The sequence below is a fragment of the Aythya marila genome (assembly GCF_965140915.1).
Source record: "Aythya marila genome assembly, chromosome: 4".
Classification (NCBI taxonomy): domain Eukaryota; kingdom Metazoa; phylum Chordata; class Aves; order Anseriformes; family Anatidae; genus Aythya; species Aythya marila.
Genome location: NC_139045.1, coordinates 24,147,390 through 24,291,568, shown reverse-complemented (window position 1 = coordinate 24,291,568; position 144,179 = coordinate 24,147,390). Strand labels below are relative to the sequence as shown.

Sequence of the window (144,179 nt, the reverse complement as noted above, 5' to 3'; positions counted from 1 at the left end):
CTAATATGTTTTCATGTCTAAGTGATCTACCTACCAGGCCTAGACAAAAGCAAAGGAGAAACTTGTGAGTGAAAGGTCCAACAGTAAAGGTCAAAGATATACAGTTTTGCCGTGATAAATGTACTAGCATATATCAGAATATGGTGACAGAGGTCTTTTGCAGGAGGGTGATGGGTACATCCAGAATTAGAGTTATGTAAATTGATTTGACCTTTAAGAGAAAATGAGGCTAAGATAAAACAGAAAGGAGATAAATGTTTTAAAACTAATTGTCCGTCCTTATTTAGAACCAAAACATTTTATTATTAATTTACTTCGGATGCTGAATCGTTATCATGCTGATATGGTATAGATCAATTCTTGTATAAAAATAAGGATGCTCACTTTTTGGTTTGGATTTGCTTTTGTGTGTAAAAGAAAGCTTTAAATTAATCTGACCCTGAATTCCTCCTGTATTTCTTTGAAATTACAAGACTGTTATTTTATGAAGTGAAAATGAAAGGGTTTATTAAAAAAAAAAAAAAAAAAGCAAAAAACAAAACATGTTTAACCAAAAATTACAGAAAAGCTCAGTATTTAAATGAAAAATCTGAACATATTATTTCCTTGGGTCAAAGTGTCCAGTAAACAGGACTCTTCTATGTAGGAGGCTATGTTTACAGTCACATAGTCATTCCGGGTTGAAAAATGCAGAGTAATTATCTTGCTAAGTGTTATATATCACTTAAGTGGTAGAGCCAATGTTATAAATTAAAGTCCTGTGCACAGAAGCTTCAAAAATACAGATCATATGATACCCAGTAATTTAATTTAGTCTGTGTAATGGTTAAATTCTAGCATGAGACTAAAACACCGTAATCTCTGGAAAGAGAAAGAACTGAATTAAATAAAAACTTGCATATAGGGTGAAGCCTCATCCGTGCTACTCATTCAGCACGTTCAAGAGATTTATTTATATGGGACCTGATGCAGTTGTGAGCTAGTTTGTTTGTTTTCCTACTGTTCTCTGTATGCCTTTGTTCATTTTTAATGAGAGATTTGGAGGAAAATGCTCATTTTTAATGATATTTTTGGAACTTCAGAAAGAATTCACGAGGCTTCCTTGTATGGTTTATGATTAAATACCTCAGTAACACATACATTTTTTTTCTTCGGTAAGTTTATATATTGTGTTTTATAGCCAGTATCTAAGACACCATGAAACTTCCATCACTTCTTGGAGCTGAAACAAACCCAGGGGGTGAGGGTGACGCTGAAGGTTTTTTATCTGTAAAACTTTCAAAATATGTACAAAGCTAGAATCTGCAGTGTATTTAATAAAGTCAGATCACAGTCTCACAGTGAATGGACACTTTTTGTTCAGTTATGTTAAATACTGTGTCTCAATATACAGAGATAAACCGTATATGTTTGTTTGAGAGGCTAACAGTAGATTAAGAAGCCCATCATGAAATAATGTAATGCTATGAGAAACAAGTGTGCTTCTGATGCAACATTATACTTAGATCTGCCTTACAAAATAAGAGTTGCTCTCATGTCTAGGGAATATTTAGAAATGCAAAGTTACAGAAGATATTGTGTAGTTCATTTGGAGGTGAGAAGGCATCCCCTATATGCTGTCTGTTTTAAATTGGTAAAAGGTCACACACAAAATCAAGATGTAATTTCAGCATGGGGTACTATATTGGTGGTTTTTTTTTTTTTTTTTTTTTTTTTTTTAATATATATAGTATGTCTCTAGTGCTGTGTATTGTAGATATTAGTAATAATAAGTGGTGATATGAGCTTTCTATGTGCGTGCTTAGCTTGAGTAATATAATTGAACTATATTTATGTGGGATAACTTATATTTTAATTACTAGCACCATCTGAAAAACTTTCCATATACGTTTGATGCAATTATGCCCAGGCAATCTAGCACTATTACAGGTACACAGAAAAATGTGACAATTGTGCTAAAAGTGAGATTTTATTTTAAGGCAATTTAGTACTTACAGATGTTTATGTAGTAAGTGACCTGAGATACTTAAAGAAAGGTGTTTTTTTTGTATAAATGCTGAACAATAAAATAAAATAAAATAAAATAAAACAAACATGCTTTACCATGAAAATGTTACATGTCTAAAAAAAAAATAATCCTTATATCAGTCATAACTCCCAAATTTTTCATGCAATGCATACGTAAACCACCAAGTTCCATTCTTTAGTTTCTCTACTAAATTTTCTACTAAAATTTTTGTATGTTTCAAGCGAAACTTGAACAAGTTCACAAAGTAAAAATGGAATATTTACATGCACATTGGCAAAGAGACAATACGCTTCTGTGGTATTAATTTTTCTTTTCATTAATATTGTTTACCCTTTTTGGTAGGGGAATTATGAATTACCATACCCAAATAAAAGTGCTGAATTTTTAAAAAGCAGAGTTTGAAGGGGAAAGATTTTTCATTACAATTGGTTGTAAAACCTGAAGTAATGTTGCCTTATGCAGTGCCCAAGCAAAGAAGCGTTTACTATGAAATATCTTGTATATGTCAGTCTTGTGAAACAAATTAAAATCATACTAAGCTTTCACATTCTTAAACATTTTCAACTAGACTAATTAATTTATTTATCCAGTAATATCAAATACTTACAGATAACTGTAATGATGAACTCCAAATGGCAAGAGCATAGCATAACAAATCTTGGAGCTGATGATGTGTTGTAGCAATTAGCATATCCTTTATTTGCAGAACTCAGCAGACACTTGTAGTTATACATGTTAGTAATTCATCAATTTCACGTGTGCTTTAACAAGAACTAAATGCAATTTGAAATATATAGTCACTATTATCATGTGATAATTTAGGGAAGTTTTCTCTCTCTCTTTTTTTTTTTATTTTTTAGAGGAAAAAAAATTATAAGAGAACATTTTAATATTCCTTTTTCCAAGACAATAACTTGACTTATTCCTAAGTAAACTGGAAATACTCTTGGCAAGTCTATAGAGTATAAAAGTTACATATAATGATGATCTTATGCTTCCTGTTTCCATAGCGTACATTAGAATATGAACAAAACTGAGGGCAAAGGGAATTCTAAATTTAACTAGGAGATTGCTTTAGGCTACAGATACATTTGTTTTAAGTGAGCAGGAGACTACATGAAGCAAGTCTATTTGAAAAATCTTTTGTATACCGTTTTCCTCCTCCATTACAGGAATTTTCAGAGATAGAGTTCCCCGTTCTTTTCTCATAGATAATATGAAATGAACTATTTATTACAGGTAGGAAGATTCTTTGGTGGCACCGAAGATTGCTTCTAATGTGGTTTTAAGGCTACGGGATCAAATAAGAGTCAGTCCATCTGATAAAAAGCTGACAATGATTTCAATTAAGCAGATCAAATTGGTAAGAAAATGATAAAATGGGGAAAAAAAAAAAAAGAAAAAGAAAAAGATTTCTGTGAAGTGATCTCTCTCTCTGATTTGTATATGAATTTTAAGAGTTTTTATAGATAAACAAAATATAAGATGAAGTCAAATTCTTATATATTAATGGCTAATTCAGTGTTTTCTAGAGTAAAAGTTAAAAATAAACAAACAAAGAAAAGTGAAATGGTAGGTAAGTGTACCTACCATTTCTGCCTGCTCAAGGCAAAAATCTGCATTGCCCAAAGAGAATAATTCATATCAGTTTTAAAATCCTTGAATGCTGCAGGGCATTTCAGCAGTAAACTTGGTCTCCAATTTTTCTCCCCTATCACAGCAATCCCCTTTCTGGCACTCTGTATTCTGTAGAGTAATTGCCATGAGTGTGAGGAATGAAAGGTTTAAATCACTATGCCAAATTGGAAAAATAACTTTCAACATTGCATAAGTACTCACATGCAGCCATTTTGAGAAAAATGAATTTTAAGATTTGTTGTTGTTGTTGTTGCTTTTGCTGTGAAACACTCCAAAACATCTCCTTTCATGCAAATTTGAAAACAGGAATGGCTTTGACATAACTGTATTCATGAAACAAATTCACGTTTGAGTGTTGTGGTCTGATAAGGCAACATCAGTCTCAGAACGCAGCTAAAGTTACTAGGAGAGAAAGAAGAACAAAGGTCACTGGCTCTGATTGCCCTGATAGGGAAGCTGGTATCTGTAACTCTTTTTTTTTTTTTTTTTTTTTTGTACTTTGTGTTTACTGTAGCATGATATAAAACATTTTGAAGTCACATGTAGTCAATAAGCTTACTGCTGACTATATGTGAAAGAGGAACCAAAAGAAGAATCTGTTCTGACTATAGGCGGCATAAATTTTACACAGAAATTTGCCTGATTTCTGTATGTTTTCTGTGCTTTTCTTGGGCAGTGGAGCAGTGCAGTGGTCACAGCATCAAGCCTGCTGGAGTTCAAGTAGTGTTTGGACAGCTCTGTCAGACATATGGTTTGATTTTTGGGTGGTCCTGTGTGGATCCAGGAGTTGGACTTGATGATCCTTGTGGGTCCCTTCCAACTCAGGATACTCCATGATTCTGTGATAAAAAATTCATAAATTTAAACCTTAGAGTACATCCAGTGAAGAAAGGGAAAGAAAGTATTTATCGCTTGTAATTGGATAATGGAAGAATTTCAGTCCAGATGTTATAAACTCTATAAAAACAGATGTATTCCTGGGATTTCCATTATTTTCAGCCTGCATTTCTTAAGAACAAGTCATGAGTTTTGACTCCATCCAGTCTGACTCATAACCAAGCACAACAATATTTCCTCAGCACACCTCCAGAACTTGTGCTTTTCATGTGTGCCCTTCACAATGGGAAGCCACTCCACAAAAATAACTGTGGAATTAAAAGCTACAGAGTTTAGAGGAAATGGGAATGTATGGTGCTCATAAAGATCTGATTTCAGTCTGTTTGCTGAGGCACAAAAACTTAGCGTAATCTGTAGACCCATGGGCCTGAGGATAACTATTCAGTTTAGCTTTCCAGAAAAAGACAGCATTTAATTTTTTGGCAAATACCCGTAAGTACAAGCAACATAACATTACTAAAAAGGAGAGCTAGAGCAGAAAACCAGTGAACTTGCTTTTGAATAAAGTCTTGCAGAGCTATAACATAGTCTGTTGTTCTAGGATTTGTTTTGTTGGTTAAATAGGAAAAAAATGCAAATGAATCCACATAAACATACCTTGCTGCATTTAAAAACGTTATTCAAATGCATGGTAACTGTCAATTGAGTCATTAGGAAAAGAAGGAAAGGTTAATTCGGTTTCCTACTTACTGTTTTTTTACCAAATGAGAGTGGTTGAGAGTACACTCTTGCTGATACCAGCAAGAACAGAAAAGATGGATGAAAGCGGTAAAATGAAATTGTAAATAAAATCAGAGTTTCTTGTGTTTTTATATTACTTAAGAACTTTGGGATGGAGCCAGAAACTGCCTGACTTATTGTAAGGTCCTCTGTTTGTGGAGATCCTTTAAGGATATAGAAATCCCAAACAATTAAACAAAGTAGTCTGTATGTACTCCTCCTTCCTTTCCTTATGCAGAATAGCAGTTCACCAGTGCCACAGGTATCTTTGGCTATAAGTATTGATCATGAATTTTGAAATATAAGGGTAACTCAGCTAGTCTTTATTTACAGGTAATACACTCACAAATACATGTTTTTTACCTATCTGGAAGAAATTTAGATCTAAAGAATTCTAATTTATTAGAAACATACTAAATGTAAATGAGTGCATTTTGTGGTATAATCCTAGATGCACTACCTCTCATTCATGCTCCTCAGAATCTTGTCACAGTGAATGCCCAAAAGAGGTTTGAGAAAATTATATTATTTCTTTTGAGAAACAAAATTTTCCATTTTTTTTTGAGGTTGTGAATTCAGTTTCTGACCACTGAAACATAACTTTGCCTACCACAACTGACTTTGGTCAGTTAAAACCAGGAAGGAATGATAAATTCTAAAAGGGAAATAGCTTGTTGAACTGACTTACCTTACTGAGGGGCAGCTGGTATGAGAGAGAGGGCAGGGCTGCATATCTGGGGATCAGGGAGGAGTGGAAGAAGTGAGATCACCATTTTCACAGTTGGTGGGGTTATTGGACTGACCTAATTTTTGTCACACTGTCTCAGGGTTATGCTGTTCTGTGAATCAACACTGATTTCAGTAACTCCATCAACACTATGACTGAACTAATAACAGTATAAATAGACCCCACTTGGCTTTCTTCTGACTAATTGTAAGCCCATGGCAGAGGGGAATTGAACATATTCTCCAAAGCTGGTGCCCTAATGAGTCACTCCTAAATTATACCTTTTAATTTTTTTTTTTTCCAGGTTATACTGAAGTACACTAGATCCTAACTAGTTCCTGGAAAATATTTGTTCTTGTTTTGCTTTTGTGTTAATATAAAGTAAAAATACTTTAAACAATATTTAACTTCAATAAAAATGCTTAGTGCTATACACCCAAAGTACATATTTTACATTGCTGTGACAAGGGTTTATGACACTTCATTTCTAGCCAGTGTTTAACATATCTCTATTTACTGTTCACATGCATATATTCAGATCAAATATGACATACTGTCATGAATAAGATACATTATACAGTAACAGGTAGTTTCTATATCCTGGAAATTTTATCTGCACAAACATATGTGTGTGTATGTACATGGACATGTGCATATTCACACAGTAATGGAAGCAATAGAGTGGAAGGAAATTAGTTGGTGAGTGAAATCCCATTCTGTTGCAGGCAATCACATAAAGTTCCATAATAGAAGTTCTCTTTTTGAAGGCTTTTACCCTCATTGCTCTCACCAGGAGTCTATTCCAAATCTGGAATGTTCTATAGGTTAGAACATTTTCTTCCATTTTGTAGTCTAAAATACAAATGACTGAATTTATTCTCTTTTTCTGACAGTCTTAGATTAAAGTGTCTTTTTTTTTTTTTTTTTTTTTTTTTGGTGTGTGTGTGTGTGTTTATCTCCCACCAAGGCCATAGTGCTTTGCTCAGTTTCTAGAGATCACTCATAAAACTTTGCTGCTTTCTAGATGTACGCTGTCCTAGACTTCTTATATAAAGGGCAAATTTCATATAATTTTTGTAATCCTATTCCTTTTCTGAACCTCTTTTAGCTTTTTGAATATACGTATTCAGAGCTGTTCCAGGACTGTTCCTATGGGACCTATTCCTTATAAAAGAGTACCTTCTGATGTTTCCTAGGATTCTTTTGGCCTTTTTCTCACCTGCAACATGTGGCAATTTAGAGTCTATAATCATCTTAGGTCCTTCTTTTTGTGCATTTCCAGCTGATCTGCTTCCAGTTTACAGCAAACTTGTTTTATACTACTGGATGAAAATCCATTATTCCTTTCTTCTCTGGTACAGAAGATAATTTAGTTCCTTGTTATATAGATATTGGCAACACTTACCAAGTAATTCTGATAAAGGCTAATTTTGTCAGTACATATTTTTACCGTGGTCTTTGATGAAATTGTTAAACTCCACCATTTTTTTCCTAGCCCTATGGTATTCACTGTACAGTATTCCTGCTATATCTTTTTTTGTTTCAACAAATGCTTATCTGTAGGGCAGTGCTGTATGAAGCCAAGATTGATAAGATCTACTTCACCTTTGTCTGGAAGAGTATCTCATCAAATGAATATATCAGAACTCTAGATGTGATTTATCTTTGTTTCTCTATGATTCAATGTATCCTACTCTCTATGCTTATTCTTATGCCTTTAATTTCCCTCTCTAGGGAATCTGCTTTAGATGCATGTGTGCTTTTGACAACACTGCAAACCAGCAGTTTTCTAGGCCATCCTTCCTTCCATATTTTTTAAAAATTTAACTATTGCAAATACAATTTTTTGTGGCAGCTTTTGATAACTGTTTGAAACTCTCTGACTTGGAGTAGGACTTCATGTTATTTTTCTAATTTATGCAGAAGAAACTGTCTGCATAACTTTTGAAAAAGACTTGTTCTTTTTAGCCATAGGTATAGCACTGATGAAATAGTATGTTGTCATGTAATTCAATATCTCCAGTATACCATAAATATCATGAGGCATGAACCACAGTACAAAACAAAATCCCTGTTAGAAAAATAAATTCAGGTGAAGAGAATAAAGGAGTTTTTGACACCTTTGAATTCTCAGTATATTATTCACTGCTAATTACTGTACTTCCTAGAGGGCACAACCTGGAATTCCCTCTCTCACTCAGAAATTGGAGGTGTAACTAATGTGGAAGAAGGAAGCAAAAGAACAAATTGCCTTCACCAATTAATATAGATGTCTTTTGTCTAGAAAATATTTTACAGAAGAAACCTCTCACAGAAGGGCTAGTGAACCTGAGCCAGCTAATATCAAATCAGCCTTCAACTTACACCAAAGAGCTTGCAATTGATAAATGAAATACTTCACTGCACTCTCTCAATTTTAAAATTAGCATCCTTTTGCTAATTTTACACATTTTATACATTAATTAATTTTACTAATTTTAATTTTACTAATTTTATACATTATATATACATAATATATTATATATATTATATATAATGTATTATATTATTGTATTATATAATATATAATATATATTATATAATATATATTATATATAATTATATATATTATATATTATATATATTATATATAATATAATATATATAATATATATATTGTATACTATATAATATATTATATATATTATATAATACAATAATATAATAATAATATAATAATAGTATAATATAATATATATATATTATAATGTATTATATATACATTCATTTTACTAATTTTATACATTTTACGCAGCTGATAACTATATTGAAGACAATCAGAATCAGGTCTATTATCTGTGTCTTTAATGATATAAGAGTAATCCTTAGCATTAGATCAATAATACTCAAGGATCTCTCCTTGATCTCTATTGATCAAGGAGACATTTGGATCTGCTGACATTTCAAGATTTTCGAAGACAATCTAGGTCTTCCCCACCATGTGCTCTCTGAAATAGTTCTGGTAACCTCAGATGTAATTGTTGACATGCTGAATATTTTGGCAAGTCCAGAAAAGAATGTACTTTAAGTAGTGATGCTGTCCATATTTTCCTTAGCAACAGGAATGAGGAAAAAAGGGGTGCAGGTGTGCTCTCAGAAATATTGCAAACCAAGCTGTAAGGATATAGATCTTTTTTTTTTTACTTTATTACATTTTATGCATTTGCAATTACATAAAAGCTCAAAAACCTCAACTACATCTTCTTTAAGGTCAGCTTAGTGAAAAATAACTTTAAAGGTCCCTTGCAATATTACAGATTCCTTGAATCCACCTTTCGCAAAGGCTTTTCTACTCACCAGGTCCAGCTGTCTTTCCATAAATGACACTGAGCTGTGGGAATAGCATCAGTATAACTGTAGGGACTATGGTGAAAGAATCCTAGAAAGGTATTGTATTTTCTTCCCTTACTGGCTTATGGCTGAAAGTCATTTACAGCAAATGTAAAGTATCTGCAATAGGGAAAGCAAAAATTTCTTTGTATTAAAACAGTGCTATCCAAATGAAAATATGACATTTAGAAAAAATATTCTTTGCTTAAGTATTCTCCACTCTCCCTAAGTAAAACTGCCATGGAGCTCTAGGAGGACAGGAACACTTTGATTGATGAAAGTGTGGAGAGAAAAATGCCGGGCAATGTAGGCTGCAAGACCAATTTACATACTGATTGTCAACATCTCTAAAAGAATGAAAGCTATTCCAAAAATCCATGTTACCTTTATTGCCAAGTTGCAGTAAGTCATATCACATTAATTAATTAGGTCCATTTAATGTGGATTCTCCTGAAGACTGTGTTTAGATACTCACAAGAAAGTAGGCTAAAGCATCTAAGTTTCTCATTAGGAACAGGTATTCCTGTTCTTTCCCTAATGAGATGTGAATGCCAATATTACCTTTATCTGGTGATGACAAGTTTCCTAGACTTCTGTAAGCCTAATGTATATCTTAATATATATATATATAATACGTGCATCTCTCTCATCATTGCTAGTCACAAATAATACCTTTATATTATCATTATTATAGATAGTCACTGAAGTCTTTTATTGCAACAGTAAACTCTCTGTTCTTTCTTTGGCGCTTGCAAAGTAGCTCTTAGGATGCTAAATGAATGCTGACCAGCTAGCCTCTGTAAGAAAACAAATTGCATGGAGTTCCCTAACTCTGGCCTCAGGGACGCATAAAATGTCCTTCTGAAAATGCATATTCTTAGGAGATATCCCTAATAAAATGACAGCTTAGCTTTTACCAAGAAACAGCCTTCAGCAGAATTTATCCTAAATTCTGAATAGGTGAATATATTCAGAATTGTCAGTATAAATCAACTTGATATTAAAAGGATTTTTTAAACAAATCTAATTATATGTAACTTCTATCACCTGATGTTTGGATAGCATTCTTCAGGATTTATTTATTTTTTTTTTTTCTTCCTTATTATTTATAACATTAATAACCTGGAATAAAAAGTTCTAAGTTTGGCTGTTGAGCCACAGAAAAGTCAATGGAAATATTCAGAGAAAGGTGAACATGCTTTGAGAAACACAATGCTACTCACAGTTTTTATATACCTGTAATGTCTGTTGTGATGGCATTGTTTCCACAAATCCAGAAGTTTGGTTTTACTGTGACCTCAACTGTCATTCCAGAGAAATGACATAGCTGCTTTAGCAGCAACAGAACACAAACTCCATACAATTATTCCATAGGAGACATTCTTAATAACTTTTTCAGTTATCTGCTAACTCTGTGTTTCCCATATAATTCTCTGTAACAATGAGTTTTAAAAAATAAACCAAGAGAGTACATTTGAGAGAAACCTGTAATCTCAATTTATTTGAAATTTTTGTATGGTCCAATTACTTTTAAAATAACTATTTATTTATTTTTTTTATTGGACTCTGACCCTACAGTTTGATGACCCTCTGTGACCCCTTATGTCTCACTTAAAATAAACAATTTTACATGTGTCCCTTGCTTTAAGACTTGGTTCTAAATGTGTAAGTGCTTTAAACAGTTCTTGCAGATCTTTTTTTCTCCCCTGAGTAGTGTAACAATTGTGTAGCTGAAATACTTTGGGGAATTACACCTAAACTTCAACTTTTATCACAGAAAATCTCCATTCAACAATAGAAAGTCCTCTTCTCCTTTTGAAAGTATTCAGATAGCTTTCTAGCAGTGACAGAATCCTGCCTCTTCCATGATGAATTTTGTGCCTCTGAGTGTAGTGAATAGAGAAGGAATGAAAAAACCTGTTCTTTATTTTCTGAAAGCAAAAATGGCATCAAATTAATATTTACTCAAAACTTTTGTGTTTTCTTCCTTAAAAGCACTGTTATTACAGCATATGAATAGTATGTAGCTTGGCTTTGACAAGGATACTTCATTATTATTGCGTGATAGGAACAATTCTACCAACACAGTCTTAAAACATTTTGAAAAGTCTTGTGAAGCTGGGGAAGGAATTTTAAAAGGGGCCTCTCTCTTCTTGGAGTAGACTCAAACTACATTGTTTTCATGTCACTTCACACTAGAAGTGAGCAAAACGTTTTGCTTAAATAAGCAAAACAATTGACTGACTAGTATTTATGTAGAAAAGGGAGTATGGATTAGTGTGGCACACATGCTGAACGTGAATCAACAGAGGCATGCTGCTGTGAAAAGGAAAATGTATAAACAGAACTCTCTATCCAAAACATATGAAATAATCCCTCTACTTTGCTCAGCAATAGTAGGGCTTCAGATAGAATACTTTGCTCTGTGTTTCGGTCTCTAAGACAGGCGGAGAACTGGCTGAAAAACAACTAGAGGAGAGCAGTAACAGTGATTTGAAGTTTGGAAACCTTGATGCATGAGAAAAGAATAAATAAATTCAATTTTTTTTTTTTTTTTTTTTTTGTCCTAAGAAGACTGAAAGAATATGGTGTGGAGAAGGAAGGTGGTAAATAAACTATTAGCAAAGAGAAAGAGAATAATTCATTTTCTTTGTTGTAGATGGAATGAGAAATAATGGCCTTAAGTTGCAAAAAAGAGTTCTGTTAGATATTGAGAAAAACTTGTAGGAGTAAGAATAATGAAGCCCTGGAATAAACCCTTAGGGAACTGTGGAGCTGAAATTATTCAAGTTCTTTAAAAACAGCTTTATCAAGTGTCTATCCAGACATACATTCTATCTTAAAGTTACTACCCCTATGTTTTTTTTGTTCACTTACAACAACACAAATTTTAGACAAAGCAAATGAATACATGATTTTGCTTCAGATAAATGGTATTACACCATTTTTCCTTTTAAACTTAAACTTTTAGTTAAGGAATATTTTAGATGCACAAAGATGAATTGTAATTTAGAGTTGTACTCAATTTAATTGAAAAAAATATTAGTACATTTTAACTGTTCATTTGACATGAATTTTAATGTGGTTAAAATAAACAACCATCAGGGTGATTTTTTTTCAAATTTTGTATTATGCAATGATGGGAAAGCCAATTATGCAGACATCTATTTAACACAAAATAATAACTGTTCAAATGTTTTGTACTTCAGCAGGTAACTAAAAAACAGCTAGAGCATCTGTGTGTGTGGTGGGGGGTTGTATGTTAAGTGCTGCATGAGCTTTATGCAGTTTTATTGCAAGACAGTGGTCGGAAGAATTTGGGTGGGAGAAATGGAAGGACCATATGTTTCTACTTATAAATTCATGTATGTTTTAGATCCTGGGCATAATGAATGATTATAAGCTTTTAGCAGCAGTAATTATTAATGTATTATATCATATTAGTATTCCAATTTCATATGTACAGTGGAAAAATAACAAGATTATTCACTGATAACTGTTATCATAGTATTTTTGTATGGTGCAGCAGTAGTTTTTGTGCAGACCCTCCTGGCTCATAGTAGCCCTACTAACTGGGCATCCCCCTGTATTCCTGCTTCCTCCTGCTGATTCTTTTTCCAGGATGTCAGGGAATATTTTGTGCATGAACAGTCCATTCCAGCAGTTGTGGGAAGAATCCTCAATCATCATGAAAATGTTATTTCCTCTTATTAACAAAGCACACAAAAGGGCTCTCAGAAGAAACTTTTGATAGAGAGAGCTGAGCTGCAGTAGAAAAAGCAATTACTTGTGGGATGGAAAAAAAACAAAGATCTCAGTTCTGTCTTGCACTGAAGACTATTCAAATTGTAAATGTTCTCAGAGAGACAGGTCCTACCTAGCTTGACTGAAGAGGTCAGGGCTCAATGGCTACCATGAGAAAGATTGCTACTTTCAGTCTCCCAGAATAGCTCTGTCCTTTTGTCCTTTGAAATAAGGTTTCGTCTTCAGGGGAAGTTGAGTATAATTCCATGATGCTTTGGAGAATATGAGTCTTGTGAAGATTGAGTCTGTACCTACCATCTGCTACTGTGCAGCTAATATGCAAAAATCATGAAGCCATTGAGAGAAACACAACAGGGAACAAGACTTAAAGCCACCTAATGTGCTTGTTCGGTATCCATACTAGAGATTTTGCCCTAAATCTGACAGGTACTGTTATTTTTGAGATTGGAATGGGGCCCAAGTTATCCTCTCTTACTCTTCTAAAATTCCAGTTAGTTAATGGGAGTCATCCTGGAGAAATACGAAAAATAGATAATTTGTTTCTTCATTTTTTGTGGTTATTATTATTTTTTTTTTTCTGTAAGAACACACTAAATATTCACAGAACTATTGCAGCACTGTCACAGCACTATGCGTGCAATATGAAGAGATTCATTTCATATCTTTATGATCATTCTGTAAATCACACTAATCTCTGCATCTTAGATTGTTCTTCTCCACAAGTAAGATGTGATTTTCATTATATGATCTCAGAATGGAGTTAATTACATGTTCTTGTTGAATAAACACTTCTGTTTGTTTTGATTCTGCTGCCTTCAGAACTATGTAAATGCAGCCATGAAGTCTGGCTAGCCGGATTAGAATTCAAATTAGCTGCTCAAGACTAATTAATTTCTATGGCTCTACTTCTATGGACAAAAAGACTGGAAATGCATCTACTCATTTTTCTTTTACCCATTTTCTATTTTGAATCAACTATCTCACAAGAGAAATGCATCAGGAGACTGCTTCCTTTCCAAAATCCATTTATGGAATGGTAAATCTGCCAAATTAATCTTTTTGCCAGTCTAGATAATGTTAGAGTTATTATAATAATGCCATTAAATGGCTAGAAATCTCATACATGTCAAGTAGAAGCAGACTATAGAAGAGCTAATAGAGAAGGAGGTCTCCCAGGTTTTGCCTTTTTTTCTTGGGAAAGTGCAACAACACCCAAAAGTGGTTCTTCAGCAGGGAAAATACAAGAAAAATCTGTTTAATTTCTTCTACAAGTTTTTTCCCTCTCTTCCATGAGCTCCGGTAAAATCTGATCAAAGATATGTTCCTATCAACACAGAAGCTCCAGGGATACAGTTTATGTGTTTGGACTTAGTGCAGTGATAGAGACTGCTTGGTATGCCTGTTTGGAGGAGATATCCAGATTCTGAAAGAGTCCTCTTCCTTCCACAAGGGATTTAACAAGGTCTGTTTTTAATAAAAATTACTCTCCAGGGATCTCAAAGGCATGACCTGCTGCCCTCTGATAGATTGAAAATGCTGATAGAGAAAATTTCAATCTAGACTTTCAAGCAGAAATGGAAGAAAAGTAATAAACCATTGGAAATAGTTGTAGAAGATCTCTAAAATAGGATGAACAAAAATAAATTTAGAAATCTTTTTCTATAATGCTCAGGTTGTAACATGATATCTAAGGCTAAGAGATTTAAGTGTTGCTTTCCTTGTTTCAACTCCTATGCTGTTTATTTTTTGCCTGGATATAAACAGTACAAACAAAATCACACAGAGCATTTCCATGTTTACCAAAACAAAACAAAACAGAAAAAAAAAAAACAATGGGTGATAGAAGAAGGCATGAAGAGTTGTACAATAAAAAGAGGATTATTTAATGTTTCTGGATGTTGCGTAGTTGCTATTTTACAAGTTTATTTTACTATTTAAAATGTATTATGATTGAAATTATTGAAATTGCACACATATGAGTCGAATAAGAACTTAGAATTATGAGAATAATGAGGCTTATGAAGCCTCTCCCAGCCACTGCTGAAGTCAGACATATTTCCACTTCAGACAGAGGAAGGCTGGATTGCAGCATAATTTAGAGTTACGATGGCAAGCATATTTTACAGATGTTCAAGCTGGGTTCAGATGTTCAATGTTGGTTTAAAATCTGTTGCACATTATTTTTATGAAGAGAGTATTTTAAAATATCTGACTAACTTGTGGGCACACAACAATTAAACAGTGGAAAAGACTCATAGTTTGCTTAATTCCCTTAGTTGAGAACATTTGTTTAAGGTCTGATGCAAACTGAAAATTTTCAGAATGATAATGTCAAAGGTGGTGATTCAATTTCCTTTGGAAAAGTAATAATTAACTTCCAGCTGAAATTAGATATATAACCGCTGCCTTTTATAAGCAGGTAGGTCAGCCTGATCCAATTTCCCTAGATATTTTTCCATTGACTGCAGACCCATAGAACAGGGCTATTGGGAACTACCCAAGCAGGCTTGACAGCAAATTCTTGTTCAGACCAGATTCACAGAAACTCCAGCCACTAAAATGGTATCAAGGATAATAAGTTTGGAGCATTGCAACATCAGAATGAACTCTGTCACTCACTGACCTTAAACTATTGACTAGACATTTTGGAGAACTGTTTGCATCTTTTTTTTTTTTTTTTCACAGGAGGCTTATATAGGTTACCATTGGATGCATAGTTATTAACATTCGTAAAGTTTTAATATCCTCCATGATTTTCTCACTCAGGTGGTATTAGGAAGCCAGTTCAGAGTTCTCAAATAGTCATGAAACTAGCAGGGCTCAGAAACATTACTGATACTCTTATTCTAAGAATAAGCCAAATTTAATTGCCTGTTACCTTGTTAAAAGTTTTCTTCTCAAATATTTGTGACAAACTTCACATGGTAATTACTTGTTAGCCTTTTTTCCCTCGGTTAGGTTAAATAACAGGTAAAAAATTGATCTATTTTGCTATGCTACTTTTCTGTACTTTTATATAGGGGCTAAAAGCAAGCCTATCAGCATGCTCCTCTGGTAGTGCTTGTTTTAAAAACATTTGAGATCGTCTGAGATGCTATTTGAAAAGTAAAATGGCAAAACCATGAATTTGTAACATATTTTTCATATAATTTTGTAAAAATATCCTGGTGGGTGAGCAATCCTGTGGGAATCCTGTGGAAATCTTTCTGCATCCTAGTGCACCTATTTGGGTACTTTGGTACCCAAAGTACCAAATGAATGCTCTGTTGGGAATATAAAAATTAACAGACCATTTACAACACTTCAGTAATGCCAGTGTCTTACAATACATTTCTTGAAGTTTGTCCTCATTCCTGCTACAAGCTCTGTTTGATCTGGAACATGCGGGTGGGCAAGTGCAAGGCACCAACAGAGGTAAGAAAGCTGCAAATAAAAGTTTGAAGGATCATTTTCCTTTGGCTGAGTTTTGCCACTTGCTTTCATGGTAATTAGATTGTGCTGTGGTAAGATAGTCTTGTCCTAAAATCAATGACAGAATAACATTTTACCCTCTTTTGTTCATGAAGAGTATGTAAACAGAGCTTGTGAAGTTAAACACCACTCATTTTTGTCAACACAAATAGATCTGCTCTATCTGCAGCTGCTAAACTATGATGCATATGTAACTTGTTACCAATGTATGTAGAAATCATGGGGCAAACAAACACACAGCAAGTTGGATACTATCTAGGACTTAAATTAGACCCTGAATTAGAAAACTGTTATACATGGAACAAGTAATGGAAAACGCTAACAATTTCTATCACAATGGAAAAAATATTTTTGTTTTGAATGGCTTTGAACATGCCAAAAGAAACACACAGGATATGTATGTATTGCATTGCTGCAAGTAAAATATTCTACTTTAATTTTAAAGAATCTCAGAATCACAGAATCATAGAACTGTAGGGGTTGGAAGGGACCTCGAAAGATCATCAGGTCCAACCTCCCCGCCAAAGCAGGTTCCTCAGAGGAGGTTGCCCAGGTAGGTGTCCAGACAGGCTTTGAATATGTCCAGAGAAGGAGACTCCACAACCTCCCTAGGCATCCTGTTTCAATGCTCTGTCACCCTCACCATGAAGAAGTTCTTTCGCATGTCAGTGCGGAACTTCCTGTGCTCTAACTTGCAGCCATTGCCCCTTGTCCTATCCCCACAAAGCACTGAGAAGAGGTTGGCTACATCCTTCTGTCCCCCACCCCTCAAATATTTATATACACTGAGGAGATCCCTTCTAAGTTTTCTCTTTTCTAGGCTGAACCAGGTCTCTCAGCCTTTCTTCATAGGGAAGATGCTCCAGGCCCCATATCACCTTTGAGGCCCTCCACTGGACTCTTTCCAGGAGATTCCTGTCTTTCTTGTACTGGTGAGCCCAGAACTGGACACAGTACTCTAGGTGAGGCCTGACCAGGGCAGAGTAGAGGGGGAGGATCACCTCCTTTGACCTGTTGGCCACTAGATTTTTTTTTAATTAAAAAAAAAAAAAAAAATCTGCCCTTGCAGTTCTGCACCAAAGGGTCAGTTTCCTGTAACATAATTAGTGGAAATTTTCTCTTTTGCTCTTTTCATCCTCCTTCACCCCGGGGAAAGGACAGAGCCCCCTCTGCCTTCTGCAGCAGGGAGAGGGGAACGGCTCCAACGGGAAGCATTATTACAACCCAGCCATATATAAAGATAAACCCTAATGGCAAGTAAACCCTAGTGGCAAAAGGGCATTAAAGAAGGTTAAGTAACTTTATAAAAATTCACAGATGAGAAAATACTGGCTCTGCCTTGCATTTACCCTATAGCTAGCTGTCTCTTAAGCATTAAAAAATGTGGTAGAGCTGTATGACAGCTAGTACAAGTTCAGGAGAGATTATGAAGGGGGACAGGAAAAGATAGCATATAGGATTTTCTGAGTGTTTACAAATTTTTTCCATCATTCCTTTTGGGCATCTCAAAGCAACTGTGCCTGGTTTCTCAGGAGAAACCAGGAAAGGAATAAGTAAATTTTGTAAATTCTGATAGAATTTAATTACAGGCTTGTACACATCCTGTTTTAGTATTACTCCAAAACTTTTCCCAAAATAAGTTACTTGGTTTAATATTTGAAACAACAAAATTCAAGTTCTGCTATTTAGAAGCCTTAAGTCTGAGACTACTGAAAAGGGGCTAGAACACTTTTGAAAGTGTTTTCAAAGCGATTTTGTCAAAACTATATGGTGATATAACATTTCTCTATTAGTCTGACCATGTTTGTATAAAACTGACAGGTTTTCCCATTGAACTGAGATATGCTGTTCTTGTTTCATTTTTACTGAGCTTCTTTTAATGACAATACAGTTAAATATGGAGTAGTTGGCTGTTACATCAAAATAATTCAGTTGAGTCATTTTTCAGGAGAGCCTGCAAAGCCAGGGGAAAAAAAAAGGTCTATAGTAAATTCAGTATTCATTGATTTGAAAGTTATGAATCCTTCTATGAACTTTAAATGCATCTTTCTTTTTAAATACTACTTTTGGCAGACAATTCATTAACTAGCATTAGATCCCAAGTTAATAACCTTCATCATGGTCCTAATCGTGATCTAAAACATGAAAGAAGGTACATGTTGGACTCTTTTGAGAAATTAAGGACAAACAAGAAATGGGTGTTACTGGTACACAACAGTGCCTTTTCAAGCCTACAGCTATTCTGTGGTATCTATCTAATCTAGTGTCTTAAGTATCATTTGAGATCAAAGTTCAGGGTGCTTTTGCTACTGTTCAGTAGGTATGTGAAAGGATGAAGCTAAAGTAAGATAGGTGGTGATGCACCTGAAGTAGAATATCTGATACGTTTAGCGAACAACAATATATATTTGTACCTGTAGCCGCAACTGGCCTCTGTGCACTGTAACATGGGGAATCTACTCCAAAGACTTTCTAAGTTTAATGAATTTGATAGAAGAATGTTAATTATTGATATATATATATATATATTTTTAAGACATCTTTAAAAACTGGGTAGCCATTCATTTCTCATGTAACAAAATCATTTTTAGCAATAAGTAGTTGAAAATCAACAGATCCTTTAAAAAAGTATATCTCTAGTTTCTGTTCTAAAATACCATTTCTATTTAATTAAATGTCCAGCTACACATATAATTACATATTCATATGTAAATTTAGACATAAACCCTTGGGCTCTGGCCCTAAGAAATTACCAAAACAGTTATTTTTATTTCTGAGACAGCATCACCTCAAAAAGTTTACATCGCTTTTTAAATGAAGTGTGAATAGTGCTTACCCTGTATAATTTTCCTTCTTAATAATGAATGTCATTGTTTGGAGTTTCTACAGAAGCATTCATTCTGCTAAATGTATTCTGTTGAAAAACAAAAAAAAAAAAAAAACAAAAAAAAAAAACAAAAAAAAAAACAAAACAAAACAAAAAAAAACAACAAACGCAAACACCTGTGTCATCTCTCAATTCGTATGGAAGGGAGCCATCTTGTGGTTCAATTTATAGTTTCCTAAGAAATGAAATTGAAATAAGATTTTCCAATATTCTCTTACTATAAGTAAGTTCAGGCTCATTCTAGTACTATATGGACTCACTCTGTTCTAATATAGCTCCATGACATCTTACTCTTCATGCTTTCATACTCTTTATGTGCTTTTAAAAATATATATATATTTTTGAATGTCTTCTCTGTCTACTGAACATGCCTAATGAGAACAGCTCTATAGAGGGCTAAATATACATAAAGTAACACACTTTTTCAAAATAGGTCATCTGTGCTATTTAGCTCATTAATAGAGGAATTAAAACATGAAATAAATGTGTTTCAAGCTGAGCTCATTGCTTCAGTAGAGATTTTAAATGGATATTGGTTAAATAGAGGCTAGGTTTACAGGAAAAATGTTTTTCAGTATTATAAATGGAAGTGCAAAATCCTCCACCTGGGAAGACCAACCCCATACATTAGTATCTGCTAAGAGCCACTCAGCTAGAAAGCAGCTTTGCAGAAAAGGGTCTGGGAGTGCTGTTGGGCACCAAAATGAACATGAGCAAAGACTTTGCCACTTTGTGGCAAAGACGACTAATGAAATCCTGGGCTGCATTAGGAGGAGTGATGCCAACAGGTTTTTTTTGAGCACCCCAGTGGAGACACTGGACTAAGTCTACAGGCCACTACATGGACTAAGCAACAGGCCACTACTTTGAATAAGGGACAGATGCTCCTCTCCTATGAGGAAAGGCTGGGCCAGCTCTGCCTTTTCACCCTGGAGAAGAGAAGTGGTGATCTCAACAGAGAAGTGGGGATCTGCGCTGGTGCGGCCTCACCTCGAGTACTGTGTGCAGTTCTGGGCACCACAGTATAAAAAGGACATGAAACCGTTGGAAAGTGTCCAGAGGAGGGCTACGAAGATGGTGAAAGGCCTGGAGGGGAAGACGTACGAAGAACGGCTGAGGTCACTGGGCCTGTTCAGCCTGGAGAAGAGGAGGCTGAGGGGAGACCTCATCACAGTCTACAAGTTCCTCGTAAGGGGGTGTCGAGAGGCAGGAGACCTTTTCTCCATTAACACCAGTGACAGGACCCGCGGGAACGGGGTTAAGCTGAGGCAGGGGAAATTCAGGCTTGACATCAGGAGGGGGTTCTTCACAGAGAGGGTGGTTGTACACTGGAACAGGCTCCCCAGGGAAGTGGTCACTGCACCGAGCCTGTCTGAATTTAAGAAGAGACTGGACTGTGCACTTAGTCACATGGTCTGAACTTTTGGGTAGACCTGTGCGGTGTCAAGAGTTGGACTTGATGATCCTTAAGGGTCCCTTCCAACTCAGGATATTCTATGATTCTATTCTATGATATTCTATGATTCTATTCTATCTCAATATTCTATCTCAACAAAATGTACAAATATCTGAAGCGAGGGTATAAGCTCTTTTCAGGTGGAACCCAGTGGCAGGACAAAAGGCAATGTGCACAAACGCAAACACAGAAAGTTCCCTCTGAACATCAGGAAACACTTCTTTACTGTGCAGGTCACCAAGCACTGGCACAGGTGGTCTAGAAAAGCTGTGAAGTTTCCATACTTGGAAATCTTCAAAAGCTGCCTGGACATAGTCCTGGGCAACCTGCTCTAGGTGGTCCTGCTTGAACAAGGGGTTTAGACAAGATGACCTCCAGAGGTCCTTTCCAACTTCAACCATTCTGTGATTTTCTGCTTCTGTGAGGTAAATGTTGAAACATTTATTTGCTGTCAATAAATATATACATATATATTTGTACACACAGTACGTATATACATATATGTTTATTAAAGGTTTGGAAATATGTTATTCAATTTTTGAAAAAGTTTGATTTATTTTTCAAAATTATTCTTTCCTCTAATTCTAGTTTCATGACTTCGGTGAGTTGTTTTCCAGTTTGTTAAACGCTTCACGCTTGTGTGAATTCAGAAGAAAATGGTATCTAAGCAAACATAGTTCTCAGATCCCACCTTTGTACAGAGAATACAATACTATACATAAAATTGACTACATGGACCATATGAAATTAAATTCTTGTTTTATTTCTAACATAATTAGGTAGCTATAAATATGCAGACATGAAAAAGAAGATGTTCAAGACTCATTTTTCCAGATTTCTGTGTTGAAAGGGCAGAACAGTTTACACAACACAATCACATATTGGTCTCTTTAAGATCTGTTACTTCTGTATTTGACTCTCCATTGTATTACCTGGCTGTTACTTTCTTGTTTAATTGCTTGTTGCACACCTGATATGCTGTACACCTCAGCATGAAAACAGTTACTACTGTATTAGTTTTATAATATTGTTGCTTGTGAACATATCCTAATAACAAAATGTTGAACTGATGTTGCACTTTGTCATATTGGGTGGGCAGGGCAAAACATCTGCCCTGAGGCTGCTGAAGACTTCTAGCCTATGTAGCATCACACTGATGTATGGCTGTTACTGAGACAAACATTTTTAACGTTCTTTGTAAATACTGCTATAATTAGATTAGCAGAAATGAAGATGTTCTCAAAAGACTTCTGATGCATCCTCACTTGAGTTTTCTTGAAATATTTTTCTATCAAAAAAGATCTGCTACAGATCTAACAGTGGGCCCATCAGGACCTTCAGGGTATTTTGCTACAAGCAAAATACTTAGCCTTTCTGATAATAAGGTAAGCACGGCCATTTTGGAATGGCTGTAACTATTTCAGTAGGTATTTATCAAGACAACTTTCCCTTTCATTTTTTTTTTTTTTTTTTTTTTTTAGAACAGGAACCCATTCTCTGCCTGTATTCTGGAGAGACCACTTTCTCTCCATTCACTGTAAAGGAAGACTTGAAAAATCAAACTCCTAATTCAATGCCTGCCATGCTCCCTGAAAACACCTTTTTGTGTATTTAATTAATTCAGTATTTTGGAGCTTAATCTAAATTTAAGGCATCTAACTTAATCTGTACCTTCTCTCTAAAGTTTTTAATACCAAAACATTTAAATGGTAATTCACCTTTACTACTGGTGAGAATTGCATTTTTTTCCCCAGTGGTATTGATAGTCCTTCTTGTGACTTTAAACACATTGCATGGTTTATGAAAAGAAGTTGTTTATTATTTTTGAGGAAAATATATATAATAACATGTGTGACACCATAAATTTCACGTTTTAAGATTCCCATCTGCAGAGAATATCAGTTTAAGTGCAATATGATACTGAAATACAATAAAAAGGACTTTAATCAAATCCATGCACAACACATTTACAGATTTTTACTAAAAAGGAAGTACTTTGAGATGAAATTGCCAGTGAATGTTATCTAGACAGAATTCACAGGAAAATATGTTTAAAACTCACAGACAAGTTATTAATACATTACTTTTTTTAAATTTTTTTTTTTAGCCTTTAAAAAGCTGGGATCACGAACACACAAAATACTGTATATTATGTTAAAACTTTAGGTCAAAAGCTTATGGCACAATTTCTTTTTTTATACAGCTCACAATTACACATTCATGGAACATCAGTTGCTATTAGTCCATTTCATCCATTAACATCACTTTGCCAAACACTAAAAATACAAACATAAGAAAAGTTTCTTGCATATTTCACAAAGATGAAAGTGAAGAAGTGCAGTAATATTTAAGAAAGTCAAGAATACAGGATGAGCCAACATTTTCCTGGCATTTAACCCACTGCTTCTAGCAATCTAACCTGCTTCCACAAGCCTTCCAAACTGATAACATTTCAGTAACTTCTATAGGTGACGTGTGTTGCCTGAAGGCACCTTTTCCATAACCACTGAAAAATAGAATACCTATTTTATTATTAACAAGTGGCTTAGTTTGCAATTAATAGTTTTACTTCTTAGTTGTCTCAAAAAGGACAAAAGCCATGATGGTCTGATATTGTTCTTATCTAAATAGCCATTTGATTGTACAGTGAGATGTGGATAAAGTTATTTTACTACCTTACAGGGGTACTGCAAGAATTAATAGCTCATTCAGCAATTTCACAGTATAAGGCCAAATTCGGCTCTGTTGGATTGGTTTAATTCCTATTATAGCTCAAAGGAGAGCAGAAGTTGCACATAAAATATATTTACTTTTTGCAACTAAGTATCTCAGCTTGGGCTGGGAACTGTATAAATAATTTCATTTCTAATATAAAATTATTGCTAAAAATAATACATTTATTTATTTATTTATTTAAGTTTAAGGAAGACTTTCCCTACTGTTAAAAATATAAGGTCTTATACAGTTTATCTTATTCTGTTTCTATCTACAGTATCAACCTACAATTCTCTAACAGGTTATAATACAAAGTGGAAACAATACCTCATTCCTTAAATGTAAAGTGCACATCTAAATATATGACTTTCTAGTGATTAAGGAGAATCACCTCTCACACATCACAAAGGATTCTTTATAAAATAGTTTATAAAAAAGTTGTGGAATCAACTCTAATAAAAAGAATCAAAAGAAAACCATTATGTTATTGAACTGAAGTGATAATTAAATCCCATGTTCTTCCTGAATTCCACTAACCTGCTTAAATAATAGTGCTTGCTGTCAAAACTCATCGAAAGAAAAAAATGTGCTTTATTTTGATGTTCAAATAGCTAAATTGTAATAATAAAACACTATTATCCCTTCTTTCCTTTCTCCCTCAAGCCTCCCCTACTTTATTACCGTTATAGACAAAAAAGCCAACGCTCTATGTAAATCTATTTTGCTGATATTTGGATATAGTTTTAGAAAAAAAAAATACATTTTTCTATGTGGAATTTAAGCAGGAGTTTGGTAACGTAGGTCACTAGTTGAGGCCTGTGGTAGCTGAGTATATCTATTCCACCTCTGTGGGACCTTTCTTATCCCCTCTCAAGGACATGAAGTTTCTGGCCTTACTAAGGGGAAGATGGTTTTGGCCACATTTCTTCCTGTACAGGAAGAAAAGACAGTCACGTGAAATTCCAAATACTCTGGCTTTCTCTCTGTCTGTTATGCTATGTACAGCCCAGGTTTTTCTCATGTACCTTCCTGCTCTGCTCATCTTTCCATTAAGAAAGCATATGGTGTGGAAATCACTTCTCCATCTGCACAGGTAGAAACTACTATCCCATGAGAAGAAATACATTGCATAAGTCCTTGCCCTATACAGCTACTGCTTCCGCCTGTAGTAGTATACCTATGGGTAATGGAGGCTTCATAATTCCTTCTTTCCCCTTTTTGGTGACCGGTGCCAGCTCTTTAGCTGTGGCATTCCTCCAAATCCTCATTTTTTTTTTTTTCCCTCTGATTTCATTGCATTGCATGGATATTCTAGAGCCACTATTTTATTTTTGAAAAATAGAGTTAGTCTATAGAGTCCACAGAAATATGACCTGAACAGTGCAGAGTCTGTACTTATTGTGAATAATTGCCAGGGGCAAAGCTGTGTTGGCTGTTGCCTGTAGGGGTTGTGCGTACAGGAAGCCTTCTTTTATGGCTTTGCTAAGGGCCTTTACTCTGGAGAGACTAGGTTTAGTTATAGTGAGATGAGGTAGCTATCTACTTCAGCCTGATGAATGTGGTCTATTTTAGATGTAGAAGACCTACTAGATAGATACTCCTCTACTAGATACTCCTTTAAGTATCATTTCCTTGATTCTGTTTCTGCCTCTCCACTATTTCTTTTGCAGGATTGTATTAGACTACAGCCAGATAAATACCGCTTTCCATTCTTGCCCCTTTGTAATCTAATTCCCTGCTATTTTACTGTACAGTTACAAAAGAATCAGCTCCCACACTAATTTTAACTGATGACGGTAACTGTTGGTTCCAGCTTTGTATAGAGGGCTGGCATGCCTATTGGCATTTTTAGGCTTTTCCCATAGTCAGTGGTGAATAAGTAGACATTCTCACCTTGAGTTTTCTTAGAATCTCGACTGACATTTCTCTCTTTCTTTGCCATGTGACTTTATACTAAATAATTTAGGTATAATCATAATGAAGTTTAAATTTCTTTTGATAAACACATTATTTAGTGGACTGCAGAGCCTTCTGTTACCTTGGCAAATGTTATGATTCCAGAAAAAAATAATTCAAAACCATCAGCACAGGAAAGACCTTGGTTCAATTACATCAAAGTGGAAAACATTTACTTACCTTAGAACAGCAGGATGATATGCCAAATGTTCTGTACATTTGAAAACATCATTATGGAACCATTTTTACTTTCCCCCTCTGTTTGAAATACTTTGGGTATTAACTGATTACTAAATAATAATAATAATTAAAAAAAAAAAAAAAAAAAAAAGAAGTTTCACCAATACTGTAGAGTTTAAATGGTTTAAATATTTAAATCTCTTTATTTTCAATATACCTTGTTAGAAGACTGAACATTATATGAAAATCTTCTTTACAGAGGTAGGGAATGCTCAGCTTCCCTATGTAATGGCCTATGAAAGGGCTACATAAAGGAAGGCATCTCTTTTTATTCTTTGCACTGTCCAGAATTCTTTCTTTTTAGAGGGAAGAAATAAGGCCATTTTCTTCTTTCCTCTCCTCATACTTCATGACTGAAAAGATGACACAACACTAGGCACTATCTAGTCAGCCATCTACTGTCAGCCATCTACAGGTCTCATTTCTTTAAAATAGAATATATAGGTAACAATCCATTGGGGAGGTTAGGAAATTATAATGTAGTCTTATGTTTTTTTGTTGTGTATATATATGCTCTATTTTTTTCTTAGATTAGCGTGCTCCAGTCAAAGAGAAATATGACACAAGGGTTATTCCTCCTCACTGCAAGGAAATTGTCCTTCTTGCTAAACAGTTCTACATTCCTTTTGACTCATGTTTTGTCAGTGTTGTAATCCAATCTCTCTTTTATCGCTCTCAAAATTTCCTGTATGAAAGCACAGATTTTTTCAGCCCTAAAAAGGGGAGAAAGAAATCAGGGCTAAATTTGTTAAGTTCTGCATTACTCAAATTAGTTAACATTTTCAAAATAAGGTAGTGCTACATGTGCAAGAGCAGCAGACTATGGAGTGATTGGAAAAGAGACAATGTGAACCAGGCATTAGAAACTAGAATAACTAGGAGTTATTCTGGCCAGCATTACTTATGCACTTATCTCTCCAATTAAGAATTCTTTATGGAACAGAAGTCAGCTGTTCTAGAGGGGAAAAAAAAAAAAAAAAAAAAGATAAGCCTGCTAAATAATGCTTTTTTTTTTTTTTTTTAATTGCCTTTTGATTATGAGTCCAGTACTTCAAACAGCCCTTAAAAAATACTGACTTCACTGGTAGCAGAAATAAATTAACATCCCTTTTCATATCAGATAGTTTATGACAATTTAAAAGAAAGAAATATAAGCCAACTGAAATGTCAGCCATTAGTTCATGGATCAGCACCCATATTTGTAAATGAACAGGATTTTTTTGGAACATGCACATAAAGAAATAAAAAAGAAAACAAAACACCTCACCAAATAATAATTGTTTAAAGTTAATTGAATTAATTTCAGATCATAAATGAAGCACAACTATAAAAAATAATACTCTTTTAAAAATATTGGAGGAGTATACATCTTTCTGAAACAGCTGAACAAAATCTGAGAGCTACTATTTTAGAATCTCCCTAACTAATCCTTGGAGGAAAACAATAACAAACACATCCAAACCCAAGGTTGCTATGTTATAATCCTCAGTGTGGAGTTATATTGCTTCTATTACTTCATATTCAGCGTGCCTTTGGCAGTGCACCAGATGTTTGCCTCCAGCTGTATTTTGCTTTTGTATACACATTCTAAGCAATAACAAAAGCAAAAATTTAAAACACATTCAAAACAAAAATATTTTGCAATGAGAAACAGCCTCAGCTACTGGACTTAAAGTAATGAGTAATTCTAAATATGAGATTTATATCTTAGCATGTTTTTGTTTTTCAATGGAGAAGATTGGCAAGAGTAAACACTTGCCTGCAAGCTATGTCATAAATGAGATCTATCGTGTTATAATCCAAAAAAAAAAAAAAAAAAAGTGACTTATTTAATAATAAAGAGGGAAAATGCCTCTGAGTTCTAACAGTTTTTATCCTATTTATTATATGAAGTGCAATAAATGTGAAAGACCATTCAGATCCTTTTTCATATTTCAGAAGAGTCACATTTTTCTAAGTACTTCTTAACCAATATCTAAATCATATAAATATACTTCAAAGAATGCTACAGAAAACTTGATGCACTCTTAAATTCAACCTCCTATAACATATGTAACACTATATCAATAAACAGTGGCGTACCCATTCTCCTAATATTTCAGTTGAAACAGCTTTTAGTTTTGGTTCAAGATCTCTTTGTACTGCATCAATATAAAGCATTGCAAAATTTTGATGTAGTTTGTCTATCTCTAATGCTGTACGAGTTTTATCAATTAAGAAAAAAAACAATATATAAAAAGGATTTAAAAAAGATTCAATTATTAAAGTTTAGGTAATTACAAGAAAGAAAAAGTCCTTTAGAGGAATCAACACTTTGCAAATGTTGGTATATTTTCCGTGTGATAAGCAGACTATTAAACTGTAAATACCTTGTGCTGGCTGAGATTATTTCAACACACACTTTCCAGGGGATTGATAATATGAAATTTATTGAATAAATTATACAAGTTAAATGTGCCAACTGTGCTCATTGTAATACCTCAGGTCCTGTCCTTAAGACAAGTCCTTAAAAATCTAAATTAAAATAAGTAATGTTTCATTATGTTTTAAAATTGAAATAAAGGTGGGATTTTACCTAGAGTATGCTGGATATTTTTTTCTTTTTCTTTTTTTTTTTTTTTTATGCACCAGAAATAAAAAAAAAAATAATAATAAATAAAAAAAAAAAGTAAGGAACATCAAAGAGTACAATTATACCACTATGTAACAGTAAGTATAAACACGCTTCAGTAGAGAGTGATTTACAATGAGTTGTTAATATTTAATTTGACACAGAATGTTTGCAGCAGCAGATGTATCTTCTCTGCTGTCAGTCTTCCATTCCACTCTGTCTGGGTATTGCAATCCATGCAGGATCTTTCCCCCCACCCAGTGTTTTTAGGTCTCCCAATTGCTCCTCACTTACACGTTTCTAACAGAAGGCCTCCTGTTGGTCATGGCAGGATCTGTATGGACTGCAAACCTTAATCTTGTTATTGGTGAATGTCTTCATGCCTAATGATTTTGTAAATTACCCAGTAAAAAATATTGAAAATCAGAAAGGCTAATGGGAAACAAGCTCTGGAAATTGTGTCTATCTTCTTGGCTCGGTCGATGAATACCTTTCTCATCTCATCGGGGCTCTTTGGTGCAGTTTGAGCAGGATTATTAGGCCCCTTCTGTGTCACTCCGTCTTTTGCTTGCAGACATGGCCCCACTCCATATGCTGCTGTAAAACTGAATTGGCTTTCCCGTACGTCATCATCCTGTTGTAAAAAAAAAAAAAAAAAAAAAAAAAAAAGGCAAGCTTTTTTACAGATTATTTTTTTACAGAAATTGTACCAACCATGGTATTGCAACCAACGAGGTATTGCACCTTTAGCACGGTGACTTTTTGAACCTCCTTTTTATTTTAACTGGTTGAAATGTCAGCCTTATCAAAGTGTCTGTGAAAATACATCATCAGATTTAAAAAGCCCAGAATTTTTCTACTTGTTTATAGACTCCATAATCTATTTAGAGAAAAGACAAAGCTTAGTAAACTGGTTTACTAGCTTAGGAAACTAATGGTAATCAACACCCAACTTCTGATTTATTCTGATTGGTTTTCATTTTCCCCATTTACAGTAAACATCTGCGATCTTCAGCTGGGCAAGTTTCACATCGGTCTTTCATGCAACAGCCATTAGCTCTGTATGTTGCTTGACAATATGGGATGGCCTTTAGCGATACAAGTAGTAACAATATTCAAGTTAATATTGGTGAGAATTCTGCCTGTTTGATTTTGTATGTTAGTTAATCTTACTCATATGCCTTCATTCTACTGTGCCCTGTATTTCAGATAAGCAGAATAGTATATAAAGTGTCTTACTTTAGAATAGAATAGAAATAATACTAAACTATTTAAAATAAAATTAATATATTAAAATTATTTTAAATAAGCTTTAAAATAAAATGCATGAAAGCTAAAGGCCAGATTTTCTTCTGAACCATTCTCTTGACAAGTAAAATGCAATCTGGCAAAGACATTCTGAATTCGGTGAGCTATAACAGAAAGTGATTTTAAATCACAAAAACAAAGTCTGAAGATCATAGCATGCATTTCTAGAATGTGTTTTTTGTTTGGAGACACATTTTATATTTCTCTTTACCTGGTTGCAAATATTTTTAATAAAGGAGGTACAAATGCAGGGTGATACATAGACTGTAAAGACAGAGCCAAATTTTGGATTGAAATATATTACAACATATTCTACTATGTATGCTACTCAAGAATAGTTATATGATTTTGATGACATTTACTTTTTTTTCTTTTTAATGACAAATTTTAAATTCAGGGTTTTGTGTTTTCATGTCTAATTCAACCTAGTTGCTTTAAGATTCTAGACTTTTGTAAAGAATGACAGAGATATGTTACTACTTAAATAAGTATTTTGGAAATTCATTCTCATAAACAATATAAAAGAGTCAATTTTTCTGTTGAAAGAGAATTTTTGATATTTCAAATCTCTTCCCAGCTTAAAATAAAATAAAAAAGTAGAAAATGTTTTCTGAAGCAAGTCAAATAATTAGTGTTTTGTTTTAGTAATTCTGAAATATTTTTGTTTTATTTAAACCTCTTACACCTATAAATGTAATTTCTCAGCAAACACTTTAAATCCAAACTTCCAAGCTTTTCATTTTGAAAATGCCTGTGGCATTTTGAAAATTCAAAAAATGTTTTTGAATGGAGAATTAATTATAAACATATTTAATGTTTTAATTAAGCAGAGCTTGCTAGAAGAAACATAGCTAATTTATTAGTTGTTTTTGTTTGTTTGTTTGTTTGTTTTTTGTTTTAAATCAGTGAAGTTTATTATCAATATTAGCTGAATCAATTATCTACAAGAGAATAAAGATAAATTACTGTTTGAAGTGAGCTGGTTGGCACACAGCACAAACATCCAGCATGGCTGTAGTTATCACCAAACTGCTATACTTTTTCATATATGTACATTGCATAAACTTATAGACTACTATAGTTCACTGAAACTACTGTATATTGAATCTGTATTGTAATTCTCACAATTCTCACATAAAAAATCTAACAACAAAAATAAAGAAAAATTAACATGAAAGCAAAGGACGAGGAAAAATCACTGAATTCCATATGGAGATGAATAACAGAAATACAAAATTATGGGATGATTTTTTGATGACGTAATAAAACAAATAGCTAAATACTACAGCAGACTTCCTTTCTTCTCAGAAAGGAACGGGAAATAACATTTTAATAGTATCTGTATTCCAGAAGAGTTGCAATGGTCATTCCAGTTAACAGAATTTAGTACAAATACATAGAGTGAGAATTTTTTCTAAACTGTTCATTTAAGCACCTTTAAACATAAAAAAAAAATCTGTGATAATCTGGGTTTTAATCTCTTTATGTTTCTCCAGAAAATAATGCTTATGATTGCATCAACTCAAAATAATTATAAAATAATTCTGCTGAGTATCAGCTCTCTGATGGATGAGTTTTTTTAGATGCTCTGCTTTGACTTTACCATTTCTGCTCTATGCTTATGTGAATTGAGTGATTCCCCTAGAATGGTTTTTAAAGCCAGGTCTCTTCTTATTTATTTGCTTGCAGACAACTTAAATTTAGTCTGCAAGCAGACTGCTTGGAAACACTGTCTGCTGTTGAGGAGGTGATGTGATGGTCCTTCTAGGAGTCTACTGTTTCTGCCCAGTGACTGTTGGGTGATATTTTTGATGAGGGCAGATTGGATGGTTAGAGTCTGCTAAGTCAGACCAAAGTGCAGAGCAATAATGGATATACCGCAAAGGGCACCTTCCAGGGCACTGTAACATGCCAGGTACCACCATATTTTATTTTTTTTTCTGGGGTACCAGCTGGTGTATCTAGGATGTAGTTCTGCAAGTTGTTCAGCTGGTTCATAAAGCAGAAAAAGCATTAATTTGGCCTCAGGTTCATATCTAAGGGTGCCCTTGAAAAGCAGGAAATATGATGTTACTATAAAACTTGATAACAAGTTTTGAGTGCTTTTTTGAAGGTATTTATATAAAATTACAGTGATACCCCATTTGTATTTATAAATTGACTTGACGACAATCCCACTTTTTGACTAGAAATATTTCTGATAATCCATGTGTCTGAAGCCACAACTGTTAAAATCGTATAATGGATGAACATTAAAGAACCCCATACTTCCTTGTTGAGCATCTGGATAGTGAATCTTCCTGAAAAAGTCCATTGTTTTTTGGTTGAAATTTTTATTTTAAAATGTAGTAGGAAAAAAAATAATTTTAATTTTTATTATTTTGGTCTTTTGTGTATTTGGTTAGTGCGTAATCAATAAAGATTATTCAGATTTAAATCCAGATTTAAACAGATTAAAATGTATTACAAAATTAACAAGACAGGTACCTTTCTTAACATTTCACATCATCACATACAGGTAGCAATGAAGGTGCATGGAATCCACATGGGAAGACATTATTTCAGACAAAAGAACAGGGCCTCTGTTGTGGATATGTTGATTGGATATCACATTTGGACAAATGGGACATCTTCTTCATAGTTTACCCTTAAATTTGTACTGTAGATTTGAGGCAAAGTCCCGTCTATAGGTCCTGCACATCTCAAGCCATTGCTATGCTGTAATGATTCATTGATTTCATTTCCATCAAGAATTCCCTCAAAATACTTTCATCAAAATGGATGGGTTGACCAAAAAGAAAACAAAAGAAAAGAGGTGTGATTACCATTAAAGACAATCTAGTTTGCATGCCTATTTTTTCCTCACAAAAGATACTGTGCTCTTTAGATTTTTAAAAATAGAATTAAAAGATTTGCTATTTGTGAAAACTAAATATCTTAATTAAAAGCTAATCTAAAATTTGTGTTTTTTTTCAGTATAGGTACACTTTTTTGGCGGGGTTTGTTTTTGTTTTTCCCCATACAGTGTAAATTCAACTAAGAAAAAGCACTGATTATATGTATGTTTTGTTATTCCTGTATGATACTTCTAATTCTGACTTTTTTTTTTTTTTTCTCTTGTTTCTCAAGACCTAAAGGAGAGTAAATTTAAATTAACAATTTATACTTATTCATTCAGAAAGAATATTTCCATCCCATCAGTAATGATGGGATGAAAATGTTAATGAAAATAATCTTTGTTAAACTACTGTGTTCATTGGCCAGATTTCTTTTCCTGACAGTCACAGCACTGTAGATCATATGCTTACTACTAAATGAAGACTTTAATTGTGATTGAAAATTTTCATGTTCTCAGGATGTACTTTGCTATTTCTGTAATCATAAAGAAATTAGACACTTTTGGAAAAATCTTCTATACCTATTGTTACGCCTGTTGGAAAATAGCAATGCATATAGGGTTGCGTATTATACTGTAATAGCTGTTTTTATTTATGAGTGTGTTTGTAACACAGTCCCAGACTTCCTCAAATCGGTTAAAAATGTTTATTACTTCTGTGGGAATTGCACTGAGCTTCTAAAAAGAAGTTTGCTTTGCAGTTATTTGGAATCATTGAGTGAGTTCCATAATTACAACCATAAAAGCAGTAGCCAGAGGGTGCAGTTACGCCTAAGAATCATCTTTGATGTTGCTGTTACTCTTATCTAGGAAGAGAGTCTGCAAATACTGCACTGAGGTAGTGCAAGAAAGAGGCAGTGACTTTAGGTAAAAAAAGCGTAAGGGAAATGGCAAGAAAAAATTACCTTTGGATGGCAAAATATCTTGATTTAGTACATAATTACATTATGTATAACTGTATAATTTTCCTTAAATCTCAACTGTTCTTACTTTGTTTGCCACAGTCATTTACTGTATTTTTTTTCTCCAAGTACACTTTTTAAGAGTATATGTATCTCCTATATTTTTAATCAGCATTGAGAAAGCATAACTCATTATTTTGACTAGATTTATGAAAAAATAGCAAAGTATGAAAAAAAAAAAAAAAAAAGAAGACAATCTGTTTGAGGATATGTTTATAACTAGATTTTAATCCAACAATTTGGACAAAGAGTCCAAAAAATACAGAGATACACTCGGTAGGTACAAACAAAAGGTACTGCATTTAGCACAGAGTAATCAACTTCACAAACATAAGATTGAAAGCAAATGGCTCTGCAGTAGTTCTGGAGAAAGAACTGGAAGTTATGGAAGATCACAATCTCGTTATGGATGAATGTTGTTGTTGAAAGGGCAAACAGCAAACTGGTTTGGATAAACAAGTGCATACATAACTTGCATAAGATGATCCTTTGGCTGCGCTCAGCTGCTACTGGCTACTTTTTATGTAGAAAATATGTTTTAGAGAACTATGTGGAATTCTTAGGAAAATTTCCAGGGAAGGAGAATGACAATGGATGAAAGTGTGGAAATATGCCCCAAAAGAAAATGTTGTACAAGCTGGGAATATTTAAAGAAAGGAAGATTGAATGGAAAATTATAAATGAAGGAATGAGATAGTCTGTTCTCTGTGTCCTTTCTAGATAAGCCATGAGAGGCCAAAAAAGACATGAGTAAAACAAACAAAAAAACAAACAAACAACAACAACAAAAAACTTTCTAAACCATTGGAGTAGAATGCAGGGGAGGTTGTGGGATTTTTATGACTGGGATTAATTAAGTATAACTGATACTGATTTAGGTCAGGAAAATGGATTAATTGACCTCCCAGGGGCATTCCAGCACTGACATTCAGTCATCTGGCTGTTGTTAAGGTTACCTGGTAAAAATAAATATTTCTTGCAACAAGCACATCTTTTTAATTACAAAGAGAATAGGCTTTGGAAATTCTTCAGTTGCCCTATCATAAACAGAAATTATTCATACATGTTCTATTCTGTCAACACTTATCTGAAATGAAATATATCCAAAATTTTTTAAATCATCTATATTTGGACTTCTGAAGTACAATCAAATCCCTAGGAATTTTACCATATTTTTACAGATAAAATTCCAGTGCCAGGAAAAAACCCTGTATTTATAAGTGGGAATTCATTCTAATAAGGGTTGATTTTTTTTTTTTTTAATCTGACAGAACAGTTAAAAAATAATAATAATCCTAGTAAAATGTCTCAAGATGGAAAGAGTAAAGGATGAAAAAGTCTACTAAGTTACCCTAATTGCTGTATTTCTCTAATCTATCTGTACATAAGTATGAAATAGAATGGCAGTTTTCACTTTGAAAAGAAAGAGAATTTTTAAATGCAATCGCTCAACCTAACTCCTTTTTATGCCTTTTGATTTTGTGGTCAAATAAATATATCTTTATTTGTAGTTTTAGAAATCAATGCAATCTAATTCCTGAGAACCAGTGGCTGTTTGACCTAGTCCATATGGATGACAAACACATGCAAAACTACATAATCATGAGCTATAGTAGCTGACTTTGAAAAAAAAAAAGAGAAAGGAAACACAAGTTATTTTGACTTATGATCCTAGGGCCTGCATTTCGTGTTAGAAATTGTGGTGAATAAACATCATCTGTGGTAAGAAAGACTAGTTATTAACTGCTTGCTTAATCCATAAGACATCATTTATCGTTTGTATACTGGAGGGTTTAGGATACAATCCAAATTTTTGAAGAGATAAAATCTCCATGCCTTTAATGTTTCAAGTTCTAGTATATTTGTTATTTCTTATTAAACAAATGGTTAAATAAGACTTTGAGAAATAGAGAAACAATTAGTTGAGCTGTCTCTGGAGCTTGAAAGTATGTATTGTCAAGGCATTAGCTCTGGACGGGAGCCCTAACTCTACACAGAATTTGAGTTAGCTAATACTCTATCAGTTAATCTTTTCCAAAAAAATGTGTTTTTGTTTGAAACCATAAACTTGCATGAGAACAAAACATTTTGGGGTAAACTTAAGTTGAGAAACCTGTGTTATGGTAGAATTTACAGAGATGGAGGAAGGGAAAACCGCATACCCCTAAAGTATATATAAAAGTATATATAATACTCTTACATGGGCTGTAGAAAACTCACGCTCTTTCTGTATCATGCCAGGTAATGTCGAAGCTACAGGGTTATTTGTTATTATCGGATGAATTGATCTCTCATATTTCTTCCTTTTTTTTTTTTTTTTTTGAATAAGTGTTCTCAAGACATCGATGTTATCCTGATATAGAACTGGTTGTTTAGATAGAATGGAAAAAGTAAATATAATGGAAAATCTAGTAATTTGAAAAAGTAATGTTCTATCAAATTCTTTAATGTATATTTTTTTCCTTTCTCAGTCTAGACTTCTGGAGTTAATATAGCTAACAGTAAATTGAATTTTTTGCTATCACTATATAGATGGAAATAGAAGAGCCTATTGTCCTCTCTGTATGCAAAATGCAAATATTTAAAGATTAAAAAAAAAAAGTCTCAAAAAGTAGAAAAAAGAACAAGTTATTTTGTGTTTTTATTGCTGAAAATGAACACCAATTTTATAACAAAGTAAGTATTCTTGAATGGAAAAGAGAGAAAGAAATCTGCACCAAGAAAGTCTTTCAATATTGCAATGGAAAGTAAAAATAAAAATAATAAAAAAAAGGCAAATTAGCTTTTTGTAAAAGAAGCTAACATCTTTTACTTTTTCAATATGTGCTTTAAGAACATGAAAGTAATTAAAGAAATTAATTGGTAATAAGTTTTAAATATGAAGAACAAGAAAATCTAGACACTTGTCAGAGGAAAATCTGGGATTATAATATAGAGTGTTTGCAGGCAGTAAAGAAATATTAAAATTATAAAATACTTGGCTAGCTAAAAAGAAATTATAATATTAATTTCTCTATATCTGCTATGTATCTCTTAGATACAGCTGCTCAGTGGATTTGTGTTGTGAAGAAAAACATTGAAATGCATGCCTTCAGTATCTATGGGGAGTACCTGATAATTTACTAGGTACCCTGCAGTCTCTAAGTCTGATCCCCTAATTTATGGGAACTTACTTGACAACACACCTGAAGTTGTAAGTCTGTCTAATGGAGTATAAAATTGGAATGAGGACTGTTATGTGTGATTCAAAAACACCATGATTACCATAATGCCAAACACTGCTCCAGCAAAACATTTAAGTCAATAATGCCATCCATGCGCATACATTTTTTCTGGAAATTCTGTGTATACTGTGGATTCTTCCTCAAATACCTCTAAGCTGAAATTTGATTGATTGTGATTGCTGAAGCCTTTGGTGAGCTTGAAGTCTTTCTAGGAGAAGGTTGGAAATATATTGGGTTTGTTTCTGAGGAAGGAAGGTAGTGTCACTTGCCAGTTTTTAACTCTGTGGTATTTAAGATAGTGAAAAGACATAACCTGAGTCAAATATGGTGAATGTGTCTGAGATCTAGAGGACACTATGATACAATGTGAAAAAAACAAATGGACTAAAAGTATAGTCACATAATATATCACTTAACACAGCTGTTTGTATTTGATACATGACACATTTTTTGTGTCACCTGCCCCCTGCCAAGTAATCCATATCTGCCCATCCCATTCCCCACAGTCCAAACCTTTAAGCAGCTTTCAGAGCTGCCATATTTTACAATAAACACCCTGTCACAACAATGCTGCTTTCCTACTGTGTGTATCAGAAAGTGTTTTCTGCTGCTGTCAGCAAAAACAAAAAAGCACATTTTTCATGGGGACAAATGTTGAAAGCAGATACATACTGTCTGATTCATCCTCTAAATTATGGCAAATGAGTTTCTTTATGTACCTGGACAAGACTGAACACACAGGAAGAAGCAAATGTATGAAAATGTCATTTCCATTTGTCTGTCTAGCCATCTTTTAACATGGAGTCTTGCTTGCCAAGATTGCTTAGATAGGCTTACAGTGTTACAGATTTCCAATATCTTCTAAGTAAAGGGGAAACAACCTGTAAAAAACTTCTCCTTATGATGTAAGGAGTCAATTGAGGTAAGTCTTCAGGAATGAAAGATGCCTGAAGTTGTCATATCACTGCAGTCAAACATTCATCTATAATAATATTCTAGGTAGTGACTGAAAGTCTGAAAGACACTGCATAACAGCAGTGGTGGGTACTCATTTAATGAGTAGGTTGCAGAAGTATTCTCTCTTTGAAAAATCAGTTTTATGTATTGTAAAATGTTTTGCTTATTTCAGAATTTAAATTTGTAGTCTCAGCTGCTAGACTTTACGTTATCAGTTACTTATTTTACCAGTAGTCTAGATGGCTTCAGCCATAAAATAAGTATAAATAACTGTTGCTCTGTTAAAGCTCCTTGCTAATTATGTGAGGAATTTAGACTAAATTAACATGACATAAGGAAAAAATAACATTCTTAGACCTTTAAAAATGTATATCCCACAGATAATATTAATTGAAGTAATTTTTATGTTAAAAAAAAATGCATGAAACATAGCTGTTAAGTCTTTGAACTGAATACTAGAATGAAATTAAGGAATATTGTTTGTTGAATCTCAATGCAGTACAAATTACTGCAAGTACCAGTAATATTCATCCACTGAAGTATAATCTGACTCTTCTAACGGAGTGAAATTCGTGCTTGTGCAGATGGCTCCTACATGGCCCATGCCTCATTTAAATCCCTCTTAATCCCTCTTTTGAGAATTCAAGTTGGATTTATGCATTGCATAGTCCTTGTAGTGACCCTCAGCCTAGAGATAATTTCATTCTGTGCTGCCATTTTATCTATATTGCCAATTTAGGCAGCAGTATGTTTACCAAATTAAGCTTATAACCTGACATAAATCAATCCCTTAGACTCTTTTAAAGCTGGGAATACTGTTAGCTTTACCTTGTTCTTCTTCCTCTTCCGTCGGAATCGCAGGAGTTCTTTATGTTGCCTTGACACAAAGTTTACAGCTGCATATTCTAAAAGTGCAGAAAATACAAAGAGCAGACACACAGCCATCCAGATGTCAATTGCTTTGACATATGACACCTATGGAGAAAATAGAGCAGAAAAATAAATATGTTAAAACCATAAAAAATGTGATTTAATATCAGGAGGAAGTTGATTAATATCTCCAAATCCCAACATTATTTTTGTCAAAAAAATCTTCACATGTAAGTTAGACAGTAAGAGGGACAACAATGCAATTTTCATACCTTAATTATTATTTTTTATAGTGTAGTCTTTCACAAAATATCTACTATTTACCTCACTAAATGAGGTAATATTTCTCATATACTGTATAATTTATCATATATCATACAATGTACTGTATATTTGATCATAGACCAAATAACCCACAAGGATCACATGGTTTTCCTCCATTTCTCCCAATGAGATCTGTGAAAAATACTAAGGAGAATAGCTTGTACTGGGACCAGTGAGAATTAGTCTGTTATGCTGATTTAATGCTCCTGGAGTACAAATTAGGAGAAAGAAGGGAAGTAGATGCAAAACTCTGATATTTTCATTCTCTGCTAATACAGTAATGGTAAATTAAAGATATAGGTTCAAATTAGCCCTGTAAATTTTGACTCACTGGAACTACTGGAAATGAATTACAGAATAGATGAACTCACTACAGTGCTTCTTTGCCAAGCTCAGCTGCAGTCCATAATCTTGACTGGGAATGTAGGATGAGTTTGCTCTCTGTATCCACATTTACAGGATTTTTATCATTTAAACCAGCATAGCTAGTATCAGGCCTCAAACACAATAAAAACATCTACAGCTTTCTCTAGTAACCTCTTACATTCTTGCTTTTTTTTCTGAGGTTTTATAGTGTTCCATTTTCTTATCTGTTTATGCTACATTCAGATGTATTTGGATACATATACTTGAGGTGCAAAGCACATGAACTTCTGTTTGGGTTATCTATTTTACTTAGAAAAAAAAATTAACAGACACCCTAAAAATACCATGGTAAAACTAATACAAAAGAGGACTTTATGCGTTTGTGTTGTGCACATTTTTTCCCAGTAACTGCAATGAAGACATTCAAGGAATAACAATTAAAAGGAAAAAGAAAATTTTTAAAGAAAGGACAAGTCAGAAAACTTAAGTAGCTAATCACAGAAATATACTTAAAGCTATTTACACTGTGTAGTGAACCATTCTTTATACATCTTTTTGTAAGTTATTTAGCTTTACATTTTTCTACATTTTAATGTAATAATGTTTATAAATACTGTGTGCAAATTCATAACGTAGGCAGTTTCCAGGAAAAGAATATCATTGAGAGCAGGTTGGAATCTCTGACCTTTAGAAATTCATTCATATTTGCTAAGACTTTATCAGATACTGGGATCCAGAAAAGGACAAGCTAGTCAATTGCTAACAAGCAACATTTACATAGTACAGAAAAACATTGTTTTCATTATTTGCTGAGGTTTATGGTATACAGCATTTGGTTGGCTAAACAGTTGAGTCTGAAGAGAAATAGAATATAATTGATTGGTAGCTCAAAAAACACCCTAAATATTTTAAAGTTATCTCCTTCAGAATAGTAAATGCTAATAATTAAAACACATATTATAAGTTTGATTTAAGGAGTTTATTTGCCCTGTAACATTATGATTTCATACTAATGTTGTACACACAAAGGAAATCCTACCTACCTTTGGAAGCGATGCTCGTGAACCTGAGCTTTGTGTTGTCATGGTCAGTACAGTTGTTATGCCTAAAGCCACTCTGGCTGGAGCTGCATCCATATTGATCCAAAATGACACCCAAGAGAGAATGACGATCAACAGACTTGGTATGTACATCTGGATGAGATAGTAACCCATCTGCCTCTCAAGGTGAAATCGGACTTCAATGCATGTGAACTTTCCTTTTTATAACAAAGAAGAAATGTTCAGTAGAAATAGAATGTTCTCTAAAGAATTTATACTTCATGAAATATACATGTATATGTTCTCTAATCAATTAAATGTTTTGATTTCTCTTCAGTGATTTTTAATATATAGAGCCCCCATTATGATACGAATATTTATTGGGAAAAAAAAAGTGGACTGAAAACCTGCAAATTTAAGATTGAATAAGCTCTGGAACTCCTCCTTCCTTGTAAAAACAAAGAGATGATGGAAACACAAATCATTTTGATGTAGGAAAGTTTTGCTCTGCGATCACATTTGTTATCCCACTTTCTGTTTGGAAATATTGCTGTCTGCAAAGAAAAGGCTTGCTCTCCCATTATTTTTTGTTTCAATTTTAAGCTTAAATTATTTTTTTCTTTAATCTAGTGAATTGGGGAAAACTATAGAGACATCAGTGCAGTCATTAAGTTATCAATAAGAGATTCTGCAAATTATGTCCCTTTATCCCCATTCAGACCGTTTCAACTAAAAACCATGACTGAGATTCAAGCAGAAATAGAAAACTTGCAATTAGGCTACCTTAGGAAACTGAGTGGCCTCATTTTCCCAAGTACTGAACATCAAGCAACTTCCGCTTATTTAACTGAATGAGAAGAGAAAAATCTGTTGACTGCTCATAGAAGTGCCACAACAAGCAGGACCAGTGTTTTCTCTTATCTAATTTTTTTACCCTGTAAGCTCTAGATTTTTTCACAGATCTTGACATGATTAGATTAAATCATTAGATTTTTCTAATTCTGCTCAGTGCTTATATTAATCACACATGAATGGTGCTGAAGGCCATGCTGTTACTATAAATAGTGTATATGTGAAACAGTTTCTTGTAGCAAGAAATATATATATGACATATTTCATAGTTGTTTGAAGGAAAGCATTTCCTAATTCTAAATTTAACTTGGAAAACCATCTATTTATTTGTTTCTTAATTGTTATGATTTTTGGTGGGTTATGTTTTCCAATAGTTTTTGATAGTATTTTCCTAATTCATCTTTATCTGCCAAAATGCTGCTTTATAGCAAAGGGTTCCATTAATAGTGCTTTAATATTTATCATATTAACAACATCTATATATCAGATTTATTTATAAGTTTTCATATTTATTATATTGTATGTCATGATGAGACAATAACATAAGGGATACAGAATTGAATATCAGATAAGGTCAAATGAAATGTTTTTATCCTAGACATAAGAAGTGTGTGGAATTATATTCTGAACTTTCTGCTTTCATAATGTTTCTTTTAACAGGCCACTAATTCTTGCTATGGTATCAATAGGAAATACCATTTTGTGAAATTTGTATTCTGACAAGGAACTCAAAAACCCCACCATATTAAAAAAGACAGTTATGAAATCCCATTAAATGTTCAATTTTTAAATGACATGATATACCACAGGAGTTTTATATCTGCCAGCTCAATTATTAGTTCCACTCCTAATTGCCAGCATTTTCTGAATATGTGCATGCCTGAAATCTGTGTCCCAAATCCTGGCTCAACCATCTGCTGCTCCAGCTTCAAACCTGATTTCTGCTTCAGTCAAGGAATGAAGGAATACTGGTTTAAAGAAATGAATGGTAATTTTGCTGTTTACTTCAGAAAGGGACGGGATTTTCCCCCACATTTCTCTTCCAGTCTCTTCAAAATGCTGCCTATGAGATACGTTCTTTGAGCAGTTCAGTGCACCTCAGCTAACTACCTGAAGTTCTCTACTGACTGACCATTGTCAGAATCATATTCTTACTTCAGGTTGGTCCTTACCCTGGAGATATATATTTTTGTGGTATTTTTTTCTGTTAATTCAGCACTCTTGGATAGCTGTGGTCCCTTCTTCCTGTCAGCAGTTCAATGACTGTATTCTTTAACCATCCTGAAGACTGTCTACCCCATAGGCTCAAAATCGTATACCCTAAACTCCCATTATATCTCCTCCTTCATTGCTTGGCATATAATAATGAGCTATGAAGAAAATAAGCTAACTTGGTTTTATGTCATTGTTATGTCATGTTAGCAGTCATAACTTGAAAATATCTTTCCTGTTTGTTTAATACCTTATTTAGATCATGACAGGCAATTGCTTTTGTAAAATAATTGTAATAATAGTAATAATTTTGTAAAATGCTGGCTATAAAATATTTGCTCTTTTTCTTCTTTAGAACTCTCTTTCCTTTCCCCACCTTCCCACTTTTTAGGCTTTCTTATACAACACAGAAAATAATCTTTGATTTGAAAATGTGCATTTGTAATGTTTGCAGTTGTTATAAGAGAATTTCTAAGATAGACAAACAAGGATATCTGAAAAAGTGAAGATAGGAAAGCAAATTAAGGCAGATCTCAGAAATCACAGTAAATCATGGTGTTAAGGAGTGACAGGAATGTATCAACCCACTTTAGGTCTCTTTCAAAGCATTTTATATGGCATCATGTCAGCAACATTTACACAGTTCAGCATGCAACACTGTCTTCTTCTAAGGCTTCATATTCCTTTTTCAAAACAAACTAGGAAGAAAAAACAAGGACCAACAGAATGAATAATATATGCATAACTGGAATGTCAATAATCATTGGCTATGGATTATACTTTGGTTGTACTTAGCAAAATGCTGGATAAGAGATCAAAGTCTTTTTGCTGAGTACTCAAGTGGGCTTGATCTAATCCAGAGATCTTAGCACAAAAATAACATGCTCATAAACCAGAAGCAATAAACACTATATTCATTCTGATATGGATTATTTTTATGTAGTTGCAAGCTTTTCAGATTCTTCTGAACTAAGGAGAAAGATAGGAATATCTGTGGATAACAGAATACTAGCAAAACAAAAGTGATTCTGAAATAAAGGGATATAACTAGAAAATATAATATCCACAGGAAAAGAGAAAAAAAGGAGATTATGAAAAGGCCAGAATGAAAACTGAGTGATATGTCAGAGGAGTTATGCTGAAAGAAGAAATGTTTTTTTTTTTTTTTTTTTTTTTTTTTTTTGGCTGGCTTTTGTATTTTTGTAAACAACATTGAACAACCTAAAAAAAAAAAAAAAAAAAAAAAAGCTTCCAAATTGCCAAATTGCTTAACTCCACTGAATGTGTGACTTAGATTCATGCATAGTCTTAGGCCAAGTAAGTTTATAGACATGCCAGTCCATATAGGAACCTGATGTCTCAGCACGGGGATTTCCCTCTCAAATGTAGCCACTTCTCCCCAGCTAAGATCACTGTGTTCCTCCTCCCCTCTGTTCCAACATAACACTGAAGAATTAGCTTAGTAGGTGGCAACTTCCCAGAGAGACTGGTGGCTGCCCAAGTAGACACTTTTCCTCTCCATTTTTCCACTGATAACTGTTGGCTTTCCCATCAGTGGAAGAAAAGCAGCAGCCAGAAGTCAGTCTTGGCAGCGTGGTTGCTGGTTTAAGTGTGGAAGGGGTAATGTTAGTTTTTGCCCTTCCTGTCTGACATCAGAACCACCTGCATAAACTTGGCTGATGAAGCAGTGTGGAAAAATAACATTTGCACTAGCAGATGTGGGCTTCAGTTAGAAGGCAGCCAGCAGCGGCTGTGCAGTTCTCTCCCAGCTTAAGCCATCATTCAGCTGTGGGCCTCCAGTCTCTTCCTGTAGTCCATTGCCAAGTCAAAGTCATGTTAGCTGTGGTCTGATCTATTTGATTGAGTGCTTTAATGGATCAGAAGAGACATACTGTTGCAGTCATCTCAGCTGGGGAAGGAACGAGAAGCAGCTAAGAGCATTGCTCTAATAATTCATTCTCAGTACATAAAAGGTGAATAATAGTTAATTCTGATATGCACTGTAGATGTCAAGGAGAGTTGTTATGAAACCTTTGTAATATTGTGGTTTTGCTGAGGCTGAGCACCAAATTAAGGCTCTTTTTTTTTTTTCAGTCTCATCTGCCTCAAACTGCTTCAGAGGCAGGAGCTGGTAAAACTTAAGTTTATTTGTCCTCTTTTGGCAATCCTTAAGATAACCCTTGGGGGAAGTTCTTCATACTTTACCCTTACAATGTCATGGTCATTGCTATTCCTGGAAGGGAATGGACAAATTCCTTCCTGGAACTGATAGGTTGAGTAGCAGTATCTGTAACTACATAGAAAGTCTTCACAATGGACAATCAGTTTAAGAAACAGACAAGAAAATAGCATGCCCGAGAAATAATTAATAAGGATTAATTATATCTAAATTACTATCAAATTATTAAAAATCAACAATATAACAATAAATATAAAATCAATAAGTATGAACAACAACAACAACAACACAAAAAGGTATCTAAGTGTGCAGAGATTTAAATGTTAATCTATGCAGAATGGAAAGGTATCTGTTGAAGGTGCTGGTTCTTGATATTGCTTTGTATACTAGTCAGTCATACTCTGACTTTTCTTATAAGAATTAAGAATTATAGTTAATTCTAGTATCAGATCTACCAAGAAGTATTTGATGGAAAGGGAGAGGACTGTGTCCCAAAAGACTATGTGGCCTAATGAAATTACATTAAACTATTTACTTAAGCCAAGATTTTATATTTCCTGAGTAGGTAATGTAAATAAATCTGAATAATTCTTTATGGGGTCCTGCAGAGTAACAGTCTGAGAAGTGAATATTTTATATTCTGATTCTGACACATCTCTCAGTATGGATATAGACAACACAAATCTGTTTGTACCAACAACTGAGGACCAACTGTCAGCTAGTCCAAGGGCCAGAATTTTGCTAGCTGTGACGATTTGTTAATGGAGTTCTGAGGCAATTGAACTGTTATCATAGACCTCTCTTCTAGCACTACATTTTCTCCCAGAATGCAGAAAAATGGCTAGAGGTACAGGTTTAGCATGATATTAAGTACTGATAGGAAAGAGAGAGTGGGACTTCTCTAGTGGCTAGAATACGCTCAGCCTAAATGGCCTACTTAGATTTAGGTCTCTTAATACAATACAGAGCTTCTCCCATTTGTCTGTCTTCTGAAAATCACTTTCCTAAGTGGCACTACTCACCAAAAAAGATTCTAAGCACTCAATATAAAAATTTACTTGAAAATTATGTTAGGCAGAGTATTTATAGGTGCTATTCTGAACCTCTGCAGTGTTTTCTATTTTTAGACTTGTAAAAATAACATTTTCTCATTTTATTTGGAAAAGAATACGTTACAAAATCCAAATGACACACTTTTCTCTATAGAGAGAAAAATAAAGACAGTCCTTTCTTCCAAAAGCAAAAGTTAGAAACTCTTCCAAGACAAAATAATGGGTGGACTCAAAAACCAGCAAGTTGGGGGAAAGGAACAGCAAATGCAGTACAGATGACTGTGAATGTAGTCAAAACAGTGGTCTAATTAATCTGTGGTATCTCACAAGTGTCACTGAAGAGATGCATTAAAGTGGGGAGATTAAAAAAATAGTTTTATTTAGCTATGTAGATAAAATTAGTTTTTATCTATATTAGCTAAATAAATACAGTTATCTGATGTTAAGTGTGAGATTCTGGGTCTACGGTTTTGGTACAGCAGTCTTTGCATGTGGGTTGTTATACAGAGCAGTTTTATAGACAGGAAACCTGAAAGCTCTTCATATGGATGAAGTACAGTTCATGTTCATGTAAAAAAAAAAAAAACAAACAAAAACAAACAAACAAACAAACAAACAAAAAAAAACAAGCTGGGGGTGTACGGGAATGACACCCAGACACTGCAAGATCTAGCTGTGGCTCTACTTGCATCTTTAATTGAGAAGCACTGCAAATTACATGAAATTTCTGATATACTGTGGTGGTAGTCCTAGAGCAAGGATCAGAACAAATAGTACCTGGAACAACTACAAATCTCAGGATCTGTTTGATTGAATAATCAGTTTGTATGAATGATGTAAGGCGGCTACAGCATATTACGACTTTCACTGTTTTGTAATTAGTAATACCTTGGAGTCCAGGTTCTCACTAAATAATTGCCATCACAATACTGTGAATTTTCTTATCTATTTACTGTACCTTCTTATGCAGGAAAAAGAAGACCAATATGTACTCAAAACAAATGTCTAATCATGGTACAACATGCACTTGTGTGTGATAATACTTGGTCGGGAGTCATTTGGGTTGCTGTTCATCTGTAACCTAATATGATCTGACATCTAGGCCTTTCCCTTTCCAATATTTTTCCAGCTCTTTCTTAATGCCAGTTCTTTCACTCATCACATCTTGTGATAGGACACTTCAGTGTGCTAGGTAGTAGAAAGCTCATCTATATTTATGAGCGTCTGTGAGAGAGCCCAAGACAGATGAAATTTTGATCAGTCTTGTGCTGAAAACAAATCATTAATCTTGTGACTATTCAAGACTCTTTTAAAGATGGATTACCCCAGCAAAGGCCGCTAGTAAGAGTGAGGGTATTGTCTCCGAGTGTCCTTAGACATTAATGAAAAATTAATGAAAAAAAGAAAATCCCCGATATAAATCTTTTTTTTTTTTTTTTTTTGAAAGTTATTGATTTTTTAAGAATAATTTTTCTGAGGAAAATTTTATGTCCATATTGTATTACCTGCAGTAGCTGTTTGGCTGAGAACAGACATATTCTCTGAATGAAATAAAACTGTACTGCCATAAAGGCAATGACATATAGACCACCAGCATTTTCCTTCTGCCTTTTCTTATGTGCTTTAATTCTGGTGAATGAAAGTCTGCTGAAATAACAATTAACCTCTCTTGGAGACAAAGTACAGTGTGTTGTGTATCACAGTGCCATCATAATGGCAGATGATTTTCACAGATAGCATGAAGGAGAATGAAGTACATAAACTGATCTTCCCATGGGGCAGTTCTGCTCCCTTTACTTTCTCTCCTGTTTGAGTCATTATCAGAATCACCATTAGGTGAGCAGTCTAGCTGAACTCATGTTGTTCAGTAAAAGGACTTCCTTTTTATTCTTCCCAGAATGTTGCAGTCATTTGAGAGGGATTCTGCTTTTCCTATCACTGAAATACTTTCTGCCTATTTGCCCTCCCATTGTAAAATTTCTTAAATAAAAAAGACACTCCATAAACTACATATGTGTGCAAAGCTGGTTATTGGAAGAGTCTGTATCTATAAAATTCATTACATTTAAATAAGGTAATCTAAAATAATTTTTATACCTCTCTAAGAAGAAAACAGGGTAACAGAAAAGTGGTGGGTAACTGCAGTATCCAGACACTCTGCAATTTGCAGTGAAATAGAACATGCAATTTGAAAATATTTTGCTGATAAAATCTGCTTTTAAAATCACTTGTCTTTTCCTCATCATACAACATCTATGCTGTATATTTGATCATGCACTCTTTCTGTAAATTATGATTTTTTGAGTCTGGTATGTAACATTAGACAAGTTTTGAAATATATGGCTGGTGTCTATGTATCTATGAAGCCAAGACTTACAAAAGAAAAGTAGAAATGTACTACCATTCAGTTTTTCTTTCAACTAACAGCCGGGAGATATCAGCAGGATATCAGGGGATATCACTGCTGCTGCTGTCACCTGTCATAGAAAGCCTGCATCAGTTCTTGCTCAGGAAGGAAGGGACTTCACATAGCTTGCTTAGAAACAAATCCCAGTGCAGGTGGGATTTGGCATAAGACTGATAATGAGTGCAGTAAAAGAGAGATGAAAATAAATTTGCAAAAAAAATCTTTTTTTTTTTTTTTTCTTTTTTCCCATCTTGATGAATCTACGTTTGCGATTCCCTCAAATTGGAGGGCCAAGCTGCTGTTCGGAGAGACTCCCATAGTCTGGAACCTCATGAAATTGAACAAGGACAAATGAACAGTCCTGCAACAAGGATGGAATAATCCCATGCATTGGTACAAGCTGGGCTCTGCAGGAAAGGCCTGGGAGCCTGACAGGCATCAAGTAGAACACAGGTCACTGATGCACTCATGTGATGTGGAAAACTAGTTGTGTGCTGCACTGGATTAACCACAGCAGAGAAGGGAAGTGGAAACTAAGGAGAAGCTAATAGCAACCTAAATAGCAAGGACATCTTGCTAAAATGTCACTGTTTCCAGGGCAGCTGATGAATTTTTATTCAATGAAACTTTAAGGTAGAATGTTTAAATTTTGATAAGTGAAGGGGTGAGAATCCAGGTCTCTTCTTCCCTCAAGGAAATTAAAACTAGGTGCTGCATAAAAGCCCAGGGGAGCAATGCAGGTGACACAGGAAGTGAAAGAAGACATAGTAAAGCAAGACAATCCTTGTAATGTGAAGAGTCACATGTGACTTTTCTAGTTGTTATGCTTCTACTTCATTTCCCAAGTTTGTCATTGCAGATATGCCACTGGGTGCAAAAGCAGATAAAACTCTTCACAAATGTTGTTGCGTCAACTCAAAACAGAAGATTTGATGAGCCATTATTCTGTGCTGTTGCTGAAACTGTTACATCCCTGTATTTGGAAGGACTTTGTTTTTTAAGCAATGGTTACAGTAATCCACTTTAAATTGAGCATGAAACACTGACGAGGCATGCAGTGATGAGTTTCTACATACTGTCCTGAAGCTTCATGTTAATTCATTTCACAGAGGCTTTTTTTTTAATTTCCTGTTTTACAGGATGTCTCAAAAAAGCCTTCCATCCCATGTTGTAACTAAATTTTAACTGAAAACTGATATTTTGTCACATTGCATATCAGCAGCAGTTGTTTAGCATTCTTCTAAGAGTGCTGTTTATTTAGTGTGTTGTATTTTGCTCTGCCAAAGTTATTTCAGATTCAAACCTGTAATTTTGGTGCTGCAACCTAGAGCAGGTCTGTTGGCTGCTTCCTCTGCTGAAGACAAACCCTTCTGCCTACAGTAAATTACAGCCAGCATTGCATTTCCCCCACGTGCCAGACATAGGTAGGTCCCACAGCCATACAATTGTCTTCTTTTAAAATCTGTGCCCAGAAGTCCATAGTAAATATCTGCACCAAGGCCTCCAAGCTATTGGAAGTGGACTGACTTTTTAAAGACAAATGAAATGGCCCAATTATTTTTATTATTTTTAATAGAGACATAAATATTTTTTAAATCCATGTTAATATGAGAGGGCACTTCTATACTGTGAGGGTGGCAGAGCACTGTGACAGGTTGCTCAGAGAGGTTGTGGAGTCTTCCTCTCTGGAGATATTCAAAACCGTCTTGGATGCCATCCTGTGCAACGTACTCTAGGTGATCCTGCTTAGCAGGGGGCTTGGACTAGAAGATCTTCAGAGGTCCCTTCCAACCTCAGCCATTCTGTGACTCTGTGAATTTCAGCCCTCTTTTCCGGGCTGTGGGCTGCATGTGCTTTTTAGAACACCTGTTTGGCTGCAGAAATGCAGTTTAGCCAAAGCAATACAGAAATCTAACAGACTGATGATTGGCCATGTTCTCCTCTAGAGTTATGTCGGTAAACCCTTTCTCCCACCTAAATGTGACAGCAGTTCACAGGGATAAGTACATGAACTTGCCTACAGGTACATTTTGGGAACAATGAGACCTTACGTATAGTTAATAAATTCTGTTGTTTCCACTTCTCAGTTCAGTTTAGGGCCACAGTGAAAAAAATAAATAAGTGCAAGTCTATCCCATGCAACCTAGTGTGTTGCTTGCCTAGGCCAAGCATCTTTTCTTGCTTCTGCTTGGAAGAAAATTAATCCCATTTTAAATAGACAAGCATGAAACAAAGGTTTTGAAGAAAAAGGTAGCAGCTCGCAAATATATATATAAAAGGAATTTTTGGTCAAAATTAAAGTTTTAAACTCTGATGATTTTAATGATCAACATTTTAAAACAAGTTTCTATACAATACCAGATTAAATCCCACAGAAATGTTTTAATTCCTTAGTCAGGTAGTTTTGGTGCCTCACACAAGATGTTCAAATGAACTTTGGAAAAATTAGGAGAATACTTTCTACTATAGATTCCTGTTTGAAAACATCATTATTATACAATTTATAGAAATACAGTTATAAATACATGCTAAAATAACACAAAAGCAAGAGAGACCTAAAAATGAAGCAGATTTTGCCTATGTATCTAGAAGACAGAGAAAAGTCACAAAAATAAAGTTTTCTTGTCTGTTTTATAAATTATGCTAACAAGAAGAAAGGAATAATAATAATTTGAATATTATTATGAATAAAAGGATGTTTGAGTGGAAGAATTACACTCCAATAGGATATGTTTCTCCATTTCTGAAAGCTCTTTAAGGATTAGACAGATACTAGTATTTTTATTGTAAAGCTGCACATTACATATTTCTTATTTCTTTTAGAGAACACTTCAAACATCTGTATTAATATCTCCCCATTCTAAATTGAAATCATTAGAAAACTTTTTCTTCCCTTAGGATATCATGACATCTGTGATACACTCAGTGTTGAAAAGCACTTTTCCTTTACTTAGACTGAACCAAGAATTTTTTTTATGAAGGTCATCTGTTGAATTTTCTCCCCTCTGCCATTTTAGCAGAATCCAAATAAACCATTTATTTAAAATGGTTAGATTTCACATTATGTTTAACCTATTAAGAATCATATTGGAGAGCAGAAATTGAGAGACATAAGGATGATTGAAATAATCTTAATTTTGTGGATTTCTTTTTCCTTGAGAAGATGGAAGCTATACTTTTGTAGTTTTTGCTATATGCTTTTGAAGAATTGTTATGTCTGTGGTTTTCCCATTCACGACAACTCTCCCTCTCTCTCTCTCTCTCTCTTTACAATTAGAAATAAAATGACTATGTTAGTAATGTTATTGTTTTTCCCCCAAATAATCCCAGTCCTGATGAGATAGACATCACAATACTATAAAGATTTCAAATTTTATAGGAAGATTTGGCCGCAGCAAGGATCTTTCAGGAAGATTTGTTCATTGGCTATAGGAAGGCCATGTTTAGTTTGGACACCTAGCCATTGTACACTAAGGATTTCCATTAAGAACTTGGGCATAGATAGGGCTTAGAAATACTAAGATAGAGTTTTGTTGTTGTTGTCGTTGTTGTTTCTGATGGAGCCAGGCCATACTTAGTGCACAGCGTATGGACTTTGGATCTTGGTAGTGCTTCACATAGTGTAGATTCAGTGTAGATGCTGTCATGGCACCCACTGAAAAAAAATAAACTCCTGACTGAATTACTTCTGAATTACTTCAAATATGTATTTTCTTAAGCTTACTGAAATAAAAGTTTTTTCAGCCTTCAGGTACTTCCATATCATTGTGTCAGTTATTTAAGACTGCCTTGTCCTGAAAAATGCAACTGTATGTTTCAGTCTTCCGGTGAGTTCAGTGAAAATGTTAAAAAAATAAATAACCTCTCCAAAAAAACAGTAAATGTTAAATGGCTTTCCAGCTTTAATCACTAGCATGCTTTCCTACCTGTATTATAATGCTTGGTGCAGTAACATAAATCCTTTTCTTCTTTCAAGAGAAACTGTGGCAGAGTGAGACCTTCTGCTACTTGCACTGCTCCCTTTTCTTGCCATTCAAAAATGAGATCATTCATTGTGTATCCAACTAAAAAAAAAAAGAAAAAGGAAAAAAAAAAAAAAAGAGAGAGCATAAACTCTAAGTCAGTTGCAAACTTTGAAAGGCAGGGACATACCAAATAGTGATGTCTTCAGTAAAAGCCATAAAAGGAGAAAATACAACAGATCTCCTTATACCTGTTAACCAAAAAGCATTATCTGCCATTCTAAATCATATTGAACTAGAAAAAAAGCCAGTTTTATGGATCCTTTGTGAAATCTTAATAGTTAAGTAGTCTACTAATGGAGTTAACAAAAGTATCAGAATGATCTAAACATACTTTCCCTTGCCTATGAAGGCATGCCTTGCCCCATCACTCTTAGATCACGTTCTCCTCTAATATAGGGCAAAATGGTGGTTTGTCAGTTTTATGCATGGATTGATGTCAATCTGACTTAAAGTAGATACATATTCTTGAAAGTGAACGAGAATTTCTCCAGGAGTGAGATATTAATTGAATTGAAAAAAAAAAAAAAAAGTCTAAAACTGGTACAAAACAGGGAAAAGCTTGCAAGGAAGATTGTATCTTTTCTCTGACTGTGTAGAAGTATGTTGTTAAGTAGTATTCATTTTAATATTCAGATTCCTGCACTTATCCTTGTGTGGTTAAATAAAACATCAAAATCTATAGTTGAAGTATTAATCAATGGGCAGACTTTTTGAAGGGCTAGTAGTTTTTCCTTTTATTTCCATCTCTCAGCTAACATGTGCTTTGGATATCACTGGGGAAAACTGCTCTACTTCTTGTGAATATGTCATATATTATTTTTCCAGCATATCCCTAGCATTTTATTTCAAACTTTTTCTGGATAAATTGTCTAGTTGTGACAGCTGGAAAAAAAAAAAAAAAAAAAGACTTCCTATTCTCATTCAGGTTTCATTCAGGTTTCACTAAGATTTTCTCAGGATCTCAGCTTTGGACAAAGTGCAATTTCAAGACTGAAATCTAAAACTAAATGGCTTCTATTGTTGAAATAGCTTGGACCACAAGGGTACACTTGACACACATATAATAGCTTGAACCATAAGGAAAAGAATAGTGTCATTTTTACATCTAAAATATATAGCTTTCATCCATCTATTTTGCTTCTTTGTAACATTTCTTTTCTGCTTTAGTCCAAAGCTAATGAGCTGTTAAGAATTACCTACAGATAACTGGAAATATTTTTTAACCTTTCAGTAACAATTCACTGTTTAAATACAGTGTTCAGAACATTCTAAGAAAAGCTGTCTGCCTGCAAATACTGAAATTTTGAGTTCCAGTGAGGGAAATAAAGTCTTTGGTGTGCAGTAATAAAATTTTCCCTTGTTGTATTCAATGGCTTCATTACTTTTTGAATACATTTATAAATGTTATTAAGTGTAAATGCCCTGATATGCTGACCTCACATCTGAAACACACTTTATCCTTTCTGATCTATGTTGAATGTATCCATAAATCAAGAATCAGTGACTATTAATTTAAAACTGTTTCCAATACCTTTAGATTCTTTCTGTTTCTTTTGGAGTTTAACCTTATTCAAGATATTCACAAGCACTCAGGATGACTGTTGGTCATCTCTTTGATATTTGCTGGGGCTAAATAAATATGCTAAAAACAAGACATATTTTTTTAAGGAAGTATTTCATGGAGATCAGTCATTATGGAAGTGATTACAATCATATATTAAACGTGCAAGGAAGCACTTTTTTTCTTCTGTTCTTGAATACATGACATCATATAAACTCAGTTTTAAAATTAACTATTAAATATCAGAAACTAGGAAAAAACAGAAACGTAGCTCTTATCAAACATTAAATGTATTCGCACAATAAGCAGTTGTGTGTAGTGAAGCATTTGAAGCATGTAGAGTATGGCCAGAAGTGATATCCCCTGAGTAAAATTCATTGAACTGACAAGAAACAACAGCTGTGTCAAAATGCATTTCACCAAATCAGATTAATTCATCTCTAATGTGTATTTTTAATTTTATCAACCCTGTCCATTAATTCTTCTATAATTCAATATATATTAAAAATAGTAGTTTATGCAAACTGTTGAAATAGTAATCTATTTTGTGTTTACACTTTAAATACCCAAATATATCTTTAGCATTCAATAGTGTAATTCCATTTTTTTAAGTCAAGACCATATTGATCCTGTAAATGTGACTTAAAACAGAAGACCTTAATGGAGATGTGATTCCAAAGAAATTTCAAATGGTATTATGTATATTTGATTTCCATTGTTAATTTAATATAGTTATATTAAATAACAATATAGTTAATTGTTAATGTTAATGTTAAATTTAACATTGTTTCCAATGTTAAATTTAATCAACTCAGTCTCTATTAAATTTTGTCCCTTTATTAAATGTGAAAAAAAATGGACCAACCAAATGTGCCCATTGAATTAGAGAAATCTAAAGTTTTCTAACACTCTTTTAATTGGTAAAATAAGAAAACATGAATTATTTAAGCATATCGAACTATTTCATAACACTAATTTGTCTCTGAATTTTCTTTAGTGAGAGGTGTTAACCAGGACAGGTATCCTTGATTTTCTAAAACAAAATGATTTACTAGTTGAATTCCAACAAATTTGATGAACTCTTTCTTTTTTACATCTATCACATTGTTCTTTCGTGTTGTCACAGCAAAAAGGATGAAAGACTACAGTCGTAAATATCTTGTCACTTACAGATATATAGCAGAATAAGAGAATTTGTAAGAATGAAGTGCAAGACCAAACTGCATCTACTGTCCTAGGCCCAAAATTTTCAGGGGGAATAGGGAACTGACAGAGCTAACTGAGCATTCTTAATATCTCAGACAAATAAAATACTTTTGTTTCTTAATTACTTTTGTGAAGAAGACCTGCTACATAGCAGAGTAGTTTGTGCTCAGAATGCTGGTGGTATAGTGTGCACTGTGCATAAAGGGAAAAGCATATCTGTAAAATGGCTTTTTTAAAAAAAACAGTGTTTACTGTACTGGGGCATATATGCTATTACAGTTTGATTCTATGTTATTATATGAGATATATATATAATACATATATTAAGGTTGGTCTAGATTTTAGAGGTCTTTTACAACCTGAAAAATGCTATGATTCAATGATATAAGCAACAAGCAAAAAAAAAAACCAACAACAACCAAAACAAACCAAAACAAACAAACAAACAAACAAAAAACAGATCTCTAGCAACTTAATTTTGTGGGGTCTGCTGATTGATGTAATTAATATCTCTTGGAGTAGCTGGACTCCCAGCACCGTGACAAGATATCATGGCAGATTTTGAAATTACCTTCAGGTTCAGTCTCAAGACAAGTAGAGACTTTTGAACTGTGGAGGGGCTGCATGCATGGCAAGTCGCAGAAATGTAGGGAGCTTTGATAATGAAAGTTTTGGAGTGTTATATTTTAGGTTTAGGATCCCAGAATTGCCTGTCATAAATGTTCACAGTATTGAAATTATGTGAATAACTTTAAAGCCCTGAGGCTACCACCTGAGTTTGATGGGGCTATGCGTATTATTCATGCATATGTATTTGCCAGACAGGCTTACATTTGCAAAATGGAAATCTGATTAGGTGCTGTAATAAAGCAGTTCTTCACTTAGAATGCATTTACTTCATTCATCTAGGCCAAAAAAAAAAAAAAAAGTACACTTATACACTCAGCCATCTACTGATGAAATGACTTTTACCAGAATAAAAAAGAAAATGAGTAAATTAGTTCACTGTTTGTATAAGATGAGCAGCTGCTTAGATGAGAAAAGATGGATGAATGAAGTGAGTAATGGTGCTCTCCTTGTGCCAGGTTTATGCAGCACCATTTACACTGATAACGCTTGTAATTAGAGCTGAGTGTTTCTGAGACACAACTGCAATTAATAGTAACTGACCTCAATGCAGTCATATCCAAGCACTAAGATTCAACAATACAGAAATATTCTCTGTGTGATCTCAAGTTCTGCTTTGATACCATTGCTAGCAGAGGAAAGCACACGTTAACTTAATTAATGCTTTTTGTCTACATCTTGTATGCATCAAGAGTGAAAACTAGGACATTGTCGTGAGAATGCTAGGTTCTCTGCTAGCTTCTACATTTGGCAGCACTTGTGTACAGCTTGTTACATGATCTCTCAGTGAATTTTCTCTCTAGCCTAGAACCTCTTTCTAGTCTCAGTGGATTTTCTCTCTAATGATTGTCTCTTAAAAGTTGTCTCTTATAACTAAAAGACAGAGCATATTCAAAAAAAATAGGAAAGTACTACAGTGACCCACAGTGTTGACTGAGGGACTGGATAAGTAGAGTGCATTGACTTGACAGGATGAAAACGTGTGGAAGAGTGGGAGTGTGGAAGAGAATCATGTGCAGTGAGAGAAGGTGAGATTTTACTTTTCAGTTGTGCCAGTTTGTATATAAGGGAAAGGAGGAGAATAATAGTCAAGAAAGCCTGTAAAAGCAAGTTAATCAAAGAATGAACAAAAAAATCCCATAGAAATATATTACTAGTTTCTGTGTTAAAAGATTATGATGCAGATTATGTAAAAAAAAGGCTATGACTATATTCAGTCATTCTCTGTATTGAGAAGACATAGTCAGATGAAACATCTGTAATGCAATTGGTAATAATATGAAAAGCCTATCATTGCAGAAGGAGAAAGTTACTAGAAAGAGAAGTTTTCAGGAAAACTTGAGAACTGCGTATATTCATGGCACTGTAGCCTCTCAGCAAACAGCTCTTCTTAAAGAGGCAATTCATTTTTAGGTGCCTGAAGTCATTCAAGGTAATTAGTTAGTAAAGCATGTGCTGGCAGACTGAGACCTCCTCCTGAGATGAATATGAAGAGCTGGCAAACTAAGTAGAACTTAGAATTAATTGGCACTGTAGAGGGTCTGAAACAATTTGGAAAGTTAGATTTGGCTTGCAGAAATTTTCTTTAGAAAATGTTCTGACACAAAGCTGGTGAAGCGTGAAAAACAAAGGTAAGATTCTGTGTGGTCACACTCGTGGAGAGAGGAGATGGAAAAGAATGCAGGAAATGAGGACTGTGGTCAGGACTTGTGCCTGGAACATTTGATGCAGGTGTTTGAATACCTGGACATCAAATGAAATGAAACTACAGTGACGGTCTATTTAATTTATCTTTCTATCTAATCTATACAAAACTCTTCAGCAGAAGATCAACAAGACAGATATGCTAACTCTAGGCTTTAGACAGCACTAAAAATTGTCTAACTAGTTTGTAAATTTTTAGTATGTGCAATTAGATGTTTCAGGAAGTCTTCAAGGGAAAAAAATATTATCTTACTGAAATATTTCTATGCATCAATGGCAATTTTAGTATCTGGGGAAAACAAAAACAAAACAAACAAGCAAACAACAACAACAACAACAACAACAAAAACACCCTACAACAAATTGTTCTCTTAGTCTTGGTCATCTTTTCCAGAAAACCTTATCTTTTCAAAAATAGTGTTAACAAGTTATTACCAACACCTATAAAGAATTCCTTGGAAGAAAATGTAGTTTGAATCTGTCCTCCCTCCCTCCCTCCCTCCCTCCCTCCCTTCCTCCCTTCCTCCCTATTATTAATCTTAAAAATACTTTTGCATCCATCCAATTGAATGTATAGGAACAAAACCCACCTTAATGTTCAATTCAACCTTCATCAATAGAACTATACAGCTCTAAAGAACTTTTTAGAATCAACCTATTTATGTCAGCTGTATACATGTATGCTGAGAGTACAAAGATTTTATTTTAACTAATTCAATATCAGGGCATTAAAAGCTTATAGTCTCATAAACAAGACAGTGGACATCCAACAAGTTTGTCTTGAAGAATTATTGAGATGTCATGAAAGTATTAACATGTATTCTCCAGGCCATTCAAGGACTGTTCCAGTATGGAAAAATAAGGCTTGTTATTCAAGACAAGTAAGTCCTCTGAGTACTCAAGTACTCTACATCTTTATACCAGAACTGTCTTGGTAATTCCAAGAGATCTCCTTTTTCATTCTGCTGACAGATTCTTATTTGCTAAATTCTTTCATTTTAACCACCTTTAGAGTACCATTCCAAGCCATGAAGAATATAATTTTTGAGGAAACCTCTGATCCATCTGAACACCAGTATACCTTGTGCTTTTCTTACACATTCTGTTCTACTCCAGAAAGGCTTTGCTTCTCTTGCTGCTCTTTAAAATACCTACAGCTGCATCAAAACCTAGCTCTTTTCCTCTTGCTCAGTAAACAAACACATGAATGGTATGAAACAGCCAAACTGAGTATCTAGTATCTAGCATTTTTGTACAAGAGTTTGGTCTGACTCAAGGTTTCGTTTTTATGTTTCTCTTATCTGAGTGATTTGTTTAAATTCCATTCTCATTTTTTAATGTTTGGTAAGTACAGGTCAAAGACTAACATTGGATTTATTCAGCAAACGGAGCAGTTATGTGGGCATCCAGCTGAGGAAAGACATACAATCACATCGACTGGAGTACTTTCAAAGCTTTTCTATTAGGCATCCCAGCAGAGTCTCTCCAGGACAGGCTGCCTGTGGATGCAAAGAACATGGCAGAGAATTGTGGCCTAAATTCTAAGCAACATATCATGAGGAGGATTTGACAGGACTAATGAGTCTGGCTGCAGCTTGGGGTTAGAATAAATTCTTCTAAAATACATTACCCACTAAGAATATTAGCTTCAGAAATCAGTTGTGTTACATTTATTGACTAAATTTATGCTGAAGCACCAAGAAAGCAGGATTTTATTCTATGTACAGAAGTACAGTATAAAGCTGCTTTCCAAAGGGACTGCCCCTTGCATTGCCCTCTAAGTGAGGGATCTGGAGCACACGTCTTATGAGGAGCGGCTGAGGGAGCTGGGGCTGTTTAGTCTGGAGAAGAGGAGGCTCAGGAGAGACCTCTTTGCATTCTACAGCTTCCTGAAGGGAGGTTGTGATGAGGAGGGTTTCAGCCTCTTCTCTCAGATAACTAAAGATAGGACTCAAGGAAATGGCCACAAGTTGCACCTGGGGAGATTTAGATTATATATCAGGAAAAACATTTTATCTCAAAGAGTGGTCAGGCACTGGAATGGCCTGACCAAGGTGGCGGTGGAGTCACCATCCCTCACGGTGTTCAAGAAGCACCTGGACAAGGATTTAGTAGCTTAGTGGGTAGTATTGGTAATAGGAGGACGGTTGGACTAGATAATCTTGTAGGTCCTTTCCAACCTTGTGTTTCTGTTTCTGTGTTTCTAAATCACTCTGATGGATCTCTCCCTTTAGAGTGACGGGTTTATCCTTAGCCTTTTGGAGAAGAGCAGCGTTTCGGGTCCAGACCCCTCCTACCTCCCTCAAATCTAACATATGCTGGTGCCTATAGATTTTCAGGTGTCACTTTTATATTAATTTCCCTGGGTTCAGCATCAGTTGTACAGTTGTTACTGCCCTTTCATCCTATGTCAGTTGGGAACTGAGGAGTACATTCCTTTGTATTTGTGTGTGAGGTCTTACTTCAGTTAAGTCAAGTGCTTGAGTCACCCTTCTGTAGAGTAGAAACTAAAGGATGAGTTGTTGACAGCTTTATTGCTACTGAAATGGGAAGGAGAGAAGCGATATGGTTTCTACACTCAGATATAGGCAAGCATTGACCTAATGTGTCCATAATTACTCTAACTCAGGTACACACCCTAGGTTCCCTGGCAGATGAGAAATACAGTCCAGGTCTGTTACCCATCTTCTGTGCTCTTGTGGGAAGAGAACAATATGTGCATCATTTCCCATGATGCAGATCTGCCAGTTGCCTGACTACAGATCTTTTCATTTCAACAATCTCTGTCCCTCCAATTTAGAGACTGGGAGAAAAGAAACTGTACTGTTCAGGTAATAGCATTATGTAGTACAGAGTGAATTTCCTCTAAAATCCAAAAGACTGGGAGATAATTGCTTAGAAAGACTAAAAAGCCACCATAAATCAAAAACAAACAAACAAAAAACAAACAAACAAAAAACAAACAAACAAACAAACAACAACAACAGCAACAAAAACAAACAAACAAACAAACAAACAAAAAAACACCAGGAGTTTGGGGGGGGGGAAAGACCATTCTGTTATGTATTAAAGAGACAAAGCATCCAAACAAAATGATGAAGTAATCAGGAGCTTTTTCCCTTACGTATGCTGCTGCTTTTCATAGTATTTTTCTTCCTTTGTGATTGATTTAGTCTTTTAATAGTACTATTGTTTGAAAATTTAGGAATATTGAATTTCAGATAAAGTTGTAATTGTAATACAATATATAATTGTAATATATTACAATATATAATTGTAATATATGAATAAATGAATAAATGAATGCTATAAGATAAAAACAAAACCTAAAAAGGGAGAGAGAACAAGCTCTAGCACATGAAAGAAAATCATTTCTTTCCTAGGAGATAGGTCACAGAAATAAATATGTATCTAGTTGACATTTCTTTGTATCTTATTCAAGCAGAATAAAACTAAAATTATCTCACACGCCTATAGGCTGCCCCAGCATAAACCACAGAAATGTAGAGGGGATTATTTCATATCTGCATTTTCATTTGCTTCTTTTCAAAGATACAAAAGCAGATCATTCCAGTTTCTCAGAAATCATTTGGTAAAATAAATCCTACTGAAATAGAAGACATTTCCACTTAAATACTGTTCATCCACTTCATGATGTAAATGAAGGGGCAAATACAGCTGCAAATATTGACCTTGGAAAAACTATTATGAGAGCTAGTTAAAATTAAAAATATCATTTGTAGAAAAAAGCTATACTTGAATTTTCCACTTAGGGCTTTCTGTGCTGGAGCAACAGTATCAGTATTGATGGAAAGTATCTAGTACTGAACAAAATTACTATTTTATAGCAGAAGTAAAACCTATAGCAGAAGTAAAAATTTGTCATTTACAAGTAGTGATCAGCCTTTCTTTGCAACCTTGAATGGTGGTAAGATGACAAAGTAAAGGTAAGTGATTTGTTAGAAACACTCCAATTTGCTTTATGTCACATGCAGGAGCATGACTTGTAAGACCAGACAGTTTAAAGAAACTCTGAAATTACATGTAATAGGCATTATAAATTCATAAATCCTGCCCAGTGTGACACACATTGGAAAATACAGTAACAATGTTCACTTTCAAAAGAAACATCTGTGTGAGGAATGTTTTAACAATTCGTGTCCATAAAGAACAATTCTGTTTGAATCCTGTCTGTCTCTGGGCCCTGCACTGGCAATTTAATTCTTGAACCACAGATGCAGTGTGTCCCAGTCTCGCCCTCATTCTAGTCAATTTATCACGTCTTCAGAAAACACTCCTTAAATTTATGAACCTGTTTGCTTTTGTTATTCCGGACTTCTATTTCTAACAGTTACAGCCTTTTTTCCTGTCTTCTTCGAGATTAATTTAACACTGCTATAGATGTGTCTGTGAATGGCTGGGGAAGAATGTTTTAATTACTCGTGAAGTGTCAAATAAGAAAGCTGTTTGTGTTTGATGTCTGGGAGTTTCAGAACAACTGATAACAACTAGTGACTGTTATGGGATACTATGTGGATCTTTGGTATCTGGCTAGGAGACCGAGAGATTAAGAGGAAGGAAAAAGAAGCTGAAGGACGGCTGGGAGACAAGACCTGCAGAAAATGTTCTATAAACTTGGTATGGTGCCAAGTGAGTACAAAGGTTAGAGGAAGACTACGAGCCTTCAGCATGAAAGACCCCTAGAGACCCCCAGAAGAGACTGATGCGCATGCTCCAGTAGGAGGGATTGGACCCCGGAAGCTAATTATAATAATCAATTTTTTTAGAAGTAGTAATGAATATGTATTAGTCTAGGAACATAAAAATCAGCTGCTTGATGTAACTGGTGTGTGTCCTGGTGGAGCGGAGACTCCCGGTGCACCCAGCGCTGTTTGCTTACCTCTATTCCTTTATATTCTTTTAATAAATCCTATTTTTTTATTTAATCCTAATTTGAATCCTGAGCCATTTATAACATCTGGAAGCATGACTGTTTTGCTCCTGCTACTATTCTAGTTTTTGCAAAACAGCTTGATGATCAGATCATTCACTCCAGACAAGAGAAGTGTGTTCTCGGTTTTGAAACCCACATCTTCTACTTCCCTGGACAGGGCATTAGCCAGGGCATTTGTTTCATCTTCCTGTTTAAGTTGTCTCACTCTGCACCAAAGAATGTAGGAGAGAGCCACAGGAGAGTATGCCACTGTGAAATCTAGAAAGGAGAGAAGTCTAGAAATCTAGAATGAGAGATTTTTGGATGGCTTTACACAATCAGTGTTATTTCAGTTCTTTCCTCAGGAGATTTGATATGAAGCATGAGAAATTGCTATACGCACCCATCTTCCCAACTTCTTCTTACTCTTTTAAAGAGGATTGGATGCTTGTTCTTAGCCAAGTGCTCTGGAATGTGGGTGTTCATTTCGTCCTTTTATAAGTTTTGGAAATTAGTCAGAGTTCAGATTCAAGTTTAGTATTTTTTAACCTAGCTACTCTCCTGCCCAGCATGAAGATATTTTTTGTAACTCCTCCAAGGTATTTGGTTCCCTTCCTGTACTTCCTATACAGGGAAACCATCTGTGGGTAGATGACTTCCTGCTCTTAAAGGTCTTGGAGCTTGGAAGATGTGTCATTGTATCTGCTTTCTTTGGATCTGTCCCAGAGCTATTTCTCTCAGTTTCAGGGAACTGTTGTCTTGTTCTTGCAATCCTAACAGGTTATTCTGCTAGCAGACACATAGGTATAGCCAGAGCTCCCACATACTGCAAATTTTTCTGCAACAGGCTAGTTAATTTGGTCATAGTCCCTATTGTTCAATGTCTAGAGTTACAGGTAACAGGACAAGGTGATATGAAGGAAATTTTATTACTTACAACTTCCTTTTGATATCATATTTGAGCTTTCTCTGAAACTGGAAGATTTGGAATATCTCAAAATGAAGCATATATCCATGTTTTGTTCAGCCTTTCTTTTGCATACACTGCCTTTCTGCACTATCTGAGTGTGCAGCAGGGAATTTACTCTCACTGAACTAGATGATGAAAAACAAGACTTTGGTAAAAAATGTTCTCCTGGAAAACACCATAGAACATCTACAGTGTTATTCAACTAATCAGTATTGCTTCCCTGTGTTACAGTTTGTGGGAATTATGAGCTCTTGCAACATTTCTATAAAGGAAAACAAATGCCTGTTTGATCAAGAATGCTCAGTTGTTATACAACCTGTATTCACATGGACTGAAAGAAGGGAGTACAGCTGAGTTTTATAAAGTTGTTAAAGTAACAATTTTTTAAACACATTTTAAATATATATATATATTTCTTCTTCAAATACTGTGATACCTTCTGTTTAAAGCATAATTATATGGAGTGAACATACCTGTCATTTCTGTGTACTCTGATACAACCACCTCATATTAACCTCTTATTTAGTCACATTATTAGTATCAGAATTAGCAGCTTGGATAGACTGCAGAGTTTTGCTTAAAAGCGGAATATATAATATTGCCCAAAGTTCCTAGACATCTGCAGCAAATAACCATTGCTCAATTGTTGTCAAGAAAATTTCTGCAGTCAGATCAGCCATTGTCCTCATATTGAAAGCCTGCTTTGTAATATTACCATCTGTCTATTGTAATGAAAGAGAGAGCTGACTCTCATACCCACCCTGCAATTTTTTGTAAAAGCATACTATTACCCATACAGCAAACAGTTCTGACATATTGACTGATAAACTGACAAATAATTACTTCCCACTTCATTTAGATACTACTGTGTTCCAAATAAAAAAATGAAAAAAAAAAAAAAGAAAAAAGCAAGACATACTTTAATCAAATTATGTATGTTGTGGTTTTGTTCTCTCTCTATATAACAATAAAGGTTATAATGTATTCCAAATAATCTAGTATGTTCTTTCCATATGCAGAAAATTCTTTTCCAAAATACTTTACTTATTGGCCCTAAAACTATAAAACTAGATCTCACATTACAATGGGTCCTTAATATTTACCTGTTCTTCCTCCTGTCATTTATTTTCACAAACTCCAGATTGATAGAATATTTCAAAGAATGCTATGTTATGTTATGTTATGTTATGTTATGTTATGTTATGTTATGTTATGTTATGTTATTTTTTGTTCTTTACACCATTGGGAGGATCATTCTGCTAGGAACCTCTTCAAAACTCCTGTCATTTTAGGGGAAAAGCATTTCATATCACAAGGAAAATAAAAAGTTAATGCATATCTGTACCTTCCTCCTTATACTTCCTTTTAGCTCAGATCCTAGCATCAGCCAGAACATTTGACTTTGTCTTTTTTCTGTGCATGTGTGACTTGAAATGGCATAGCTGCTGTACACTTTTCATCCTGTTTTCTTTTCTAAGGGAAATAAGTAAGTTATAAGTAAAATATATGAGGGATTGAATTATCAAATACTAATTTTGTTTCACATAAAAAGTGTCATTATTAATTGTAAGATAATTCTGCAAAACCGGTCTTCTCTAATCTGTTTGTTTTACCTTCCCTTTGGTCTCCTTAGGATATTTGTATATAACGCAAAACAGGGCTTTATGAAGAGATTGTTTAAAACACATGGAGTTATATATATTTCTTTTTTTTTTTTTTTTCCTTGAAATTCTAGTGTACCACCTGGTTCAGTCCTTCCATGTGCTAGAAGACCACTAAGACTTCTGTGTTTTGTTTGGTATTTTCACTGTTAACCTAACTGTGCTACTATATACCACTTTAAGTCCCAGAAGTCTTCTGAAGCTTCTAGGATTTTTTCCAGTTCTATGGCTGGTGGTGATACCATGCTCATTTTTGATCCCTAGGTGGAATAAGAATAAGTATGGACTTACTCTTCCTCTTATCCCAAGGGCACTGCAGCCCTTCCCAAGATCTTCCACTGATCTAAGTTGCTGCTCCAATTGAGGGGTTGAAGGCTGTGTAAGTGGCATACCCTATGAAGGTGTATACCCATATATATAAGGGTATATATATATGCATATATATATACCCATTGCATGTATATTTATATAAAACTGTAGAAAGTGTACATATGGTGTTCTATAGTTCTCCCTTGCAGTAAATTCCCTAATCCCTTCTAGGTTGATCAGGTAAAAATTACCTAGCTATAGTATGTAGACATGTTGAAGAAGTGGGGTAGGAATCTAAAGAGCAGGGACTCAATGTAAATTATTGTTTACACTTTTTAACTACACCAAGTTATTATGAATTTCAGGATATTCACGTAAATCACATGAAACACTTCCTTAAATTACTCTCATGTTTTCTTTATGCTTTCCCATATTACTGTCTGTGTGTGTGTGTGAACACAAGGGAGACTTCATGGTGAATCACAATATGTATAAATGTTGCATAAATGTAAATTCTGGCACTGCGTACTTTATTAGTACCATTAAATTTACGTGAAACTTACAATTGTTAATAGAAGTAAGGATGAAAGGATCTCTTTTCTTGGAAGTTATCCATATATCACAGATTAAAACAGGTGATTCAGTTTTGAAAGGTTGTTCTCCTTTCACCACTACAAGGAGTCTTTCTACCCCCTGCATAGTTGTAGTAAGCTCTAGAAAAGTATTTATAGGACAGTACATTACTCAAACTTACAGCTTTCCAGCTGCATTATACATGTTTGCACATCCATTGGAAAATTTTTGAGATCCATTGGACAGGACAGTATTAAAGTCAATCTGAAAAAAAAGGAAAAAGAAAACAACCAAAAATATATTAAAAATATACCACAAAGATGCCATAGAATTGCACAGGAAGACTGCATCAGTGCAGCAAAACATGGGAAGTCATTAGAAATAGAAGAAAACAGTTTTTCATTAGAAAGCTCTCAAAAGGTATTTATATTAGCTGAACAAATTTTACTCTCTCAATCTAGCATGACAACAAAGCAGAAGAAAACAGAAAGACAGAACTTGTTACAGGCCTTCAGAAAAGCGCTATCTAGTAGGGTTGCCTAACTTAGGTCTAGAGGAATGCAACATGCAGCATGCTTTTTTGATGCTACCATAGAATTATTGTATTGTTACAGTATTTCAAATCCTTTGCATAAAATTTACCCAGATTTACAAGAATTTTATAACAGATGTCAGCTACAAATCATGCTAGTAAATAATTTATATGTTATTGTCCCAAAATAAGGTGCTTAAATTGTCAACACAAAGGCTTAAGATAACATTTTATGATACTGGTGGTAGACCGAAATATGCCTTTAATTTTGAAACATAGCTGTTTCATGTTAGCCATGACATTTTCTGTGAAATACTTTACAACCTATCGAAAAAAATATGTATTTTTACATATTATATCAACAAAATAAATTATTTTTAGAGTGGTAATTCTCAGAGGAATGTGAAAGAAGAACATGTGAGGTAAAGTCATGTGCCTCACTGGGCACATCTAAGTAGCCATTCAGGGTCATGACTGTACCTTTCTTCTAGCCAGAGAATGGCTTGCAGGAAAATTTTGCCCCACATTCATTTATCAGTATACTCCCTGGGGGACTTGATGGCAATGTTCTAATTCTTTTCTCTTAAACCTGAATGGCCTGATTTTGGCATTGAGATCTAGATGGAAGTGGGCATTAGGTGACAAGTATAGCTGTACATTTCTCTCTCACTGCGATTTTTTCCTTCTCTGAAGCTTTTTCTGTTTCTTTATTGCTATAACTTTTGTTCATCCTGCCAGTGACAGAGCTAGAGGGGGAGAGTCAGAGGAGGGAACTCAAACCCTGACCTTATTTTCATGCTGTTAAAAAAAGTTACAAATATAAAATCAGACAGGTAAGCTACTGACACAGCAAGCCATTTCAGAGAAGAGGAACCTCGGCTCTGTACAAGAAAATAAATAAATAAATAAATAAATAAATAAATAGGAATCTTTAGTTTTCTTTTCTTTCAATATCAGCTCTTTAAGAATTATCATGTCTCCCCTAATCAAAAGCTTAATTTGCTCAAATTCGTATAACAACTCAACTAGATGTGGATTGTATAATTCTGGAATAATTTTGTATAACACCTGCTTCAGGAACTGCAATAGTTCTTAATTAAATCATAGCAATATGAACATTCTGTCTCCACAAGAATCTGGCATCTGCTAGCCTCACAGTCAATGATTGCTTTTATAATTGTAATATTATAATGGTTTTGTTCCCATTTCATGAGACTGTGAACTTGATCAGAATTCTATTGAAGTTGCTATCCAAACTTGCTTCAGTTGAGTGCTTGTGTCTGTAAGGAGTAGGACAAAGAGGAAAAGCCTTGCCACTGATAAATTTATGCAAGTCACAAACATTTTTTTGTCCTGTTGTACAAATTGTTTTGCAGACTCTTGATGTCTCTTCAAAAAAGTTCAGTTACTCATTGCTGCAGTATCATAAATCATAACAAAATGCTAAGTGGAAGAGAGAGATATTTATTTCAAAAATTGTAATGTTTTGTTCAAGTTGGTCACTGTATTAATGCAAAATCTGTATCATGACTATAGGCATTAGTATACCTATATTGAATGCATCTCTCATTAGATTATATTTTTGAAGTTATTTGTAAGAATGATGTTAAAACTGTTACAGCCTACTGATATCTATATTAATAAAAAGAAAGTGGGAAGAAAAGGATTAGAACAACTGTTTTTTTTTGTGTCAATACTTAGATGTGATTGCTGCTTACAGCTTCTTAAAACTTTTCACTTTCCTCTCTATCTCCAGAAGCAAGTGGTCTATTATTTAAATCTCATACTTCCTCAAACAGGTCATGTTTCCATATTAGTGTGCAATTGCAATATCCAAAAAGGTGAAAAATGAATTGTATTCTTATGACATTCAAAGGTACAGCATATGAACCACAGGCCAGGTCAATTATTATACTCTAGGTATATTTGCTCTGTGCAAGTGTCCAAGTTCTGTATCTGTGTACTTTAAAATGGGAATTATAATTTTCTTATTTATCGATAATTTTCTTATTTATATGATAATTTTTCTTATTTTATTCTTATTTTACTATGTACATACCTAATGAGGGATCACCTTGGCATTTAAAATAATTAGTAATGATGATGAAATTCAGTATTCAAAATTCACATTTACTTTAGTAATAATTCTGTGTGCCTAGAAACTGAAAATATCTGTTAACAATTCTAAGATACACTTCTGAGCTTCTACCTGAAAAAACAAAACAAAACAAAACAAAACAAAAACACAAAACACTTGATTAGAGACTCATAGAGACTCACCTGATAGAATAAAGTACATTTCCATTTTTGAAAATTCTCAGCAACTTATTATCTGTTGTAACTTCATGAAAATTGGCACCTTTTTCATTAGCAAAGAACAAATCAGGTTTCCAAATTGAATCCAACATGGATGGATCTAAGTCTAAAGAGTCATCTGGATATTCACTGTATGCAAGTCGTGGATCATTCCAGTTCTGGCGGAGAAAGATGTTCACTCGGTAATCCTGAAAGAGAAAACACGCAAAGCTTTATCAAGCATAGGGATTTAGCTTTTATTTCATTTCTTAGCCATGTAATCCCCTGTCCATCTGTGTATGACAAAAGAATTACTTAGCTGAATGTCAGCATGATACCTATTTGTATTAGTGAGGACACAATGTATAAGAATAATTTCAGGGCAATTGAAAAAATCCCAAGATAAGGAAACCCAACCTCTGCATACAGTACATATAGCTCCATATAACTCTATTCCTACAGTAGCATGGTCTTGAGATAGAAATTAGAGAAACATACAGAGTTTTATGGCGTTACCTTTTTCTGCTCTACTTCCCTCTCTGAGGCAGTGAAAGTCTGTCCTACTGTAAGGGAACCTCAGTTCACTTATTTCTTCTCTCTCTAATTCTTACATATTTTAGACATACCACTTAGTCTTTTTGTGCTTCAGTTCCCTATTGAAAAATTCTTTCTTTTGCCATACAGCTGTATGAGAAGGACACACTTGTTCCTCCTCTGTTCAAATGTGGTACAGATTTTGTAACTGCTTCTGATACTTAGCTTAGGTAGAAGAGTAGTCACCTCTATTGCCACAGTCAATCCTATTTTAATTAAGGGTGTTTTATTGAAAAGATGAGCAGAGTGCTTTAAACTTCTGGAAATCACAGGGAGTTGTATACACTCTCTGTCAGAGATGAAGTATTTCTGTCTGGACACATTATTAAAAATTTACCATTCCAAAAGATGAAAATATTTGTTTTGGAGAAAATGAATATTATCATAAAATTAATTTACGTCAAGAATGGACAGAATTGAGATGCTGTGCATAAGATCATAGAGCCTATGCTTTAATGGTCATACTATGATTTTCCTCCTTTGCACTACTGCATTAGTGAAATTAGATGGAAATAAAATATAAACTAAGACCTTGTTAGATGCAGAGGGGAAGTTTATTAACTTGTATTGTATGTGTTTGAAAATCAACCATGAACAAGGACACATATTTGTAGGTTATACACATGAGCAGAGTGATAGCCCTCAATGGTTAGATTTCTCCCTTTCTAGGTTTCTACGTCTGTTGCTATCAGTTCCATTTTACATAATGCTGGAAGAGATTTTTGCACAGGATGGAGTGCTTTGGAATTTACTTGTTACACTAAGTGCTGAATTTCATCTTCAATACCAAAATTATGACAAATATAACAGGCAGAGCTGTTCACTTGCAGTCAAAGGAGGGCAGAATGCAAAGGAACTGCTAAAGGCATGGGGGAGCAGGAATGAGTTAAATGATTTAAATAGATGTTACAAGGGAGAAGAATCAATATCATGAAAAATAAGACCCAGGGGAATCTTTGCCTAAAAATGTTTTGAAGAAAACTTAAAGGAAGCATAATTTTGTAACCATAGCATGCTATTTTTTTTTTTTAATTGGATTTGTGGATCACCCCACAGGGAATGAGACTGTTTGGTCAAATGGTTGTGTGTGTGTTTGCAACAGGCTAATTACAAGCCCTTAGCAAATTTTCCATCTATGATTCTGTTCTTGATGTAATATCATGGTAAAAAAAAAAAAATAAAATAAAAATAAAGAGAGAGAGAGAGAGGCCAGATTAATTCCACCACTTGCATATAAAATGCAAAACAAAGCAGAAAATTGGTTATTTTCTGAAACAGGAGTGCTACTCTCTTCAGTACAGTACTGAACTTGTCGCCACCATGGGAGAGTGAAAACATATTACCTTTTTTATTTTGCAGTTTCTAATATGAGCTTTTCTTGTGTAATGTATGGTCTCCTGGCTTGAAGGACAATTTTGCTTTTTGTTATACTGATACGAAGGTGGTACAATATGGGGATCTGATGGATACAGGTTTTTTGTTATACTTGTTTTCTCTCTTAAGCTTACTCTCTCCTTCCTACTAATGTACATGGCAAGCTAGTATATTACAGGATACGTTAGCTGTTTTAATTCTTACTGGTGAGATTTTGTAAAGTTGCTATATTAGTTTCTGAAATGCATGCAATTTGTCATGCATTTTATTGTTGCTTTGATTAGTAGAATTAGACAGGGTGCCCTGTGGTGTATTAGGACTATGTGGTAATAGCATCTTTCCATTTTAAATTTGTTAACCAGCCACAAGCACTGTGGCTGCACCTTAGGTTACCTAATTACTTTGGGTAAATTGTTAGAGTTTCCTCATTTTCCTTTGCATACCTGAAAATTTCAGACTGAACCAAAAGCCTATTCAGGTAATGATTTCAATATGTCTTTGATGAAATTTCTCAAGTACAGAAACTCAAGCATTTAAATTTAAGTAAACCTATCAAATCAGTATGTTATTTTGCATGTAGGTTACCACTTTCACTGCAAAATCGGAGAAGATGTCTCTCACTGACATCTGAGAAATGTAAATATAGCATGTATTAAATCTGAAGGATCTCCCTGTCTTTTCTCCTGCTTAATAGTTGAAATTCTGTGACTAACAAGATTATTTATGGTGCAGCCTCATCTGTAGTCATGTTAAAAAAAAAAAAAAAAAAAAAAAAAAAAAAGTAAGAGAAAGTAAGAGAATGTTAAGAGAATAATGAAATAAGACTGGACTGGATAGCCAGTTCATTGAGAGGAGACAGGAAAGTTTGATTTCTTTAACCTGGCAATGTAAAGACAAACAGAGGAATCACTTGACATACATAAATATATTGAAGGGTAAATACTAGAGGGAGAAATCAGTTTGAATATAAGGGCAAGAACATCCTTTACAATAAATACATGGACTGAAATGGCTCACACTTTATTTTATCATGCTAATAAACCTTGTTGATCTTTTCACTGACATGATTTATTATTGCAAATAACCTTCCTTATGTTTCCTAGGTCTTTCCATTATTACAGGTGTGAACTGCAGCAAGGCTAGTAACAATCTATGGCTGTATGGCAGTTCAATTAGTGAGTGAAAAAAAATGCAACAGACTCCATGCTTCACCACTAACTGTAACCCATTAATCTGTCAGAGATTTACTATAGCAGCTAAAGAGAAATTAACTGTGATTTAAATTGATCGCTGAGTACTTAACTTTAATTGACATGTCAAATCTGTGTCAGAGCAACAAGATCTGACTAATGCCAAACATCCCTGATAACATGCTTTTCTGTACTGAATAGCTGCAGGGCATTCATTAAAAGAAGCAATGTAGATATGCTGTTGATTATGATAAAGGGTTTGTCTGACTCACTGAATCTTCTTGATGATTGGTCCTGGAATAATTCCATGGTAGAAGCTCTTTTTCCAGAATTGAATTTGGGATTGGATAAAACAAAGCATGATGTTACTGCTTTTACCACAGAGAACCCAGAGTCAGTCTGGGAGTACTGGGGTACTTCCTCACTTTCTTAATAAGAAGCAGCTTGGTGAAATTTCCAGCACTGTAGGATTGAAATATCCTCAGAATGAAATATCTTCATCAATGGGCCTTAGAAGGAAGTCTTCCTCTTGCAGTTTTTCTTTCTAAGCCTGTGACTCTTCTGATTTTGCTATATAAGGAGAAATATGCAACTCCTTATGCAAAGAGATGCAGAGCTTTTCTGTCTAGTCCTCCCCCAATGGTGGTTAAGCAATTTGTTGGCAATTTGAGTCCTTGCAGGCTGAGGATGAGCAGTAAGGCCTATCTGTTCTTGGATAAAAACTCTCTAATCCTATGGTTGTTTGAAAATGGTGGGTGCTCTTACCCCCTCCATTAAGTAGGACAGGCCAGATGGTTTGGGGATTTGGGTGAGGGCTAACTTACCTCTGATTTCAGGAAGCTTTAGGAAATTATTTGAGCTATTCAAAGAAGATTGTTGGTGGATTTTGGATGAAGAGCTATCTCTATCTCCATCCATGGGTGTATAAAAGCAGATTTTAAGATGTTCTTTAAAAAATTTTATTTTAAAAGAAGTGTTATACTCTTACTGGGTTTTCTTTTCTTACACTCAAAACTAAGTGGGGGTGTCCTGTGAATCATTTTCTTAAAGTTTTTTTAATTTGGTCTAATTTATTTGCAAAATTTGCCTCCAATAATGGCCCAGCAGCACTCTAATTAAGTCAATAGAACTAAAACTCATTTGCTAAAGAACTAAATGAAACTATGACTTTGAAATTACTACCTATAGTATCAGAGCTCTCAGATTCCCCTTCAAAAATAAAGTTTAGACTTCAGTGAATAAGTATGTACACTACTAGTGTACCAAATGCTCTTTCTAGGTTTGTCACCTGCTTTCACAGTCTTAGATTCTGAAGTGATATGCGTTCAGCTAATGCATGGGACAGATGAATGTAGCTTGCTTGCTTTTCTGCTGGGTTGAATATCTCATTCATCATCATGGCTCTTGGTTTGGAGTATAAGAACTGTTCTGTCAGTACTTTAGTTCAGTCTTTTCCTTACTGAAAGTATGGGTCATTTACAGCATGATTATTAATAGAGCTTTCAATCTTTGTCATTCAATCCACAGCTTAAAAAGAAGTAGTTTCTGTAAGGAATCCTTGATTGTTAGCATTTAACTTCCTTCTATTTACTATAAAACATTCAAAATCTATTGAATTCAACAGTGTTCCACAAAATCTACTTATTTTCCATAGGTTTTAGGATGGAAACATTACAAAATGGACAGCTTTAGTTAACTTTGTTTGCTTGTTTGTTTTTTTTTTTTTGTTTGTTTGTTTGTTTTGGTTTATTATCAGTAGCAACGGACAGATTTAAGTTTATATTCTCATAAATAATTGTCATATAAAAAGTCAAAACATCTAGGTTGTTTACTTTTTAAAAAAAAAAAAAAATCTAATACAGTACTAAACTGCTATGTAATAATCTTGGTCAGACCTCCTATTGTGTCTTCAACTCTTAATGGAAGTTGTGTGTTCCCAACTCCTAATGCATTACACTAAAACCACATTTTGCAAATTTTCAGTGTAACTGGGGTTTTAAGCTTCAGCTCAGGGGTTTTTAAAATGTTTACATTTTCAAGCAGCTGTATAAGGGGTTAGATGAAAATGGACATGCCAATTACATGAATAAACATCATGGTCTAAAACTCTGTTGAGCTTTGCCATGTTCGCGGTTTAAAATATATATATATTAAATATATATATATTTTTTTTTCTTCTGCAAATGATGTGTCCCTGAGGATGCTTTTGCTTCATCACCAGAAGGTATTTTATTTCCATGTGAAAAGTTGAGTTTTACTGAGCTGATTCATTTGCTGATGACTTTTTGGTGCTACATATTCTGTGTTATTATTAATTTATATTATACATTAGCACTTAGAATATGACTGGTTTCAATGGCTGAATGAATAAAAGTAGAAATCTTCACTGAAAATATGTATTTATAATCATCCTGGTTTTAACCTCCCCAGGGAAATAAAAAGGACCAAAGAGTAATTTGGGAATTCCATACTAAATTTCCCCTCAGTCTTCCAACTGTTGGGAGCTAAATATGGCATTGTCTAGAGTAAGGTAAATAGGGCAAAATAAAAGGTAAAGCTGAACTAGCTTAAGTCCAGAAGTTTAACTACAGATACATATCTCTAACTTTAAACAAAATTTGTTAGATATGTGTCATCTTTAAATGTATTGATAGGCATGATGTGCACCAAGAATTCTGTCAGGAAAATCATGTTGTTTTAGAGGTTCTACAATGATGTTGTAGCAACACATAAATGTTAATGTGGAGTTGAACTAGTTGTACTAGTACTGAAGAGAAAGGGAACAATCTGTTTGTCTACACAAAGACATCTAATAGCATTTGAAAACCCCTAAGATATTTCCCTTTTTATCTGCTGGTTCAGAAAGATGCATGTCTTCTGTAATCCTATGGCATGTCCACCTGTCCTAGGGATTTACAGGGATTATTAAGGCCATTTAAAAAATCACTAAATGCACTTAGGCCACTAAATAGAACATGAAAAGACACGAACTGCAATCAGTATCCATTTACTAATCTGCTCCTTTAATGAAGAAATTACCTTTGCAAAAAAAGTGTGTGTGGGTCTAGATAAGTAGCAAGGGAGAAGGATGATATTGAAAGAGTAGACACATTGCTGATGAGGCATGTCAAGTTCACAGGCTTCCACTAGGCCCATTGAAGGGGAAGGAAGTGGAGGAGAACCATTGACAAGCCGATCCTAATCATGTTTTCATAGATCTCAAATACCCTCAAATACAAACAGTCATACCAGAACAGTCACCGACAAAAATCTGAAACATTTTTCTTCTGTTTTGCTAACCTAAATTTATGTGTTTAGTTTTATGAAGCTGAACTTCATAACATTGTACTGCCTAGAAATTTGAAAATTTTGGTATTCTATCCCCTCAACCCTACTAAGTCAAGTAGCTAAATCCTCATTCAATTTAAATCTCTAAATAGAAATAGAGCAACTGAAAAGGAGATTGTGAGAGATCCCACATATTTTAGCATGCAATGTTTATAATTGAAAGCATTCTAGAAATCTTCTTCTTTAACTAAGCCTGTTATGCCAATAAATTAGCTTTCATATGTTTCTATAAGATTACTTTTGGAAATCTAATAAAAATAAATTTGCTCACTAGAAGATCAGACAATGTAAATGCTTGTTTTCTTAAGCAAGGGAATAAACTGAGATTTGCTAGAAGTGCTTTTGAGCGTTAGTGTTCTGTCATTTAAAAAGGTAAAGAAATAATGGTGAATACACACTTTTTCCAAGTGATGTGTATTCAGTACATTTGTTTTTAATTCACCTTCAATATCTTCTTGATTGTGATAAAGTATTTGATCAATATCTGTTCACACCGGCTCACAGTCTCTCACAGAAATTGCCCTGAGGAGGCAGTCAGCTATTTTTTATTTATTTTTTTTTGTTGTTGGGGGGAAGATTGGGATTAAATTTGCCCTTAGGGTTTGATAACATTTTGTCGGTGCTTGCCAGTTAGGAACTTTATAAACTGTGAAGAAGGCTACAGCTGTGGAGAGCTAAATCCTGTTGGCTTCCATGTGTTGAAAGCATTGTATGAAGGAGTTGAAAAAAGTGAATCGTCTGCAAGCTGGAGCAGTAGAGGCAGAGGAACAAAGACTGTGAGGTAGGATTAGCTGCAGTCTGGAGAGATGGAGTAAGCTGGGAATCCCTAGATTCCTATCCAGAGACACACATCTTATGAATCCAGATGGAAGGTGGCCCTTCCTGTGTAAAATAGTTAACTAGATGAAGGGACAATGGAAACTATTTTGGGAACAAGAGAAGATATAACCCCCAATATCTGTGCTGTATGAGGTGAATGGGACTGCTAGGACTACATGATAAGCGACACAGATTCTGAAGTCATAAGGATTATTTTACACTGTTAAGTAAACCAAACTGTCTCAGAGAGGCTGAGTTTAGTATTGCATAAATTGGCAATAGAATTTAGGAGAATTAAAAAAAAAAATAAAAATCTAGCACCATGGTTGCAATGCCAATAACGACACAGGGAGGGGCATGTCAGTAAAATATGCATATCAGCCCAAATCTTGCTGTGATCATATTGGCACTTAGAGAAAATTGGTCTGGATCACATTTTTATAGCACCTCTTGTTCTGCCAACTGTTAATGACAACGACATGTGGTAGCACACTATTTGGAAAAGAAGAAAAGTCATAAAGACTATGTAGAAAACATTCCTACAAGTTTGTTGAATATGTTGTATTACTTTACTGTTGAATTGTAAAGTATTATAAAATGGTTTGAACTTTTTGGGATATTATTTAGGCTATGTTTTTGCAGGGTGGGTATGATATATTTAAAAAAATCTGAGTGCACAGCTTTTTCATGCTGAGTGATTATTTTGGCTATTGTAATTCAAAATTCACACCCAGAGTGAATGAAGTGCCAAGTATTCAAAATCAAATGAATATGTGAGAATGGAACTGAATTTTTAAATGATGCCAGAATAATTCAAACTTATTCATGGAAAAGAATTTCAAAGATATGCTTCATGTAAAGTGTTTACACTGGAGAGCTTTTCCAGCACACACATACTACTTAAGAATAGAAATTAGGAAAATATGGCAATTTGAAAATCCCTTATTTTCTTTAAGTTCATTTTAAAGTAATTTTAAAGTTAATATAGCTTTTGTTTCTGTAAACTAAGTGTTAGTAAATTGCAGGCTCATGCAAAAAATGAGGGAGAAGCTTTTATTAGGATAGTATTAGTATTTTATTAGGATAGTAAAAGGGATTTATGGACTTAACTCCTATTAGAGTTAATGGGAGGTAAAGGCGAAATCCCCATATATCATGATAAGATTGATTTCCATTACCAAAATACACATTGTGAGGCATCGAGTCATTTATAGTCAAGATGCTTGAAAAATGTTTTATTTTGGCCTGGTCTCTCACTACCTTTTTTGTTTGTTTGTTTGTTTTTTGTAGTAGTCTTTACATTTTTATGTGTCCTTAGAAATCAAACAAATGTCATGAGTGTTAAACAAACATAACCTTGGTGGAATGAATTGTCTTGTACTATTGCAACAAAATAAGAAACTTTATAAACAGCTTACCTCATCCAGCATGAGTGGAGCTATGTAGGGATGCCTTAATCTTATTTTCACAGGTCCTGAGATTTTCCACAGCAGTGACTGAGATTAGTTGTCTTCACAGCTTTGTCTGGATAATGTAATTACTATATGCAGGATATGGACTTTTTGCAGCAGCTAGCCTAACAGCTACTATTCAAACAGATTGAAATGACAATTATAGAAATATAAAAGTAAGGAAGAAAATATTGGAGGGGATGGAGTAATGCTTTCACAGTGCAGTAGTGCTGCTAAAGTCATAGTTTTTCCTTTAAGTGAAAAGAGCAATCAGAGAAAAGAGACTAAGAGGAAGCAAGCATAGGTTAAGAGGTAACAGGAGGTGTGAACTTTTCTCCAGCATTTCTAGAACAAGATCATACGGATTCAGGTAAACATGGGATCTAAAAAAAAACAAAAACAGGCTAAAGGCTAAGTCTCCCTTGACGTGAGAAGATAGAGATTCTGGAGGAACCTTTCATGACGGTTGGCATATGAAAAAGCCTTTTGGCTTTTAGACAGCATTTGAACAGATGAATGGGATTATAAAGCTAAATTGTCTGCAGCAGCAAGGGCCTGCACTGCTGATCCAAGTGATCCTTTCCAGTCCGTTGTTCCTACTAACTGCAGTACGTGTCTATAGGGAAACAGAAAATTTGATCTTTCTGCATTATACAAAGTGTTCTGTAAAATTGAACATTTGTTCAAATGGATCAGAGAGAATGAGCAATGTATTTCTGTGGTATGTCTGAAGAGCTGATTATAATACCTATCTTGGTAAATATTTATTTTAGATAAAACAGACCAATTACAGGAGAGATTTGGAGACCCGGAACATGATTTTCCTATGCTTGGAGTACGAAGGCCACTGCAGGCCTAGGTTCAGTCTCTTCTGCAAGTGAAGTAAAAATAGGTGAAGCTAGTTTTCCTTATTGTAAACAAGGACTTAAGAAAACATGGCTCACTGTACAAGTGTAAGGCTATCACTGCTGCCAATTCCCTACACATGTGAAACAAACTGTGGCTGACTCATTCTAACACATTTAGAGATCTGGTGCATGAAGTTGGTATAGATGGTTGTACACACAATTTGAATTTCTCCAAGGACTAAGATGTCAAAGCAGTAGATATTGTGTGCATCTGGTCGTAGCTGATGAGAGATGTGAATTTTGTGGATGCTGAACTCAAATGAGTGGATACAAATGCTCGGTTTTCAGCACTAGCTAGAGGTAGTGGATTATTTTTGAGGTTTTGTGTGACAACTAGGACTATAAAATACTAGTTGTTTTTCATGAAGAATCTTGGGGATTTTATTCAGTGTTCAACATTCTGTTGGTGCTGTTGTTAATTAATGTAAACATTTGTTTTTTGATTTATGTATCGGCAAAGAATGCCAATGTTCAAGTATCATGTTTTAGTCTTATGTCAAACTGAATGAAAAAAACCTGCTTGTCAGTGCTTACTTTTTAAAAAATCTTTATGATGCAGTTTTCTTAAAGTAATTTCACTTATGTGTGTGGAACTACAAATTCAGGCACCATAAAAATAGGATCAGCAAAGAGCAGTCTGCTTTGAAATGAGAAAACCTTTTGTAAGTCTCCACCTGCAGCTTCAATACATGTGCTCAGAGTGCCTGTCTTCTACATATATCAGAGTCTGTAGAAACACAGTTCTTGCATGTTGGGAAACATGAAATATTACCTCTTTGTTGACATTAATACAGTTCTGTCTGGAATCCTTGACCATACCACACAGGTCTGAAATTGGTTATAATTCACTCTTATGAATGGGTATTAAGATTCAGATGATCTGTTTATATCAGTAGGGAAAGTTAAATGAAACCAGCAGTATTTATTTCTGATTCATATTTATTCTCTATTTTTCATTAAGATCCCATTGAATTTCAATTCCAAGTTCCACAAAACATTACAGAACTTGGCTGGTCTCAGCCGCCAATCCTTGGGATAAATACAAAACCTACTCCAATTCATCTTCTTCCAGGATAATGTAAAAACAAATTGTATGTGGGTCACTACCATAAAAATGAATACAGCTTAATCAAATCAAAACAACTAAAATGGCAATCTTAATATTTAATTGTGGAAACCTTGTGGTATATTATGCTTCTAAATTCTGTTTCTAAGGTATCTGTTTTCACTGAAGTACCATTCCTTTATTCTCCTTGTGCCCATTACATGACTGCTGTCAGTCCAAATACTTGTTTGAACTTATGCTTCATTGCAGATACTTTTTTATGATATTTTCACAGCTATGGCTTATTCATGCACAGAATATAATTGTTTTCAGTTCTTGCATCATTTGTAAATTTCCATTAGTACTGAAGATGCACATTAGCAACTGAATTGGGTCCTCTATGGTAGTACGTTCATCTAAAGCCATCAAAAATGTACATGGCATTTTCAATCTACTTTACAGTATCATTTATTCTAAACTGTAAATTCACAGTCACTATAGAGATGCTAAGTTCATGAAATTACTTTGTTTCTTAAAGAAATTTCACTTCCTCATAAACCACTGAAAGATTATTGAGAAAGGGCAGGTTTTGAGACCTGAAAACAAGGCCTTGCTGTTTTCCACTATTTTCTAAGAGAAATGAACTATGCTGTTAGATACAATTGCAATTTATCTCCAGAGCATTCAGCAGAATGTGGCCTCAGGATGCTATCTGAAATAAACCCATCATTTGGACTTGGGTTGGTTTGCTGCTGTTGTATGGTGACAAACAACTTAACTGACAGTTGATCTCTATAAAGGCAAGATTATATATTTATTTTTTACTGACATGTCTCTTCATAGTTTACATTTCTGTTTTCCTGTACATCCATGTTGAATAGACTGGTTTTCAAAAAATGTGAAATATGTGGAAATCATCTCTGTAACTTAACCTGTTTTTCAAATAACATGTTTGCACTCTACTCGCCAAGGAATGAACACTTCTTCTCCCTAATAACTCCCTGAAAATTTTCTTTTGAAAACAGTTTAAAAGCCATTGGCTTGAGGGTTTAGGGAAAGAAGTCTGCCACCAACTTCTGCAAAGACCATAAATTCCAGCAAAAACAAAGCTTCTGGCCCTTTTTAGAAATCAATTTAATCAACCATTTTTGCTAGTCCAAACATATACCAAACCAAACAATCAATGATATTTTCTTCAGAGAAAAGACCATCTGCTGCTCAGATTCCTGGAATTTAGTTCTGGAATGATCCAACACAAATTCTGTCTATTATTTTTCTACTGAATCATTTATAAATCTTCAAAGGAAGAAAAAAGTAAAAAATTGACATTTCCTTTATTTTTTCAGTCATAAAAGGAGCTGAAAAGGCTGGAGTTATTTTCTGAGGAAAAAAATTACAGATGCCAGGAGTAGAGGAGTATATACAGGAGTATAGTTATTTCATAACAGAGCAAGAAAACATTAGGAAAAGGTATGGAATAGAACAATCATTCTCATAACCTTCCCAGAGGTCAGGAAATAAAACACAGTACAACTATTTCTCCTCATTTCCAAAAGTTTGGGTAAGGATGATTTTCAGTATTTGTAAGGAACCAGATTTTTCCAGATTTGGAATTTCACCTATTGGTACCTGATAACATGTGTGTGCTGTATCATCTGTACTGGCCCTTTTTGTGTAGCTGTTACCAACCCATCCTACTGCTGCACCATCTATGTCAGTTTATATAAGTAAATCAGATACTGGACCCTCATATTTGTACACACAGCTCCAACTGGTCTTGTTATTAATAAACTAGTCCTGTACCACTGCATACTGTTTTTCCATTTTCAGTCACCATGCACCCTTGATATCATAATCTAATAGATAAGCCTCAACCCAACTTTTTGCCCTACACTGCGAGTTAGGAAGCACATCCAGGGTTGCAAAATATGCCTTTTTTATTGCTCTTGTTGTTGGTTTTTGTTTATTTGTTTTGTTTAATTTAGTTCCTGGAACTTCAAATGTTTTGTAGCCAAGAAGCCTGTGGGATAAGTAGCAAATTCAACTCCTCTTTCAGACACAATACTATAGTTACATTTTATAGAATTTCCATAGATTATGGAAAATGTTTGCTGCATCCAGGGACAGCAGATATGATGCCATCTGGTTGGAATGCAGGTTCAGCAAGGGGATTTGCATGCATTAGTCTGGTCATGTAATAAACTGGAAAGCTGCAGACCTGGCAGAACTTGAAAGATGTCAGGTTCTCCTGACTCCATGACCTAGGCTCAGAATTCTAGAAGAAAGTTCATGATAAAAGGAAGAATGCTAAGTAACTCACCTTCAGTCCATACAAGAACAATCTTGATTCAAGTCAACAATCATTGCCTTGATAGAAGGGAGTTAACCATCAAATATGGTGAAAAATAAGTTTTTGTTTTTGTTGTTGTGTTTGTTTTTCAAAAGTGTGAGGTAATTTTTATTACATGTTCACTCATCTGCAATAAAAATTGTACAAAGTAGATTCTTCTGCCAATCACTTCAGTATTAACACATTACTATATCCATTACACAGAAACTTTCAATGTATTTTCACCAAAGGAAGGCATATATTTCAACATATTTGAGATAATAAACTAAGTTATTTATTTTAGAAAAAGTATTTGGTAAAACATCATCATTAAGCTTTGCAGTGTATCCAAGTGAACATGTTTCAAGTATTCTGTTTAAAGATGACCTAGAACAGGTACAATAGAATATAAAGAGAAATGCTCACTTGATGAAAGATATAAGAAATTCAAGAGCTGTGACTCATGAAGGGAGTGATCATAATGGCTTAAAAATAGGTTAATTTTAGTTGAAGGTATGCTTTATTTGTAGATGTAAAATAATCTCATTATTACTTGGAGAACAGAAAGATATGTCACCTGCTTCTTGACAACATTCAGGATAACACGTCTTTTCAGGCTGAGTCAAGAATACCCATCAGCAGAAATGTGGCAGAAACAGATAACAAACATATGCTTTTTAACATACTAATTGTCTGCACTGATGTCATTTGCCATTAGGTGTCTTAGTGTGTCTCTTTCAATTCAATTTTAGAACATGCCTCGTACTAAGCATATTAACACATACTTAGTAAATATTGCTGTACTGCTGCATTAGGATCAATGTGTTGCTGACTTTAAACCTTAGAAAATCTTAAGGAATTTGGTCAGTCATATTTACTAGAATCAAAGTAGGCTTTTTTTATGTGCTACTATCTGTCCCAAAGCCTCACTAAGTGTTCTTTAGTCATTGCTTCATGTGTTCAGTATTTTGTCTCTGAACATTTGTAGCTTAAAATGTTGCCATTGAAATATTGCCATTGAAATTATTCTCATCCTATAAGACTGAACAATATCTTCTATTTTCCACTGGTAACTGCCAGCAGTATATATTAACACTGCTTTTACCAATTAGGAAATCTCTTTGCATTAGACTATACAGTGCAAAGTGAAATGGAGCACAGCTTGAGCTGCTAAGAGAAACTCTGTAAGGCACTTTTGAGGGTGTTGTGATAAAAGCTGAAATTTAAATTCCAGTGAACTAATAAGAGAATTATATGGTTTCTTGTAGGATTTGGTTTCCATATTGCCAATATATATCTAATTTTACATGAACAAACTAACTGATTTTTAAAGATTTTCAAAATCTGATTTTCTCAGATTTTTAAAGTTGTAAGCTTACATATTTCATCTATATGTATGCTTAGATATTTCATCATTCATCTTAAATTAAAAACTTCAGCTACTAATTTAGTGCTATCATGCAAAAAAGGTCATCTTATTCTAGGTTTCCACATGTTGTTAATATTCTGCGAATCTTTAAGATTTCTAAATCTGTAGGTGAAAAGAACAATAGTACCAACAAGTGAAAAATGGACTGGACCTATTCATTTATATGTGCAAAAGAGTAAAAATTCATTTGGCTAGAGAATGAGTGCAAAATTTTCCCTTTGTGAATATCATTGAAACAGACATATAAATATACATACTATCATTTGGCTCAGTAACATAGACAAATTGGCAAGGCTGGACCCTTGTATGTAGCACTGGTGAGATCACACCTCAAATACTATGTTCAGTTTTGGGCTGCTCACTATAATGATATTGAGTTGTTGAGCGTGTGCTCAACAGAAAAGCAATGAAGCTGGTGAAGGGACTAGAAAACAAGTGTTATGAGGAGTGTCTGAAGGCACTGGGGTTGTTTAGTCTGGAGAAGAGGAGGCTGAGGGGAAACCTCATTGCTCTCTACAGCTTTGTGAAGAAAGGTTGCAGGAGCAATAGGGAGAGAAGAAATGGCCTCAAGTTAAGCCAGAGGAGGCTTAGATTGGACATTAGGAAGTATTTCTTCACTGAGAGAGTGGTCAAGCATTGGAACAGGCTGTCCAGCGAAGTGGTGGAGACACCATTCCTGGAAGTATTTAAGAGATGTGGATGGGGCATTTAGGGACATGGTTTAGTGATGGGATTCAGTTGATGGTTGGACTTGGTGATCTTGAAGATCTTTTCCAACCTAGATGGTGCTATGATTCTATAGTTATAAGAGTTATAACCATAACTTAGACTTTAAGAAGCTGAAATAGCTGTGAAACAAAAAGAAATAAAGAAATAACCAATTTAAAGGTGTAAGTCACATTAAGCTTCTTCAGTAAATGGATGTGGATGGATTCAAGAGAATTCTCGAAGTAAAGCTGGTTCATGCTGCACACTGTAAGATCGCATTGCACACTGACAATCTTTTTTTTTTTTTTAAAAAAAAAAAACAACACTATGTTATGCATAACTAAGGCAGCAGAGGGAGCTCAGAGATTTTGGTCATCAGTGAGTAAAACAAAGTGAAATTACACTGCAAAGAACAATTATGTAAACAGCGAAGGGCAGGGGCTGATGTACTCTCTGTTCTTTAAAACTAATACATGTACACTATATGCATATCCCATTATTCTGCTGCTAGTTTTAAATACCGTAGAGACTTCAAGGTACCACTTACTGGCCAGGTCATGTTTTGCACTTCTTACTTATTTAAGCTCTTTTCTTTATAGTTTGTATAAAAAAAATAATAACATTAAAAAAAAAAAAAAAATCAGTGAATTGATATTTGTTCAAGAATGCAGAGATCCAATTTTTAAAATAATGCAAGTTGGTTTTAATTTATTAAAACTATTTATGCTATTTATTAATTTCTTTATACTAAGTGGTACTGAAAAGAAATGTTTGTTTATTTATTTATTTATTTATTTATTTAGAGAAAATGCACTTGAGATGTGACCTGAAATATCTTCATCTTAAATTCAGGACAATTTTTTTAATGGTAACAACTTCAATATTCAAAATATCCTTTTTAGAGTGATTTTTTTTGCTGGATCTTTGTACTTTGCTGACCCCATGCTCGAGCCATTAAAAAGTAGCTGTGGAATGCTATTCTAATCATGTGGGCATTGCTTAATCCTCTGATCGAACCTGAATAAATCTCCTTGGACACCATGTCAATCTGGGATTTGCAGCCTGGCAAGGGACCCAAGCTGAAATACAAATTAAAGTAATTTTCTACATGGAAAAAAAATTGCCTTCCTCTTTCAGTATCATCTACCACTATATTGTATGGCATGTAAAGATATCACTCTGGGTATCACTTTGGATAGAGAAGACCTATATATTTCAATATCAGAATTGAAATTAAATATAATATAGGATTAATATAATAATAATATAGGATTAATATAATATAATATAGGATTAAATTCCTATATAAGGCTCCTTGGTTACATTTAAACTTTTCATTTTTGCTCTTACTGGTAAATCAGAAGAATGGCTTTTGGTTAATATTATTATTTTATCTTTTATTTATTTATTTATTTATTAATATTCTTGGCTAGACCAATCTTTTTTTGGCCTGTGTTCTGTCATTCCAAGTATATATCCTGATCCCTGAAATTGAAATTGTTGAGATTTCAGAGCATTTGCTGTATTTGGATCTTACAGACTACCACAGTTCTTCCATCATGTCTGACCCCGTTTTGACCCCAAATCACTTTATAAATATTTTCAAATATGTTTATTTGCCTTTCCTTAAAATATGTGAGGCACTTGTATGGAGAAAGAACCTATATAACTTCTCTCTCAGCAACTTTTAATGGGTAAATCTGTGATCCAAGTTATTAACAGATATGTTTCACCTGCTAGATAGAATTGTCCAAGTTGTTCTTGTCAGTTCATAGCTCAATATTTAGTTTTGCTGTCTTTAGACTTTGACTTCTCAGTCTCATTATGTCCTTCAAATCTCCAGTCTTTTTATACTCTATCATTTGCCTTTCTTTAATAGAAATATTTTAAGTATATTTACAAAAGTTCTGCAGTCCACTTATATTTACCCCACTCATAGAATTCATAATTAAATTTTATATATCAGTTAATCATTTTAGTTATTGTATTATCTCTGTGCACTAGTTCTATAAAAGAACTTGTTTTTAAGTATACATCCCCATATGTACTGTATGTAAAGAACTGTAAAAATATAATTAACAAAATAACTTAATGAATGGATCTTTTTGAGGTTAGAAAGGTGGAACACTATAGAAACTAATATCTGTCTAATTGAAAATAATGAATTCACTACAACTATTAAATAAGACCTATGGATAACTAAAAATAAAAACATTGCTTTTTTTTTTTTTTAATGTGTGTTTAATAGTATGATAATGGATTTTCTGTTACAAAAAAATCAATGGCTAAGTTAAATGTTCTCAGTTTCTGTTTGCAGAAGAGGATTTCCTTCTTTATTTATTTTCCATTTGAAGAGAAGTCTTAGCTTGCTTTTAACTTCATTAAATATCTTTAACTTAAACTTTAAACATTGTTTGAGGTAAAATGTCTTACCATGGTTGTCTCTGCAATGGATCCAAAGCTGTTTATAAATATGTTGCATGTGACATTAACTGGAGGACCTGCAGAAGGAAAATAAAACACCAGACAATGTTTCAGAATCAATCCTTTTTGAGTGACTGTAAAATATATTAACATACTAAATGATTATGAAACAATGTTTGTTGACTTAGGAGAAAATAATGCTATATTCAAAACTAATATAATGCAAAAATTTGAATGGTTTCTAGTAAGTAATAGATTTTCCCTTTCAGTTCTTCTCAAAGGTATACTACTTGACTAGCCATTTCATTATGAATTTGCATGAAGGATTCTATACCAAAAAATATATATATATAGAGAGAGAATATTTAAAAGAACATTTAATTTGAGATGTATAGCCAGAAGTATTTTTATGTGTTTTTTCAGTGAAAAATGTATGCTACTTCTCACAAAAATTAGAGTGAAAAGTCACCTTTTCCACTCAAGGCAGCTGTTACTTTTAACATTATCTGTCATCACTGGAAACAGAAATACATTATTGCTGCTCTTATCTCTACTATTGACAGGAACAAATGTGGATAAGAAAGAATAACTTAGATTCTATTCTCATTTCTCTGAAATCCACAGAATGGTTAAGAATCCATTTAAGCTGAATTTTCTGTTACCATGGATCTTCAGCCAACTGTTGTTCTGCCTTATCTTTCATTTGTGAAACATCAGTAGTGGCAGAGTAGTCATTATGATAACTGAACAATAAACAGTCTCTTCATGGAAAAGGTTTTAAATTACTTCCCTGCAAGTCTCTGTGAAAATAGCATTGCACTATAGCATGCTAATTTCTCCATTATTTCTTATCAGTTTATGTGCAATGGAAACAAGGTCTTTCCATCATACCATTCTTCTGTCACCCTTCTGCACCTTGATATTCTTATATCAACAATCCAGTTCAGCATTGGAGATGTTAGTTTAGCTTTCTAGTTATAAGCAACCATTAATAATGAAAGATCCATACCTGGAATTTGAAGACTGGTATTGCAAACACTCATGTAATATTTATTTTTTAGTCACTGAAGTAATAGGCAGCTCTGCCACCATTTGTGCTTTACAACTAGAAAAATTTAATGTGACCAATGAACTTGATATTAAATATTTGAAGAATAAAAACATTCATTAAAAATTCTGCCAACAGGACAAAACTTTGAACATCCGGCTGTCTTTCTTCAAGGCAATAACTGTTTTGAAGTACTGTATGGGAATTACAATAAAACATCATTGCATGTACTTGTACTGCATTTGCAGTCACTTTGGCGCTTTGGCACTACAGTCATTTTGATACTTGGTTAATTATTCAAAACAGTTGAGCAAATCCAATATTTAGAATTCAGTGAAAGCTTTCTATGGAAAAACTCCTGAAAAAGATTGAGAGAAATGAAAAAAAAAAATTAAAAAAAAAAATAAAAAAGGAGAGATGAACAAAGGGAGAGGCACTAAAAACTATCAGGGAGAAAATTGTATTTCCTGGTAGTGTCAGATTAATTGTTTGCAATGCTTTACTTTCTAACACTTCCATGTTGTAGTACTTGTCATTTCTTTCAAATTTGATATGACATTATCTTGTTTAAAGTAGTACAATAGAACTACTAGTACACTAATATTGCACTTTACTAACACATTAAATTGTAAATTTGCTTCATCAATATTCATAATTGCTTTTATAAAGAAAAATAAATAAATAAATTGATACAACACTGATGCTTAATTTCAAAAGCAGTCTTACAAAAAGACAGGTAATAGCTAGTTAAAAAGGGGATAAAAAGAAGCTATAAGCAGCTTGGAAGTGGTTTAAACATTACTTAAAGACACTGCACTCAGAGTAAAAATGTACCTCCTAAAACATGGTCAAATAGAAGTATAAATGAAGCTGTTAAACCTGAAGCTGTAGAACTGAATCTTAGTAGAGACAGAAAAGCTAAAAGTGATAACTTTCTTTAAGGCATTAAAAATAGAATACTGCCAAGACTGGAAGGTGAAGTTGAGGAGATGATTAAGATACAGAGGTATCCATGAAAATAGAGAAGATCAGAGCAGAAAAACTAAATTAAGTCTTTGGAGTAGCATTTGTATTCTGTTGCTAGCCTTGTCAAAGACTAAGCCATTCTGATGGAAGATTTTGTATGAGGACTGTAGGATTTCCTACAAAAAATGGTTTGAGAGAGCTGGGCTTTTCAGCCTAAGGAGAAGGCTCCAGGTTGACCTCATTGCAGCTTTTCAGTACTTAAAGGGGACTTACAAAAAAGATGGAGATCAACTCTTTGCTCAATCAGATAATGACAGGACAGTTTTAAACTAAAAGAGGGGATATTTAGATTAGGCACTGGGAAGAAATACATAGAGGGTGGTGAGGCAGTGGAACAGGTTGTCCAGAGAGGCTGTGGATGCCCCATCCCTGGAGATGTTCAAGACCAGGTTAGATGAGGCCCTGAGCAACCTGATTTAGTGGGTGGTGTCCCTGCCTGTGGTAGGGAGGTTGGAAGGGCCTTTAAAGTCCCTTCCAATCCACGCCATTCTATGATTCAATGATTTTTATATTTTAACATTGGAGAACAAAAGAACTGGAACAAACTGACAGCCTGAGGTGATATTAAACCAGACATTGTAAAAATTGTTGCAACATTGTAAGTTGAAAGCTGAAATAGTAATTACTGTTAGTCAGCTATCACCTGTGTCAATTTTGTTATAGAAAGCAGTGTGTATCACTTCTGTCTATAATTTGAATTAAAGAAGAAAAAAGGTTTCTGAGGATGATGGTGGATGACATTAACAATAAGCATTATCCCTGTAAACCTTAACTCTATACCAGCCAAAGTGAAATTATGATAAATGTTATAATTAAAAGGTTACTGGATTATTTCTAGTAATTCTATTACTAGAATTATTCTACTAATTAATAAAATATTAATATTATTTTAGCTGAAATACCATCTCTCAGATCTATTGAAGATCTCTGAAAGAGCTGGTAAGCATGTGACCAAAGGCAATCTAATTAATGAAATATTTAGTTATAGCTTAAATTAATTGAAATAGTTTATTCAGATTTTCAAGTACTTCTTAACTAGATCTTTTGTCAAAGGCTTTTTAAGGATATTAGTCTTGGCAAAATGAGAGAAATGAGGTCCTCTTATAGATCTTTTGTTTTAAAATATTTTAATGGTAGGATTAGAAAGCTATTTTTAAAATTATGAGGTGATTGTTAATGAGTTATCCTATAGATCTGAACTGTATCATTTAATTTCAGTATTAATGACCTAGAATAGAAAGGCACTATAATTCTGGTATTTTGTGTAGTTGTATGTAAAGCTGAATGCAAGGAATTGCAGAAAGGTCACAATAAAGAGCTATCAAGGTATAAATGTTTGATGAAATTCAGTGTCAAACAAATGGAAACCAATCTTTACTGTGTATTTGTACTGATGGGATGCAAATTAATGATTTCCATGCAGGAAAGAGAGTATAGATTCATTATGGATGGTTCTCTGAAAGTATTCTCTTCAGATATCATTAAAGATAGGAAAATGCAAATAAATATGTCAAAAAAATGGACTGCCATATAAATGAACTTCCATCTTAAACACTTCAAAATATTTTTCCACCTCAAAGGGAGAAAAAAGGTGTCAAGAAGGCAATGTAGGATGTCAAACTCTATGAGCTGCTGCCACACAAAACCAGCATAAACAAGACAGCACTCCTAGCATTGAAAAAGGAATATAGTAGGGAGCGATATATAAGTACAAAAATCTGTAAAGATCAAAAAGATGTGAATTTCCTCCATTTCTGAATAAGTCACATGGCAACAAAATAAAATAGTCACCAAATTCAAAGAAAAAAAAAAAGTTAATTTGCATAATTGCAAAACATCACAATTTTATTGCCATAAAATATGGAAAAGGCCAAAAGTATGTCCTGACTTAAGTAGTTCCTAAATTAACGATTGCTGAATACTGTTTGGCAATATCAAGGCAAGGAACACTTTATACTATCCTATTTAAAAAAAAAAAAAAAAATGTAGGATAAACATCTAGCTATAGTTTTGATTTACTACAAATAAAGCTACTTTGAAACTGGAACAAACATTTAACAAGAGCTTTTCATTTCTGTTTTATTTCACACCTAAATGAAAGTGAATTGCAAAATTCCTTATTCAGAAGTACGGCACTCAGACAAAAGGTATAATTTTGTGTTATTGACCAAGTTTAATCATGACAAAAGATGTTAAAAATCTTCTCTAAATAGAATTTTTATTGACAGCACAAATGATTGTCTGAAATCTCTTATTAGGTCTGTTTCTTTAAAACAGTTGCCAAATTAAAAATTCAACAAAGCAAAAAGTTCCAGTATTTGTTCTAGGACTAATAAAACTAACCAGAAAGTGGCAAAGTCACTTAAGGAGATACTTATTCTTAGTGATAGATCTGAATCATTGTGGGCAGATTTGTTCAAACTGTATAGCTGTCTAGAAGATTTAGAATCTTAACATTTTGAAAAAGAACAATGTCATATTAGGTTTTGTCTCTTTAAATTTCAGTAGTTATAAAACAATGCTCTAAGTCTTTTGAATTATACATTCAAGAATATTGCGTAGAATTCACTGTTCCCTAAACCATCTGCCTGTTCTTCACTGTAGCCCCGTCAGAAGATTGTGACTGCATTGTGACCATGATAAACTCCAAAATCTGATCGCCATTTACTACTAAGCTGTAAATTCCTCATTTTTAAGCATTTGTTTTTAGGACTTCAGGAGACTTAAAGGGAGATAAAAAACTGCTGTGCGTAGACTTTGCCTGGAGTCTTATTTTGCTCTGCACAGTGTTACTGTTAGGATAAACTGCAGTTTGCATGCTAATAGAGCATATTAATACTGAAATAAACCATCATAGGAAAGAAAAGCAAAGAAATTAGCTTTTTTTTTTTTTTTTTTTTTTCTTTTCCAATTAGAGTATATTTCTTGGCTTCATATTTATTCCAGAAACTTCGGTTTTGTGACAAGAAATACTGAATTACTTAGAAGTATAGGTTTGAAATTACCTTTGAAATTTGGTCTTATCCTTGCATCGTAGCCTGACATCCTGCCCATTAGCTTATCCAGGAAATCAGATGGCGACATTGGCATGCTACGAGATCTTGCACTGTCCGTTTCTTTTGTGGCTACCAAGCTAAGAACCAAAACAAAGGACAAACAAAGCAAATAACAACGACAACACACACACACACACAAAACAACAAAATATTTTGTAAGAGATTTTGTTAGAAAAATTTTCATTTTGCAGAGCCAATCACTTTGCTTATTATTGTATGAACAAGAAAACAGCAAATCTAAGATTGCCTTTCATGCTAGTTTAAGCTCCAAAATTAGTAGTAGCAAAGAAAGGAAACAGTAAGTTCTCTTTGTATCTGTCATTTTATATGCAAATTTTATTTTAATAAACTGCATACTCTGTATACCCCTCCTCAGAACTTCTGGAAATTAATAACACTTTATTAGGAAAAATTTAGGAAATTAATATTTATTAGGAAATTAATAACAGTCAATAGTTATTGATACATTATCACAGAGTTAAAAAAAAATGCATGCATGTGGAATGTCATAGTTTGGAGCCTACCCTAAGATTGGTCTGTTTAACTGGGAGTAATGTAATATGAGCCTAGATGAGAAAAAAATATTGTAAAGATCTTTCGTAGAAGAGTACTACCACCACCATTTGTTCTTCAGAGAATGTACATATATTTGTACATAAAATAACATATCAAACAGTCCCTTGGAAAATGGTATTTTTTAACATTGTCTTAGAGGTTCATATTCTATTAAAACAAACATGACTGCTGAAAAAATACTGAAGGAACTATCTTAGGGCAAAATTTTCATCTTAGGGCCACATGGAAAATGTCATCTCCTATAGCCTCCTCTCCATATGTATGCAGAACTCCCACTGACATTCTAAAGTGTGTTCTGCACGTGTCAAGAGAGAAGAATATCAGCACTGTGATCAGCCATGTGGACCTGAAAAAAAGGTCTTTATTGTTGTGGAACTCTTACTCAACTGCTGGCCGACACATTATAAAAACAACACAGTCAGTAAATATACATACGAATAAATTTGTAATTAACATTGTGATACACAGTGCAACTAAAATCATTCCTTGGAAAATGTGTTTGGAGTCTAAAAAAAAAAAAAAAAAAAGAAATTCTGATAATTGTGCTGATTTCCAGTCAAAACTCTGTTGCAAAAGGATGTGAATCTATTCTATTTAAACCAGTCATTGTCTTCTAATAATGCCAATTCATTCATCTAGAAGTGCTTAAATATGCCTTTGTTTAGAGACGGACACAGGAAATAATATAAAACCTTTATGAATTTTCTAGAGTTATGAAAAAATTATGTGGATCTTTTCTTGTTAACAATGTATGGAGTTCCAAAATGGTATAAACCCCACACAGTTATGTGTGCATGTAGTTGTCATGGTAAGGGCAGACTGGGAATGCCATTTTTTTTTTCAAAAAAAAAAAAAAAATAAAATAAAAAATTACCAAATGTTTTGGTAAAAAACAGTACCAAAAAACATCTCCAAAAATTACATTACTTTGGACTTGGGAATTTACCATTTTTATGGCAATTTCTTTCTAGAGGGGCTACCAAAAAATCTGTCTTGAAATTAGATATTTGCATTTAATATCATAAATCTAAAATTCTTTCTTATTAAGTATGACAAATTTGGATGCTCACAGAACACGTACATAGAAACCTCTAGAGTTCTGTGGTTTACTTATGTTTTAATTCAAAATTGCAATTAAGTCTTTTAATTGTGATTTAACTAAAATTATTTAAATAAAATAAAAATTTCTCTGCTTTTAGTGAACTCTAAATCTAGTGCGGAATCTGCTCTATGTGTAAATTGATTTGCATACTTCTACTTTATAAATTTCTCATTTGTTATGCATTTCTAAATTTTTCTGAGTACTTTGTTATCTCTTCAGTAAAAATGTTATATCTTTCAGTAAAAATGCTTCTATAGTCTCCTTTAGTAGCTATCCTCATTCTTTATTTCTTCATGTAGCCAAAGAATGTATCCCCTTTCTAATCAAGGAAATACTTAACTATTCCTATTCTAGTGTAATTTGAAATTACTGTTTCATGTTCTGTTCTTGGCCTCTGACATCATTTTCACTAACAAATATTCTGAATGGATCTAGTTTATCATAGTATGGCAACTTGTAGTCATTCATATTTCTTTAAAGTTTATACATGTAGGTGTTTATAAAGCAAATAAAACATGAAACCCTAACTACACCTACTTTGCTGGATTGTATCTTTTTACAAGGCAGTGGAGAATCAAGAAACTGTGTGTATATATATAAATCATATATAGATATACCTGGATTTGTGTCTTATGCTCTTGCATAAGAAAGCTGTATTTCTATACATGAGCACACACATATATATCTGTTTAAGTGATAGAATCATAGATTGTCTTGGGTTGGAAAGGACCTTAATGATCATCTAATTCCAACCTTGGAATGGGCATGATATTTCTATTCTGGAGATATATTCTCCAGAACATGAATGTAGAAAGGTCTGTTGTTACCTTTAATATTAGTCACTTTCTCTGATTGGAGATCTGTTTGTTTGTTCTTTTCCTCTTCTCTGTTTTTTTTTTTTTTTTTTTTTTTTTTTTTTCTAAATCATTCTGATGTTGCTTTTAAAGTCTACCATGGAATAGAGTACTTTGAAATTAAGGTAAATTAAGGTAACTAATGCTGAATAGGAAAAATAGTAATTGCTATGACTACAGATTTTTTCAAAGTAGCATTTACTTTTGTGTCTTATGGCAGCATCACTAATTTTTGTTAGAATTAGTCAGTTAAAAGCCTCACAGTATCTGGAATAATTTTATTGCCTGCTTCTGAAAGCAATATATTCAGCATAATTAATAAATACTGTAGAAGCAAGTTTTAGTCTAGAAATTAGCTGTAATTTTTAATTAAATATTTCTTCAAGTATTTTATGTTTTTCTCAGCCCAGTGTGCTATTGACAAAAAACTGGTTGAGCACTGCAGAATTCTGCCTTGTTCAAAGTCCCTTTAATAGAAAAACTGTATTTCAAGAATGCTGTTGGAAAGATAATACTACATCTACAGATAATATAATACATCTATCTGAGATGCATTGTGGAACACTCTTTTAACACAGTTAAAAAGAGTCATGTAATATAGGTAATAGAGTGAAGCTTGAGTAAGGCAGTGGATTTTTAGGAAGGCCTTTGTGTCAAAATACTGGCACATCCAGAGGGAATTTACACTGACCTGTTGCATTTTATAAAAAAGAATTTTGTGCGTGTGTTTTCCAAGAGGCAGAATTATAAGAATTTAGTAAGCAAAACTTTCATCATGTGGTGCATTCAGAACTAAGCTCGTATAGACTTGCGGTTTTAGTTTACTTTGTAAACTAAACTGGGCTAAACAATTACAAAGAAAATTGATAGTTAAACTAGTGAACAAATATAAAGAAAAATATAAAATGTCAAACAATGTATTTGAAAAATAATTTGTGACCAACTGAATTAAGACCATCAAATGTTAGGGTAAGAATATTAGCTCCAGATAAGCTGCTCTACAAAACCAGGAATTAACAGAAAATTGGAACCACCAGGACTATAATTACTCCCATCTTTGGTCTATTGAGCCCCTTAAATCAGTGTTCATCTCCAATCTGAAGAGAGATGAGTTTTGCATTGTGCCTTGAAGATTGTCAAGTTGGAAATTCATAGACAGAAATAAGAAAACATCCAGTATTCTTTTCACAGGTCTGTGACAAGCACACGAGCCATATTTGGGCCAGAAACTGTTAGGTCAAGCTGTGTACATTTGGGACAAAAGTGTTACTCAGGTAGTAAAAAATATTCTCGCTCAGCCAAGACATCTCTGTATCAGCACCCATATCCAAAATACTAGACAAATGGCTACTGTAGAGAATTGTAGTAAGAATTATGTTCAGCATTGCCATCAATGATCTAGAAATAAAACAGAAAATCATTGATAGTTTAAAACTAAGAATCACACACACATGCAAAATGATGGAGTTAAATAATGATGAGTGCAAGGAAATAAAATGATTTCTTAAGTTCAGACCATTTAAGTAGAGCAGTTTAAAATAGAAAAGGAGGACATTTGCATGTATATGAATTTAGAATGTGGACAGAATGTGGACAAAGCAGTACATCTGAAGGATTCACAATTCACGTTGAACAATTCAGTACTGTCATGGTAAAGTTCTCACTGCACTACTGTGCTATCCAACAGCGTGGAAAAAATGAAAGAATGAGTAGGAACATGAAGGTCAATTATTACTTCATATGATATTAATGAGACCAGTTCTGGGACATTGCACTGGATTCAGTGTCCAAGTTTTAAGAGGATATTAAAGCATTAGGAAAGGTACTCAACAAAGCCACTAAACCATGATCTGAGAATTAGGGAAATTTCCTTACAGTAAGAGATGTTAGGAGTTCAATCTGTTTAGTTTATCAAAAAGAGGATTGAAAAGTAACATGACTAAAGTGTTCAGATACCTCCAAGGGACAGAAAATGTTGGACATTTAATCTAAAGAGGAAAGGCAGAATAATCAATGAGAGACAGGCAAATTCAAATGGGAATTTAGGTACACAGTTTGAATAATAAAGGCAACAGTAGATGAAGCTGTAACATACCAGTACAGTATGACTTTCTGAAAGAAGCAATTTAGCAAAATTACTGCTTTTCATATATAGGTAGGTTAGTGAAAATGAATGAAAAGGAATATATAGAAGAGCAGGCTAAATTCAGAGTTGACATTACAAGTCTCATGCAGAAAAGGCAACCTTTAGATTGCCAAAAGATACATTATGGACTTGAAGAGATTAAGGAAAGCAAGCAATGGGAATAGTTCAAAGTAGAAAATAGCGTCTTCTCAGGATCCTTCTACCCTGGCACTGGGTTGCAGGCTAGCAGGTGCTGGTACTGTAACCTGTAATCTGGGATGTAGGTTACATGGAGTAATGCTGGCCCATTTTCTAAATTTCCTTTCACAGCTGATTTGACTTACCCAGCAGTTGTATGACACCACCTCCCTGTTCAGTTTAGAATTAAGCCCCAGAAAGGAAAATGAACTTAAGCTGCTCATAAACTACAGCCACCTTAAAAATCGGAGATTGACCACTGCTAGGAAAAAATGTGCTACTGTTCTATTTGTGATGTGCACCTGCAGAGAAAAAGGAATTTTAAGGTAGATAATATCATTGTCATGAAAGCAAATAAATATGAAGTGGCCAGGGTTAAATTTAGATTGTAAATTAAAACTCTTTCAACCAATGAAACACTTCAGTTCAGAAATAGTCCAGCACTTTGAACAGAGATACAAAAGCCCTGTGTGTTTTAAGATGGAGCTTGATAAGGGTATTAGGTTGTTATGACACATATGACTGTGATTGCAGGTGATGGGATTCAGTTCTTTTCTAACTCCCCTGCTAAGGATATGTTTGCATTATTATTGATTCTTTTAAATTATCAAAATAATTGCTATTATAGAATTCATTAAAAAAAAAAAAAAAAAAAAAAAAAAAAAGCATAGCTATGCAGCAAGAACACCACCATCTACAGAATTTAAATAGGAGACCTCATCTAGCAGCTGACAATTTAGCACACAAGAGCAACATGGGTCATGAATCAGTGCTCCTGACATTTCTATTTAAAGTATTTTTGTTAGAGGAAAGCTCACCATCTCTTCCCTTCTTCCAAAACAAAATGACTGAGAAAAACTCTTCAAAGGGTTCACAATCTCCAAAAATGTCTCCTACTTTAAAGCTTCTGAAGGAGGTATTTTTTGAAGAATCACTGTATTCCTATTCACAAGCCATCTCTTTTCTATCTTCCCCAAACTTGTGGATATTTTTGCTAAAGCACAGGTAAAGGAAAGGAATGTAAAAATGAAAATACCTTATATATATGCTTTATTTTAAGAGGTATATATTCTCTTCCCATTTATTGCTATCCATTTACTGTTATATGTCGATGACAAAGATGAATAAAACCTAATGTGTGATGTAATGATACCTTCAATTAGAAACTTAGCAGAGAAGAGTTAACAAATCCAAGTTAGAGAAGTCCTCTGACTTACCCAAGTTATTCTGAGGTTAGTCTCCAGACTCTTCCTAACTTCATGTTGAATACAATTGATATAAATTACCTTTGACTTAGATGGTACATTCAATTTCTTCCTTCCATAATTAAACTACTTCCATATTTTATCTTGAAGATCCTATCTTAACACCAAGTTACTGCCATATTTGCTTTTTTGATTTTCTTATCCAATAATAAATTATTTCTTTCATCTGAAATACAGAACATCTTAGTCATTCACTATGTTAGATTTTTTTTTCATCTTACAATACATACTACAGAGATGTTATATGATGCTCTGTGCTTTGAATGCATTATGGTGGTCCAGTAACAATTCTCTGAGACAGCAAGTGTGGCCAAACCCCTAGAGCAATCCAATCTTGTGATTGTGGTCAATTCTCTCCAGCTGATGTTTGAATATTTTTAATGCACTTTACATTAAAAAGCTCTTAAGAGAATCTCAAGGAATTAATTAAACACTCATAAAGGAAAGCAAAAACTGCATCCAGCCATTATGCACTCAGCTGCATCTCACAAACAGCAACAAAAGCATATCAGTAAATTAATCTCAGTCAGTACTGCACAGTATCTGCACCTCATCACCTGACAATCTAGAATAGAAAGATCTATTCATTGAAGTAGGTAAAGAAATAAAAAGGTCAGAGTTTATAGTATGTAAAAATTGCACATTATTCCAACATGTACCTGAGAAAAAAAGGCATTTTTGACAGGAAAATACTCCTGCATGTGACAGCTTTAAACAAAAAAATACAACAAATGTTAACGAGAATGACCTCTGAAGGAATCAAGCCAATCAAAATTAAAACTGTTTCCTTGTTTGAACAAAAATAAGAAATTCTATTATTTCAGAAAGGTAAAAATGGTGTTCAATTTCAGAGAAAAAAAAAAATCAATATAAAGCTTAAACAATACTAATTTATTTGATTTTTTGTGGATAAAGCTGTTTCCTAAACTTTTTATAGTTTTTGCTTAGTTTTTCATTAAAATGAATTTGTTCAGTCAAGTATCATGACACAGATGTTCTACTGAGTTGTAGTGTGTTTAAACCTAAGATAGTTGTGTCAGAAGAGAAACACATTTCACTGTTTTTGATTTCAATAAACAATTTAAACTTCAGAAACTTTGCAGATGAGGCAAATATTGTGGAACAGGAGCTCAGAAGGAGGATAAATATGTTTAAAGCAAATATTTTTTTTAAATTGCAATAAAATTTTAAAGCAATCTCTTCACTCTACTGGAAATTAAAACCCCTCACAGAAAATAAATAAATATATAAATAAAAATACATAGACTTCTCTTATTGGAGGCCATTCTTCAACAATATTAATTCACAAAAAGTCAGGGCCATTTTGGAAAGCTAAGAGAAGAGTCTGAGGATTTCAGATGCATGGATCCAGTCCTAAAAGAATCCACTGTCACTGCTGTCCCCTTCTAGCTTTCTAGCTTACACAAAAAGTTTCTTCTGAGATGTGAAACAAGACTCAAAATCAGGCTCCTGCTATAAATTATCCTTTGGAAGACTCAGTCTTACTTTACATTACCTACACTGTGAACCCAAAGAAATATGGATACCTGAATTAGGTAACATTATCCTCTTCTACAGTTCAAGGTTCAGACAAGGGAATCACCTTTTTCCATTTCCTCCTTATTATTCCATCACTAAAATACTTGAGCTTTATTGGTGAATGAGAGAATTTCATCCTGATGGACCAAGAAAAATGAAAAGCATGTTTCCACTGGTGAAAGTATATGAAGGAAGAGAGTGACATGTACTAAACTCAAAGATTGCAAATGAAGGAGAAAATTAAATTTGACATGAGTCAAAAAAGAGAGATTCCATTTGTATTTCCTACAAGTTCTGTTAAAACTGACAACAATGTATTGCTTGCTAATTGAATATGAAAATTCATTTATTTGTTGTAGGTTGTAGTTCATGAAATCATTAGTTCCTAATGCAATGAAAATGCAGATTTTCATATTCTGCAATGTTTTAGATTGCAGAATGTTTAGTGATTTTATTAGCTCAGATTGGAACATGGAACTCAACTCATGTGTGATGAAGAAATGACTGTCAGTTCCAATAACAGGAGCAGAAGCATTGTCTCACCAAGATTTTAAAGAGATGATTTCTTAAACAAACTCTCAGGAAAACTTTAAACATATTCTGTGACAGATTAGATTTTCCTATTGATTTTTCACACTTAGATTTTTCTAGTTGTAGTCTTATCCTCTTACTTTGAATACATTCTAAAGGTCAGCTTATTTTTTAGATATAATGTGTGGATATAAGTAAAGTTATATCAGAGATCATTGAACATATTTTCAGCCAAAGTAACAATTTTTGCATGTAGCAAAGAATTAATATCCATTTGAAAATAACATTATCCATTCTTTATTATTTCCATGGTTAGGAAGGAAAACTACATAAAAATATATGGGATTGTATTTCAATGCAACTATCAAAAATGTCTTAAAAATATTGGAAAATATTATTTTTTCTGTTTCAGTGACTGAAGTAATGTTGCATTTTAATGCATTTTATGAGCTAGGCAACAGTTACAAGCATTTTGTTATGATGTTTCTGATACCTTTACACTGTAATTATTTTCCCCCTTTGTCAATGCAGCTGAGAATTCCTCCAGCCCTTCCACCTTCCTCCAGCCCTTCCATCTTCCTCCAGCCCTGTTTGTCGTGGAAGTAAATTGCTATAATGTTATAGCTTATTTGCTTTACATGCTATGGTTTTAAAAAGCTTTGGATTGCTGTAGTGCGCTTCATCCTTTCCTAACAGACAGAAAAACTAGAGATTTTTTTTTTTTTTTTTTTTTTTAAGTCACGAAGTGATTTTCATTCAGGTCAAAGATCTTTACAGTCTAGATGAGACTAAATTTGGGTACGCTTGTTTTTGTTTGTGACTCCACACAAATATTAAAACACAAAACTTGCTCCCCCTCTTCCTCTACCTCACCCTCTTTGGAAAACCATTTACTCTTATAGTAAAGGAAAAAAAAAAGTTTTGTCAGCATTCTTCATAATCCTATGAACATGGCTTTCCAGCTTAATTAAGAAATTAAGCCGGATGGGATCCACCCAAGGGTACTGAGAGAACTGGCAGAGGAGCTGGCCAAGCTGCTTACCATCATTTATCAACAGTCCTGGCTGTCAGGGGAGGTCCCAATCGACTGGCGGCTAGCAAACGTGACGCCCATCTACAAGAAGGTCCGGAGGGCAGACCCGGGAAACTACAGGCCTGTCAGTTTGACCTCAGTGCCAGGAAAGCTCATGGAGCAGATCCTCCTGAGAGTCATCATGAAGCACTTGCAGGGGAAGCAGGCGATCAGGCCCAGTCAGCATGGCTTTATGAAAGGCAGGTCATGCCTGACGAACCTGATCTCCTTCTATGACAGAGTGACGCGCTGGGTGGATGAGGGAAAGGCTGTGGATGTGGTCTACCTTGACTTCAGCAAGGTTTTGACACCGTCTCCCACAGCATTCTCCTCAAGAAACTGGCTGCTCTTGGCTTGGACTGGCGCACGCTTCGTTGGGTTAGAAACTGGCTGGATAGCTGGGCCCAAAGAGTCATGGTGAATGGAGCCAAGTCCAGTTGGAGGCCAGTCACTAGTGGCGTCCCCCAGGGCTCGGTGCTGGGGCCGGTCCTCTTTAATATCTTCATCGATGATCTGGACGAGGGCATCGAGTGCACCCTCAGTAAGTTCGCAGATGACACCAAGTTAGGTGCGTGTGTCGATCTGCTTGAGGGTAGGAAAGCTCTGCAGGAGGATCTGGATAGGCTGCACCGATGGGCTGAGGTCAACTGCATGAAGTTTAACGAGGCCAAGTGCCGGGTCCTGCACCTGGGGCGCAATAACCCCAAGCAGAGCTACAGGCTGGGAGAGGAATGGTTGGAAAGCTGCCAGGCAGAGAAGGACCTGGGAGTGATGGTGGATAGTCGGCTGAATATGAGCCAGCAGTGTGCTCAGGTGGCCAAGAAGGCCAACGGCATCCTGGCTTGTATCAGGAACAGTGTGACCAGCAGGGCTAGGGAGGTGATTGTCCCCCTCTACTCGGCTCTGGTGAGGCCGCACCTCGAGTACTGTGTTCAGTTTTGGGCCCCTCGCTACAAGAAGGACATCGAGGTGCTTGAGCGGGTGCAGAGAAGGGCGACGAAGCTGGTGAGGGGCCTGGAGAACAAGTCCTACGAGGAGCGGCTGAGGGAGCTGGGCTTGTTCAGCCTGGAGAAGAGGAGGCTCAGGGGTGACCTTATCGCTCTTTTTAGGTACCTCAAGGGAGGCTGTAGCGAGGTGGGGGTTGGCCTGTTCTCCCACGTGCCTGGTGACAGGACGAGGGGGAATGGGCTTAAGTTGAGCCAGGGGAGTTTTAGGTTAGATGTTAGGAAGAACTTCTTCACTGAAAGGGTTGTGAGGCATTGGAACAGGCTGCCCAGGGAAGTGGTGGAGTCACCATCCCTGGAAGTCTTCAAAAGACGCTTAGATGTAGAGCTTAGGGATATGGTTTAGTGGAGGGCTGTTAGCGTTAGGTTGGAGGTTGGACTCGATGACCTTGAGGTCTCTTCCAACCTAGAAAATTCTGTAATTCTGTGATTCTGTGAAATGGATTCAATAAACTACAGATTCTCTCTAATTTTCCTTTGTTGTTTAGTTTGCTTTGTTGTTTTATTGTTGCCAACTTCAGCCATGAGGCATGTGATTTTTCTTAAGACATTTTATGAATTCTGGTTCTAATCTAAATATTTGTTCCTAATTTTGCCAGAAACACCTTTTTCCTAAGTAGTCTCATATGTTATGTACATCTTATTTTCATCAGTGCTTTAAATTCAGGTCTTAATTTCTACCTGTTTCTTAATTTATTTCAACATTCATTTCTGGGAAAAAACCTCACTCAAGCATCTGCACAAGGAGCAGATGCTGACATATATCTGACTCTTCTGGAGACCCATTGTATGAGTCAATTTTCTGATTGTGTTAACTTTGAATTAAACATAGATCCTTCCAAAATGCAACTAACTGGTACTTTTTGTGTGTTTATTTGGTTGGTTGATTCTTTTTTTGAAGAGATGGAATATATCTGAATACAGAACTTGTAAGTCTCCAATCTATGGTAGTCTGAACTTGCATTACTATCTCACTAGTTTTTATATTAACTGAATAATTTTCTGAATAAAATCTTTTCAGAATTTTGGAAATTTCTGTGAGAAGGGAATGGCAAAATTCAACCAGCTGTATTAATTTACATGAGATACATGAATTAAGTAATTTTTTCCCTTTTGTTAATTCTATCCAGATCAACACTATAACAACTAAATGTAAGACTTTCTTTAAGGCAACAACAGAGTTGAGCTTCAGGGTGATGTTGAGAGTGGCAGCATTCATGCCATGTAATGACAGAACCCAGTGTTTCTAAAGGATGTGCTGAAGCATATTCCTTACTGAGTAAGTCAGAGAAAATAATGTGAAGGTTAAAAAACAGTGCTACTAACCTTTCATGTTTTCACCAAAATTTTCCTGGTCTACTACACATACAGAATCACAGAATTGTCTAGGTTGGAAGAGACCTCAAGATCATCGAGTCCAACCTCTGACATAACACTAACAAGTCCTCCACTAAACCATATCACTAAGTTCAACATCTAAATGTCTTTTAAAGTCCTCCAGGGATGGTGACTCCACCACTTCCCTGGGCAGCCCATTCCAATGCCTCACAACCCTCTCAGTAAAGAAGTTCTTCCTAATATCCAACCTAAAACACCCCTGGTGCAATTTTAGCCCGTTCCCCCTCGTCCTGTCCCCAGGCACGTGGGAGAATAGACCAACCCCCACCTCTCTACAGCCTCTAATGTACTTACAAAGAGCAGTAAGGTTGCCCCTGAGCCTCCTTTTCTCCAGGCTGAACAAACCCAGCTCCCTCAGCCGCTCCTCGTAGGACTTGTTCTCCAGGCCCCTCACCAGATTCGTCGCCCTTCTCTGCACCCGCTCAAGCACCTCGATGTCCTTCTTGTAGCGAGGAGCCCAAAACTGAACACAGTACTCGAGGTGCGGCCTCACCAGAGCCGAGTAGAGGGGGACAATCACTTCCCTAGACCTGCTGGCCACACTGCTTCTTATGCAAGCCAGGATGCCGTTGGCCTTCTTGGCCACCTGAGCACACTCCGGACTCATAGTCAGTCGACTATCCACCAATACTCCCAGGTCTTTCTCTGCCAGGCAGCTTTCCAACCACTCATCTCCCAGCCTGTAGCTCTGCTTGAGGTTATGGCGCCCCAGGTGCAGGACCCAGCACTTGGCCTTGTTGAACTTCATACAGTTGACCTCAGCCCATCGGTGCAGCCTATCCAGATCCTCCTACAGAGCCTTCCTACCCTCAAGCAGATCGACACATGCACCCAACTTGGTGTCGTCTGAGAACTTACTGAGGGTGCAATCAATCCCCTTATCCAGATCATCAATAAAGATATTAAAGAGGACCGGCCCCAGTACCGAGCCCTGGGGAATGCCACTAGTGACTGGCCTCCAACTGGATTTGACTCCATTCACCATGACTCTTTGGGCCCAGCTATCCAGCCAGTTTTTAACCCAATGAAGCATATGCCAGTCCAAGCCACAAGCACACAGTTTCTTGAGGAGAATGCTGTGGGAGACAGTGTCAAAACCTTGCTGAAGTCAAGGTAGACCACATCCACAGCCTCTCCCTCACCCACCCAGCGCGTCACTTTGTCATAGAAGGAGATCAGGTTCATAAAGCAGGACCCGCCTTTCCTAAACCCATTCTGACTGGGCCTGATCACCTGGTTGCCCTGTAAGTGCCATGTGATGACACTTAAAATAAGCTGCTCCATGAGTTTCCCTGGCACTGAGGTCAAATTGACAGGCCTATAGTTTCCCGGGTCTGCCCTCCGGACCTTCTTGTAGATGGGCGTCACGTTTGCTAGCCTCCAGTCAACTGGGACCTCCCCTGACAGCCAGGACTGTTGATAAATGATGGTAAGCAGCTTGGCCAGCTCCTCTGCCAGTTCTCTCAGTACCCTTGGGTGGATCCCATCCGGCCCCATCGACTTGCGTACATCCAAGTGCCATAGCAGGTCGCCAAACATTTCTTCATGGATAGTGAGGGCCACATTCTGCTCCCCATCCCCTTCCACCAGTTCAGGGTAATGGGTACCCAGAGAGCAACTGGTTTTGCTGCTAAAGACTGAGGCAAAGAAGGCATTAAGCACCTCCACCTTCTCCTCATCTTTCGTATCTAAGTTCCCCCCCACATCCAGTAAAGTCTGGAGATTCTCCTTAGTCCTCCATTTTGCATTAATGTATTTGTAAAAACATTTTTTGTTGTCTTTGACGGCAGTCGCCAGATTGAGCTCCAGATGAGCTTTGGCCTTTCTAATTTTGTCCCTGCATTTCCTCACAAGATCCTTGTTCTCCTGAGTGGCCCGCCCTCTTTTCCAAAGATTGCAAACCCTCTTTTTCCTGCTAAGCTCAAGCCACAACTCTCTGTTCGGACAGGCCGGTCTTCTTCCCCTCCGGCTCGTCTTTGGGCACGTGGGGACAGACCGCTCCTGCACCATTAAGATTTCCTTCTTGAACAGCGCCCAGCCTTCCTGGAATCCTCTGCCCTTCAGAACCGCCTCCCAAGGGACTCTACCAACCAGTGTCCTGAACAGTTCAAAGTTGGCCCTCCGGAAGTCCAATACCCCGGTTTTCCTGGTCCCCTTCCTGGTTTCTCCAAGAATGGGGAACTCTACCATTTCATGGTCACTCTGCCCAAGACAGTTTCCAGCCACCACATCTCCCACCAGTCCTTCTCTGTTTGTGAAGAGAAAGTCTAGAGGAGCACCTCCCCTGGTAGGCTCACTAACCAGCTGCGTCAGGAAGCGATCTTCCACGCTCTCCAGAAACCTCCTAGACTGCTTTCTCTGGGCTGTGTTGTGCTTCCAGGGTATATCTGGGAAGTTGAAGTCCCCCATGAGAACAAGCGCTGACAATTTCACAACTTTTGTCAGCTGCCTGTAGAACTCATCAGTCTCCTCATCCTGGTTTGGCAGACCCCCACCAGGATGCTTGCCTTGTTGGCCTTCCTGCTGATCCTAACCCATAGGGACTCAACCTTATCATTCCCAGCCTCAAGTTCCATGACATCAAAACTCTCTCTGATATAGAGAACCACACCACCACCCCTTCCATGCTGCCTGTCCCTTTTGAAGAGCCTATAGCTAGACATTGCAGCACTCCAGTCATGAGAGTGGTCCCACCAATTTTCCATGAGGGCAACCAAGTCGTAGCCTGCCTGCCTCACGATGGCTTCCAGCTCCTCCTGTTTGTTACCCATGCTGCGTGCATTAGTGTAGATGCACTTCAGTTGGGTCATTGCCTTCTCTCCCAGCCTTGCCATTGTTACCTGCCCCGGCACAGCTCTAACAAGCCTTGTTTCAGCCCTGTCCCCCTTGTCACCTAGTTTAAAGCCCTCTCAATGAGCCCCACCAGCTCCTGGCCCAGGATCCATTTTCCCCTTAGAGATGGGGACCTGTCTGCGGCCATCAGGCTGGGTGCCGAGTAAAGTGCCCCATTGTCAAAAAAATAAAAATAAAAATAAAAATAAAAAAATAATAATAGTAATAAAAAAAATCTGTGCTGGCACCAGCCTCTGAGCCACGTCTTTATCAGGTGGGCTTTCCGTGTCCTCTCTGTACCCCTCTCTGCCACCATAGGGATGAATGAAAACACCACCTGTGCTCCTGCTCCATCCACTAACCGTCCCAGTCCCCTAAAGTCCCATTTGATGGTCTTCAGGCTTCTCTCTTCAATGTCATTACTGCCAGCCTGGACTATTAAAAGAGGATAATAGTCAGAGGAGCAAACCAGGTTGGGAAGCTTTCTGGCAATGTCCCTGACCGTGGCCCCAGGGAGGCAGCAGACTTCCCTATGGGTAGCCTCAGGCTGACAAATAGGTCCCTCTGTTCCCCTGAGAAGGGAGTCGCCCACAACAATCACGCTTCTTTCTGTCCTGGTGGAGGCAGTCCTGAGGCATGGAGTTGACTTCCTCGCCCTAGGCATCCTCCTGGGAAGACTTTCTACCTCTTCCTCAGCTACCTGTCACTCAAGCTCAAGGGCCTGGGAAGGTGGGGCTGGTGGGGGAGGACATTGCCTGTGATGTCGAGCAGGGACCTGTTTCCATTCCTCCTCAACTCCTAGGTCCCCTGCCTCTGCCCGACAGCAACAGGGCAGGGGGTCCACCCCCATTTGGGGTGTCTCACCCCGGGGCCTGTCCTTCAGGCCGCACAGGTAGTTGCTCCACCAGTCTTTCTCGTGCTCACACTCTCTGATATCCCTCAACCTCTCGACTTCCTCCTTGAGTTCTGCCACGAGGCGGACCAGGTCATCCAACTGCTCACACCTCACGCACACAGTCTCTTTGCCCCCCGCAGGTGGTAGCAACAGGCTCAGGCACTCCCTGTACCCAGAGACCTGAACTGCCACAGTTTTGAGCAGGCAGTTGGTCTGGGTGTGTACAGATTTCCTGGAGAGCACACTGTGCCTGGTGTACACCATTGCAGCTGAGCTAGCGGTAGACCGCCGTTAGAGGAGGTGTTCGTATGGGCGGGGGGGGAGCGCTCTGCCCTTTCTGCTCGCCCTGCCTGCGCGAACTGCCGCGCTGACTGCCGCGCCTCTGCCTTCTGCCGCGCCACGCCCTGTTGCCCGTCCTGGTCGCTCGTGCTCCCTAGGGGCAGTTTATGAACGGCCGGGGAGGGGGCGCTGCTGGCTATGCCTCGTTCTCGCCTCGTTCACCCCTCTCACGAGGGTTGCCGGGTCCTGGCGGCTCCCTCGAGTGGGCTCGAGCCGGAAAAATTAGCGCTGCCTGTCCGATACCCCGCTCCGCTGCAGAACGCGTCTGCCCCGGAGCCGATACATGCATTTTCTTACACAGAAAGTGCTGTTTTAAATTCCCCTTACATACATGATTTGTCTTTGCTATACTAGTATTGTTTATGCCATGTATCCAGCACCCCCTTTATTGTCATGTCAATTTTCCTAGCTTCATTTAAACAAATTGAAATATTCTGGATAAAGATAAAATAATGACCAGATATGCTTTGGTTTTTATTATGTGCAAGACACTTCATTTCTTGAAAGAATAACCACTGTTGAAAAGGATGAAAAAGGCCATTACTTAAAATACACTTGTGTTCATGTTGATTATAGATGAGAATTCGAGTACCCTTGCATTCACCTCTGTGCAGGAACAGCAAAAATAATTGAAAACCTAGGTAAGTTTTTAAAATACATTTGCACAGTGATAGAATTTTTTGGATAAGTTTTAAAGGTAAAATTTTAACCCATATATTGAGAAACTGGGTGTAAATAGCTCCTTTAATTCCACTTCTCTGTTGTACTGTACCTTTTGTAATCATATATTACTGTCTCAAGTGGGTGCATTTTGTATTCATTTTGTGTAGTAAAAATATGTAATATCATTTTCAAAACAACAGAGAATCTGTCTTCAATGTGTAAGAGCTGAACATAAACAGAACTTCTGATCAATATGCACTTAAAAAAAAAAAGTTAAAAAAAAAGTTTGAGTTTGCGTAAAGCATTCTCTCTTCCAGGTGAAGCAATGAAATAAAACCAAAAAACATAGACTTCACCCCACTAACTGTTCCTCTCCACTCCCCACAAAAACAAACAAACAAACAAACAAAAAAGTCTTTTAAGTCTTTTTCTTTTAAGTCTTTTATGTTTTATGGGATGTAATCGAGATGGGATGTTGAAATTTACTTACTTTGATTTTAGTTCTAAAATTGCTAAATGCATCTGCCCTGATAGCACCAGGGAAAACATTACTCAGAACCACGTCTCTTCGTGGAGGCATTATATAAATACTTAGACACAGAATTAACATATATCTTAAAATACTGCAGTTACTAATAATTTAGCTGTGCAAAGTCTGTGCTTTACTTTACATGACTACTGTTGAAGTGAACCACTGCGCACCCTGATCTTGTAAAAACTGTGCAACGGGCTAACACAGCGATGCAGCCCAAAGAGTACCCTGTTGGGCTAATACACTGAGGGTAGCACTACTCTTGGGACACTATTACAGTGTTCTATCTACCTTCCTTAAATCAGTATTCAGTGATTAGAAGGTTGTCAAAGAGCTTTCATGTTGGTTCTATGGCTTTACATGATGCCAGCGTATTCTCATGTAATACTGGTGGATTAGGATGGGATTTTTTATGGGCAGTCTTTCTAGGATCTGAAGTTATAGAGGTATTATATTATATGTTACTTGTTTTTTATATGTTGTATATAGCATATGTTATATAGAGATTTGCTTTGTATAAGTATCTATTCATATAGCTAGATAAGGAGAGCTCACAAAACAAGTGTTTTTTTGTTTGTTTGTTTGTTTGTTTTTTTCTTTCCTAAAAGGCAGTTAAAATAGTTTTGCTTCAAATAAGCATGGTAAGTCACAAATGATTTCATAATTTTTATTTTTGCCCTCAAAACCTTTTAAAAAACAACAACCTACTATCGCCGGCAAGTTTCCACTTTGTGACATTTGTTTTTACTCATCTAGTAGGACACCCTTAGCCAGCAGATATGTTGCTAACAAAACTGGAAGTTCATTGAAGTGGACCAAGTATTTCTCTTGAATAATGTTGGAGCAACTTATGAAAGAGCTGACTGGAAGAGTGACAACAAAATATATCCTTTTATTCTTTTATAACCACGTGCTATTTTTGTACTTTTTTCCTTTCTTCTTTCTACTATCACTATTTAGCATTTATATTGACACAGCACCTGAAGACATCAGTTAGGAAGGATCCTAATGCTTCTGAAGCCACAAAGAGTAATAGGATATATTCACTGCTGGGGAAAAAAAAAAAAAAAAGTACAGTCTCAAATATTTTTGCCTTCTTTTCTCTTCATGTTATTGAAGACTCTTCTTCCTAATGTTCTTCTCATTTTCATGCTTTGGTACTGCATTCTTGTTACACAGTTTCTGTCTGTGTCTTTTCATGTTTCTTGAGATGATCCCTTTTTGCTGTTAGCTGATACTTGTCCTCAAGAAGGTGCCTTTTACTCAATCTGTTCACAATACCTATATATCAGTGACAGTAAAAAGACTTTAGTTTCTGTCTGTTTTTACTGATTCTTCCAATAAACATCATAAAGATCTGTAGGAAAAGCAGATGCAAAAAGAAGATGCAATACCACACAGAAGAGTTCTTCATTGCTCGTTACTTGAGAAAAGCTGATTTACTGGAATCATTCCCTATAGGTATTGTTACATAACAGTCAGTAAGGTAATTTGAAGCTTGTATTCTAAATCTGTTAAAATAAGAAGCTCTAATCTTATAAAAAATTTCATTTTATCTAATTGTCACACTAGGATAGCTGGACAAGACTAATTTGATGGAGGAGCTATTACAGTTTTCATCACAGAGAAGCACAACAGTCATCTCAAAATATTTCTGTCTTTCAGTTGTTGTTAGCATCATTTGGCTAGCAATGAACTAGGAGAGGCTGAAAAGTAAGAAAATGTCACTAGTACAATAAGAATTGAAAGACTCGTTCTTAATTGAAACTGCTTTGTTATTCAATTTTATTTTCTTATAGCTTATTGTATTATAACTCAAAGCTCAGTGCATTATTTCTTTCTCAATGTTATTAACATGGTAGTCATTTAGGAAAATAATTGTTTTCTTATAGAAATAAAGAATAGATAGTAAAACTGCTGATCAAATTCATACTAGTAATAAAACTCATATTTGGTTCAAAGAGATTTCAGTGTTTTCACTGGTATATTTGAAATATGAGAGAATTTGATTTCTGTAGTCTTGCTCCCCCTCAAAAAAGCCCTTTTTTTTTTTGTCCTATTTTTTGGAAAGTACAGTGCCTGGTTATGGGTACATCTTTCAAGGGAACCCCAGTGTTCTCTTCCTGACATTTTATAAGGGCCCTGAGCACATTTCCTTGATCCCAGGGGCCTGGCTGGGCTCAGTGCCAGCTCTAATAGTGCAGCAGCCCAGTTTTGAAGCAGAGCTGTTTGACAAAAGCTGTGCAAAATCTCAGCAGGGGTTCACCCCCTTCTCTCAGAAGCTGTTTATTTCTCTCCTCCTTCTCCTTCTCCTTCTCCTTCTCCTTCTCCTTCTCCTTCTCCTTCTCCTTCTCCTTCTCCTTCTCCTTCTCCTTCTCCTTCTCCTTCTCCTTCTCCTTCTCCTTCTCCTTCTCCTTCTCCTTCTCCTTCTCCTTCTCCTTCTCCTTCTCCTTCTCCTTCTCCTTCTCCTTCTCCTTCTCCTTCTTGTCCTTCTCCTTCTTCTTTCTCCTCTTCTTTTCCTTTTCCTTTTCCTTTCTCTCTCTCTCTTTTTTTTTTTTTTTTTTTTCCCTTTCCTTTTTTCCCCATCTGGAATGCTGGAGAGTAGCTGTTGTCTCTGCCTGAGCTACAGTGCAGGTGCATCTGCACCCAGCCTTGTACCTTCCTAATTCTGGTCCTTAACCTGATCTAGTGACCTGACTTTCTGCCTTGACCTCAAACCTACCACATTATTATGGACTTGGCTCAGCAATCTGAACTTTTTTTTGGACAGGATTTACTCTCTTCTAGTTCTAGGTTGTGTGGGACTGCAAGCCTTGTTAGTAGAATTCTACTCCTGCCTGCCTTCTAGTGAGTCTGAATTCCCAGATCACTTTCCCTTTCTCTGTCTGCTCCCTGACACACATCAGGTCTTTCTCATTAGGATCTGGAGTCTGTTTACTGATTCATCCCACAGAAACTTTTCAAATTGAGTCAGGGCTGCTAAGGAAAATATTGTGCCTCAGTGCCCTTGGCTTGAATTACTACATTTTTGTTCACCCACTATTTTATTGACATCCTGATTTTATCAAAGACTTTTATTTCTTGAATAGTATTGTAGATATAATCCTTGACATCTTAATAAGCCGCTGAAGTCTCATCAGAACACCTGGAAAACTTTATTTTCAAATATGTTTGTTATGACAACACAAATTTAATGATTTTTAGCTGTTGTTTCTTTCTCTTTCATTACTTGTATCGGAGGAACTGATGCTGGCTTAACAGAAATTGACTTTTGGATCTTAAAGCTACTAATCTGAAATCGATTTGTAATGCAATGCAAAAATAATTTCAAAATCAGTTAACTGTGTTGTGAGCGCAGACATACCCCAGAGTTAGAGAATGGAGATTTTTTATTTTTTTTTTTTGTCCCCACAAGAATATGGCATCTAAGTACAATTAGCTGTCTGCTTTCTTCCAATATAAGGCCAATGGGGCAACGAACAGAACAAGGAAAGAGGCAATAATTTAATCATAGGATGATTCTTGGTCTTTGTTAACATTGTTACCTAAAAATATCCTAAAGAGACAATCTATTCTGCATTTCCATAGTGCTATGGACCTTTCCTATGTGCTTTCCCCAAACATAGGTCTATATAACAAAATGCATACACTATTCTCTTTAAGTAGAAAACAAATTCTCTGGCAAATCCCTGACAAAGTAATTCTAAGAGAGCTGTATTGGTTCCCATGCAAGTTTGAGAGCTGTCATAAAATTGTTTGACTCACAGATATGATCTTTATCATAAATGATTCACAAATACTATCCTTCTGTAAATCTACAAACATGATCTTGCTTTTGGCATGACCTCTTGGAATCCAAGCAAATAGAGAGGAATTTACATTACCAGCATATTACTTTAAAGAAAACTCAGAGGAATATTCTGTCTTTGAGATAATGATGACATCAAACTCTAGCTTGGAAATGTTTTTTTTTCTTTCTTTTTTTTTTTTTTTTTCTTGTTTGGTAGTGAATTAGTTATTTTTCAGGCTCACTCCCCCCCTCCCCAGGTTTTTACCCCACTTCTTAACATAGCACTCATTAATATAGTCAGTGGCAGTCATTAATATATAATATATATTATAGTGTGTATATATATACACTATATATAAATGTCGTATATTTATACAGTAGTATATTGTATAGTATATATATGTAGCATATATATATATTATAGTCGCAGTCATTAATATATAATATTTTTTAATTTGAGGTCTGATGACCAGTTCTCAATACAACAAGTTCTCCCAGTTCTCAAATACAACACTGAAAACATAACGGACTACTATGTCCTTAAATGCTTGTTTTTCCTGTGCAAAATATATTATTGTATTATCAATAAATATTTTATTAATCTAAGACAATATTATGAAATATTATTAGTGATGTTTTCTCTTCAATGTCTTTCAGAAATCAAATTAATGACTAGATCTTACAATGGCCAGTATACATTTTGTTTCAGTCATTTCAATTTGAAAAACCTTTAAATATGGGATGGAAATTAATTATTTCTAAAAAAAAAAAAAAAAAAAAAAGGAAAATCAATTGCAGTTTTCTCTTGTGAAGCATGTAAAACCTTGCTCTCTAAATAGAATGCCCTTAATTTTGTAACCTATATTGATAAGAAACCTTTTTGTTTTCATTTGACCTATACTGAAAATAAAACTAAACAACTATAGTTGTTTATGCTCACAGGCATAGTATTTAGACAATCACTTTAGTCAGCCTCATGGCTGTTGGACAAGAAAGTTTTTCCTCTAAGGTTTTATCAGTCTTCTTACACAGCTTTGAGTGCTTGTTAATGAAGGGGAGGGAAGTTTCAGTGTTGCACAGTATTAGAGAAGATATATTGTTTTGTTTTGATTTTTTCTACAGTGTTTAAACAAGTTAAAAACTTAAGACCAGGTTGTTTCCAGAAATTGCTGGCATGTTCGTCTTTTCACTGAGGATATTAAATAGGTGCTAAGGCTGGGAGCTTGTGTCTTACAGGGAGTGGAATCAGTGTCCTACTGTTCCCTGTCCCCTTTACTCTGATGTAAATCACAAGGCTTAAGTTGGAAGAGAACTGGAAATAATGGCTCCAAGAAGCTTGGGAATCCTGCAGCTTTTAATGCTTAATGATTTTCTTTTTTTTTTTTTTGTACACTTTTTCCATTTCAAAGCAAGCTGTCTTGGGCATGGAAGATACTCCTATGGGTCTCAATGAACTCACTCAGCTTTCTTGGGTTGTCCTTCAGACCACCAGCAGTCTCTATATTGTGATATATTCCAAGCAGCTTTCTGAGGTCTTTCTCAGACACTATATGCAAGATAGTTCTACAGCTTTGCACAGAGTAACCATGGTCATTTTGAGAAAATGATAACTGAAGAGCAGCAGGTTATCATAGTACAACAGGTTTTATCAACATTGAACAAAATTTGAATTTATGCAAAATAAGATGCTTGTATACATTTTGAAACAAATGTTAGTCCAGAATTATCTGAGGTGAAATACCTGTATACCTTCTAAAACTTTAACACTTTTTTTCCCTTGAAAAAAAAAAAAAAAAAGAAAAGAGAAGAGAAGAGAAGAGAAGAGAAGAGAAGAGAAGAGAAGAAAAGAAAAGAAAAGAAAAGAAAAGAAAAGAAAAGAAAAGAAAAGAAAAGAAAAGAAAAGAAAAGAAAAGAAAAGAAAAGAAAAGAAAAGAAAAGAAAAGAAAGAAAGCTTTTATTATTAACCGAACAATTAAGGATTTTTAGGATTAAAGATTAATCATTCAATAGTAGGATGGGATGGATGGGATTTAAATAATATACCAAAGAGAAATATATGCTATAAGTACATTAAAATAAAGTTATAATATCACATTATTGCTCATCTTGCATACACTACACAAGGGTTTGGTCATCTACACTTAACATAAAATATTTGGTGGAATTGGAGAATTTAAACTGTCATGTACATGCATTTACTCTTTCCACACGAAGTTGATTAATCTCATACCATGTGACCTAGATTCTTAAAATCTCTATCTTTTGGCACAATTACAATAAAAACATATTAGAAACTGTTTACATTACACATGTAGATACAAAACAGATCATTAATCTAACTTCAAAAAGAAATAAAAGATTTGCTTTGAACCTGTGAGCACCCGTAAGGTGCACAGGTGATAACATTCCCAGATCAAAAAGCAGGTGAGCAGGTATCATCTAGCCCTCCATTCCCCGGACGCGACCCCAGATTCAAGGCGATGCAGTGTTACGAAGTCATTCGCGAGGCGCGGACCGCACGCGTGCGGTGTCTGTGCCCAGAGCCCTGCTGCCGAGGGACGGCAGCGACCGCGGCGGCTCATTCCCCGCGCGAGGAGAACGGACGGCGGGCAGGCACGGCGCCCTGCCCTCGGAAAACCACCTCACCTGAGCAGAACCGCGGCTTCCCACAGGTAAAACCCAGAGACGACCGCGCGGAGGTACCGCGCCCGGATCATGCTGCCGGAGGAGGCGCTCGGCATCGGCTCAGCACCCTGGAGAGCTCCGACGGCTCCGCGCCCGCCGCCCGCCTACCGCCCGCCGGGCCCCGCCGCCCGTCATGGCAGCCGGGCGGGACGGAGCCTAATCCCCGCCGCGGCGGCGGGCGGCGGCCGGAGCCCACCTCCCCACCCGCCTGCCCCCGGCTCCTGCCAGCAGCCGGCACCCCGCCGCCGGCCGCATCCCGGGCGCGGGGGGCGCCACGGATCCTGCGGCGGCGGCGGCGGTGGTGGTGGCGGCGGCGGGGGGGCGGGTGCGGAGGGCAGGGCGGGGGGCGGCCCTCGCCCCCTCTCTGCAGAGCGACGCAGCTCCCCGCAGCGGGAGCAGGGGGGGATGGCGGCGGGCAGGGGGCTGCCCCCGCTGGGGCAGATGGCCCCGCCGCGGGAGAGAGAGCCAGGGGGAACCCAAAGAGGTGGAGGGCTCTGGAGGTTCGGGGCTGGGTGGTGGCGTGCGTCTTCTGAGGAAAGGGAGGGGACGAAGGATCTCTGTTTCAGTCTCTTTTTGCAAGTACGGTGCCGATGGACGCGGGAAGAGTATCCTGTTCTATTCTACTTGTTACGTTAGAAAAGGGAGATGATCTAGTAACATAAAACAGACCAACAGGCACACCCAAACCGAGAAAGTCTGAACATCCCACTGGAGAGGAGAGTGGAAGGGATCTGGGAGGGAATGGGGGAAAGAACGTTGCAAGAGGGGGACAGGAAAGTTAATCCTAGGGAAAAAGGGGGAGGACCATAGCATGAGTAAGTTTACAAATACAGGTGGAAAGTGAAGTGGTTACAGTTATTGTTAGAGAAACCAAAAAGAAAAGTTCACTGAAGTAAGGAGGTGCTTGCGTTAGAAAAGGGTAAGGATTTATGAGCTGGTATTGAGAACTTCTGTGTGAGAAAATCTGTCCAGAAAAGAAGATGAAAGATGTGTGAAGAAGAGTTATATCTGAACTGGGACAGATGAGGAAAATATGCCTGAGACTGTGGAATGGGAACACTCTCTCTGAGCCTGAAAGACAATGTTTTTTAATGAGGAGCCTTTGAACAGCATGTCTGGGAGAATCAATGGAAGGAGAAATCTCGGAACAGTTTAGGGATGGCTCTCTGCATATGTGAAATGTATCTGCCTGGGCATATCCTCCTCTCTGTTTGCCTAAGTATAATATACTGGCTTGCTTTTTCCTGTAGTCACTGATTGGTATTAGACAGCAGCTGATGTCCTGCAGCCCCACTACTTGCACAGATTCATAGGTGACCATATTACTATCTCAGGCCAGAGTCTTATTTAAACTATTAAAAACCACAGGAAGCTCAGGGGCTGAAGAAAGAGGGAGAATGTGGGGAAAAACAAACAAACAAAAGCTAAAGTTCATCAAGAAGAAGAAGCGGAATAAAATAAACTGAAATTTGACAGAAGTACAAGCTAGAAGTACAATAAACTCATTTCAGAAGATAGAAAGACAGGGTGAAGTGTAGAAAAAAAAATTTAACACAGAATATATATCTAAAAAGAAGGTCACCTTGTAGACGAGATGAAATAAAGCATAAGAAACAGGTGGTTGAGGTTTTTTTCTTTATTTCTAAGAAGACTGTGTGCTAGAAATAGGGAATTGCAAGCTCCACCTCCTGGAATATTGCCTTTTTTTTTTTTTTTTTCCCCCTTCAAAAAAATCCCACCTGTAGCTTTTGTCTGTGTTCTTTGTCTGTCTTAATTTATATTTTCTATTTTCCCTATATCATTATTTTTCAAGTCTCTTCTTCAAGGTTGTTCCAGCAGGCATCCATCACTAAATAACTCTTACCTCCTTTTAGATCCGGTTTCGCTTTCTTTGTTGATACCTACCAAACGTATGGCTAAAGAATATTCTAGAACATCACTAATCTATTTCCTCTGTTCCCTGAGTTTTGTTTTGTTTTGTTTTGTTTTGTTTTTAGGTAACGATTCCATACTCTTTGCATTCAGTACTCTTAAGTTTCTCTGCCCATTTTGCAAAAAAAAAAAAAAAATTATCTTTTTCTTCTTGTTCTTACCCTTACCTGGGATGACAACAATAAGCATGAAAAGAACCTGTTCGCACCCTTAACTGAAAACACAGTAGGGAACAAACCTAAGAATGCCTCTATTTGCTCAAGGACAGTCTGTCAAAGCAAGTGCTCTACTGAATTAGTGTAGAGTACTTCCTTTGTATGTTCAGAACTGTTGATTCTTATCTTTCTCCTTTAATAAGCATTTCATGGGACTGCTTCTGAAGGCACTGTTGTGTATTGTGTACTTCAACAGTGATTTGGTCTTGCATTTCAATCATTTGCATTAAAGCAAGAGAGATTTTCTTACAATGTTAGTAGTACCACTAGCATGGATTCTCCAGTTCACCAACAAGATTTTTTTTTATTATTTTTAATTATAAATATACGCTGTACTTTGGATATGCTGAGTTCAAACTTCCTGAAATCTCTGTGGGAAAAAAGACATACACTTGCTTGTGCTTTACATAGCAACTACTCTGTTGAATCATTTTGTTCTGATAAATACAAATACTGTTTTCAAGCTTTTGAAAATTATGACATAAGTAGTGACGAATACTAAAATACTCTTCTATATGAATTCAAACAGTTCTCCATGAGAGTTCCAGTTCAACAAAGCACTATTGACTTTAATGAGATTAGAAGCATAGAAGTGTACTTAGTATTTAATCACAAGCTTTGATAAAATATTCTCTAATTGCTTTAAGTATTTTAACTCACTGTTGTTTTAATTACCGTCTCTTTATCCTTGCCATATTACTACTGGAAAAATTTACCTACTTACTTACCTACTTTACTTACTAACAGTAGGTAAAACTGAAAAAATGGCTATGTCCAATATTTAGAAGACTTTTAAGGTATCTCTTGATACTTCTGTTAGGTATATATCATATACCAGGTATACCATATACCAGGTATACCTGGATAAAAACATTTTAAGATATTGCTCTTAGTTCACAACATGATAGCTGGTATGTGTTTATATACTATGTAATTATTTATGTATTTATGTAATTATTTATGTATTATGTAATTATGTAATTTATGTTTGGTAGTACTAGAAGTTAATCAAAATACGTTCCTTACAAATGGAAAACACTAGTATGTCAAAATAAAAAGTTTTCACCAAAATGTGTTAGTTTATGATGACCTCTAATTCTCCTTACAGACAGCAAGATATATAACTATTCTTTCTCTGTATTTAGGTACATTTTAAAGTAAACCATTTATATTTATAAACTTGAGGTATATTCAGAAAGGATACCCTGGAAGTCAGAGATGCTTTAAGGTTGCTGGATAGAAATGATCCTGATGTGGATCATACCAGTAGGCTTGTATTGCTGTTGTTGTTTATTATTATTATTTTATTTTCCCCAGAGATGGGAATACTTGAAAAACTTTGTGTATTTGCAGTTAGCAAGACATAAACACAGAGCTTTGTAGAATCTCTCACTCTAATAACATTCAACTGAATGCAAGATCATGCAGCTACTCAACATTAATCATACAGAGAAGCCAATGTGCAGCTATAGACTGCACATTGGGGTTCAGTATTTCAGTATTTTTTCATTTTTTACAGAATGTACTTTTTTTGGTGTGACAGAGTCCTTGTGGAATATTAAGACAAAATAATAGTAGCACTAGTCATCAGAAATTATTATTATTATGTTAGTGTGCCCGTTCCTGGAACATGTTAAGATTTGATATATTTAAATAATCATTTTATAAGGAGGCTGCTGACAAATTTGAAAGTTTTCTGAAAAGAGCTAAAAGAACATTACATTTTGGAATATATTTCTCAAGTAAGATTAAAGCAGTTTACCCTGTTAAAGCCAGACACATTTAGAAGCATCTTTTTACACCTACATGATGGAAAAAGATTGTGAGGTGAAGGTAATTCTTTAAATGAAAAAAGTTAGCAAGGCTGGAACCTGATACAAGATAAATTCAGATTATTATTATTTTTTTAATACTACCTTGGAGGAATGAAAAGATTGAGACAACTAAAAAGGAAGCAGAACTGGTCACCATTTAAAATCTTTTAATGTAGGTCAACCATAAGTTCTGGGTTTGATCCAGAAGCCACTGGGTAATATTTGATGAGCGTTGTGATTCAGAAGTTCAACCCAAATGATGGTTCAAGTTTTAAAACATGAATTTATAAAATCAAAATGTCTTGTCACGATATATTGAACTACAAATTTAAAGGTATTTAAGTTCTTATGAAAGCAATACACTGACTTTACAAACACTGTACCAGCTTCCAACCTGGCAACATTGAAATGTAAAAAGGAGTAAAATCTCATGTATGTAGCCTTTACCACATTTGTATTGCCAGTTTGTACATTCCAGCATTTTAAGAGGGTGTTATAATGGGATATGACATCACTGTAGTTTTAGATCCTGGTTTTACTGAGACATGTTTGATTATGTTAATTAATCTGGTTTTCTCAGTACACAGGGTTCCCTGGGATGTAACTCATTCAAGTGTGAAACCCTAGAGGCTTTGACCTATTATTAAACACAAAACTACAAATAGAATAGTTTGTTGTTGTTGTTGTTGTTAATTATTTATTTATTTGTTTGTTTTCTGCTTAGCAGAATCCTAAAATAGAAAGGCCAGCTTTAAACTTTCAGAATAACAGTCACTAAAAATAAGAAAAAATGTAGTTGTTTGGTGTACAAGCAAGAGAAGACATAGCAACATATTCTAGTATCTGAAAATGAAATAAAGAGTCTGAATAGGTGCATTTGCCAGTTTTCTCTGCAAGAAATTTGCTTGTGCTTACCACAAGGTTGGAACATAACACTCTTCAAAATGTATTAGCTCAAAAGCCAGTCTTGGGGTAACATTTTAGTTACGAGAAGATAGATTTTTTTAGTCTAGTTTGACTAACTGTTGGCTGTTGCATTTAACTTCAGGATATGTACAAAGTAATTTTTGTTACCTCATGGTTAATTAAATAATTATATTAAATAAACTAAGTAAATAAAGCTAAATTCAGATATTTTTTCTTAAGCACCTTCTGCCTAAACCTTAATTCTCTGGTGCAGGTGGAGTTCCCTGGTCCCAGTAGCAACTGATGTTCTTCTGTCCATCATGCTCTTCAGATCTGTGATAAACAGAAAGATATGAGATAAGAGAATCTAATCTCGAGGGGGATTACAGTAGTAACAGAAATCAAAATGTAGATCAATTTTATTTTAATCTCACTGCTAGAGCTCATCCACTATGAATAAGTGGTATATTTTAGGGTAATAATGTATCACATGTATATATCAAGTATATATACAGCAGAATTTGGAAAATTAACATGGGGAGAACAGATTGGGAGCTGCAAGCAAAAACTGGTCTTATAAATAGCGTGTATATATATAAAAATACTACTCTGAAATTGTCTAATAGCTAAATACATTATTATTGAATATTAGTCATGATTACAACGTGTGCATAGGTACTCGCTGTATATGAAGACAACTAAGCAAGGATATAAATAGAATGTGAATTTGTACTTCATTAGTAGGCACCACTGAAAAGAAATATTGAGGTGCAGCTGATATATTTATATTTGCCATAGTGTCTTGACTGCCTTGGAGCAAAATCTGCTCTTTTCCTTATGTGCTTATAAACACAGAATTTCTGTTAGATTATGAGAGTCAATCAAAACTTAGTATTTTCTCTTTATTAAAAAAAAATATATATATATAGAAAAAAATAAAATAAAATAAACAGTAACCTGTACAAGAGGCAGAAATGTCTGTGAACCCTTGTGCCCAGAGTCCTGTCAAAATCAGGATGATTTTCAAACTAATTTCATACTCTGTTATTAGCCCCATTTATTAATTAAGGCTTCATTCCATTAAACACAGTGTTTAGCTCAAAGCAAGTGAGCTGTTCTGCTTTAATCAGCGGCCTTATGAGTATTTTGGTGGCTCAAGCCTCAGGGGAGACAGTTCCTGCTAGGTAGTGAGTGCTCCTTTTCTTCTAGGTAATTTACTCCTTGTGATCATAGCAGGATGATGCTTAAATATCCAGGGATATGGGCCTGGCATTTTCCCAGAGTGAAAAAGGAATTGTGTCCCAGTTTCTTCCATTTTTGAGTGCTGTAAATTTTTTGCAAATTGCACTGTATAAATTAATTCGAATTAATTTTGATACTACATATATGATTGCTCGCATGTGCAAGAGTGTGTCTTGGGTGCATCTTAATAATACAGCTGAAAATGTCTGTGGGTCTCAGAATGAGCAAAATTATCACCACAACACCTTAGTGCTTTATAACTGAGGCTGTATTGATTTTTGTGCTTAAAAGCATGGATTAGATATGACATTTTCAAAATCTACTGGTCTTAGACTATCTTTGTCTCTATCGGAGTATTTTAAATTGAAGTTTGAAAAAAAACTCTCCAAATAAGCATGCCTCAGTGCCCACATATGACAGCAAAGTCATATGTGAAATTACAGGAATCAAACCTGGGACCCCAGATTTTCTCATCTGCCATACTTTATAACAGTTTTCTCATTCATCTTGGAGAGTATGCAGATTTTGCAGCATGTTCTGGAAACTAGCAAACACAGTTAGGGAGAGAGTGTATCCTAAAGACATAGTCCAAAGTGGAAAATCTTCCACTACCTGTTTGCTCTCTCTTGGATCTGTGATGTGCTTAGCTCCAGTTTTTCTACTGACTGTATCTGCAACATCTAGCAGATGGGCAGAGACATTTCATAAATCTATTAAGAAAATTATGAATTATACATGCTGTCAACAACTCATTGAATTCCTGTATGACTTAAATAATTTGCAGATTAATTAATTATGATGATCCAATATATTAATTGATTCCAACATATAAGACCACAGATAGCTTAGTTTGGTAATAAGATGTTATTTTATAAACACTGCTGTTCAAAACTTTTTCAGAGTTTTGACTGAAAACAACTTTTGTCTACTTTTTCTCGAGTAGCTAGTCCCAAACACGTTTTAACACCTACTGGCCTATTTTCGCTAATTGATTTGCTGGAAAATACACTTTTATTGAAATAAGTAATGTTATATTATTAAATATAATATTGTTTGTATTTATATTAATTTTTGTATGGAATGAGTTGTTGACAATATGTTTTGACTTGTTTATATCAGCTTGGACCACAGGATCATTTGTACTGAAGTGTAATTTTCCATCTCTCTGACCATACCTCTTTCCAACCTACCCAAGAATCCTGCACTTGGAAGATCATTCAAGAATTACAAAAAAATAAACATTATTACTGAACCTAAAGAAACAGAATAACAGAAGAAAATAGAATTGTACCTTATGGTACTCTGCAATAACTGACCTATTAGCCATTTCCACTTGGACAGAATGTGAGTTATAATAATTTGGAAAAATGGTCTTAGTATGTAAAGTGATGCTTTATGCAGAGAATGTATTGCTATAACACATCCTAATGTACTAACACATCGCCATATATTGCTACAACACATCCTAAGGCACTTTCTACAGTAAGTGCCTTAATACCTTAGAACTTTGGAAAATGTGTTCATCTTTTTGAGGTAAACCGTGAACTGTATCTCCATTAAAATTACTGTTTTTTTTTTTTACTAAGGAACTTTGGAGTACCACTGAGATCTTTTTCAGGTCATGCATCTCATCAATGCATGTCCCTCAAAATTGCTATAGAATGAACATGGAAAAAAGTACCTGAAAGAAAACTGGGCTTAAGACCCAGTTTCACCTTGTAAGTTCCTCAACCTTTGTAAAGCTAGCCTTTAATCCCATAATTCATTAGATTGTCATAAACCATAAAATACATCATAGCTGACAGGATTTTGAGTATGTTCAAGTTTTAAGTCAGAGATAAATACTTTCAGTTTAGTGATCCTTAATAATTTTTTTTTTTTTTTTCTAAAGTAAACTATCATCTGGACTTTAAACTTCATAATCTCTATTATTGTACAAAGATTTGTGTTTCCAATGTTACTCAATGTCAGAAAAAAACATACAAACAAACAAAAAAGATATAGTCTGCTATTTTTAAAACAATGATTAATAATTCCTTATGTTGGGACTTGTTCCAGTTGGCTGATGGAATGATTCAGAGATGAAAGTGCACCTCAACAATGTTCAGAGGAAAAGGTGCAACTCAGAAGGAACAAAATCAATACATGTCAGCAAAATCTAGTTTTTATAGAAAGGCAACAGTTGTACTTGATGTGAATCTGCAGTTGTTAAGGAGAAGGATTTAAAGAATCAAAGCCAATTGTGCATGATATTTCAAAACTACAAAAGTAATAATAAGTAACTTTGCATAAAACATTCTCACCAAACCTTGGGTGTTGAAGATAAAGGATTGTAACAGTATTAACAAAAGATTACAATTTTGTCATTATGAAATAAATGTTTTACAGTTAGCAGCTTTCTTTGTAGCTGTGGTTTTAGTAGTCTTATAGTAGCATAATTCACTGTTGGAATTTGTTGTTATATATTATTATTATTTATTAATTTTATTATTACTTAATGTGATAAATACATTCAAAGTGCTGGAAAAGTAACACAGCATTGAAATGTCAATGATAAACCATGGCTATCTTATCCTATTTTATCTTACTTCATGTTTATCCTAGCTTCCACTCAACTATTTTCATACAGAATGCTTTCTTTGAATGGGAATTGGGCTTTTGAATTTGAATAGGCTTGACTTTGAATGGGAAGCCACTGGGACAGAGAGGAGAATTTCCCTATGAAGCCTGCAGTCAAAACGGTCCAAGCAGAAATAAGCCAAAAGAAGATTTTGATATGATTCTACATGACGCATTGTTACTTGAGCCAGCTTCAAATAATTTGGCAAGAACAACATACCATTGCAGTGCTCTGCCCTGACCTAATTAATCATGTGGGAAGGTAGTGGGAAGGGAGCAGGATATACACCTGCTTGCACAGTGCTAATTCCTCTACTTAATGAGATCCTGTGTGTACTGTGAACCTGAATGTAGGTCTGGAAGTTCACTTCTGAAACATTATGCTTAGTCCACAGCTGTTTTGGGCAATCACACCATGTGAAGTGATCCACAGTTAGACAAATATAAGTTCTATTGTAAAATTTTCTAACCCTTTTTCTGTTGCTGCTCTAAGAGGGGATAGTATCTCATTGCTTTGACATTAAGTTTTGTGGTTTTTTTTTTTTTTCTAGTTTCCAACTCTGATTTATTCTTGGAAAGTTGACATTCACATAGTTTTCTATTTGATTGGTTGGTTTTTGTTCTTTCTTAACAAAATTATTGTTCTACTTTGTGTTTACCCCAGGAAGTGCATTTATCAAGTCAACTGAGCTTTTTCAGTCTCCTGAGTAGCTTTTCACACCTTTTTTCCAGTTTGACTTTTTCTTTCTCAGTACTAAAGGATAAGAACAAAATGAAGTATTCTGAATAAGGCCAGTTCAGGACTTTATGTAAAGACTCTAGTATTTTTCAATAAAATAAAATAAAATAAAACAAAATCCCAATATATAGGGAAATGACAAGAAAATATCTGGGATACATGCAGTATTCATTTGGAACCAAATAAAATAAAACAAACATAAATATCCCCATTCCTAAGTTTTGGACCATATTGTTAGATTTTACTTTATGTGTCATGCTTGTCTTGGTCCTTCATTTATGTTCTTTAGAGCTCATTAAATCTACCAGGTTCAATGGCTTTTAAAACAATTTATGTTCTGTAGTGATCAGTAAATGATGATGCCTCTGCATAAAACTCTAGGGCTAGATTTCTTGGTGTGGTGTAGCTATCCTATTCACTTTAATTACAGTTTTAGTGTCAAATATAACTCCTCTACCAAGTATTAGAATGCAGGCTCTTCTTAAATAAAAAAAGACAGCCAAAGCTCTTTTGCCTATCCCTGATCTACCTGCAATCATAGCAGGAAAAATATGCTTAATGTAGATCTGGCAGATGCACTCTTACATTGCTTTAGCCTATAGTTGCTGTTTTGGTCTACTGAAAACAGCCCAAGTTCGAGTAGATGTAGCGATGCAGCTATGGTTTGATAAAGTTGTTGGCAGAGTGACAGTCGGGGTCAGTATGCAAAGAAAGATGGATTCTGTTTCTTTCAATGACTTTTCAAATTGCAGTGAAGGCGGTTGCTATGTAACAACCTTCCACCTTTAATGTTCTAGTTACTTAAAGATTAATGAACAGATCTTTATGTTTTATTTCAAATGATTGAAAACTCTGAGTAGTCAAAGAGTAAAATATCAGACCTCTCAATGAGTGTTCTAATTAGTTCGCTCTTGAAAACTCATATCATGCCTGTAACTTTTATTTTTCTCTTATGACTACTGTTGTAGTACAGGGACCTGCCATACATAGCAATGACTTTTAATGTGGGAAGCCTTATAAGGTTGACTTCTTGCTTCTTTCTTATATGCTTCTCTGAAAAAATCCAGGGATGCCTTGAAACTTAGAAAACTTCATTCAAATTTTGAGTGTTAGGGGACTGGTTCAGGTATTTTGTAGATGCATCTATTTGGTAGTCCTTCTAATAAGCCTTTCCCTAGCCTCATTCTCTCTTGGAGGAAGGTGAATGAAAGTGCACTTATATCTTAAAGGTATATAACTTCAAAATATTACAGAATTATGGGAGCTTAAGCTTTCAGGTAATAAAGCTACGTAAAGGACTTATTGTGCAAGGAGTACTTAATTTTAGAAAATGGGAACAAATGAGATCCACCTGCTTCAGATGATTTATTTTACATGTGTTACAGAACAAGTTTGTTCATGCTCACTTCTCTAAGGGCTAGCACATTAAAGTGATGATATAGTTCTTTGGTACTTAGAACAGAAATGCATATAATACATAGTCTTGAGAATATTAAATATTAGATTACAAATAATTCTTTAAATTTGTTGAGCACTTGTTTTAAAACAATATTTTGCAAAAGTGGAGTTTTAAAGTTCATTGCAGTATCCAAGTGATCATTTTTGTTTATTTATGGAATTCTAAGTCCTCTTATCTATTGTTAAGAAAACAGCTGGTTATAATTTGAAATCAATAGGTGTCTTCATAGAGCTGTAATGATATATTTCTGACCTTTCTTTCTTATCTTTCTATCACTGATTCTGATATCTGGGCTATGCTGTCTCCAAGTATCCAATAAGTAATCTTTTGCTCTGTCAGTCATGGCTCTCACCATTTTTTATATAATTCTTTAAACAGGAAAGACAGAGGAAAAATCTTGTACCTGCTCATTTAGCACATTATGATTGTCTTGCAATGAAGGGCTAAAAGTTTATGAACCTGAATTTTTTTCTCTCTCTCTCTCTATATATATATATATATATTTTTTTTTAAAGACAATTTATTAAGTGCCAAAGTGATTTTGTTTTGTTGTTGCTGTTTTTCAGAAATGGCAGTCTATCACATTTCAGCTGCAATGTAAGTCTTGTTCTTTGTGTATTGCTCCATCCTTTTAGACGTAACTTCATAAATATTCCTTCTGGTAGGAGTCATGGGTTATAGATGAAGTCATTAGCAAGATAACTTTTTAAATAATAGTAATAATAATAATAAAAAACACAGACTTAAAGGCTAACTGATGCTTTATAATTTGTATACCAAGTGCAAGAGGAAAGAAACTGTTTTTCCCCTCGAAATGCACTGTAATTGAAGACTTGCTCTAAGGTACTCATCTCCTTTCCAGAGTGTCATTCACTGTTAAACAAAACAGATAATTTTATTCTCTAACGGTATAGTATTTTTTTAAAGCCTCTCATCAACAGTCAGTATTTGCTACTTATATATATTGCGTGTGGGATGTACCTCCCTCACCTTTAAAGCGTATAGAAGCTGAACTTCATTGAATTGACTCTTAGAATTTACATGAATAAAAATTTGACTTTCACTTTGGTTTATCTTCAGTACCTCTCCTCTGACCCTGTACTGCAGTTGTTTTGTTCCTGGATAATCCACTTATAGAATTTCTGAACTCTGTGCTCCCAGATGCTTCAATAGTAGGAGGTTACTGTGACCACCAGATACTCATCTGTAGGAGTTGGGAATGAATGTGCTGCTTTGGATTGTAGGTATAACAGACATATGCTACTTAACTATAATGTTTAGTTTCTTTTCTGTTTTATTAGCATTTATATGCCCTGAACCAGAAATGTGTATTTGTTTTGAAGGCACCTTCTTGAGTACAGATAGTATTTAAACATGCATATATGTAGTGTTAAGTGCTTCCTGAAATACATGTATGGGTTAAAAACACACAAAACACTTGATTCTGAATTAATTAATGGTTGATCATATCCATAACATAGTTTCAAATGTTTATTTTCTACCATCTCGGTTCTGTGATATCACTGAGTGGACAGAATTTCAAATTTGCTTTGTTGTTGTTGTAGTCATAATAATTCAAAGATTTTTCAGAACCAGAAAATGACAACGAACCATAAGAATACATTGTCTTCCAGAATGGTATATCTTTTGCATATTAAAATTACCATCTTTGTCTGCATCTTCATTTCAATTATGATAACAATTAATGGTAACATTAATTTTACTTCAGTTATTCTGTGCACAGTTGATGTAGATCTTGAGACTTATTTATTAACAAAATAAGCATATGAGCTAACATGGGTAATTATTTTCATAAAAAAACAGACTGTTCATTTGACACCTGTGAAGCACAGGTATCCTGTGGTACTGCCCTGAGGTGAGGGAATGGTGCTGTGCTCTATATCTTCAGAGTGATTTTTCAAAAGATGTTTTTATGTGGTATGGTTACAACCTTGACACTGCACAGACTGTCTTTTCCTGTAACTTAAATAGTTCAGCTAATAAACAAGTTATCTTCTTACAGTTCCTAATTTCTGTAAGATTGTGGACTATAACATCCCTGAGAATAATCTGAGATTGAAAAAAAGTGGGGAAGGGGAATGTTAGAAATCCATAATTTTACCTGTTTGTTTTGGAGTTCTTATAGCATCAAAATGCTACTTCAGGGTGAAAATATTCATCTAACCTATCTTCTACATTTACAAAACAAAAAACAAACAAACAAACAAACAAAAAACATGGAAAAGGGAGTTCCATTCCTGTTGGCAGGAGGTCACTCTGGCAAGTACCCATACCATCTCATAGTTTTATTATTAAGTCTGGAAATGATACATGTGAGCTTCCACTGAGGTGCCTGAGAAATGGGAAATCATTACCTACCTTACATATTATTTTCAGTGACCTTCTGTGATGCTTTTACTCAGGTGGGCAGCAGAGACCCACCACAACCATTCTTTCATTCCCCTTCCTCAAAGGAAGAGAGGGGTGAAAATACCAAGCAAAGGGCTCAAGGGTTGAGATAAGGGCAGGGAGATCACTCAACAGGCAAAATGGACTCAGTGTAAGGAGATTAGTAAAATTTATTGCCTATTACTAACAGGGTATAGAAGTGAGAAACAAAGGAAAGAAACCAAAACCATGTTCCCCCTATACACTCTCTTCTACCTCCTCCCCCTGAGTGGCAAAGGTGAATGGAGGTTGCAATCAGTCTATAGCACTTTGCCTCCGCCACTCCTTCTCGGTCACTCTCTTCCCCTGTTCCAACAGGGGTTTCCTCCCACGGGATGCCATCCTTTGTGAATTGATCTTGCAGGGGCTATCCACAGGCAGCAGCTCTTCAAGAACTGCTACAAACATGTGTCTGTACCACAGGGTCCATCTGTCAGGAGCAAACTGCTCCAACATGGGTCCCCCGTTGTAAGCAGTTCCTACCAGGTCACCTGCTCTCCCATGGTACCCACAGAGGCCACCCCATGCAGACCCCACTACCAAAACTTTGCCCCGTAAACCCACTACACCTTCACAGATGCACTGCAAAAATATGGAAATTGATTATTACTTCCATCTTTGCAGTTAAGGGGGAACAAAATAGTTATTGTTTCCATTTAGGAGCTATGTTGTGGAAAGGAATGTATTTTACTGCAAACAGAGTTTACTGTGGGTTTAAAAAAAAAATGCACAAAAAAAGAGTTAAATTGGTTGTCATATTTTGCTGCTATAGGGCTGATTATAGAATAGAGTATTTGCATCAATAAGGAAAACTAAATGTGTAATCTCCAGATGGCTAATGTATAGCAGTTCTAAAATTTTGGTGTGTAAAACACTATTTGATTTCATTATAAATGGGAAGGATGTATTTTCTATATATCTACCCCCAATAAAGATATATTTTGCATGACCACACACCTCAGGGATTTAATTTTGAAACAAAGGATTGCAACACTTAAGAATTCTCAAGTCTTGACTCTAATGAAGCTGTATTTGATTGTTTCCCATCTGGGATGTTCAAACCTTGCACATTTTTTTCTGTAAGAAGTTAAAAAGTGCATTTTATCATTTTATTTACCTGTTATGTAGTCAGCATCACTTCAGTCACTACTTTTCTGTGAGAAAACTGTCTCCCCAGGTGATTCTTAGGGGAAGCTCTTTTGAATACTTAATCACCTTGTACAACTCCACAAGCATCAGAATTAATAAGATCTACTTATTATCACTACTTCAACTATTTATGGTTTTTGCAAAAGAAGTGGTGCAAGTAGCTACAAATCCTACTGTTCCGTCTTCACGTGCTAACAGTCTGTGAGAGGAGGTCACAAGACACTAACTTGAAAGATGGTAAGGACCAAGTGGGTACGCATTAGAACAAGAAAAATGTACTTAGGGTTGAAGACAAAAGTACATTTTTGGTATTTCTACTCTTCTTTCTCAGTAAAGCTATTTCTTGCTGATGTTTTCATCAAAAACTCCCGTGCCCTGCAAATGAGAGAGACAAATGAGAAAGATGCCTGTAGTTCTCCTGGGTGTAAGGTCTTGGAACCAATGAGACCCAGATGGAGCAAGTTCAAATCTCTTAATAATTTGTCTATATGCAGAAGTGATATTGAAGAGTGATTCATATTTTGGATATGTGAATGGACAGAGCTAAATAGTCTCTATGACCTATTCCTTGGAATAAGAGGAGTTGGATGAAAAATTGCAGTGTCAGTAACCTTGCATTACAAATGTAGCATGTCAGTTCTCCAATTAGGATTACTAGCAATATAAGACCTATTACCAAGGGAACAGAGGGGCAGTAATAGCAAAAATAAATTAAACTGCTGTGCATTTCCTTGGTCTCAGTAGGGTTAGAATAGAGTCTTCAGGAATACAGATTGCAACCCATAGTGTCAATGGTTCTTTTCTTTGGCAGTGCTGCCTGCCACTTTTAAGGAAATAGATGGAATACAAAAGTCAGCAAATGAGATGGATTTTATTCCTTGAAAGTGTTTACAAATCCTTTGGATATATCAATTCTATCTATTTTGGAAAATGTATATTATATTTTCAAAATTTGTTATATGGCATTATTATTTGATTTTATTCTATTTTAAACACTTTCTTGGCACTACTGAATGGCTGAATATACATGTGACAGCAGTCCAGCTTGCTGAGAGCCCTAATGATGGATGTAGAGAAGAAATCACATTTGTAATATATAGGACTCCCTGGTGGACACGACAAGCTGGAAATATTAATCATTTTTTCTTAAATATCAAGATCCTTTTGCTAGAGAAAGGTCTAAAATACTTTTGCTGTATTGAAATTTTCTAGCAATAGTTACAAAATCCATTTAGAAAAAAATTATTTAGAAAAAATAAATAAATAAATTACAAAATCCATTAAGAAAACCTTGTTGGAACAAGGTTTACAAAATTCATTTAAGGAGTAGGCAGCTGCTACCTCTGCTAAGTTTGAGCAGTGCTCTGCAGCAGTAACAACAGACAAATTTTTCATACTGTTCAGGAGCACTGCTTGAACAATCGGAGAAAACAAGGATAAGTGTTGTATTAATAAAGAAGTGTTAATACATATTATGTATAAAATAATATTCAATGCTACTTACCATGTCTTCTTAAAAACATCACACTTTTATACTTCCTCAGGCATTACTAAATTGTTTCTTTGTTTTGCAGTCTATTTCAGTATCTGGCAAGTATTAGCAGTGACTGGAGTAAACTCTACTATTAAAGCATGTATACCTCAAACAGTGCTTAAAAATCAGATACAAAGCACTTCCACTGTTCAAAGCATCTAAACAAATACCTGTGAAGAACACAGTCTTCAACTATGATGGGTATTTTTCTTCCAATGTTAAAACATTATGCAAAGATTTTTCTGTTGTTATGTTGTAACTGGTGCAGAGAAAGGACAAAGACTTCAGAAATATATTTAGACAACCTGGCATTTATGATTTTACTATTATGTACTATTTAAATTATTGTATTTAAAATTGATGAAAGGATGCATGTGCATGCAGTGTGCTTTGAAAAGAACTTCAATTCAAAATAACCAGCATGCTACCTTTGCTTTACAGTGCTCTTTCTTAAAGGCTTATTCATTTTGGCTTATTACTGCAGAAAAAAATGTTTTCTAATTATTATGCATTCCTATACACCTCTGGGAGCCTGCTTTGAATAAACAAAGGCCTTTAGGTCTTTTTTGATTTATGGAAGTCAATTTAACTTATGTTTTAGCACCAAACTACTGAGGACATTATATTATCATGAAGCACATGAACCTGCTTTTGCCATAGTGAACAGACCAGGATAATAGGTTTTTTTTCCATATTTACCCCCCTTGGAGGTGTTACCCTTCCTCGAAGTATTGGGCTATTAGAACTGATAACAAAGCTATTTGATGACTATTGGCAATAAAATCCTTATATGGAAATGGTACATGAGTAAATGACAAGTTAAATACAGTTAAAGTTAAAGTTAAGTGAATTTAACTGAAGTTAAATACAGTGTGGACATCTTGTGAAGCTGGGGCGGGGTCAAACAACTCTATGAGATGTGTGGATCCTTACAAAATTTGTAAACAGATTTCTTGGGGTTCATTGCAGTGAACCAGATTTTTCCAGCTGTAAATCAGGCAAAAGTCATATCTTTGAAATATTTATCTAAAAATAACTTAGTCTCCAGGAGCAGTGATAAGTGAGACTGCAGTCAAGGCTGTGTTATCCCTCCTTTTTTTAGCAGTGTTCAAATTTTTAAGATCTAGTTATTGTATGCAAATGTGTTAAGCTGTGTAAATGTCATTTTAATTTATTATAAATTATTATTCTTTTGCAATTGTTTTAATTGTGTTAAAAAAAAAAAAAAAAAAAAAAAAAGTTAAATAAGAGGAATTTCAGCATATTGTGAATATCCTAGCATAAAATATATAGCCTTTGCAATAATTTTGTTGTGCTAGGACACATGCTAACTATTTTCAGGTGATGATACTTCTTGTCAGTGACTTCTGAATGATTTGTGTTTATTGGAATGCAGCTGAGGCTAATGGACTTTGTCTTAGGAGAAGTTTTGAACTCTTGTTTTGTTTTGTTTTCATGGCTACTTGTAAAAGTCAACTCTAATTTATGACCAGTAGTGATTAAAATACCTCACATGAGATTACTCATTTCCCAGACAGTGAAACAAACTACAAATTGCCAGTTGTCTCTCAATTATGTACTATAATACTCATAAGATAATTCAATAATTAGAATTGATAATTCAATACCCTCAAAATCTTACGTGAGGCTTTTTATATTTGTATAAATTACATGAATTTTCAGCAATGGACAGATAAGAGCAGTCACAGAGGTAGCTTTACATATTTTAAAGTCCCTCAATCTAGTAAAAAATTGTCAACCATTTTTGGTGTATTAACTTTTTGAAGATTAAAGCATTATTCATTTGTTGTACATGAATGAATATGAAGAGACCCTTGAATTCGTTCTCTTCCAACACGTTTCCTCTGATTATTTTTCTCTTGCATAATAATTAAAATATTAAAAGCTTTCTTAACACGAACTTTTTAAACAAATATTGTAAGTTTTAAACTTAGCACGAACTAGTTGTTTTTTTCTGTTTGTTTGTTTGTTTGTTTGTTTGTTTTTTCCTGTTCAAACACCAAAATTTGTTAGTTCTGGGGGTAAAATCTTTTCCTGAAACAGACGGCAGTTGCTCCAAACTCAGTAGTCCTGCCAAACTGCTTTGTATCTCTCTATCTTGAATTTAAGAAACACAATATAATAAAGAGGATGTCTGTAAGATCTCTAAAATATCTGATTTTACAAATGTAAGATAGTGAAATATTTAATATGAGCATTGTATTAAACACTGATATTTAACACTAAGCTTAAAACTAGACCTCTCTCCAGCCTACAAATAATGCCAGATAAATTTCCAGATGATACTGTAACTCTTGATTTATGCACGAAACTACTGAGGACACTAAGTTATCATGAAGCACATGAACCTGCTTTTGCCAAAGTGAACCAGGATAATAGTTTTTTCCATATTTCCCCACCTTGGAGGTGTTACCTTTCCTCTAATAGAAAGCAGCCAAATAATGACTATTCCTTTCAGCTTTTTGTGTTGGCAACATATCTTTTATTTTTGTAAAACATAAAGACAGCCTGTTGGAAACTTACAAGTATATGTACATGTTTCTAATTAAAATTTAGAAGAAAGAGACATGAATTTACTTTGCATAGTGATAGGCTAATTCTCTTCTTAGCACTATTGTCTGCTGGATGGTAAGTAGGAAAAATGTAATGAAAAAAATAAAGAGCAATGTCAAGCTGCTGAATACACTTTTAAAATATTTAAACCATGAAAACTGCTTTTTGATGGACTGAGTTTGTTTTTGATAAGATCTTATCTTTTTATCAGATAAGACTTGACATTACCAAAACATCTTCACAAAACATCCTTACACAAAGAAGAAACTGCTGCAATTTTTAATGGCTTATGATATTTCTGAAGACAATTCCCATACAATTACATTAGCTTCTCAACTGAGATGTAGAGGGGGAAAAAAAGGCAAGCAAACACCCAAATGCCTTCACTGTGTTTTGTTTTGTTTTGTTTTGTTTTCTCCTCCAGGATGGTGTAAATGTTTCTTAATGCAAATTTTCACAAAGGCCTTGGACAGAATTCTTTAAAGCCTGTAAGAATTCATGCAGAGTGACTCCCTGTGCACTCAGGAGCCTGTGCATGTTAGAGATTGCAAGCATTTATCTGTTGTTATTGTTAATTCTAACAGAGTTCTGACATATGGTGTTGCACTTGAGATTGCTGACACCATGTTGCCTAACTGCCAATTTTGAAGTAGTACTGTAACAGGGAAAACTGTTAATGTGCTACAAATTTGTAAAATCTCTTTACATGGATGGGATGTTATCTGACATGATTTTTCCAATGTGTTCAGCAGGATGTCTGGTCAAAGGTGGTGGCTAAACATCATCTATGGTAAGCAGAAACTATCTTTGTAGTAATGTGTGTGCATGAAGACACCACCTCCCACCATAATGGCAAATGGGATCAGACTTGTAAAATAAACAAAACTGACAGATCTTCACATATTGCAGGTGTTATGACAGTTTCCAGCTCTGAAGTTGTAACAGAAATGAAACAAGTTCTGAGCTGGATAACTGAAATCTCTGCTTTCCTGTATCCAGAATGGGAGAGCTGAAGTACAGTCTCGGGTAAAATCCATATAATTCCCAGAGATGTGGATCATAATAAAACCGATTTAGCTGTGTTCAGGATTACTGGAAGAGGATCTACTCATTACAGTTTAGTGACTGCAGTGAAAAAAATGAGCTAGTTTATAGCAATGTGTGACTTCAAGAATTAGTGATCATATGTTGGTCACACAGGTGTGATGGCATTACAGCTTATGATGGATTGAGTGGATCTTCCACCTTGAAATCCCTGAAAAACTGTATCTGGGATGGGAAAAAGACTGGATAGTGTGAAAAAGCAACAGAAAAATAATGAAAATATAACTTCATTTACACCCATATGCTTTTATGTATGTATGTTTTGCATGCAATTCTGCTCTCAACAATAAATTAAAAAAAAAATAAAAATAAAAATATTAAGGTCCCTAAATGCATCCAAAGAAGGGCAACAAAGCTGGTAAAAGGGCTGGAGAGCATGTCCTATGCTGAGGATATTCAAGTTGTTTAGTTTGCAGAAAAGGAGGCTGAGAGGTAACCTCATTGCTCCCTACCTCTTCTTGAAGAGGAGAAGCAGAGGGAGATGCCGGTCTCCTCTCCCTGGGAAGCGATAACAGGACAGTTGGGAATTGCACAAAGCTGTGTCAGTTGATGTTCAAACCACATATAAGGAAACATTTCTTTACCTTAAGGGTGGTCAAACACTGCAACAAGCTTCCTAGAGAAGTGGTTAATGCCCTATGCCTGTCAGAGTTGAAGAGACTGAAAATGCTGTCAATAACATGCTTTAACTTTTGGTTAGCCCTGAAGTGCTCAGGCAGTTGGATTAGATGATGTTTGAAGGTCCCTTCCAACTGAACAATTCAATTCTTTCAGCAGAAGTACAGTAAATTGCTTTAAGGAGCAACTAGCTATTATATTAGAGGTAGATGCTACTGAGGTACCGGGTTTAGAGGTTTGCCCCCACCCCCTGCCCCACAAGGAAAACAGATCAAAATAATTTCAAGATCTTTTTTCTAAACTTGGTTTCATTAATGTTGCTATGATTTCTTTGCTCATGTTTTGAGGAATTTGTAATTCTAAACTCAAATCTGATCTAATTCTGAACTTTCATGTGAATATTCTTGCATTATGAGCTCTTATCAAGAGACAGGTTTTTGGTAAAAGACAACAGAGAAAATTAAATGGTTTCAACTTAAATAGTTGGTAGTTTCAAATTCTAAGATAAATCTTTCAGAAACTCTTAAGTTCCAAAAATAAAGATATTAATACCTATTTTTCACCAAAAATGGGTTTGCAAAATCTTAATAAAAAGGTCTTAAAAACTATCATACAGTGTGCTATTGCATCCCTGTAAAGCTGTTAATTTTGAAATAATTAAGCTTAACTACTAGTTAAGAGAAAATATAAGACTGAATTCCTGGAAATCAAGAGACAGACAAAGGACTCTAATGCCAACTATTAGTTGAACCAAAAATACTTTTTTTCCAGAATTCAATACCTAATATACATTTATTTATTCTACACCCACCCCAAGTGTGAATGGGATAGCTTCTTCTGTGTTTGTAAGATTTTTAGAAATTCTTGAATGCTTGAGCATTCACAAAACATACACTGCTTTGTTCTCTGTTGTTCTTGCCTATTTTTCTTAGCCTTTTCAGTGTGTTGGTGTTTTCCCTAAAACCTTCTGTCTACCCTACAGCACTTCTAGTAGCAGATTTGTTTTCATAAATCAGTTTGAGAGAAGCCAACACTCATAAAGAAAATATATGTTGATTTCTGCACCATTCTGACATCTAACGGAAAGTTAAAATATAGGCCACAATAAAATTCTTCTGTGGTTCATACCCTGCTTGTTCTGTGGATGTGCAGTTTTCCTTTCAGAACAAAATATCATTTTGATTTTAATGGCTTTTTTTCCTTGTGAAATAGGATGGTAATGAAATGAAACACAACTAGGTTCCAGTTGTGAAATCCGTTCTCACTTTTTCATGAGGGCAAAGCTTTCACTGACGTCAGTGACAGTTTTGCCTGAGTCAGATTTGCCATATTGGGCTGATAGTGTCTGACTTAATGAATTTCAAAGAGATTTCATTTCATGATCAGACAGATCATTTTGGAGCTTCTTTCATAGCCAGTGAAAATGCTCCGTGTGATCATGGTTTTGTTATCTTTTCTTTTTTTTTTTTTTTTTTTTTTCATTAAAGCTTTTCTTTTTTCCTATCTCTCCCCCAGGAGATGATATTCTAACAAATGAACAGTGTTTTCATTGGAAAGTTGCTAATGAGATTAGTTTAGGAGCATTTTAAAGCCTTACTGAAAGATGCATGAATGTTTTACTAGTGTGGGGTTTTTGTTTGCTTTTAGTACAACTGAAAGGTTTTATTGCAACATTCTTTCTTTGTAGAAGTTTGCAATGCTGTTTGGTAACTGAAGGAAGTCTTATTTAATTAAAGAAGAAAACTGCACTTTCATTTTAAGGTTAAGCTTTGTTCACAGCCTCAAAGATCAAACCAAGAGAAAGCAGGGAAGAAAGAAGAGGGAATTTCAAAGCCCACAGTAAAGAAAGAAAGAAGTGGATGGAATTTTTGTTTGGTTTTGCTTCTGTCTGTATTTGTTTCCCATTTGCTTTGACAACAGAACTTGCTCCCTGTTCAGGCTAATATGTACTAGCCTTCAACTACTGCCATTTTTTGGAAATAATTAATGCAATCAGGGCCAACCTGAAATCAGGCTTTAGCCTGTGGGATAGTAAATGGGGAAATATTTATTTTTTTTAGTATTTCTACTACACAGAATCTGATATGATACACGTTTATTTGCATGGTTTCTTGTTTGTTTGTTTTTAAACCCACAGGCAGTTTTTTATATATGCAACTCTTCATAAAGCTTTGCAAATGACCTTAACCTAAGGTGGCCTTTTTGCTGAAATAAGGATCTTCAGCCGCAGGCTGCTTTACAGATTATACTGCCAACTACTATGCAGTCCATGGCTAGTTTTGGACTTGAGCTGTAATGACCAAAACTCCCACTTGTTCTAACATTTACATGTGTGAACAACACAGAAGAACAGATTTTTATCCTTACTTAAACAGGTGGAAATGCTAATTTAATAAATGTTTTTCCTCTACTTAAATGCTTAACATGTTAATATTTTAGAAGGTGCCAGAGTTAAGGTAGTCTAGTTGCTGGAACTGTTCTTTGCATGTAATAATTGGAAAAAAAAATCAAAAACATTTTTGATGTGTTGCTATTAGTCTATTTTACAAAATAGTGGTAGAATGAGGTCTATAACAGCAAACTTGGTGAACTGAACTGCATCTTCATTTCAGATACTCAGTCTTCCCCTGATAATTGAAACTTGTGCAGAAAAAGCAGGGCAGTGCTGCCCTGTTATGCAGGCTAGCTGAAATTATTATTTTTTAATTATTTTCAAAAAAGCAGAATCTGATATAACCTCATTTACTATAACCCTTTGAGTGCAATCTGTCATCCAGTTGCTCACCCATCATTATTATGTACTTGTCTACTTGTATGCTGTATACTTTGTCCAGAAGTACACTGTGAGAGATGGTATCAAAAACTGAAATCCCAAAAGATCCAATAAGCAGGGAAACATAATTAGAAATTGACAGGTATTTCAATTATAGGATAGCCTTTCCATTTCCCTAAGGGAGTCAGTGCTATTTATGTTGTGTCCTGTGCACGTCTCCCTTGGCAATAGGATATTAAAGGATATTTGATATTCTGTCATAATTTTAGCAATGCTTCTCTGTTATGGCTTCTGTATCGGAAGAGAAACAAATATTCATGGCTTGCTCTAAGTGGTAGTCACATGTCCCTTTAGAAGGGGGACAGGAGAAAATGGTGTGTACACTGGCTGCATTAGATTAGAATTTGGGAGAGAACGTTGTTCCACTTTATAAATATCTTCTGTTTTGAATACTGACCTAGTAATTTAAACCTAACAAAACCACCAACAGCGCTTAAGGATAGAGGGAAAAAAGCAAAGTACAGAGCTGTGGTCTGATTTTTGTGTGGTCCTGTGTGAACTCAAGTGTTGGATTCAATGATCCTTGTGGGTCCCTTCCAACTCACATTATTCTATGATTCTAAGAGATATCTGACCTAATGGCCTTTGATTAAATCTCTTGATTTTGCATCTAGAAAAGGAAGCGAATAGCAAAAAGCAATGAGCTAGAGCAATGGCAGCACACTTCCTGCAGTAAGATGAGGAATGAGATCTCTGCTTTCTAATCTTGATGGTTATATTTTGATGGGGAATATTTTTTTGCTAAGTACCTTGGATAACAGCATTGCGATATCAATACTGTAGTTTGAATGGGATGTTTGTTTTTACTGTTAAGTTGATATGAAATTGTCAGACCAATCATTAAGTGATTATTGCTAATATACCAGTTATCTTCCACACAAAATAAAACCTATTTTTTTTCCTTTAAATAAAACACAAAACAATAAATGGTTATCTTGATTGTTTCTTTTTAAGCACACTCATTTTAAATAGGAATTTTACTTGTGTTATATTACGTTTGTAATGCGCTGATTAGTGTGCTCCATCAAAAGGGATGGAGATCTGCAAGAGGATGTTCCTTGTTCTCAGCAGTGTGATGGTGTTTAGGATATACATGGCATTACTGAGACATTGATGAGATGACCTAAAGACATAAGCAGAAGTTATTCTAGAAACAGACAAGAAGTAAACCATAAGTGTCTTACAGATATGTTTATAAATTTTTATGGAATATCTCATATTTCATGTTACTTTAATGGAGCACAGAAAGAAACTGTGAAAAGAGTTGAAAAGAGAATGATATCTATTTTGTGTATGGTTAATAGAACTATTACTTTGAATTAAACAGAACATAATTCTAAACAAATCAATAAGTTCAGGGTGCTAATTCCTGAAAGGAAAGTTTGTTTTGCCATGGGATTTATACAAGCAACTTTATTCATGCTGTAACCCTTCATGCTGTCATTGCTTATAGCAGTGCTCATATAAATTCTACTCTTGTGCCTACCATACTCTTGTGAAGCCAAGAGAATTGTTTTTTTACCAACTCCAACCTGACCTTTCTGGCTAGTATACATATTTCCTATGGATGCAATAAGTTGTGCTATAGTAAATGGGAAAGCTGTACGTGTATTTGCATTTACTTTTATTCAGTCTAATACCATATTAATTTGTGATAAAATTGACAGATGAGTATTCAGCTTTCTAGACACCTCTGGGAGTTGAAGGTTGGAATGTCTGGGACAGCAATATATTGGGCACACAGACTTACATACCTGGCTCACAGATGTCTCCTTTAAGGAAGGGATGACATCTTTTATTATGCATACACACTATCAGACTGCTAAACCTTGGGGAACTAGTGAGAAAAGGACAGGAGGGAACACAGAAGATAGGCATTCTGGAAGTATTTTACCAGAATGTTTTCAGAAAGCAGTTATCATGATACTAAGAATTTATAGGAGGCCAGATGTATTGATTCATAATTGATACTCTGATTGTGTTCTTAGGATATACTTGAAAATAAAAATATTTCCCCATATTTCAGGTAATCCTATCTGGTACATTAGAAACTGCTAAACCATCATTCAATTTTGTTTACACTACTAAAACTCAGAAGTTTTAATTTTCTCCAGTACAAATGTATTCAAATTTTGAATGATTTATAATGATATAAAATCATAAATCATCTTGCCAAGCATAGATAAATTCAGCACAATCATTCCAGAGCTTTTTTTTTTTTTTTTTCAATGAGTGAAGTTACCTCCAATCCTCCCCACAGTTAGGAAGGTCACTTGGGAAATGGAAAACTAGTTTTAGTTCAGTTCTATCTTTTCATTGTTTGCTTCCAACTTTATTTTTTGCTATCAGTAGCTTAATCTAGTGCAAGACTAATAGAAGCTAGTATGACAAGACTAAGGTAAATATTAGGTGCTCAAATTTACATGCGGAACCTAGATTTTCTCAGTTCTATTTGTAATCCCCATTGGATTTATTAGACAAGTAGGAACTAGAAGGCTACTGTCAGGCAGGGGAAATAGAAAAAGTCTTCTGGCACCCAATTTCTCTTTACTTGCATAAATAAATTAATATGAAAACAGTAGATCTGTTGCATATTGGGTTACAAAGAGAGAAATTCTGATGGGCTTGTATTTGTAATGGGAAACAAGCTTCCTCTTTATTAAAACAACAAAAACAAAAACCATCAGGACACAAGAAAGTGAAATGCAGTGATGGCCTAAATCTTTTTCTGTACCTCTGTTCTGCAAAGTATCTAATGGGGGAATACATCTTACAGCCACATAATGCTCTTTGGCAGAAGAAATGTAAGGGAAAAAAGGATAAAGTGAGAAGACCTTAACTTCCTTTCGCTGTGTTGCTCCATGGTTTAGTAAGATGAAGGGCATTATATCCTTATGCTTTTATTTTTACCTATATTTCTTTTCTACATTCCTGAATTCTTATAATATTTTTCTTTCCTCTTGTATTTATTTATAGTATGATCTATGTTTTGAACAAGTATATGCATTTTTGCTGCCCTTAACACTGCTTTCTAATATGATGTAAGGTCTACTAGAAATCTGCCGTTTTCCTTGCATTTAATGGCTGTTCAGCCCTGACATGGCTTTGAATTTTATTAAATTACTACTGGTAGGGATTATTAGAAGAAAAAGTTTTTTGTGTTTTTTTTTTTTTTTTTCTATTCTAAGAAGTGGTTGGAATAACTTTTTAAAAAGACAATCAGTAAACAAGCCCAGGACCACCTGGAAAAGCAATGGAGAGCTGCTTCCCCAGTGTCATGTAAGTTTCTCTTGATTTGCCACTAACATCTGATCTCTCTCCCCTTTACCCTTCTATCAACTCCACACCAAGTGTGTTCATCTTTAACTTTATTCCTTAAGTTTTGTTCTGTGGAAATGCTTGGACCAGCTTTTCCATTTGTGAGATTAATACTTTCTTACTCCTGTGCATACATATCTAACACAAGATCTCTCTAACCTGATATCTTTTATGATTTCCAACTGTAATTTAACAATCATTGTGGGCAAAAACACCTGTGGACAGACACTTGTAGCACATTACTGGCTTTGAATTAGACACAGCATAATTCAGGAATTTGAGTTGGGATGACTCAAACTTCAAGTAACTTCTAGAACTGATATGCTATGTTACTTAAATTGAAAATGCTTATGGTCTCAGTGGCATTAAACAAGTTGAATGAGTAAGTTCCTTGAGGGAATACAAGCTAGATTTCAGTGTCTGCTGTTTGGTGTATGAGAGAGGTAACAGCTATGTATGTATTTGTTTTGTTTTTAATTGAACTTGCTCAAGTAAAACAACAGTTCTGTCATTTTATGGCATTGTGATGCATGTGCCATCCTAATTAAAATTGTTTTCAGCTGGCCGTAGGTATTTTACAGTTCTGCTGAAAAAGATTGATGCAACCTAATTACATAGCTCTTATGTCTTAGTTATGTTCATGTATTACTCACAAGCTAGTTAAACACAATCAACTGCAAAGCTGCCAGCACATTTTTTTGGAAAATGTAGTTAGAAAGTAAAGGCATGGAGATTTAAGTAAGGATCCTATACCCAGAAACAATTAACTTAAAGCATTTTTCACTGACTAGAAATTTGCATTATGAACTATTTTGTAAGTTATCAGAGCCTTACATGCAAAAGTTGAAATTTCAACAATGTAATGTGTTATTTGTTGTAGAATGATGCCAAAATTTGACACCTTATATTAAAAATAGAAGAATTAAAAACTACTATGAGTTCTATTACATATGTGGTAGATTATGAGCCAAGTTTAATATACAGTATTGAAATGATGAGACTAGTTTAAAAATTTAATACTGCGTTTGTCTACAATTTCAGAAGCTAGTAGGAGGACAAGGACACAAAAGTAAAGTGGCTTGACTTTACTGTAGTCGGTTATACTACAAATTATATGCATATACCCTGGCAGCATGTGCACGGTGATGCAATGAGTGGGTGTTCTGGTACTTGCACACAGTCTTACAAAGATAAAATTTTAACCTTAGTTCATGGTGAATACTAGGAACAAAATACATGTATTTTTGAAGTTTACTGTTACAAGTTAAACTTTTTGAAGTTTAACTGAAGTCTTTGCATTTATTTCTGAAGTTCATCTCTCTGAATTTGGAAAATTGATCTGATTTCCATTTACTTAGGATCTGAGTCTTATGAGCTGAGGGTGAGCTCACGAGGGTAGTGTCAGTGAGTACTAGCTATGATTTTTCTAAAACTCTCAGACCTTTTGAAATGAATGTTTCTACTCTTCTTTTTCTGTGGTGATTTAGTGAGCTGCTTCTTCTTAATCTTGTTGGATGATGAATATCAGGTCTGTAAACTTAGAAATAGAAAAATGTCTTAAAAGTTTTTTAAGTAATATAAATTTTACATGTGCTGGCTGTAACTGAACAAATAACTAAATAGACTTCTGAAGGAGATTAGATAGACACTACAGTGATGTATGTTTGCCAGTTTAAGAAGAGAATAATTCCTTCTTTCTCTTGAGCTTTAAGGCTGCTCATCTTAGCTATTTTTTCCCTTTGGATGGTAACAGATTTTATTTGCCTTCTTATTTGAAACTTCAGTTGTCATAGTCTCTCTCAGTAGAACCTAATGGGAAGTATTGGTGTGAAGCATTAGTGCAACAATCTAAAAGCTTTAGGGATTTTTGTTTGTATGCATGATGGAGAAGATTAAAATACTATATTCAAAAACACAGAGTGAAGCTGTTTACTTCTGGCTCAGAAAAGCATATATATGAGTAATTTAGAAATGCAAAACTTTTTGGATGCTTGAATGTTTAATACTTTTGAGGCTTTGAAACCAATCTTGTTGCATTAATCCTGACTATGCATATCTTAAATGAAAACTAAGAACATTTAAGGGTAAAAATTTCAGTATCCCTTTTTCTAGGCTGTTTTATAGTGTTTTTGGAAGCAGTAGACTTCCAAACAACTTGTTCTCTTGCCTTATCTGGAACATGTATGCAACAACGATGTCCCAAGAGAAAAGCCTGTCTTATCTTGTTGTTAAGTAGTCTGGGTTGGGAGGCTGCAGTTTAACAATAAAAAAGAAAAGCTAAATCTTTCTCTTCTTTTCCTGTGAAATACTTAGAAGCATAAATTCTGTTGGATTTTGTTTTTATGTCAACCTAGAATGAAAGTTTGAGTGGGTTAAATTCTGCTTTTTTTTTGTATACTTTTTATTCTTTGAAATTATTGATAGAGAATCACAGAATTGTCTAGGTTGGAAGAGACCTCAAAATCATCGTGTCCAACCTCTGACCTAACACTAACAAATCCTCCACTAAACCATATCACTAAGTTCAACATCTAAACGTCTTTTAACGACCTCCAGGGATGGTGACCACCACTTCCCTGGGCAGCCCATTCCAATGCCTCACAACCCTCTCAGTAAAGAAGTTCTTCCTAATATCCAACCTAAAACACCCCTGGTGCAACTTTAGCCCATTCCCCCTCATCCTGTCACCAGGCACGTGGGAGAATAGACCAACCCCCACCTCTCTATGTACTTATAGACCAACCCCCAGCCTCTAATGTACTTATAAAGAGCAATAAGGTTGCCCCTGAGCCTCCTTTCCTCCAGGCTGAACAAACCCAGCTCCCTCAGCTGCTCCTCGTAGGACTTGTTCTCCAGACCCCTCACCAGCTTCGTTGCCCTTCTATGGACTCTTTCGAGTACCTCAGTGTCCTTCTTGTAGCGAGGGGCCCAAAACTGAACACAATACTTGAGGTGCAGCCTCACCAGAGCCTGTTGGCTCTGCTGGCCACACTGCTTCTT

The 144,179-nt window shown here is 35.2% G+C and overlaps 1 protein-coding gene across 1 annotated transcript; it reads right to left on the bottom strand.

Annotated features, from left to right (window-relative positions):
* Window positions 1-28,842: 28,842 nt before the first annotated feature.
* GLRA3 (glycine receptor alpha 3) lies at window positions 28,843-114,707 on the bottom strand (the record flags this gene model as incomplete). The annotated part of the gene is made up of 9 exons (XM_082758772.1): window positions 28,843-29,115; window positions 38,657-38,803; window positions 40,432-40,646; window positions 52,057-52,194; window positions 65,881-65,963; window positions 68,512-68,735; window positions 86,155-86,222; window positions 91,225-91,352; window positions 114,637-114,707. 9 exons carry the CDS (start codon window positions 114,705-114,707, stop codon window positions 28,843-28,845), a joined length of 1,347 nt encoding a protein of 448 aa, XP_082614898.1.
* Between the last annotated feature and the right edge of the window lie 29,472 nt (window positions 114,708-144,179).